At 43.1% G+C, this 119,929-nt stretch overlaps 1 protein-coding gene across 2 annotated transcripts; it reads right to left on the bottom strand.

The window, feature by feature from the left end:
- Positions 1 to 33,144: 33,144 nt before the first annotated feature.
- TNFRSF19 (TNF receptor superfamily member 19) lies at positions 33,145 to 119,484 on the bottom strand. Of its 2 annotated transcripts, none has more exons than XM_076009540.1 (10): positions 119,022 to 119,484; positions 101,994 to 102,095; positions 99,757 to 99,867; positions 81,138 to 81,316; positions 70,745 to 70,830; positions 45,189 to 45,353; positions 43,228 to 43,353; positions 41,037 to 41,139; positions 39,709 to 40,117; positions 33,145 to 35,897 (listed from the first exon to the last, which is right to left on the bottom strand). In XM_076009540.1, the coding sequence occupies exons 2-10, from the start codon at positions 102,060 to 102,062 to the stop codon at positions 35,889 to 35,891; spliced, it is 1,257 nt and encodes a 418-aa protein (XP_075865655.1). In that variant the 5' UTR covers positions 102,063 to 102,095; positions 119,022 to 119,484; the 3' UTR covers positions 33,145 to 35,888. The 2 variants fall into 2 exon arrangements, with proteins under 2 accessions (XP_075865655.1, XP_075865656.1); XM_076009541.1 differs by lacking the exon at positions 119,022 to 119,484 and adding an exon at positions 110,468 to 110,629.
- Between the last annotated feature and the right edge of the window lie 445 nt (positions 119,485 to 119,929).

Below are 119,929 nucleotides of genomic sequence, written 5' to 3'. Positions count from 1 at the left end.
GCTTTTCACTGTAAATGACCAGTGGTGTAGTAAAGAGGAAAGATTCAAAACCCCCAGAACGAGGACACACATTCCAGCTACTCACAGGCTCCGGACAAATTTCTGTGAGCTCAGAAACAGACGAGACCAGATGGAGAGACATCATCAGTGACCTGCCTGTGCCGGGTCCACCCGAATGCAAGGGGGACTGACCAGTCATCCTTTCCCACCTCCTGCTCCCACTTAGAAATCCAAAATCTATATCCACCAGAAAGCAGAGCATGGGCACATCACCGAGGTGGGGCTTTCCATTTTACAGAGTGCTGTGGTGTTTGTTTTGTTTTAAGAGATGAGGTCTCACTCTGTCACCCAGGCTAGAGTGCAATGGTGTGAGCATAGCTCACTGCAGCCTCGAACTCCTGGCCTCAAGCGATCCTCCCACCTCAGCCTCCCAAGTAGCTGGGACTACAGGCGTGTACCACTATGCCTGGCAGAGTGCTGTACTTCACTCCTCTTTCTGCTCTGCCCTATTTGAGTTTCTTTATACATGAAAACTTGGAAACTGCAACTCCCAGAAAACCCTTGGGTTGGGAGTCAGGCAAGCCTGGCAGTGGCGTCTCCTTCATACCCAAAGCAGAGTCGAGGAGGGGAGTGCACGGGTTGAGGTGGCGCTGGCCCACAGTGCCAGTGCCCAGAGGGGAATCTGTCTGCTTCCGTGTCCTGCCCTGTTTATTCACAGTATTCGAGCTAAGGCAGGCGCAGATCTTATCCTGATGAACTTGTGCTACACGATGCCGGCTCTATTCTGGAGAAAGTAACATCAGCTTGCCAGTTCCAGGTGAATCAGAAAAGGTGCTTCAATCAGCTTAGGTGCACCGCCAGTGACATACCCCTGCATCTTTGCCACTCCCTTTTCAGTTGAGGATGAGGAAGCAAAAAAAGAAATCTATATGGAGCCTGTGTACAAACATTCTTCAGAGAAAGAGAAGGGAAACATCCCCTGGAAGATGCTGGAAAATCTTTGAAAATTATTTTTAAAATGAACTATAACACCTTGTAGAAAAGCCCTCTGGTATTCTTAGTGAGATTTGAGAAAACATAGTATTTATGAAGCTGAAAGCCATAAGGAACGAACCAGCAGAAGTAAAAAGACAATAGGGTAAGTTAAAAAGGAAAATGGGTAGGATAAGAAAAAAAATACAGGGAAACTATAAACCACAGTACAGTGATTTAAAACATTCTCGGGAGCAGAAAAGAATGAAACTGTCAAGGACAAGCTTGAGAAAATCTCTCAGAATGCCAGTCTGATGGGAGCTGGTAGCAGGAGAGCGGAGTGGAGCCCACGCCCTCTGGATGGTGGAATTCCTGCGGCTGGGGCTGGAACAAAGCAATAGCCAGAAATAAATGCTGTGTACGCTGGTGTTCACCGTGCCCAAGCCAGTGGCTAGCACTTAGTAGGGGTACTGGTGAATCAATGCCAATCAATGAACTTAAGAAAACATTTTTGAGCTAAAAAGAACAAAATGAGTGCTCAATTTAAAAGGGACACTTTGAAGGTGGCACAACGATGTGCGTGTCCTTCGTGCCACTGAACTCTGCACTTTAAAATGGTTCAGCTTTATGGTACATTTTATATTATGTATATTTTACTGCAGTTTTTTTAAAGGTGAATAAAAGAGAGAGAATTCTGAATTCCAGACCAAGAAAACAGTGAAAAGAGACTTTCACCTAGATACATTCTACTTTTTCTTGAGAGTTTAAGTATAAATATAATTAAAATTACAAGCCAGCATATCTCAAATTGGGCTTTGCAGAACACTTCTCAGGAACTGTTACTTAGTGTTCCATGGACTCAGAAGAGTCCTGTTATTAAATATGTTTAGGAAATGCCGCAGAAGCTTTGAAGGCTCACTGTGCACAGCAGCAACCCTACAATCGCAAAAGAGATTTGGCATTGCACACATGAGCCAGTATTTCCCAGACATATTTGATTATGGGACCCATCCCCGTTTCTGCAGTACCTATTGACATTTTTCAGAACGCTAGGAAATGACTGCTAAAAGTATGCAACTAGAAATAACAGGCTTACCTACAAAGGAACAAAAATTACAGTGCTCCCAGAATGCAATTGTTCATCACCATTAAAAGCCAAAGAACCATGGAGAAAGTTCTGAGAGGTGAAAGGCTGAGGTGCAAAATGACATTCTCAGGTAGACGAGGGCTCAGGAAACATCAGAGCTTTGTACCTTCTGTTAAAAATGGCCAAAAGAATAATTTTGACCAAGAGTCAAAACAAAGGAAACCTCTGAGGAACTTCAAAGAACGTGGAGGGGTCATTGACTCTTCACAGTAGCAGCTGGATAAGTCATAGTAGCAAATTATTTCATTATGAATGTTTTCCCCCGTGATGGGAATAAACCCGTAAGCACACAGCAACCCCTCCAGGAAAAATTCTCTCCTGGAGTTAGGGTTTCCCATCAGCTTCCAAAAATTGAATGTAAAGTACTTATGAATGTATAAACACTACAAATAATCTAGTAAAAGAACTAGAGGATAATGAATAAAATATTAATGTGGTTGTCCTTGGGTGTTGGGATTTTGGCCTTGTATTCCCCTGTCTTTCTTCCATTTCCAATTTTTTTTAAAGTACACAATATGTTAATTTCAATAATTAAAATTTACATAATGTTTAATAATCATAACAGCCAAATTTGAAGCATTTTCCAGTTCTGAAGAAAGGCTTGGCTGATGTAATAAGCAAATTCAGAATATGCCTGTGAGTCATTCAGGGAACATGTGTACTGTCAAAACTGTTATTATCACTCAAGATGTAGCCTAATTTGGTAAAATGCGATTGAGAAAAAAATAAACATTAGTAACAATGGTGCTTGACATGTACTTGGTATTTTTCAGTTTACAGAGAACTTTCTCCCACGTATTTCATGTGATGCTCATCGCGGTGACAGACGGCAGGCAGAGCAGCGTCGTAACTGTGTTACTAGGGAGGCAGTCGGGCCTGCCGTGTGTCCAGTGCCACGGAACTGGCCACTGCAGAGGCAGGACTAGAGCCAGCCCCCTCCCCTCCTCACCGCTGCCCGTGCTGCCCCACGCAGACCCTCAGGAGAGCCGCCACATTGCGCAGGCCCCGGGGTTACAGCCGACACCGCCCATAGAGCGCTGAGTGGCCACCTGACCCCACGGCTGTTCGCACTCATGGAGTTCGCCAGTTTTCTGCTTGAAGAAGGCCAGGGCCTGTGCACAGATTGAAGATGAAGTGAAATATGATATTCCCACATCAGACCAGCAAAGACGGGCTTGAATCAGGGCAATGCCAGGGTGGGAGGATGGAGGGGAGAGGCAGAGGTATTCTGGAATGTTCATCGACAGCACTTGGTATCACACTGTGTGGTGGCAGGCGGGAGTGGGTGCATATGTCAGCTATGTGTTCATCTAAACCACGAGGCAAACTTCATATAGAAAAAAATGTACAGGAAACAGGCACAAGGCCATGGTGGGCCATTAGTGTCCACTCTTGAGGTTGGTTGTTACTTAACCTGCTTCTTTTGAGTAAGATCATCTAGCAACTATGAGCTGCTATCCAGGTACATTTCTCTCTGTCACCTACAAAAAAGTCGTTAAAGGACTTTGTCAGTGCCTTGCTGAAACCCAGGTGCAACCGGCCACGGCACTCCTTGGTCTGAGGCTGACTGCATGCCCACAGGCACCGTGTCGTGCTTGCAAATGTCTCCCTCTCACAGTGTCCTTCAGGATGAGTGAAATGGTCCCCACTGGAGTGACACTTGGAGAGAGCGTGTGGAAGCCAGCTCTCGCACACGTGCACTGGCAGGGTCCAAGGTGTGTGTGTCGCGTCTTCATTCTTGCAAGGGATTGGGGGTTAGGGAACGTTTCCAGGAGGAGCAAGCCTGACGCAGAATCTTGAAATACATGCTAGGCGCGACTTAGAAAATTCATTTGAAAGAGAGCTCACCATGTCATTGTGATTATTAGTTCACCTTGGCAAAGTGCGAAGCTCTAATGTGCCCACATTTGAAATAAAAGTTCAGCTTTTTGTAATACAGAATACCAAAGGAGTTAGGAATATGAAGGTTTTCAATGCATAAAAGGCCCGTGAAACATAAATATAGTAATATCAGCTGCATAAATGTAAAATGCCTTTGGCCCAGGGAGCACCCAGAGTGGCAGACAGACCTTAGTCCTGAACTCCAGATGTTTTTCACACCGTCTGCATTACCCGTTCTGTCTTTAAAACACATGAAATTCAACCTCCAACATCAAATGCATCTTTTATCCCAGGTACTCCTCCTGAGTCGCTGTCTTGAGTAGCGGCATCACCGTCTTCCAAGCCGCTCGGGTAGAACCCTCCAAAGGGGTGGGTGGTTCCTCATCCGTGCAGGTGGTACTGAAACTGCCCGTTACATATCTGTGTCAGCAAGGCAGGGAGCATGTCTTGCTCACCGTAGCTTCCTTTCTGCCATCTCAATTGCCAGATATATGCTAGAAAAGTCAGTGCAGGCTCCAGTGTAGTCCGGGCGTAAAGTCACAGGGGCCCAGGGGAGAGAGGGGGGTGTAGTCCCAGGGAACGGTGTGCGAGCAGAGGAGTCCACAGAAGGAATCAAACATTGGGATCCCAATTCTGGAAATTTTTAAAAACTACATGAAATATAGTTTTCATTGAAAATAATTGGGAATTATTGGAAATTTTCCTCTGTGCTCCTATCAGTGCTCTGAGAAGAACCCACGAAAGAAGACCCCTGTGTTGCTTACTTGGGTGTGCCGGGATGACTGGGCCACAGGGTGCCCGATTAAACGCTGTTGCTGGGTGTGACTGGGAGGGGGCTTCAGGACAGACTGGCACTTGCATCTGTGGACCCAGGGAGGCAGGTGGCCCTCCCCAGTTTGGGGGTATCACCCAGTGTGCTGAGGGCCCGGACAGAACAAAAGCCGGAGGAAGGAGGAATTTGCACCTTTGGCTTCCTGCCTGCCTGCCGAGCCGGGGCATCGTCGGCTCCTGCCTTCGCACTGGCTCTGCCTTCACGTCGGCTCCTCTGCTGCTCAGGCCTCTGGCTCGGACCGGAATCACACCGCCGACTTCCCGCGCCTCCAGCTTGCCGACGGCAGACCGGGGCTTCTCAGCGTCCACATCATGTGGATCCCACATTCCTCGTACTCGCTACCCGAACATGTATCCATTGGGTCTGTATCTCTGGAGAACACTGACTAGCATAACCCACGAAGACATGTGGAGTGTTTTTTTATATTTACATAGAAGAATGATCAAAGAAGCACCAAGGAAACCAAGAGCAAACCAGCCGCAGCAAAGAGGTCCTAAGCATAGCTGAATATTTAAGTTAGGATTTGTGTAGAAACCTCTTTTGACCCGTTTCTGTTGTTGCTGATCCTATTTCAGTATATCTGTCGTGGATGGTTTGGAGAAAAGGCGCTGCAACCCTGACAGAGCCCAAATCTTTGACTTAAATACGAGTTGGTGCTAATTTACCCAGATTCGGTAGGAGGACTGAAGCCTCCAGGAAACAAACGTCATGACCACCTGGCGGGAGTTTTCTCCATGGCTTTTTACACTGACTCAGCGTCAAGTACAAGGTTGTGTTTGGTCTTTCTTACCAATCATGGGAGATCATGTCAGCTAAGAGCGTGGAGCCAGAAGCTGGCAGAAAACAGCGTCACTTAGGAAGGATCAAATGCTGAGATCCTGCTGCCTGTGCTTTGAGGCCAAGCTGTTGTGATGATCTCAGTGTTGAACTTTTTTAACTCTTAAAAAAAGCTGTTTTATGGTTGATTTATTAAAATTTTGTTAAGTTTACTAAAAATACCAAATTGTGTTTATTCTTCTTGAGATAACTCCTCTTCAAATTCGGTGTTTAGTAATCGTTATGCATAGCTAGTAGGAGGATTCCTTATTTTTACAAAAACAAAAAAGAGGGGTAGGGGGAAAAAGGCCTAGTTCTGGCTGTGGGCTGGCAGGAGAAATCCTGAGGGGACAAGAAGGGGACCTGTGGCACCACAGCATGTCAGGGACAAGCCGTGACAGCACAGAAGCCACCGTGGTGGGTTGAGCCTGAGTCCTTTCCCAGCAAAAGCACCCAAGTTAAAGAATCAGCGTTTACTGGGAACGAAGCACATAAATGAGTGCTTTGCCCCAATCCAAAGGGCAGAGCCCACGTGGAGGACAGTGGCGGCTCTCCGGAGAGGTTCCAAAGCTGTGTTATGCCCCTTCTTCCCAAGGACAAGTGCATCTCAGCAGCGCGCTGCTCTGGACATGCACATGCGAGATGAGGCAAGACTTGGGTTAAACGATTTGTTACGGTTGGAGAAAAAGCATGTGGACTGAGCAAAGATCGTAAATGTGCACAGAGCCAGGATTGCTGAGGAAGATTAAAGATAAGCAAGGCAAATAACTGCACAGCACAATGTGTTTCTAATAGTGCTTTCATTGTTTGCAGATTGTTTATGAAATAAGCCAGCTCCATACCACAGATGGCTCTTTATTGGCAAGCTGGTGGCCCACTGTGTGTTCTCAGAGTGAACCGAAGGTTACTTTTTAGATTGGAGATTTTTTAAACAAAAAGCCTGAACAACATATGATAGAAAGCACGGTTGAATCACAGACGTGGCCTTGTACCCCTGGAGCACATCCTCAGGAGGAAGGGGAGTACTCGCTCACTGCTGGCCAGCAGTTCTTTGGTTTGACCATCAAATACCAAGTTAGAAGACTTCGCAAACCTTCTTAGCTCCTTAGAAGCCACAGGCCAGGGGAATTTATTCATGACATCAGTTGGACTCGTCACATGACAGCAGCACTCACCGGCTGGGGCGGTGGCAGTAACCACACGGTCGCTCGTGCACGTGCAGCAGCAGGGCTCCCAGGCGCCGCTTAGAGGAGCACTCACGGGGATGCACGAGCCGAGGTGCGACGTCTGCAGCACGATGCTTGTGTCTTGCACACCTCTCCATGTGCAGATTCTCAGCGCAGTGCGAGTTTGCTCAGACGCCGATCAGTCACGGCTCACGTACGGAGCACCTTACTGGGTGCTGTGAACACACCGGTGAGTAAGACAGGAGTCCTGCCCTCCAGCTGCGAGCGGTGTAGTCAGTGGTGCCGCGGACGCAGCCGTGAGATGCTGCAGCTGGACAGGGGCGGGAGAGGAAGTGCGTGGTCGGGAAGATCTCTGGGGTGAGTGACGGAGCACTAGTGAGGCGACGGAAAGCGAGGCTCGCTGTGCGGGTCTGAGGGACCTGCCCAGCACCACCTGCTGAGCCGCGCAGACTGGACGAGAATGCGGTCGCGTTGGCCCGGGGAGGAAACAGTGACCGACCCAGTCCTGCAGAGAGCGAGCGAGGACGCTGGGCCGGTGGTTCCTGTTGAATTTGGGAACTGAGGGAAAGGTGAGCAGAGAGAGAAGCCGGGAGACGAAAAGAAAGCACGGAACAAAAGATGGCAAGGCGCAGCTCCTCCTGTCCTCCGTCTGCAGTCTCTGAGCCCACAGGCCGGCACTTCTCGATGGTTCTGTGCACTTTGAGTGTTGACTGGGAAGGCCTCCAGCTGCTCAAGCCATCTCCTGTGGGGCTAATTATTTGTTCAGTCACTCATTTTCATAGTGGTCAATGCCTAGGCTTTGAGTTATCTGCACTAACCCTATTTTTCTTATAGGCCTTGTATTTTGTGTGATTTTTCAGAATGTGTATTTAAGCACATGTAAATCATCTTATTGTAAACTTATATGTTTTTTTACTTTCTTCTCTCCTTTTTCCTCAATTAGTCTCAACAGAAGTTTATCTATTTTGTTAGTCTTCAAAGAACAAACTTTTGGCTTTGTTGATCCTTTCTTTTTTCATTTGTTCTCAAAAATAGAACAAATGAGCCGGGCGCAGTGGCTCACGCCTGTAATCCTAGCTCTCTGGGAGGCCGAGGCGGGCGGATTGCTCAAGGTCAGGAGTTCAAAACCAGCCTGAGCAAGAGCGAGACCCCGTCTCTACTATAAATAGAAAGAAACTAATTGGCCAACTGATATATATATATAAAAAAATTAGCCAGGCATGGTGGTGCATGCCTGCAGTCCCAGCTACTTGGGAGGCTGAGACAGAAGGATCGCTCAAGCCCAGGAGTTTGAGGTTGCTGTGAGCTAGGCTGACGCCACGGCACTCACTCTAGCCTGGGTAACAAAGCGAGACTCTGTCTCAAAAAAAAAAAAAAAAAATAGAACAAATGTTATTAATTTCTGATCCATTTATTATTTTCCTCAATTTTCATTATGTTTATTTCACTTGTCTTTTTCTTTGGTGGATGTTTAGCTCATTAACTTAATTTTCAGCCACTCTTCTTTTTTTTTTTTTTTTTTTGTTCTCCTGCCTCAGTCTCCCAAGTAGCTGACACTACCGGCTCACACCACAACACCCAGCTAATTCTTATATTTTTAGTGGAGATGGGGTCTCACTGTTGTTCAGGCTGGTCTCAAACTCTTGAGCTCAAGCCATCCTCCCGCCTCAGCCTCCCAGAATGCTAGGATTACAGGCGTGAGCCACCACATCTGGCCCTTTCTTCTTTTCTAAAGTATGTATTTAAGACTATAAACTTTCCTCTATATACAGCTTTAACTGCATCTTAGAAGTTTTGATACACAGTATTTTCATCATTATCATATACTTCAGAATATATTCTAATATTGTTTAATGGGTTATTTAGAAATAAGCCTTCATTGCATTCTGATCAGAGTACGTATTCTATATTATTTTGGTCCTTTGTAGTACGTATTCTATATTATTTTGGTCTTTTGAAATTTATTGAGACCTTTATAGCCCTGGTCATACATGGTCAATGCTATAAACATATATGCTTGGAAAGAGTATTTTTTTTAGTTTTTAGATACAGTATCCATTTTATTTATCTTTTCTCTATTTATTCTACCAATTACTGAAAGATGTTTTTAAAATCTCTTTCCATAATTGTGGACTTATCTATTTATCTTTGCACTTTGGTTAAATTTTCCTTTATAAATTTTGAGGCCATTTTGTTAGCTACAGACAAACTTAGGGTAATTATATCTTCCTGATAAATTTAACTTTTTATTATCATGATATGATTCTCTTTATCTCTGGTTATACCTTTTGTCTTAAAATCTATTTTGCCTGATTTAGTCTCACTATACTAGTTTTCTTTTGATTAATGTTTGCATGGTATGTTTTCCATTATTTTACTGTATCCTTAAATATTAGGTGTATCTCTTATACATGGTATATTGTTTGTCATTCTGATATTGTCTTTTAACTGGATCATTAGTTCATATTTTATGTAAAATACTAATTCATTTCTACTTCAGTCAACTATCTTATATATGATTTCTGATTGTTTCACTTCTTTTGTGTTCCCTTTTCTCTCCTTTCTTGTTTTCTTTCATTGCTATTTTTATTATTTCATTGTTTAATAATTTTGTGTTATTATTCCTCTATTACCTTGGAAACTATGCAGTCTTTGTCATGTGTGTGTTTGTATAATTTTTATTAATATAGTTAGTATTAATGATTCGAGCCCATGTTTACCATTTCAGTTGCTCTTTATTCTTTCCTATACCTCTCACTTTCCATGTGGGACTGAAGATCACTTGTAGCATTTTCTTTAATGCAGGTTTGCTGAAGATTCTTTCAGTTTTCACTTGTCTATGAATGTCTTTATTTTATTTATTTTATTTCTTTATTTTATTTTTACTTATTTATTTCATATTATTTATTTTATTTCACTCTTTATTTCTTCCAGTGTTTTATTATGAGAATTTCTCATTTCAGTTTTAAAGTGGAATTTCACTGGGTACAGGCTTCTAGGTTAGCAGTTTCTTTCATTACCCTGACTTTATACCACGTCACTATCTTTTGGTTTCCATTCTTGCTATTGGGAAGTTGACTGTCAGTCCAAAGTTTTCTGGACAACTGAGAAAACTCAAAACTGGTCTGAAATCCATGCAGGAGCTATTTTACTTATAATTCACCCTTACTGCTTTGACATTGTCCCTCAGCATCCAATTCTAAAGCAGAGGGGCAGTTACTTGTATTCCCAGTTCACCCTCATTTTTTGGAATGACCCTGCAGGGCTGTCAGGAGTGCAGCTCAGTCTCACAGCTGTCTTTTCCAGATTGGCAAACTTTTCCAAGGTAAAGATACCCTGAGTGCCCAAGCTCACTCCTCTAAATTCCTCTTCTCTCCTAGATCTCAGAGTGGTTTAATATTATGTGACTGGCTCTTGAATGCTTTTAATAAGATATTAAGAAATATTTCATCAAGTTTTTAAAAATTGTCTTCTGTGGGAGAGTTGGTCCAAATACCTACTCTACTATTACTAAAAATGTATAATTTTGTTATTCAAGGAGCTAAACATAGAATTACAATATGACTCAGCAATTCCCCTCCTATATATATATACACCCCAAAGAATCCAACGTTGAAACTCAAATACATACTTGCATATTCACGTTCATTGCAGCATTATTTATAATAGCCAAAAGGTGGAAACAACCTATGTGTCCATAAACAGATGAATGGATAAACAAGATGTGGCAGAACCAAAAAATTGACTATTATTCAGCCATAAAAAGGAATAAAGTTCTGACCATGCTACAATATGGAAGAACCTTGAAAACATTATGCTATTGAAATAAGCCAGACACAAAAGGACAAGTATTGTATGAGTCCACTTATGTGAAATATTTAGAATAGACAAATTCATAGAGACAGAGATTAGAGGTTCCCAGTGGCTGTGGTAGGGTGGTGTAATGGGAGAATTGTTGCTTAATGGTCATAGAGTTTCATTGTAGGTGATAAAAAAAGTTTTGAAGAAAAATAGTGGCAGTGGTTGCACAACAATGTGAATGTAATTAATGCCACTGCATTATACATTTAAAAATGATTTAAATGGAAAATTTTGTTATTAATATATTTTACCATACTTTTAAAAAGTAATGTAATATACTAAAAGCCATTGAATTATACACTCTAAATAGATGAATTTTATGGCATGTGAATTATATCTCAATAATGATGTTTGAAGAAAGGAAACCTATAATTATGCTTTATGAATGTTTAAATCTCTGCTGCACTGTGAATAAATTGAAGCCAGGACTTACATCCTTTTGTCTGTATTTACCCAGTGACTAATATGTGTGTTACATGGCAGTCCAGCTGGCTGCATCTTCACTGAAGCCTTACTGATGATTAGCAATCTTGCTAAATGACCCTTTGCCATAACAGTTTTCTTCCTGACTCTCGTAGATGTGTTTACTTCTTTTGCTTACTCATTAGGGTGACAGACTTCAACAGGTAATATTTAAATGGAAATGCAATTGTTTTTGCATGCTTTTCTGAGTGATGAAAGATTTCCAGTTTATGAAATTATAACTTCCTGAATATACCTAGCACATATTAATGCACAAAATTATTTCTCTCTCCTTTCTTCTTAATGTCCATATCACCACTTTCTATTTAGTCTTTATGTCTTCAGACATAGGTGTAATATTGTCACACAGAGAAAATTAGAATATAAGTCGATTTTCTCTTGCTATGCAAAATAACTGTCAACTTATCTTCTTTCTCTAAGATTTTTAGAAATATATTTTATTTGTTTACTCCCTTGACTGCAATGATAGAATGCAAACTTGAACTAGCTTAAGTAAAAGGATACTGCTAGAATGTTTCACAGCACATGAGGACTGCCAACAGTGCTTAGGATGCTTTGGATATAAATAATATAAATCTAAAATAAATAAAACTGGGTTAAGCCACACAGAAAAACTGTCATGTTACATGGTTATAAGCAACCAAGTGAAAATCAGCCCAAGAGACTGACTTCATCTTCACGTAAGAAAGTGGCCATTGCAAGTCTCACTATTGAGAGGCTACAGGTTGGGACATTCAGAGCTGTCTCACTTGCTCTGCTTAAGAGGAGGATCCTGGGCCCTAATATCTTTAAATAAAGCATGTTTTCTAGAAATTGAAATTCCTTTCCTTAGTTGATTGATATATTTCCAAGTAGATCAAAAAGAGTTTGCTCTAGGATTTGGAAAATTCAAGCTTTGGAAATGGAAATCAGTTCTTTGAGAAGCAGACATGGAGATAAGATTAGATACATAAGAGATTTATTGGGGGAGATAAGTATGAAGGATAAACAGGAAGGAGGAGAAGTAGGCAGAGGGAACCTCACCCTGATGCAAGTCTGCCATGGGTGGGGAATGAATGTCAGCTGAGAAGTCTTACACTCCACACAGCTGTGAGAAAGTCTGGGCAGGCCTGTGGGAGTCCCAAGTCAAAACTGCCCATTAGAGGAGTCCCGCATCTCACAGAAATTATCCAGTATTCATATGCAAGTGTAAAGGGACTCTGAATAGCCAAAACAATCTTGGAAAAGAACAAAGTTGGAGGACTCACATTTCCCAATTTCAAAATGTACTACAAAGCTACTGTAATCAAGACAGTGCATCACTGACATATGACTACACATGTAGACCAATGGAACAGAATTGAGAGTCCAGAAATAAAGCTTTACATTTATGGTCAATTGATTTTTGAGGAGTGCTAATGTTGTGGCAGTGTCTACAGCTAGCGTTACAGCTCTTATTCATTTGACCGGGGAAAGAACCGATCGGCACACGAAGAATCGGAGAACAGCCTTTATTCTTCTACAGCAGGCTCAACACACCTAGTGTTACAGCTCTCTTCGTGTCTTCTGATGTTCTCCCAATGTTCCCCCTTCCTGCCCTTCTGCTCCTGCTTTTATACCCTTGGTAGGGTTCAAGAAGCGTCCAATCAACTACAAGCTTTAACATCCAATCAGCAACAAGCTTTAACATCCAATCAGCAACAAGCTTTAACATCCAATCAACAACAAGCTTTAACATCCAATCAACAGTGGGATTCAAAAATTACCCAATCAGGATCACGCAAGCAGCTGGCCAGAAGCAGGTGGGGGCACGTGGACCTGGGGCATTCCGGCACTCGGGGTCCTAGCAGCTCACAGGGGTCCTGGGCGGCTGCGTGCTGCGGGGCCGGCCCTAGCAGCGTGCCTCTAACTGGCCAGGAGCAGCACTGGCCCCCGTAGATGCGGAACTACAGGGAGGCGGCAATCAGCTGCGACCCGGCGCCCCACATTTTCCGCATCACTAAGACAATTCAAAGGGGAAAAATAGTCTTCAACAAAGCGTTCTGGAACAGCTGGATATATACCTCATCACATCTACAAAAATTAATTCAAAGCATAGACTGAATGGCAGAGCAAAACTCTAAAACTTTTAGAAGCAAACTTAGGTGTAAATCTTTATGACCTCAGGTTAGGTAATGGTCTCTTAAATATGATAACAAAGGCACAACAAAAGAAAACAAAAATGTATAAACTGTACTTCAGGAAAACCAAAAACTTAAATTTTGCTGCAAATTATATCATCAATAAGGTGAAAAGACAATCCCTCTACTCACACAACTGTAGGCTTCATCCAGGCAGTTCAGTAATCCCAGGGAAGGAAAAAAAAAAACCTGTTTCAGGATAACGCAAGTCCTCAGATTGATTCTGATTGGACCAACCTTGGTCACATGCTCACCCCGAACCAATCACTGAAGCTAGAAGGGTTCAACGTTCTCCGGAGTGCGCGGCATGAAAGTCACGTGAGGCTCGGGTCACGTGTCACCTGAGCGAGGGAGGCGGGGCAGCCCGACCGGAAGCACATGGTCTGAGCAAGTAGGGCGGGTGCGTTCCAGGGGGAACCGGTTATTGTCAGCTGCTTCCGCCAGCAAAAGAAGCGGTCCTGAGCAGAAGAGAACCGTAGATGCCACTGCCACACCAGATGGGTGTCGATGCGGCTGTGTCGTTGGAACCAGGGTCTACAGACACGACACTGCGCCACACCTGCTCTTATATTGCGTTGGAGGAAGAACTGCAGCCCCCAAGAGCCGGGGAGCCAGAAGGGTGCGGGGTCCCACGGAGACTTGTCGAACCTACCACGAGATCTGTACTCACTGGGGCACACTTGCCTCCCACAAGTGTGTAAGGGGTGGCACATGCCGGCCCACTTGTGGCGCTGATCTGTGTCATGCCCAATCAAGCCTCACCGGCGTAAGCTTGGAATCAGAGACTGGGGAGGGCCTCCCCGATTTCACGCAGCACCCCCGCCTTAAGGCAGAGGCGCCTAAACTGCCCCAGATGGATGGCGACCAGATTTCTATTCTTACCATCTGCAGAGGAGGGGACACAGCCTTCTCACCATTCTCTGCTGCTGGATGACTTATGTGCCTCTGAAAAGGGTTTATTTCGGCCCCCTACTGCCAGCCCACCTCCCCCCTTCAATGGACCTGAAATTCTGCTGCCACCTCCGGGTAGGTGCTGGAAATCTTGTTTAAGTGTGGTTTGTCCTTGTGCTTACCCGTACATTGGATAAATAACGCCTGAGCGCCAATTAGCGAGCGTCAATTGAGAACCAATTATGCAGGTTGTTGTGGTCACAGAGACAAATAAGATCCAGTTCCCGCCCCAAGGAGCTTGAATTCTAGTGGAAAAGGGACATTTAAAGAAAAGATTGTAATAGATGTCGAAGTAATAGAACTGTGGGCAGGAGCACATGTGAGGTCACAGTGGAAGGCTGATGCCACAGGGGAGCCAGGGCTTTAGAGGAGATTGAGCAGAGAAATTTAAATGTGGACTTTTACTTTTAACAACACCACAAGTGAGTGTAGAAAAATTCAGACAATGCAGAATAAGCAAAAAGAAAATAACCACAATATATTGCTATCCCCAGGTTTCTCAGCTACATGTTCTTTTGTAACCTGCTTTTTGCTTTAAAATGTGATGATCTTTTCCAATCATAAGTATTTTTCTACATCAGTTTTAATGACTACCTACATAGCATTCTACTTAGTGCTTTTGAGGGTCTTTGAAAGAATTCGGTAAGTAGCACCCATCTTCCCCCCCCCCAAATCCATTGAGAAATAAACAGCAGGTGGAGAACCAAAATGTCACCTTCATTCCTAATTAAGGCGAGATTGGCAGGCATAGCTCACAGTGAGAGAGAAAGTGGGCTTGCTGGTTCTGTTCCTTGGAAGTCTGTTGAGATGTGGGGACCCACCCAGAGGACAGCTTTGGTCTAGGGAGCACACAACTCACTGCGTCCCTCCAGAACTGGCCCTGCCCAGAGAAGTGACAAAACAGGGTAACTTCTCTAAGCAGAGGGCCTTTGATCATCTCTTCCCAATGCCTGTCACCCACCAACTATGGTAACACTGGCCTCCACTCTGGGGAGTTAAAAGGCGTGGGAAAAGAAGCCAGGAGGATTGCAGAAAATCCCACATTACAGAGGGGAGGGAAAAGGCATTCCCTTGTGACATGTGAAGGTCCCAGTACTCATTTAACCAGTCCTCTATTGTTGTACACTTAGGTTGTTTGCAAACAACATTGAAATTAAACATCTTTGTAATTAAACTTTGTGTACATGTATGGAAATTTCCTTAAGATAAATCCCTAAAAGTGGGATTTCTGACCCAAGGGTATTAACATGTCTAAAGCTTTTGATGTTTTGCCACATTTCCCTCTAGAAAGTTTTTATCAGTTTACGTTGTCACTAGCAGTATGGTTTTTAAGAACAGGTCTCCTTAACACACACCCTCTCTGACTGTTTAGTCCTTTCTTTTTTATCTTTGTGAACGTGATGAGCAGAACATCTGTGCCTCAGTGTTTCAGTTTTGAGCAGTCCTAATGGAGGAGTTTTCTTGGAGAACAAGGGGATAGGACATGGGAGGGAAACCGCTTCAAGAGACTGAACCATGTTTTCAAAAGCTGTAAGCCCTGAAATCACTATTGTCCATAGATTTTATTTTATAACCATGAAAGCATCATCATGAAGTTGAGAGAGGATGATTCTAGAAAAATACAATTACTTAATAGTTCTGAGGCCTGGGACAAGTTAAGCCTAAATGTCCTCATCATAAAATGGACTAAATAAGCCCTACAAGAATGAGAGCCTGTCGGGACAGCATTTGGCCCACAGTGCACGATGAATCAAACCATTCTGGAATCACAGTCTGTGGGGCAGGGAGATCTGAGAGCGGCCTGTTTCCCCTCCTCCCATCTTTGTGTGTATATCTGCCCGCCCCTGGCCCCCCAGGGAAGGGGGGTGGTTGACAGTAATTTGGGCATTTCCGGAATTTCTGCCCAGAACACGACCTAGTAACTCTCTGGGCCCAGGATTCCTGTACCTGGTAGTGGGCCCGACAGCCCATCACTGTGCCCCTCGCGGCGAGAGACTGACGGTGATGTTCGCAGACCCGCCAGGGTGTGCCCACGCCTGTGCGGAGTGGGCCAGGTGTGCTCTTCCCATCCCATCCCTGCCCTGGCCAGGGAAAGGCCGAATCAGGAGAAGGGGAAGGAAGGGCCCCAGTTCTCCTCTCTGCCTCTTTGTTAGACTTGGGTTTCCACCTACAGCCAGCCTTTGTCCTCAGACAGACATCTTAGAAAAGGTCCTGGCCTCCACCCCCAGTGGCTCACAGCATCTTGGCAGCGGGGGGCAGGCCCAGGCTCGGCCTTGAGCGCCTCCTCCATGATTCTGGGCATGCCTCTCCCCAGGAGCTGCTTGGCCCAGAGTCTCAAAATCCCTTTTGTTTCTTCCAGGAAGTTAGCAAAGAAAAGAAGGTAGGAAACCTAGATACACCTGTCCCTTCTTGAAGACCAGCAGCATCCTACAGGGAGATGGAATATCAAGTAGCTGAGGTACAGAGCCACCCTCTGAATGGAGAGGGGCAGGGCTAGAGAACTTACCAGCCCTGGTCGCTGGGACCAGATTCATTGAATTGTTTGATGTCTTTTGGTGCCATCTGACCGGTGCCATCTCTCCATCAGCAAGGCAGGATGTGTGCGGGCGTGTGTGTGTGTGTGTGCGGGCGTGTGTGTGTGTGTGTGTGTGTGTGTGTGTGTGTGTGTGTGAGAGAGAGAGAGTGAAAGGTGCTGGCCACAGGCAGGACCTTCATAAATGCCGTGGGCCAGATTTTCATCTCTCTCACTATAGGAAATTCCTGCTACAAGCAGCGTTAGAAATTTATTTACTTACACATGTAATTGTTTACATAGTTAATAATTTGGTTTATAGAATTCACCACCTGGCACAAGTACACATTGAAAACATCCGTGTAAATGCCAATAAATCACCCACTCAACAGTGGGCCTTTCAGGTGGCCCCTTGGTGTTCATCTGAGGCCGCCCTTAGGCTGGTCAGAAATCATTCCAACACTCACAGCCCAAGGCCTGGGCCACGTGGACGCAGCCGCTTGCTTTCAATAAATATTTATGGGGCGCTGAGTTGGCAAGTGGCTGTGTGCGGCAACACGGGAAATGCACGGATCTGTGAGCTGCCGCCGCTGCCCTCAACAAGGGAAGACGCGGACCAGCCTGAGCCTCTTCCAGGCAGAAGGAGGTGCCTGCCGGGAGCAGTGTGAAGTAGGCTTCCACCAGGGCCTAGGCTGGGTTGGGGGGGGCGCCCCATTCTTCCCCCAAGCCAGTGCAGCATCTGCACTAGTCCCCCGTCCTGCCTCCCACTCTCCACCTTCTCCATCTGCATCAGGCGCTTTCCCTCCCTCTTCCTGGGAGCTCTTCTCCTCCGTGAGGCCTCAGCTCCGGTGCCCTCTGCTCAGAGACCCTCCCAGGCCACCGGCACAGCCAGCCATGCCTTCTCCCCACCCCGTTCATTCCCCCAGAGCACTTGCCAGCATCTGAAATGATCGCAGGACGTTTGAATACAGTCATGCGGCGCTTAACGGGGTGCATCCTGAGAAATGCACCGCCAGGCGATTGCATCATCCTGTGAACGTCATCTCGGGTATGTACGTCGCACACCCGGATGGTAGAGCCCACTGCACACTAGGCTGTATGGTGCAGCCTGTTGCTCCCAGGCTAGAGCGCACAGCATGTGACCGTGCCGAATGCTGTAGGCAGCTGTGACACAGGGTAAGTATCTGTGTGTCTACACATATCTGGATGTAGAAAAGGTACGGTGAAAATACAACATTACAATCTTAGGGGACTGCCACTGTATATTCAGTCTGTCGTTGACCGAAAGGTCGTTATGCAACACCTGACAACACTTGCCTACCATCTCTTCCCTGCTAAAACGTAAGCGCTGCAATGGCAGACACCTCCTTTGTCTGGGTCACCGCCAAGTCCCCCACATTTAGAGAAGAACCTGAGTCACTGTGGTTACTCAGAAGTTACTTGTTCAGCAAAGGAATTCTTCCTGCTGTGTCTCACTCACAGCCTAAGATGAAAATTGCTTCATTAAAGGAGATCAGTCTGCAGGAGCTGTGGTTTAACTGCGGCTGGATGGGCTCCAGGAGGTCCATGGACACGCGGGGCTTCCACCGAAGACTCATGTAGAGAGTGGTTTCCACTGCTTGGGAAAAGGAAGCGGGTAGGGTGGGTGAAAGCGCCTCTTGCAAGTACTTAAATCTCAGCTCAGCTTATTTAGAGAGACTAGAGAAGAAGAATCTCTTTCTACTGAGTATTCATTTCATCTTCACGGTATGGAGAAACAGAGCCAGCTGTTGTCCTCGGGGCGCAGAAGCTTCTGTCTGCTCTGCAGGGTGCAGGGGAGACCCCTGAGATATGCTCTGGCCTTTGCAAAGCTAACTCCCCCTCCAGAAATGAAGGGAAGCCTTTAGTGACCCTCAAGTACCTAGCTCACCAGGGGTCCCCGCTCTGTGCAAGCCCAGGGGCTGACGGAGGGGAAAGTGAGGAACAAACACAAGTAGCGGCAGAAGCCTCCGCCCTCGCTGGGCCCAGGCACTGGTGCCGGTGCGGGAGCCAGTCCGGATGCGTCACCGAGATCCTCGCTCCTTGGCTGTGGTCCACCGAGAGTCTGCTCATCCTGTTCCCAGCAGGGACACCACCCCAGCAGACCCACTGGCACCTTCTCCGAGGGAGTGAATAACCTCCTGGTGCCTCACACACAAGGGCTGGCAGAGGACTCATGCCTGAAAACGTGAAATTGGAGAAGAGTTGAAATGAGCAGCCTGCGAGCGATACTGTAATTTAGGGGCTCTCCGGCCTCCAGGTGAGATTACGTTCAGTCTCTGGACAACTGCACAGCCCTATTGACGCCTTCCCGCTCCTAGACAGGCGCATGTGCGGCTCTGGGCCCCGCCGGCTCTGCACTTCCTGAGCTCTTCCCCGCCAGGCATTTCCTGCCAGCCCCGTGCTCTTGCACTTGGAAAAGGCTAGAGCAAGGGCCAGATGTCTCTAAGCAGGGACTGGTGTGGACAACGGCATGACTGAGGACCCGGGGCTCCCACCAGTCCCTCTGCTTGCTGCTGTCCCGAACGTTGGGCGAGTGTCACTCCATAGGAGTCCTAAATCAGACCATGACCTTTTACTGGTATTATCAAGGTAATCCAAGGCAAGATTTGGAATCCGAGAGAAATGAGCTGATCAAAATAACATATGAATGGTATGAAATGTTACTGAAAATAATCTTCCTTACATTTTATACTTTATATTTAGTGTGGCCCTTATTCATATTTTATTTCCCCAAAACTAATCTTTTGTTTTCAAGTTTAAAAAGTTGCCTTTGTGCTAAACTCTGTTATATTCTTAAAGTGCACTATCCATTTCACAGAAGTTGCCTCCAGCATTTTATACTAGAATTTAAAGAGGATTGGACGAGTCTTAATCCATCCGAAGCTACATTTTCGCCCTCAAACACACACACAGCCCTTCACAACCACATTTTCACTTATGTGATGTTCCTTCCAAGAAAGTTAGTGTTGTATGAAAGACACCATCCCAGAAAGAGAATTTGGAAGGAACGCTGTTTTCCAAGGTGATAACATTCTGCTTTGAATTATTACTTCATTTTTTTTGAAGATTTTTTTTCATGGTCACTAAAAACTCAAAGGACTTGGCATACAAATTGGTCAGTATTCAATCCTGATATTGAATGGCTCTCATAGACACTATTGGTGCTCCTTAAGTACATTTATTAACCATATGAATATGTGAACAGTCTTTACACAATTCAGATATAACCTCCACATTAAAGATACATCAACCTTGTTTTTTTCACCCCAAAAACATTTGGGGTGAAATTAAATATTATCTACTATAAAGTAATCAGATTTTTTAAAAGCTGAAGTTGCCAAATATTCCTTATCTTATAAGACTGGTATTGGGGATATTAAGTAAGCAGAAGGCCCCTGGCCTGAGGTTGTCTCTATGCTTCTGAGTTCCTAACAAATGAACCAAAACCTAGCTTAGTACATAAATGAGCCAAATCCCAACTTAGGCACATATATTTTTTAGTTCGAATAGCCAGGCCCCAGCCAATCACAAACAGCTGAACTTGAGCCAGTTACAGGAGCCAACCAATCAGACTGTGCCCGCGTGAGGCGAATGCCAAGCTGTAACCAATCAAGCTGTTTCAGTACCTCACTTCCGGGCTCTGTCTGTAAACACTTGCTGCGCGCCGAGCTCCCCGCGTCTCCTCTGCTGTGGAGTGCTGCCTGGTCCATGAATTGCTCTTGCTCAGACAAACCCTGCTAAATTTAACTTGTCTGAACTTTTTCTTTCAACGTGGGATAGGAGAAAGAGGAAGACTAAGGAAAAACAACCGTTTGCGAACCATGTCGTATTGGTGAGCAGACGCTATTTGGCGTGAGGGCTCGTGCTGTCGTGGTGGTGGTGAGGTCACAGGAGGAGCCAGGCCCAGTGGGGACAGGAATACACAGGCACTGCACACTTGTGTGAGTCAAAAATTGCCACCCATGCACATTTTTAGTGTTTTGTCAAGTTGTTACCCTGGATAGAATTCAAAAGGCAAACTGTTTGGTTCAACATCATACACCTGGTTCAGCATCACACACCTGGTTCAGCATCACACACCTGGCCATCGTTGTATCCATCCAAAGAGCCAAGGGGGGGAGGGGGCTGACGGTCCAAACCATCAGAGAAAAGGTGAGACACCTCCCTCTCCACTACGAACGATGTGAGTCAGGGGCTGAACATCACAACCCAGTGGTGGACAGAGGATTGGGAGAGTTAATTTAGGGTAAGGGGGTGAGTAGGCTTCTGATGAGATGGAAGGTCTAAGAAAGACTCACTTATGCCCCCACCAATGCTGCTGAGAGCTGGTAGCTTCTGCCTGGGTTTTAGACTCTCTGGTCAGGTTGGAGGGAACTGGAGGAAGGAGAGGGTGGGGCTATAAAAGCCAACGGGAGGCAGACAGGGGGCCCATCCAAGTCCCGGAGGCGTTAGGCATACTGGGCAAGCACCCCTACCCTCCCAGGACTTACATTCTAGCAGGAACACAGATAAAGAAGTTGTGTAAACTGGGTTAAAAGGTAACAACGTCTATGGGAAAGGTAGGTGAGGGAATACGGTAGCTGGGGAGGTCAGCGGCAGACTCACTAGGAAGGTGCTTGAAAGAGGACAGTGAAAAAGCCACATGGGTATCTGGGGAAGAGCAGAGGGAACGGCATGTGCAAAGGCCCTGAGGTGGAAACAACCCCAGCCCTAGAAGATGGTAGATGGCTACCAAAAGCATGGAGCTCTGTGCTTTCGGTAGCTGCGATATATTTTAAAGAGCAAAAGATACAGGGTTCCCTTTACCCTCACTGTTATCTGACATCCTGCCATATTTATAGCGTAAGCACCTGCTTATGGTTTGGACCTGGGACCTAGAAACGTACCAGAACCACTGTGCTCCCCTTTCTTCTGCATTTTATTTGGAAACTATTTAAGTATCATTTAGTACATTCTATGTGGTTTTCCAAACACTTTGTAAGTATACACTCCCTTAATCCTGGTCACCATCGGAATAGTACTGTTACTGTTCCCATTTTACAGGGAGGTGAACTGAGGCACAGAGCGGTTATGTTACTTGTCTAAGATCATCCAGCTAATAAACACCAGAGCTGTGGGCTGCACCTGGTCTGTTTGGCTTTACAGTCATGCTCCCAGCCGGGCACTGAGCAGCCCTAGCCAAGGCACCTCCCACCCCCAGGGAGTGCTGGAGCCGGCTCGGACCAGCTCACAAGAGCCAGTGTGTGCGCTTCTTTCCTTTTCTGTACGCAGTGGCATCGCTTTGCTAACTAGAAATTGGCCGTGGAGGGAGCGTTTACACCACGGAAACTGGCAAACACTACAAGTCAGAGGTTTGCCAGCTGAAGAACTGGTCGTCAGGCGTTTACCAGCGCACCACGAATCCCGTCCACGGCTTGCACCCCACCTCGGGTTTGCGCCCTCCTGGAAGCTTCCCCTGCCTTGTCCTACCAGACACCAGTTGCTGCGGCTTCACCGGCCTTCTGTTGTGACCTTACGGCGGGGCTCACGTCTGCCAGGTCTGTTTCACCGGGGAAGTTAACGTCGTCTTAGATCTTTTGAGTGCAGCATAGTGGCAAGGATGGGGGTTTTTGTGATCGGCTGGACCTGGGTTTGGATTGCAACTCAGCTCAGCGAGGGCCACGGTAGTCACGTGCGTGGTGCATAAATGACTTCCTGTCTCTGTGCACTGCTCTGCCTGGGGCTCCAACCACATCCGTGTTAGGACCTCGGCTTGCTCCTCCTCCTTCCTGTAACCCCGTCCCGCACATCTCCACGCGATGGCTCCTGCGTGGAGGGCCCGCGCACAGCCCAGCACCCGCTGCCCCTGCTGCACCGCTGCTGCGCACGAGGCCGCTCTCCTCCCCACGCCCTGCGCCGTGTCCTCTGCGGCACTCATCTGGCCACAAACGATCCAACTCGTTTGTCTGTCGGTGGTAAGAGCTGACAGCGTCTCCCTCCCCTATGGCGCAAGCCCCTGATGGCATACACTGTTTCATTTATCGCATGTCCCCAGCATGCTGTAGAACACTGACCGGCGTGACAGGCCATCGTCCCGGCCAGCGTGGACGCCAGCTGCTGTGTGCACCCCACGCGCCCTGGCCCGGCGGAGAGAGGAGAGCTCGGCAGAGGTTGCGCTGTCAAATATCTATCAAAGGCTTTCGGTTTGCCGACTTGTAGTTCTAGCAGTCACAGCGCAAACCGCCGCCTTTCAGGTGGCGCCTGGCGGGAGAGCCGGTCCCCGCGTGGTTGGTGGGTCGCGTGGGCAGAGGCAGCGCTGCTGTGGAAATCAAGCCTCGAGTTTCCTGACCTCTGAGCCTTTTTTTTTTTCTCAACTCTCTACATTTCAGCCGCTGCAGTCTGCAGAGGGTCCCTTCTCCGTTGTCACCCCTCCTTTAAGGCATCAGGACATCCAGCATTTTGTCTGGAAACCGCCAACGTGATCATGAGTCGTTCAGAGACCTCCTGCCCTGCTGGAGTCGCCTCCTCAGACCTCAGCGTTTTCCGATAAAGTAGCTCATGGTTTTTCACGATGCCCACGTGGAAAGTGGCATAAGAGAGGCCACAAAAGGAGGTCGTATTAATCTCGCAAGAGGCCGGGAGGGCGTTCGCGGGACCGGATCCCACTTGTTGTATGTTAACCGAGCGGAGCACCTAGCAGGCCTTGGGCGGGGGCGTCCTGGGCCTGCGGTGGCAGCTGTCTGTGCCCAGCCTTGCTAACACATCGGTCCTCGTGCCACACACTTACTCACCGTAGCCATTACCGCCGCTCAGCGTACAGCGCTAGCCGTTTGGCTTCCAGATTGTAGATGGCTCAGCGGGTGGAGTGGTCGTCAGAGAGCATGACAGAGTTTTCTGAGCCGACCTGGGAGGCATTTGGTTTGCTGCGCCAGAGCCACGTGGGAATGGGGCCCAGGTGCCTGGCAGTGGTGAGTCCAGTTCCCCAGCTATTTGCCATGTCCCTGTGCTGTCCCTGTCGCTGGCACTCAAGTGCTGGAGGAGGGGCAAGGTCCAGGACGGTAGGGCCAGGCTGTGACCTGGGACCTACGCGTGCTTCAGCTTCTGATGCCATAAGAGGCACCTGCCGGGCCTCGGAGCACCTTCTCTGCGTCCTCCAGCCCAGAGCCTGAAAGAAGAGCTGGGCACCTGGTCAGTGTCATTCAGGTGAAGGATTTCATATGCTTTAAAATGGCCATTCTTTTTATTTTGATTTCTAATTTTGCCATTTTGGGCAACCCGTTTTTTGCAGCACTCATTTCTGTCCCCAAACTGCCTCGCCTTATGCGTTCTGTGAGCCAGATCATTAAGCTCTGGCGTTTGTTTTTTGTTTGTCCTTTTGGCCACAAGTAAATACATGATTAAGCAAGAGCTCCCTACAGCTCTTGGATTATGCAACAGAAAAATACCAGGGATTTAGTTTTAGTTTTCGTGTAATTGGAAAATGGTTTCAAATATATTGAAAAAAAATGTAACATATTTTTTAATCTGTAAAACAAAAATTAGAAAGTTGTTTCTCATCTAACTCTCCGAAAGTCCCAGGGCTGGAGCCTCCCTTGTGTCCTTGGCCGGCCCCACCCCGTGGGTCGGTCCCATGACATAGTCCCGCCCAGTTGGACTGAATTTCTCCAGGTTCTCTGAACACATCGGAAGAAAGCCACTCATGTTTAATGAGCACTTTTTGTGCGCCAGCGAGGTTCTAGGGGTTTTACATACACTGACACGGACAATACCCAGAACAGCCCTGAGGGTGGTGCTGTCTTCCACCCTCACACTTTCATAGGTGAGCCCCCTCCGGCGGGCCTTCTGCCTTCACTGCTCCCAGCTCTTCTCTTGGCTTTTTGTGAAGGTGTGGGCAGAAAACAGACCACAGGAAACTACAGAAAGACCTGGCGTGGGGGGCAGTGGCAACAAGTGCGAACGGTCCTTAGCGTGGGGCGTGTCACAATTGTCAGGGTCCTGGTGAAGGTGGGGACAGGCGGCGCAGTCCTTGAGAGGTGGTCCCGCCAGCGATGGTCTGGAGGGGCTTGTTCAAATCCGCAGCCCCTCTCCCACCGAGCAGGCCCCAGCTCTCGGAGGTCGTGCCCGGCCTGCGGTGCGGGCCCCATCCTGCTGTTCTAGAAGGGCCACCCCGATGGCTCTGAGGACTCTTGGCATCGCACAGCCCCATTCCAGCGCCCCACGGCCACACTGGTCGGTTGTCTCCCGGGTCCGGCTGCAGGGCCTGGCGCTCGCCCTCGCTGAGCTCAGCCACCACTTGCGCGAGCCCCGCAGCTGCTGCTCTGAAGCCGGCCCCCACTCCCGCCTTTGTGGCTGCTTTCTTTCCAGTTCCCTCCATCTCATCTAAACCCCTCCACCGTCCGAGAGCCCCGGCCGTGGTCTCCGGGGGCTCGTGGGGAGACCTCTTGCTTCCCCAGCCCATGACTCGAGACCTCAGCTATGCGATTCCGAATTATGTGTGCTCCGTGTGGTTGCGGGGCCGGATCGCGTTGCAAGCTCACATATAATTTGTTGGCCTTTTCCACTCCCCTGAGGTCTCTTTCAGTGTTTGTATTTTCCAGACACTTTATCTCCTTGCCATTAATAACTATGTTTGGGATTCTCGTCCTCTTTGGTGCAATAGCTTGCATTTTTTCCACATGGGACCTCCTTTTACTTACCGCCCTTAATTATCGCTCCTTGCTATTCGTGTCCTCTTCTCCTCCCCAGCAGGAGGCCAGTTTAGTTTCAGGTCGTGGACAGCCGCCCACCCCAGTCTCCTCGAGGACGAGGCGACGTCGAAGGAATTGACTCGGCCGTGGGGCCGCGTGGCCGTCCTGCCTGAGGCAGGGCCGTCTGCTCAGCTTCGCCGGGTCCTGCCCCAGGGCCCATCACGGGAGCTGATGGAAGGACCAGGGACGCGACCTATGATGGAAATGTAAAGTAACTGGGACCACCGCACACTGGGAGATAGACACAATGACCCGTGTCCTGTGGGCAGGGCGTTACTGCATCCCGATGGGGACAGCCCCGTTTCTCCTCTTTCACTTGATGCACGTCAGTTAATGCTAGAGGAAGGGCTTGCAGTTAGCTTTGAGGAAAAGCTTCCCAGGGTGAGAGACGGGGACAGAGGACGGTTTCCTAGTTGGGGGGGGGGGCAGGCAGAGGGGGAGAGTTCTCTTCCTGCAAGATCTTTAAAAATAAAACTGGGATTATTCTCTCCAGAAAGGCCCACATCCAGCCCTTACAAAATGGCACCCTTCATATATTTAGTCTCAACATCTGGCTTCGATTCCAGCCCTCTGGACATTGTTCCCACGCTGTTCTTTCCTTCTGTTTCATGATAGCCCTTTATCTCAGTCTCAGTCGTTTTGAATCAGCAGCAAGTGAGCCTCAACAGGTTTACAACTGGCATCCCTGATCTGGGAACCTTGGTTGATCTTCACGCGTCTCATCTCAGACTTTGCACGTGTTTGCCACCTCGGATCTAAGCTCCCACCTGGAACTGACAGCTGCAGAGCCAGCCGTGTCAGGAGGCAGTAATGCCAGGGCGGGATCTCAGCTGTGTGGGACGACTGGAACTGAATCCCTACGCTGCTGGAATTCCTGACTTCCTAACTACCGCACCCAGGTGTCCTGCCACCATGGTGGCTACCGCAGGAGAAGTGGTGAGCACGGTGCCTGAAACAGATCATGGGATCAACGAGCACATTGGCGGTTTATGGCAATGGTAACATGATGGCGGAAATGATCCTAAGTCAGTTATTTTCCCCCTCTGGGTCTCAATTTCCCCATGTTGACCTATTTACATTCAGGACTTAATTATGTATGCAGGCATAGCTTGGAGATATCGCAGGTTCGGTGCTAGAGCACCACAATAAACCGAATACTACGATAAAGCAAGTCACTCAAATTTTTTGGCTTCCCGATGCATATGAAAGTTATGTCGATATTATACTGTAGTCTATTAAGTGTGCAGTAGCATTATGTCTAAAACACGTACATACCTTGATGTAAAAATACTTTAATGCTAAAATATGCTAGCGATCATCTGAGCCTTTAGTGAGTCATAATCTTTCTGCTGGTGGAGGGTCTTGCCTGGGTATTGATCAGGGTGGTCATTGCTGAAGGTCTGAGTTGTTGTGGCAGTTTGTAAAAATGAGACAACAATGAAGTTTACTACATCAACTGACTCTTCCTTTCACGAAAGAGTTCTCTGTAGACTGCGATGCCGTTTGCTAACATTTTACCCAAAGTAGAACGCACAGATTTAAAATTTACTTTGCCCAGATCCATTAGAGGAATCACTTTTTACGGTGGCTATAACCATACAAAATGTATTTCCTAAACAATAATACTTGAAAATTGAAGTGACTCCTTGATTCATGGGCTGCAGAATGGATGCTGTGTTAGCAGGCATGAAAACAACATTAAACTCCTTGTACATCTCCATCAGAGATCCTGGGTGATCAGAAGAATTGTCAATGAGCAGTAATATTTTGAGAAGAATTTTTTTTTTTTAGCAGGTCTCAAGAGTGGCCTTAAAATATTCAGTAAACCCGTGCTGTAAACTGATGTGGTGTTCCATTTGCATAGCACAGGAAAGAGTAGGTTTAGCATAATTCTTAAGGGGCCTGGGATTTTCAGAATGGTAATTGAACACTGGCTTCAACTTAAAGTCACCGGCTGTATTAACTCCTAACCAGAAAGTTAGCCTGTTTGTTGAAGCTTTGAAGCCAGGCACTGACTTCTCTATAGTTACGAAAGTCCTAGATGGTGTCTTCTCCCAACATAAGGCTGTTTTGAGAATCTGTTATCTAGTGTAGCCGCCTCTATCTTAGCTAGATCTTCTCCATAACTGGCTGCAGCTTCTAAATCAGCACTTGCTGCTTCACCTTGCACTTTTATGTTACAGAGATGGCTTCTTTCCTTAAACCTCATGAACCAACCTCTGCTGGCTTCTAACTTGTCTCCTGCAGCTTCCTCACACCTCTCAGTCTCCACAGAATTGAAGGGAGTCAGGGCCTTGCTCTAAATTAGGCTTTGGCTTAAGGAAATGTTGTGTCTGGTTTGATTTTGTATCCAGACTGCTAAAACTATCTCTGTAACACCAATAAGCTGTTTTACTTCTGTATAATTTGTGTGTGCACTGAAGGAGCACTTTTAATTCCCTTCAAACTTTTTCTTTGCTTTCACAACTTGGCTAACTGTTCATAGCTTTCATTGTGCCTTCCTCACTAAGTTTAATCATCTCTAGCTTTTGCTTTAAAGTGAAAGATATGTCTCTTCTTTTTATTTGAACACCGAGATGCCAGTGTGGGTTATTAGTTGGCCTAATTTCAACACTGTCGTGTGTCAGGGAGTATTGTTTGCCGGAGGAGACGGAGAGAGGGGGAGGAACAGCCAGTTGGTGGAGTAGTCAGAACACACTCAACATTTATTGACTGAGTTCACCATTATATATGGGTGCAATTCATGGCACCCCAAAATAACTACGATAGGAACATCAAAGATCACTGATCACAGATGACCAGAACAGATATAATAACAATGAAAAAGTCTAAAATATTGCAAAATTACCAAAATCTGTCACAGAGACACAAAGCAAGCACATTCTGTTGGAAAAATAGTGCTGATAGACCTGCTCCGTGCTGGGTTGCCTCAAACCTTCAATTTGTAAAAAAAAACACAACATCTGTGAGTAGCAATAAAGTGAAGCTCGGTAGAACGAGGTATGCCTGTAAGGTCCTGTCCAACCCAGATTCACTCTGCTGGTCTAAGTCTGAGCCCAATCACAAGTAACCAGTTAGACACCCCCGAGAGACCCTGGACCTCAGGCCCAGCACATTACCAATGCCATGGGCTTCTTAAGTCTGGAGGGGCTCTCTGCCCGCGTAACACCACGGCTGGGTACATTTGCTATTCTTAGGAAAGCATTTGGTGTCCTCTGACTGGGTCATGACAGGCATTCTGAAGGAGGTTTCATTCTCATCTTCAGGCTACAGTGATCTGAGATGCTTTAAACTCAGTGAACACCGAGGGAGTGGGGCCCATTCCTGTCCCCTGGGATGGGGTATGACCACACTCACATGGACAGTTTGTCCAGCACCCTTCTAGAACTTGTGTCCCAGTGAACATGATGAGAAGTTTGAATTGAGAATCGAGCTGGTTGGTGCAGGGTTGAGGAGAAGGTGAGAAGGGGAGATGATGTTCTGCACATGGCAGAGGCATGGCCCTTCAGGTTTGGTGTGAGTGAGCCAAATGCCAGCGCCACCCCCAGAGGAGACTCTGTGCACCTATTTCGGTGCCCTTCCACATCCCCGATCTGGTCATCTCCTGCTCTTACCACTCACATGACAGTGCTGCCCACCCGCTGCCTAGCCAGCCCCTGTTTCCATGCAGGACCCATTGCATGGTTTGTGGGCCCCAATAATTTTCAATGAAAATATGGATCTCTTGTTTTAAAAATCAGGAAGCATTGCAAGAGGGTGACAGCAAACCAGGTACGAGCCCAAGGGCAAGCCCTTCTGAGCACAGGCCATAGGCACCTGCCCCAACCACATGCCCTGAGGCTGGCCCTGACCCCAGGACGCCATCAAAACAGCTATGAGGCCAAGGAGGGTCTGTCAGCACTCAGGCCCAGACTGAATCTGGGTTACACTCCTCTGGTCCCCACAGAGCACCGCTCAGGCCCACGCAGGTGCACGGGCCTGGCCTCCCGTCCCTCCCCCTGCAGGCCTCATGGCAGGCAGCCTTCTCTGAGGGCCCTTTGTTTGCAGAAAGCACAGGCAGCGTTGAGAGGAATGTGCAGGGTGCTGCGGGTAGTAATCTAAGCCCCGGCACCCAGGCAGAGGGCGGGCGGGGAGGGGGCGCAGGCGGCCTGCCTCTTGGAGGGACTTCACAGGAATGTGCGCTGAGGGCCCTCAAGCCACAACAAAGGGGAAATTCTTCCTCTCTGCACCTCGTGCTAGGATGACTGGTATCAGGTTAATCACCCGGCCTACCTGCTGAAAAGAAAAATCACAGCGCTGAGGTTAATAGGTGGCACCGGGCCACAGGGCGTCCGGGCCTCCCTGGACCCGGCAGCCCCACTGCGCGGACTGGGGGCACCGGAGTGAGCAGTCGCTGGGAAAGGCACCCTTGGGCGCTTCGGGCCGTTTCCAAGGTAGAGGCTGTAACTGGCTTGGTGGTTCCCTCTCTCTGAGCAGGCTGTTCCAAGGCCAGCTCCCCCCTCCAGGAGAGGGATCTGGGTGCCGGCAGGCCCGAGCGAGGCTGGTGCCGGGCAGAGGGATTCTTGCCCAGGCCCTGCTGACGGCACGTCAGGAGCCAAGCTGACGAGTGTCGGAGCTGGCTTCCCCTGGACGCCCTGCCCGGGTTGTCCTGCCACCATAAAACTCAAATGAAACCTTGAACAAACAGATCAAACCAATACCTCTGCTCTCCTGCAAGCACTAGAGCACGTCTTTCCAAGAGGGCTTGGCCTGCGACTCCTGCACGCATGGAGTCCCAGTGGCGAGTTCTCAGCCGTGGGCGTGGGCCTCTGCGGGGCGTGGGGCTCCTCCCAAGCCGCCTGCCTCACCTTACCCTCCAGCCAGTGTCTCCTGTCCCCTGCTCAGCAGCTTCCCAACAGGCCGCCACGCGGCACAGTGTCAGTTGCCTGCGCCCTCACCATCGTCCCTACTAAGCATCTCCTACGTTCTCTGTTACTATGCAGTAAACCTATGGAAAACAGACACCCGTATAATCAAGCCTCAGATTAGATAATATATGCAACTATATAATAATGCAACTAAATAATAACTATGCAACAGTCCTCCTCAGTTGCTTCAGAGATTGTTTTTTAAAATTTGTGGTTTCTGTCAAGCCCCAACCCTTTACCCTACTTTTTTCTTGAGAGCTCCTATCCACCATCTCAACAGTTTATGTTTTTCTTTTTCTCATCAATAATAATACCAATTCTTTATTAGTTATGTGCTTGCAAATATCTTCTTCCCTCTGTGTGGTTTGTCTTCTCAGTTGAGACATGGTGACTGTTGGAATAGACGACTTGTAAACCCGAATGTCGCCAAGTTTGTCCATCTTCTCCTTTAGGGTTTGTGTTTCTTAATGTTGCATCAAAAAATCTTTTCCAGGGAAAACTTTCTCCTCCACCTGCAGCTCTAGCTCCCCCCTTCCCTCTACCTGCCAGGCGAACGCCATGGGAGCCGAGCTCAGAACATGTTTCCCTCCCAGCTTCCTCCCTGATTGTCCCACAAAGAACCTGCACTTGCATCTTTTACAATTAAGACCTATTTTGTAAGTACTTAAAAAGCTTGTCTCCCTTGTATTTCTTAGCCCCTGCTGCAGCCCTGGCAGTGCAGCTAGAACCCAGCAGCCACTCCACACGCCTAAAAATGCACGTTGAATGAATAAATTAAGGGCAGACATAGGAAATGGCCTTCTGCTAGCGTGAGTCTTCTGAGAGGCACTTTGAGGGCAAGATTCCTATCTGATCTACAGGAGGTGTGCCTCTCTGGGGGGCAGCCCGCCTCTTGTAACCTGCTATTAAAAGATTGCCAGCAGAGTGTTCTGTAGATCTTCTATTTACTGTAAATAATCAACCCAGGTAAGGAAAATCCCTCTGCATAGTTCTGCTAGTTGAATTCCACCCTAAACAAAACTAACAGAACACAGCTATTCCCCTCTTAAGTATGAACAGCTAATGCCACTAGAAATTAAGGGAAAAAAAAAAAAAGAATCCTCTGTCTTTACAGACTAATAAGTGAAACCTGCTTCAGAAGACCACCCATAGTTCTAGAAAAAGTGGTTTTGCTAATAAATTTTGAAAATTCAAGTCTTCTAGAGAGGCTAAATTGAAAGCAGCCATAAATCACACCAATTCAGATGCCACTCGTGGTTTATGGAATGACCCGACGCTGGCCGGCTCCATCTCGGCAGCAGAAACCTTTCGACCCTCCTTTGGCTGAAATGTGACCTAGCTAATGCTACTGCAAACTGTCGCCTTGATTCGGCATAATTGCGTGTCTATAATCCCATACCAGGTTTTATTGAAACGTGTTTGATAATAAGATTTTGGAAATTTTCAGGCCCCTGTTTAGTTTCAGAATGACTGAATGATAAATTTAAGCTGTATTCACATACCTCATTGGGTGCCAAATTTGTTTTTAAGAAGTCAGACAGTACCTTCTCAGGTTAAAATGGGATGAATTCAGAATAAGTAGCCAATTGCATAGGTATCTTTTTTTTTTTTTTTTTTTTTTTGAGACAGAGTCTCGCTTTGTTGCCCAGGCTAGAGTGAGTGCCGTGGCGTCAGCCTGGCTCACAGCAACCTCAATCTCCGGGGCTCAGCGATCCTACTGCCTCAGCCTCCCGAGTAGCTGGGACTACAGGCATGCGCCACCATGCCCAGCTCATTTTTTGTATATATATTTTTAGTTCGTCAATTAATTTATTTCTATTTTTGGTAGAGACGGGGTCTCGCTCAGGCTGGTTTCGAACTCCAGACCTTGAGCAATCCGCCCGCCTCGGCCTCCCAAAGTGCTAGGATTACAGGCGTGAGCCACCACGCCCGGCCTGCATAGGTATCTTAATAGTGGTTATAATGAAAATATAGCCACATACAATATAATGAAAATATAAAATGCTGTTGATATTACTGCAGAACACTCCAGACCTCCTGTGAGAACCTCATACGCTTTGAGCCGTTTTTCACGGAGAGTTGATGGGTTTACGGTACACAGGAGCTCAACCGGCCTCCACGGACACCAGGAAGGTCCACGTGAACTGAGGGGCCGGGGCGTGGGCAGGGGTGTGGTGGGGGGGAGGGGAAGAAGTCACTGTGCTTCCCTCTGAGAATCCAGCGTCATTTAACAGCAGAGACCCACCCGCTGAGAAAGCATGGTGTCACTTAACATTCAAAAAAGTTTTTTTTCTAGGAAGTTTAAAGTCCTCTCTCAAAATCTTCTCCCCTGGGGAGAACACCCCACTGACCTCCAAAAAGAATAAATATGAAACTACTTTTTCTTTAATTTCGTTTCTCTTTGTGTCGTAAAATGAAGGGGAAAAAATGAAGAGCTCATGATAAAATCTTGGTACCGAAGCATCTCAGGGCCCTGCGGGGGACCTTTCAAGTAGCTCCACGTGCCTGAGAAACATGACTAGACCACTAGGACAGGTTTCAAATCTCCCTCGGAAAGCCTGAGGGGCCCGAGAGGTTCTACCCCAAGGAGCAGAGCTTTGTACGACCCTCACATGCACGTGGACTTCTGGCAAGAACAAAAACATATCTGCATCCACAAAATCAGTCATTTTCTTACTGGACATGTAAATAAGAATACCAGGTAACAATTTTATTCACAAATAAAAAAAAAAGGCATTACAAAACTATTTGTATAAGAAAATGATAATTTACAAATTTATAAATTCCAGTATGCAAAATAGTAATGATGACATCTAAATTGATTCAAGCTATCTTAAAGTAATGATAGATATTTTTCCTTTCCTTTTTTTTTTTTAATAACAAAACTGACACTTTATCTAAGGTAGAAAAATCTATGTTTAAAAAATATATTCCATATACACATTAGAAAACCCATGACTTTACTTGGTTGCTCTCGAAATCCTTGTCTCATTGTTGTCAACGAGCTTCTTCAGCGTGAAAAGCCACAGTGATTATTTTATGCCCACTGGGCCATGCGTACTACCCACGCAGATCGCCTGACATCAGCACTCTGGCAGCTGAGTTTATTGAGTGTTGTTGGATATTCCAATAATGTGAAATGCAAATTGAATTTTTTTGCCTCAAATATTTACAAAGAATGTAAAATATAACACTGTTGTGTGTTTCTGGAGTAGGTGGCGGTAAAATGTCTTCAGTCTTGATACAAATAACCCAGGATTTTTCGAATGCAGTATCAAATGAAATCCCAATTTTCAACCCTTGGCATTTCTCAACTGATCAAAAGTGATGTTTCAGGATTTGGGGCCAAAGTCTCATTCCCATCAATCTGGCTTTCTCCAGCAAGTGTTTGTCTTTGAAGTTAATCAGGGCTCTCCATATGGAAAGTATATTCAGGTTACACAAAAGAACACAACCCTGGCCTACTTTGATCATCCCTCTGTCATAACAGAAGTGATCAGATTGCAAACAATGGCACATATGTGAATTACAGTGAAGCCACTAGAGGAAACTCTACTTGTATTTTCATAGCTGTCTTGTGGCCAAATCCTAAATATTTTACATGAGTGTCCTAAAGGCAATTCTCATAAGACTTGGTGACTACCAAAGCTTAGGAACCATTGGTTTATGCTAAAAAAAAAAAAAAAAAAAAAAGAAAAAGTCATTCACTTACTGGGCACTAGGCAGACATGAAGGACTGTGGGTTGCCACCAGACACACTAATGTCCTATTTCAGGTAAGGGAACCAAGGTCATGAGAAGTACCAGGCACAGGCAAGCTAGTATCCACACACTGGAACTTAAAACCATGAATAGAGAAAAGGCCACAAGGAAGAGGCTCATCCAAGCATTCTAATGTCTTGCAAAGAGAGAAAACCATGGAGTAGTAAGTGAGAAAATAAAAACGTCCTAGGAAATATCAGTTAATTTCAGTATTCAGTTTAAATGTTAGGTAAATGACATTAATTTGAGCAGGTCAATTCCAGAACAAAATATCTTAGAGCACTCTAACATACTGATGTTCAAAAGTCTGTTTCTTGTTTAAGCATTAATATAAAGGTGACAGAGCTAACGGTAAGCAGTTAAAAGACAAGGGCCAGATCTGATCATGTAGGTTCAAGCAGGAGAAAAAAAAAATCCTGCTCAATTAAGTCCTCCCCAGGGCATGAAGATTAAGAGCAAATGAGCCATTGCCTCCTTCATGACTGAACTGGGTTAATTTCTTAGCCCTAGAGACCATTCTAGTGTGTAAATTACCAAGGTGGTAGGTGACGGAGCACCTTAACAGAAGTAGCACCGTTCTCCTAAATCCAACATTATTGGCTAAAAGATAGGAGATCATGTGCTAACTAATCATACAAGATTGGAGGGAACAATTCAGATATCATGGTGGTTTGACCATGGCAGTGACAGGCTGTTCACCTCACACCCCCTGTCCCCAAATTGTGTGTTTTCTCCTGGTTCTAACATGTAGCGTATTCTCACTGAAGGCTACTTCATTAGTAGGGGATCTGACATGCTGTGATTTCTAAAGCCTTTAGCATAAGATGCAACGCAAATAAAAGATCATTGTGTTCATAAATACCCCTTTTCTATAAAAGAAATTCTGGCTCTTCTGAGCTCAGGTACAGGGACAGTTTGTAACAAGTGTTTCTATATTAACTAGCTTTCACACAAACATGCTAACCTTTGCATACAAGTCTCTACGATATGTGCATCGAGTGGTTTTTAACTCAGGGCGACGGGACTCCCTTTCCTGAGAAGGTTCCCTACGCCAGGCCTGTCTCGCTGCCAGCACCACAGGTGTTCATGAGACGGAGGCTGAGGGCAGAAGAGAGGCTTTTGGAAAGGAGCTGCTCCCCTCCGATTGCTCCCTTAGGTCAGTTAACTTCATCTAACAAACCCAAGGTTTAGGCAGGCAGTGTGAAGTCAATTCTCACCACCTGACATTTCATAGGCTATATGAAACTTTTCTGGAAGGAAAATGAAAGTTTATACCCTGGGTCTTCAGTCTCACAAAACCACATTCACCGTGAAAATAGGCACGGATGCATTTCTGTTTCTTGTTAGAGGTCTGCAATCTTGTAGGCTGCAAATTCAACCCCTCAGTCTTTGAAGTCACTCTTGTAGCAGAGAAGGTTCTAGTATACGAAAGACACAAAGTGCCATGAGTCTGCCTGGAGTCTTCTTCTTATTCACCAAGGTTTCAACTTACAGCTGCCCTGGCACAAAAGCAACTGGCTGAAAGGCTTAAAATGCCATCAGTTTGGTTCAGATTTATTGTTTTCCCCCGGAAGCTGTGCTCGGTGCAGACTGTGCTTAGTCTATAAGCCTAGCGGAGGAGTGTTCTTTGGGCTCCAGACACACGCTTCTACTGCGGAAAGAAGCAAGTCCTTTAGGCTTCCTAAAACAGAAACAGAAAACAAGCTGTAAAAACAATACCTCACAAATTAAACCTGCTAAATTGTAATTGTAAAAATCATAGTGCATAGCTTTTACTAATAGCATACATGAATTTAATAACATACTGACAAGAAATTCATTCAACAGTACTCAAACATCCATGTACCCATGTACTGTGAGAGTTAACAACTCACAGTCTCCCAATATTTGCAAAGATGCGAATGTAACCCGTAGCAATCACAATGAATTAACCATTCTTTTGCTGATTTTCAACCTCATCCAAACATTTAAAGCTCGTCTCTTCTGTGTTGTGCTCCTTTAATACATTTTTAGGTAAAGATTTTAGGATTCTTCATCCCTTTTTCCAAAGAACAAAGATAATTAATGGTTAGTGCCATTCTTTATCTGCCAGTTTAGTCTTTGAATGTGAAGCTTCCATTAAACTATTAACATTTAGAAATAGTTGGGTATGAGATTTCTCTTACAGCGCTCTCCCTGGAATAGTCACGGTCTTCATGGGGCAAATGTTCTCAGCACAGTGGAGCTTCAGACTTGCCCTTATCACAAAGGGCCTGGATCTCAGGGAGGGAGGGGGCATCAGACAACTGAACATTACTGGAAGTGAGTAAAACCTTAATTTCACGCATTCGCCTTCACTAACTTACCACAAATTTGGCACTGGTGACATATCCAATACGTTTACACAAAAACAAAACAAAAAAATGTTTCTAGGTCTAAGGAAATTACCTAGAAATAAAAGCTTCTGAAATACTTTCAATAATATGATACAGTTTTATCAAACATGTTGATCGACTGACGTGATAATAACGACCATCTTAACCCTCCTTGTGAGAGGCAAATTATGTCATTTTGTCAACAAGGAAAAAGTAGAGATTTCAATAGATTGAGAAACTAGAACCCAGGTCCTCTAGTGTCTCTTCTAACCTTCTTTGTTTGTTCATGTGAACATTTAAAATGTTGCTTAGAAAACCGCCTCAAGAAAAGCTTTTCCTGTCAGTAAACAGGCTGGCTTCATTCTCCCAAATACCTCAGTTCTGTTGCCTTCTAGGGAGATGTGTACAGGAAGAATCTGATTAAAATTGAGTCACATAGACTAAAGGCGGCTCTTACACCTATTTGCTTTATCCTGAACCGTACCAGTCATCCTCAGATTCTGGGTGGTCTTAAACCACCACCCACAAGGAAACAAGTGTATGAAAATACAGTTTTTGGAAACAAATGCATCATGCATTGAAATCACAGTCTCACACCAAGTAAAGACCAAGGTGCTGTTGTGGCTCTAGCTGCTCCTTATACGTCTCCCACGTAGACACACAGCGCCTTCCTGAACTACGAATGAGCCCACGTCACGGAGCCGAGCTCACTAAACATGAACTCGTGAAATGGTTAATAATCATAATAGTGAGCTGCTGAAATCAAATTCTTTATGAGAATTAAATGTGTTCCCTACCTTGGAAAATTAGCCTGTTGGGGGAAATGTGAATTGCTTTTTAGAAATTAATAGATTGGAAAACAAAACAGAACAAAACTAGTTGAGTAGAAACACTTGGCTGACCCTTGAAATGAAGAAGAGGACCCGGCCCCCCCAGAGATCTGCAGTTGCCGCTGTCTCCTGTTTTCTTTTGAATTCACTACCTCTCACAGATCAGTAAGTAAACACAACTAAAGGGAAAGTGGTTTTCAGGATCTGGAAAAGATTATCCCTTAAAATGGGCTTCAATATTACTCATTGTTTTTAATTGTAGGGTAAAAATTGAAATGGTTTACATTTTAACAATTCTTTTTCTGAATTCAGAATGTTATACTTAGATTTATTTAAATTATCTAATAATTGTAACACTCTCGAAAAGCTAATAAAAACCTTTCATTAATGAATCACACTGTGCAACTTGAATGTAACATTTTCTCATCAGATTCATTTTAGATGTAATCACAACTTTCTTTTCATAATGACTTGAGTTGAAAGTATCTTTACATAGATGACAATTACCTTGACTATCTTTGAAAAGGAATTAATATGTCATTGTATGCCAATCTTATTTATATCACAGACTTGGGACAAATTACAAAATTAAGGTGAGTGGTAATTCTGTTTATTGACAAGACTCTGAAAAACTGTCGTTAGCTGGTGACACAGTTACTCGTGTATTCAGTAACTTTCCTCTAACTTACTCCTAACAATAGATGGGGAGGTACAGGTACAGCACCTGTACCTGAGTAACTTTCCCCTAACAACACATGTGCAGCACCTGTCCGATAGGTATGGGTAAAAGTAACCCAATCAGAGTAGCCCGCAGGGCATCTGATTCCTCCCTTGCTGAAGGGGTGGGAGTCACCCCCACCCATTTTCTGCACCCTCTCACCTCAAGTGTGTGCTCTACTTGTCTGTAGGACTAGTCACCTGGTCCCGGCTGCAGGGCATTCTCAGTCCCTGGGTTTTGTGGGGCACAGTTCATTCCTGAGACTCACACTCAACCAGACTAATTAAGTCTTTTCTTATTTACTATCATAAAAATTTAAGAACATGATCCGTAAACAGTCTTTCCTGGCTCCAAGCGGAGCTCAGAGTTTAAACTGCCTAAATTTGTTTGTTTTCCCTCCCTGTACTTCTCTCTCCTACACTTTCGCCATTTTGAGAACAAAACCAACATTTCCCCCCCCACCAAAAGCTAACAAATGTTTTCTCTGTAGAATCCTCTATAAATTCTCTACAGAATTTTTTTGCAGTTAGAAAAACAAGTATTGCAGACTTAGATCAACATGTAACCTACGTACTGATCTTGAAAGGAACACATCTGCATTTACCCTTTGACTTTAGACGAAGTTTCTGGTAGAATTAGGCAAGGATGCAGGATCTCACGGCAGCCCCACTCAGGAGCAGGTGCAGAGCCGTCCCTCAGCACCCAAGGCCCCGACGGGGGCAGGCGGGGACAAGAAGCGAGAGCCACCCTGTCCGTGCAGGGGGAGGGGCTGGGGGCCTGAGGCCCATCTGTAGCTGTGACTCCGCCCTTTTATACTCAAGGCTGACACCATTTTTCCAGAAGAACTTTATACTATCAACATGTGCACTTCCATTTAAGGAAATGTTTAGGAACATTAACTCACATTCAAAAGGCCTGTGCTCACCTGGAGGAGAAAGCAGGGAGACGGTGCCCGCTCGTCCCTGAGGCCTTGTGGCCTCCAGCTAGGCGGCACTCCAGAAAGTCCCCGCTCTGCAGTTGCCGCCTGCCCCCAACCTCATTTTAGACTCCTCTACCTGGGAGGGCCTCCTGGCACATTTGCTCTCAGATCACAACCACCCATCAACGTCCAACCAAATTAACCAATTAGTCAAGGCAGGGTGATCCAAAAACCAGCAGTAAGTGAGGAGGGAGGGGAAGGAGTAGCTTTAGATGACCTACATTCGAATCGCTTTGGCAGTGAATGGATTGGGCACGAGGCTATCACAGGAAAAAACGAAGGTCAGGCCTTGCTGGAGAAGTTCCCATAACTAACCCTAACCCTAACCCCAACCCCAACTCCTCCCTCTCCAACCAGGGAAGGGGCAGAGGCGATGTGCTAAGTAGCTGTGTTTACAAAGAAGAATAAAAGAATGCAGCGGCTCATTACAGTCTTATAGATCAGCTGTTTTTTTTTTTAAAAAAAGACTCTTGACATTTATTTTAAAACATATTCTGCAACATAAAAGAAATTATGAAAGATGGAAAATCTCATCAGGTTGCTCGAAATTGTATGGTAGGAAGAAAGCTCCGGTAAGTCAGCGCTGACGCTGAAATCTGTCACTGCCTTACCTGGAGAGCCCTGTGCGCGGGTAGGTTAGCGACAGCGCCGCTCTCCTGGTCCGGCTGGCTTCCCGTGGTCAGTGCGTGCTGAGCTAGGGCTGGGCCTGCCGGCGTGGGGTTGTATCTAGATAAATCAGTAGTTTCTGTAGAGTTTTCGGGATGAGCTTGAATTGGAACAGCTCCGCCAACCAAATCCTGACCGCTGTTTGAATCCAAAGGCGTTGAGCTTTCATTTCCCGGATTGAGAGAATGAACGTCCTCTCCAGTGAGTTCGGGATAAGAGTCACAAAAAGAGATGTCGTCGCTGCCACCAATGGGGTTCTGCATCAGAGGCCAGGCGTCCGAGAACTCGCCGCAGACGGACCTCGAGAGGGACCCGAAGAACGCGGGCATCGCCTCCCCGGCCGGGGCCGCGCTCCTGCACAGGATCCAAAGGTGCGTGAGTTAGTTCTGCGGGAGAAAAGCCACTTCCACAAAGCAGTGCATTGCATTGTCATTTTAAGTCTTCCAGATGAAATAGCAATTTGCTGAGTTAGAATTCTACTGCTTCCTGTTGTGATAAACTCGCCTCAATACAGTAAGTCAAATTACTCCACTTACTTTAAAACTGAATTTTTACGCCTCCTTCTAATTAATATAGTTATACTTAATCCAATGTCTCAAATGTTTCCTGAGTCTTTTTTTTTTTTTTTTTTTTTTTGAGACAGAGTCTTACTCTGTTGCCCGGGCTAGAGTGCCGTGGTGTCAGCCTAGTTCACAGCAACCTCAAACTCCTGGGCTCAAGTGATCCTCCTGCCTCGGCCTCCCGAGTAGCTGGGACGACAGGCATGCGCCACCATGCCCGGCTAATTTTTTCTGTATATTTTTATTTGGCCAATTAATGTCTTTTCTATTTTTAGTAGAGACGGGGGTCTCACTCTTGCTCAGGCTAGTTTCGAACTCCTGACCTTGAGTGATCCACCCGCCACCCCACCCGGCCCGTTTCCTGAGTCTTAACTGAGTGCCCTTGATTGCTGTTCTAAAATTGTAAAATATTATGTCATGAGTACATGGCATGTTAAAAAATGACTTAAGATGACAGAGGTCACAAATCACAAATGTAAGACAAAAGTAAAATCAATGGACAATAAAGTATAAAGAATGTTGAACTGAATATTAGCCACTTTGAGAGACCTGCTCAAGTCTCACCAAAAGGTTGCCCCCTCCAATATCCAGAAATGTCATTAATAATACTTAAAAAGAGATGTTCCCATAGCTTCACATGACAGTTGGTAAATCGGCAGCATGCATATTTGCACAAGGGGCTATGACGTTATTGATTAAAAGGACCTGGTTACCTCTCCTGAAGCTCGGCCGCAGAATGCGTCCCACAGCCCAGAGCCGCCCGCCCGGCGCCGCAGGCCTCCTCACAGCACAAGGACGGGATCAGGTGCACAGGCCCTGGGGAGCCAGCAGAGTGTGAGCACGGTGCCTTTCTCTCGATCTTTCTCTTTAATCCCAGCTCAACGCGGTTCTGCTTGGAAATTTAGCTCGTCCCCTTTGGGTGACGTTTTTTGGGGGAAAGGGGTATGAGGTTCCCTGTTTTTCTTATTTAAAAAGAGTGGTGAACCACTTATGTGAGATACCAAGAATAGACAAGCTCATACGCACACACGTAGAATGGGCGTTGCCAGAAACTGGCAGGGAAGGAAGGGGATGAGGAGCTGTTTAACGGGTACAGAGTTTCAGTTTGGGAAGACGAAAAGAATCCCAGAGATGGATGGTGGTGATGGTTGCATAGCAACGAGAACGTACTTAATGCCACCAAACCATCCACTTAAGCATGGTTAAGATGGCAAGATGGTAAATACATATAACATTATGTTATATGTATTTTACTGCAATAAAAAAGTGACAGAAAGTAATAAAGCAGTCTGTGAGAGGGCATATGAAGGAGACCCGTGCACTGCCGATGACAGGAAGAAGAGGACAACTGTCCTGCTGAACGTCCAGCAACACAGACAAGAACATAAAAAGTCTGAATCCTTTAACTATACACAGACATACCATTTCCTTTTATCGCTAGGAATGTAACTTGAGGAATCAGTAGACATGTGCATAGCTTTACAAACCTTTATGTTCACTGAAGTCATATATGTTTTTGCTTACAAAGAGGATATGAGCTTACTCAAGAAAGAAATAATATAAAGACAGAGATTAGATTAAGAAATTTAAAAATAAAGCTTTCTCAATCTTATAAGCTGGAAATGAACCCTGTCAACATTTTGGTGAACAGCCTTCTAGACTTCTAACTCTATATGCATATACGTATACATATAATTCTGGCTTTTTTAGAACCGTAAGCATATAAAAACACACAGACACAAAGATACGCATATATACCAAGATGAAAAGACTTGAGGAAAGAATACATTTACATATATTTATATAAGTTTGTGCATCCAAACTTTCCATGAGGAATTTCTCTTTATTTTTTAGGGGGAAAAAAAAAACCAACATTGTGAAACTAGTATCTCCCCTTTTAAAAACGAATGTCAAATATTGGGCTGCGATTGCAAACCATGCTAAGCAGGATGGACACCTGGCGCCCTGTGTCACAGTCCGCCGGACCGAGGCCCCTGGCTTGGGTGCTCTGCACATACGCTGCCCCGACCGGCGAGCTCTCCTGATCCACAGACCTGCCACGCTCACTATGAGATATTTTAAAATTATTTAAAAGCAAAAGGCACTGTAGAAATAACTGACTCTAGGGAAAGTACACGGCGAGCCTGGAACTTCTTTGGATGCCAGAAAGTAAGAAAGGGCTAGAAAGAATAATGAGGACACGTCATAATGACACATGAGCCGCCAGCCTCAAGGGGCGTCCTCTGGCCAAACCTGGGGGCATTTGAACATCAAAATAATCTGCAGAGGAGGTGAGGTCATAAGGTGAGGACAAGGGGACGTGGCAGTGTAGAAACCTCCGATGAGGACTATAAATTTGTGGCAGAGAAAGTTGGTATTACCTTTAGCTCGTTGTTTGCTCAAATTAGAGACAGGTTTCCCTTTGAACTTCTTTCCTAAACTTTCATTTCTGTCAATAATCCAAGAGGCCATTATGGTTTGTGGAGAACCTTGTCATGGACCTCTTACCGCCCTTTTCTCTAATTTAAAAAATCAAACCATTAAAACAGATACATTAACCTTCAGTTTGAATTGACCAGACGACAAAGGCTACAGACCCCTACACTGCAAACGGCTGGCATGATTTTAAATGAACTGATTGAAAACAAGAAAGGCAAACCTGCCCAAAAAGTTGCTGAGAAGTTCTAGAATTTTAACAAGATGCTTATCTTCTTTGTAATACTTGAGAGACTCAAACACACTCACACAACAGGGGACGGTGGAGAATAATTTAACAACATTAGGTTTAACCAGAAAACCAAGCACGGAGACCTCACTGTGAGCTGAGTGAAACATGGACGATTCTTTGCACCGCAATTTCTGCAAGCCTCGGTTCTCCCAACGGGCCCTCACGGCCGCACTCACCGCAGGTCTGGGCCGCATCGTGGCGGCACTGGCAGCAGGCTCTGTGGGCGTATTCGTTGAGCTGAGGTCTGTCGAAACATGACAGCTCAGAACCGTTGTACTGAATGTCCTGGGATCTCAGAGACCCTAAACGAGGGACGAGAATTCCATCAGTGAACACAGGTTCCTCCGGAAGGGAGCCCCGTTAACGCCATCATGCAGATCGGTACCGTTCTAGCATTTGTATTTGTAAAGAAAAAGCCTGCTATAGTTGTAAAATTTGATTATTTCTTCTTACATGGGGAGGCATAAAGATGAAATAATTTGTTAAGAAAGTTCAAGATGCTTGATAACTAGAATCTATATAGAACTCAGGAAAATCAGCAAGAAAAAAAATCAAATAGCCCTGTTAAAAAGTGGGCAAAGGACGTGAACAGAAACTTTTCAAAAGAAGACAGACTAATGGCCAACAAACATATGAAAAAATGCTCAACATCTCTAAACATCAGGGAAATGCAAATCAAAACCATAATCAGATATCCTTAACTCCAGTGAGAATGGCTTTTATCAAAAGTTTTACCAAAAGTTTATAAAAAACGATAAATGTGGGCATGGATATACAGAGATAGGAACACTCATACACTGCTGGTGGGACTGCAAACTAGTACAACCTCTATGGAAAGAAATACGGAGTACCTCAAAGAGCTACAAGTAGAACTACCATTTGATCCAGAAATTCCATTACTGGGCATCATCTACTACCCAAAGGAAAAAAAGACATTCTATAAAAAAGACATATGCATTGGAATGTTTATAGGAGCACAATTCACAATTGCAAAGCTGTGGAAACAACCCAAGTGCCCATCAATACATGAGTGGATTAATAAAATGTGGTATATGTATACCATGGAGTTCTTCTACTCAGCCACAAAAAACAATGGAGATCTAGCACCTCTCGTACTATCCTGGATAGAGCTGGAGCCCATTCTACTAAGCAAAGTATCACAAAAATGGAAAAACAAGCACCACATGTACTCAACATCATATTGGTATTAATTGATCAACAGTTATGTGCACATTTAGTAGTAACATTCATATGATGTCGGGCAGGTGGGGGGGATGGGTATATTCACTCCTAATGGGAGCGGTGCACACTGGGGGATGGACACGCTTGAAGCTCTGACTTGAAGGGGCAAAGGCAATATATGTAACCTGATCATTTGTACCCCAGTAATATGCTGAAATAAAAAAAAAAAAGAAAAAAGAAAAAAAGAAAGTTCAACATGTAGGGTACTTATGTTGCCAGAACTGGGAACCATTTTTATTTTTGCCATGTGGCATAGGGACACCACTGCTTTGTCAATCTCCCTTATAAAGTACTGCTGCCCCGGTGAGGTCAACAGCTGACGCTTAAACAACACGGTTTGAACTGTGCGGTCCGCTTACACTTGGACTTTCTTCTACCTCCGCAACCCCTGCAACAGCCAGACCAACCCGTCCCCTTCTTCCTCCTCCTCCTCCTCCTCAGCCTTCTGAACGTGAAGATGATGAGGAGGAAGACCTTTAAGATGATCCACTTCCACTCAATGAATACTGAACACATTTTCTCTTCCTGGTGGTTTTCCTAATAACATCTGCTCCTCTCCAGCTTACTGTATTGTGAGAATACAGTATATAATGCATACAACATACAGAATATGTGTCAATTGATTGCTTATGTTATTGGTAAGGCTTCCAGTCAAGAGCAGGCTATCAGCGGTTAAGTTTTTGAGGAGTCAAAGTTACATGTGGACATTCAGCCGTGCCCCCAGGCCCCAAGTTGCTCAAGGGTCAGCTGTACCTTCATGTGCCCTCTGTCCTCGAACAGCTCGGGGATGCTTGCTCTGGCCGAGCCTCTTGCCGAACACACGCCCGACAATGGTAATACGTGCGCTCCACCCAGGTGCTAAGAAATATTTTCATATAACGAGCCCCAAACTTACAGCTGGGCTTTTTCTCCATGAACTGCCTTTTACAGTAGATGACGCAGAGAATGAGCAGGGCCAGCAGGACGGTGGCCAGGGCGCTGCAGATGACGGCAGCCAGGGCTGTGTCCCGTGGGCTGGAGGCCGTGGACGCAATCTTCACAAGGTTGACCTTGCTGGCACCTGAAACCACAGGAACAGGATCAGCGAGCTCCCAACAGCCCAAGGGCACACGGCGCGCACACTGGAGCCGGCAGGCACCGTTATCGACAGGAATGAAACCCAAGGAAACCAGCGCGGTGTATTCTAGATTGGCTCGAGCACCCCCTTCCCCCCCAGAGGATGCCTTTAATGCTACGTCTCCACTCTGCACCCCAAAGATGTCCCTCTCTTCTTCCCACAGCACCGTGGACACACGGCCCTCCACACATTGAGAAATCTGCCTTTTGGGCAGAATTCTTTGTGGGCTGAGAGTCTGTCATCTTTGCCCCCGTTTCCCTGGCACTCGGCACAGTGTTTGGCAGACAGTAGAGGGTTAACGCTTCCTATTTAACTGAAATTAGACTAGCTCCATTTATAAGCAGACTGACCTCAAGCATGCTTTTTGGGTAACTTTAGGGGAAAACAAGGATTTGGATCATTTACAACCTTCCAGTAGACCCCCAGTTTTTGAGACTGTAAATATTTTTGAATGCCTTAGCTGTTAAATTACTGGAAAACATCTAAGTTTTGTTCAGTAAGTTAAATTACTGAAAAACATCTAAGAGATAAGACTAACGTTGTTATGCTATGTAGAGGCGGGCATAGACATGGTGCTAAGAAAGTCAAGAAGTAGCTGCTATTTCCGAGGGCAGTATTGCTTTGTGGGTTCAGGGCCGGTGCTGAACCCCACAGCCCGGGCCCTCTGTGCAAAGGCAGGTAATAGCAGTGCCTTCTCCTCCGGCCGCGGAGAGGATGGAATGAGTTATCCTGTAAAGCATGTAGGACAGGCCGTGCACCTAGCGCACCTAGCGCTGTGGGATCGTTAGCTATTGCAATGGCGATTTTACAATCAGCATTTTAATTATCCTTAGGGTACCTGGAGGAACAAACACATTCAGATCAGAAATCTATAACCAGTGGAGTCACAGCATACCCTATTTAACTAACCCTAAATGAATCTGAGAGAGGCATGAACTTGAGAGGGGCAGGAAATCTAACCAGAGGGGCACTTGTGCCTTCCCTTCCCTGAGCAGATGCTCCAGTGAGCTCGGGGGGCCTCACTCAGGCCCCCGCCGTGGGCGCCGGGCCCTCAGCTCCCTGGAGCCTCTCGGCACGGCCCCCCCTTGCTACCGGGGGTAACTCCGGGCAGAAGTATAATGTGCATCTCACATGTCGTTTTAAATTGTCTAGAAGCCAAATTTTGAAAGTAAAAAGAAACAGGTAAAATTAACTCTTCATCTGTTTTAGTTAGCCAGTATATCTTAACATATTGCATTTCAGCATATACCCAATGTAAAAATGATTAATTTTTTTTTTTTTTTGCATTCTCTATTTTCTGGTAATAAGATTTCAAGATCCAGTGCAATTTTACAACGATGGCCCTTCTCAATTCGGACTGGCCGCGGTTCAGATGCTCAGCAGCCACGTGAGGCTGAGGGCTGCTGTACCGGACCTCACGGCTCAGGAGGACAAAGGTTTGTCATCTACGTTGGCGCGACATGGTGCCTGAGCACCAGGCAACTTGTCGTCTGGCGCCTACAACCCCCCCCATCCCAACAAGAGTGATCTCCACTGTGTAACACTGAGGGTAGAACCAGAGGAAAACATTTGGGTTAGTTATTATTGAATCATAGAAACAGGATAACAAGAACTATCACTTTGGAGTACAAGCTTGGGTATTTCTAGTCTCAGCGATTCTGGGCCAAAATGACAAAAGTTTCTTATTGTCACCCGGAAAGGCACAGAAGCTGTATGCTTTGGGCTCAGATGAATAGGGCTCACAACCAACCCAAGGATACCTTTTGAAGGATATTTATTTGTGAACATGTTTAACATTAATAAAATATGTCTTATCTCATAGCTATGTAGAAATGCTTATGATAATTAAATAGCACATACTAAATATTCATCAGGCAGCAAGTTAAAAAAAAAAACTACATCTCTGACAGAGGTTAAATCTGAATCTGAACCAGCCTGTATCAGCGGACAGGGTCCCAGAAGGATGTATGGACACAGCACAGCTGTGCAAACACTGACAAACGTACGGCTGAACAGGAGTTTGCGTCCCACGCAGGCTGAAATAGCAGGCCACGCCGAAGGGGAAGCGACGTGGAAATGTGGGCATTACCTATTTGGACCAAATTGTGATGTTATGGGGAAATGTCATCATGTCATCTCATTTACACGTGTGAGGAAAGTAATACCCTTCAGAGTGAGAACAATTCCCTTTGCTTAAATTTTCAATCAAATAACCCAGCCTACACACTATGTGTCTTTAGCAGCAGCTGCCATCAAAATGAGGCATAATACGTAAATTGAGCGGAAGACTTAGGAGTTCCTAATTGCTGTAAGTATTAAGTTAAGCTCATCAATGGAGACAGCACTGGACATTCAGAAAAACTCTAGTAAGAACAGGTATTTCAGGTTGAAGTCGTATCATGATTAGAGTCCTTTAAGTTCTTACTGTTTAAAATCCTTCTAAAATGTATGAGTCAACTTATTTGCCTTAATATAAAAGGAAATGGGTCTAACTTATAAATAGGTTAAAATGTCCCCAAAGTGGGGAATCTTATTTTTAACGTGGCAGCTTGCAATTCAAGATTTATCGTCCCCAAACCAAACATGAAAGTCTTGTCAATACGTATCTTTCCAAGGTAGGGCACTGATACTATAATTTCGGTGACAGCTGGTTGCCATAATAACATCAGTTTTAAAGGAAAGCACATTCAACATGCTTCTTCTCTACACATTTTCCTAGGCAGTGGCATCTAAACACACACAAGAAAAATACGCAAGTTTTACCTCTCAATTTCTGACACCTATATGAGAAAGGGCGTCTTGTTAACTCAGACACCCTCAGAGAACCCTCGTGGGAAGCAGGACTCTGAACTTCAATCCCATTCCTGATTCTTGTTCGTAGGTACAAGTTTATTACAACACGAAGAGCAGACAATCTTTTCTAAATCGGAAACGGGTTCATCATTTTTTAGCTTTCATTGTCATAAAACAATGTAGAAGTAAATATGGGGGCCATGGCAGCTTGGGCTGAATATCATTTAATTTTAGAACAGTGCAGAAACTCATTCACATAAGTTCCTGTGAAAAGCCTATTTTCTTATTGTTCTCTTTGATCTGAGCAGTTAAAAAAGGAGCGGGGGTTGGGGGGGCACAGTGAGGAGGGTTGTGCCAGCTATATGAAGTGGCCTCCACTCTATTAAGTTTTGGTTACTAGAGATGTTGCTGAGAATTCCTCAGAAAAGGACTTATCTACTTCAAAATAAAAAGCATTGTTTTGCTGACCTGTGGCAATGATACTGAGATTAAAGATTATTTCTACCCACGTGCCTTGACTGAATTCCTCGTCCACACTTCACTAAGCGTATTGAATGCCTGCGACGAATTTCCCCCATCCCTTATTAGGATTCCAAAAGTACTTCTGAAGAATTGAGACTAGGAATGTCCACATTCTTTGGAAAGTTTTTAACTTTTCCGGAAATACAAAGGCACTTCTTACCTTAACCAATTAAGTTATTAAATTCCACCATAATGTTAGTACTACCCTTTGGCAATTTACTTCAGAGTGAAGACTGTTTTCTTAGCTTAAATTTTACATTACATGCATTACACAGGTTCGGTTTTATATTGTACATCTCCTTAGGAGTTCAACTCAACTGAACAATTATGTTCTGTGTGTCTATTATGAGTAAGATATCCTACGAGGCATTACATAATTTGTAGGAAAATATTAACAGAAGAAGAAAAGAAAACAGAGGTCACTAGCAAAGCCTGGCAAGTGTTTTTATCAAGTGCAATCTGACCGTCTTTGGAGTAGACTGAGGTGCAGGAAATCCACCTCTTCTCCCTACATCTCACCCGTTAAAGAGCTTCGAACGTAGCAGAGAGACGGGAGACGCCGAGACGGGAGAGATCTGTCTCGCTGCACGGAGAGAAGCTCGCCTGCTCAGACGCTGGGGCGAGCAACCCATCTGCAGGCCGCACCCGTGTCTGACACGTGAGCGCTTGCGTCGTGTGCAGACACGTGTGCACTTTCCTACGCCTGCATCTCGCTAACACGCCTTCAGTGATGTCGCCCTCCTAACCGGGTGAAGGGGTGAAAGTTCAACCAAGACTTTGAGTCACCCGCTCAAGGTGACACAGCAAAGCGGAGACGGCTCGGGAAGTGGAACCAGGCCTTCGGATCCTGCCCGGTAGACCGCGCTGCTCCATGGCTGTGCGCAGCTCCGGAGAGAGTGAAACGTCCTGCCAGGTACCGAGGAGGAAAACGTAGCTCATGTCTGTTTACATACAGGGCACGCTCGCTTCCGCATGAACAGCCAGGCCACAGCCCATCACGGGACTTTCCAGACAGCGCGCCACTCGGAGTGTGCGTGACAGCTGGTTCCAAAGGAGCCCATCTGCCCTAAGAGAAATGTTTGGGGCCCCGTGGCCGGACTCTGGACCTTGGTGTCTGCATAAGGAGCCACTCTGAGCAGGCATGGTGGCAGCAATGCCCGGGTGTCACTGAGGCGGGGAAGAGAGGACATTCTCTGGAGGTGACTGCAGATGAGAGAGGGAAATGGAAAAGAGCGGGCAAGGACTCTCACGTCTGGACTCTGCAGAGCTATAGTTCTGCTTTCTATTGATATCTACTTGTTTAACCTCTCCAACTTCCTAGTACGTGATGTTTAAAAACCTGCTAAACAAAAGATCCTTCTTCCCAGAGAATATTCCTAACAAAGGGCCCTGTTCAGGCAGGGCTGGCTTGGGAGGAAGGGAACCGGTTCAGGTTTTACACATGAAGAAGTCTATACGTATCTATAAATATTTTTTCATGTCAAACAACCATTAGGTGGTTGGATCTAGATTAGAGTCCAGGTTTGTCTGATTCTAAAACTTATGTTCTTTTTTTTTTTTTTTAAAGTATATGCTATGTTCTGACCAACCATTTGGAGTAAAAAAATATATATATACTATAGTGTGAAGGATTATCAGTTCAAATTTTGAATAGAACAGTCAATTTTAGTTATTTAGCTAACACATGCAATATGGCTTGGCCTAATTTAAAACACAAGTATGGCTTTAAAAATTCAACCTGTTTTATCCCTATGATTAAAAAGGCTACTGCATTTTATTACAGTGAAAAACAACATATAACTTTTAAACTTTATTTTTTAAATGTTATCTTTAAGGTCTATATGGTATAATTAGATGAATATTAGATAAATATAGTAGGGAAGAGCAAATTGTAAATGAGCTAATTTTGCTTTCTATCGGGGCTTCCATTTTTAAGGTTTGACTAATGCTTTGTGTTTTCATCAGAGAAATTAGCCCATGAAAATAATACATCTGGTTTCCTGCTGAATAATATTGCTGTGGCAATTCCAACACAATTGGAAATGCAAGAATTTTACTTGTTGATGACTGTGTTTTGACATATGCAATTCAATTAGCAATCAGTACATAAGCATACAATTTAGACATTTTGAACTATTTTTCACTAAAATATTTTATCTTTGATTTTGTATTTATTTCAAATAAACTACAAATCAACCCATCGCTTTCTGTGCTCTTCCACCACTTCTACCAAAAACAAAAAGCCCAAATTGAATAAAGCCTTAACAAAATTAAAACCCGATGATGAATCTATTTCCAGTCATGTTCTTTAATAATACAAAATTATTAACAAAGAGCTCTTTGCAATCTTGACTGAGGCAAGGATATAGCTCCGGAGTGTAAGCTTTATCTTGTTAATCTAAACTGGTTAAACAAAAATATCTATGGTAACACTCAACATATGAATTCCAGATGTACCACAAAGGAGTCTGCCAACAAACAAAATAGTTGGATTTTTTTTATCCACTTTATACCAAGCACTCTGACACTGAATAAATGTAAAAAAGTAAGTCTTCATCATTTATGGGTTTTTTTTTTTATTTTTATTTTATTTTTTTGAGACAGAGTCTTGCTCTGTCACCCTGGGTAGACTACATTGGCATCATCACAACTCACTGCAACCTCAAACTCCTGGGCTCAAGCAATCCTCTTGCCTCAGCCTTCCAAGTAGCTGGGACTACAGGCACACGACACATTGCCTGCTAATTTTTCTATTTTTAGTAGAGATGGTCTTGAACTCCTGAGCTCAAGCAATCTTCCTGCCTTGGCCTCCCAGAGTGCTAGGATTACAGGTGTGAGCCACTGTACCCGAACTTTTTAAAACTTTAGACTTTGGTCTTAGCACTATGGTGTTTTTTTTTCCAATCACCAATAGAAATATTATATCAAAATGATCTTTTTCTGTTTGCTCTTCTATTTATATCCATATCTTTTTAAAAAATTGGACTAATATTTTATTACAGTAAAATATACATAAGACTTACCATTAGTAACATTGAGTATATTCACAATGTTATGCAACCATCACCCATTTTCATCACCCAGAAGGAAACCCAATATGCATTAAATGGTCACTCCTCTTTCCCCTTCCCTCCAGCCCCTGACAAGCACTAACCTTCCTTCTGTCTCCATGGATTTGAACATTCTGCATATTTCATATAAATGGACATACAATCTTATGTGGCCTTTTGCGATAGGCTTCTTTCACTTAGCACAATGTCTTCAACGTCCATCCACGGTGTAGCAGGTATCAGAACTCCATTTCTTTTTATGGCTGAATGACATTCCATCATATGGACATACCACATTTTGTTTATCTATTTGTCAGACGATCACATGTTTGGATTTTTTTTTTCAACTGCTATGAACATTCGTGTAAAAGCTTTTTCCGTGTATTTTTAAACTTTCTACAAAGATACATTGTAATTATTCCACGTTTTATCAAAAGATACATTATTGCAATTACACTAAAGTTTAAATTGATGAGCAAGAGTTAAGAGAAGAGTTGGAGGGACGCAGTGCTAGGAGGGGCTGCTCAGGGCCAGCTCCTGTGGGATTTACCAGCTACAGTGAGGAGTTCGGATTCTACTCTAAGAATAATAGAAAGAACTCAGCCACATCAGGACACACTTTCTTCGCCAGTGCACACAGAACCTTCTCCAGGAAAGACCACGCGTTAGGTCACAAACAAGGTCCAACAAATTCGAAATGACTGAAATCATACAAAGCATCTCTTCCAAGCACGAGAGAATAAACTCGTGTGTCCGGCAATGAAAGGGTTATGGAGCAGATCAGCACTGCCAGCCGCCCAGTGAGTGTTGTGAATGCGGTTACTACCACCCCCACTGTATGCTTTTAAAAGGTGGAAATGGTAAATTTTAAGGTATATACATTTCACCACAATAAAACAGAAAAGGCTGATAGGAAGTGACTTGGGGGTTGCCGGGGTGGAGGGTGACCAGCTCCGGATCACACTCTAGAAAGATCACTGCCCGCCCAGTGGAGCGGACGGAGCGTGCGGCGGGTGTGGGGGGGCCGCGTTGGGTGGAGATGACAACTGTGGAGACGTTGTCGAGTGGCCCAGTCTGAGAACCGCTCGCTGTGAGAGTAAGTGGCTATGCCGATGGATCGCGAGTCAGGTGCGAGGAAAGATGGGAGCAAGGATAATGCCCAGGTTTTGGAGTCACACCAGCGGCCACCCTGGTGCCACCTATTAATTGACTGAGGTGGTGAAAATTGGAGGGGCGGTGGGTTTGGGGAGGGGAGAGGGAGGAATAAATAACAACTTCTGTTCTGAAATGTGAAGTCTGAGATACCTGTTACCTATCCACATGGAGCTGTCAAGCCAGCAGCTGGATATGCAAGGGAGGCAGGAAAGAGACTGTACTGGAGACATAAATTTAAAAGCATGAGTGCACAGATGACACCCCCAGCAGGGACCCTTATCAAATCTCAGTGTGTACACAGTGTGGATGAAGGAGAGGACTCGGGACAGTGCCCAGGGCAGCCGAGGAGCCAGCTTCTGAGATAGGGAGATGGGCAGGGAGGGTGTCCAGGAAGCCTAGACAAGAAAGAGCGCATCTTGAGAAAGAAGCAAACCAAAACTCCCAGGGACGAATTCTTCTGATTCTTAAATACAGAAAGTGAATTTCAACATGTTGAAGAAAAGTTCCACAGACTTGTGATTTTGAAAGATGTAGTGACCCTGCTCATGGTAGCTGCTTACAAATGTATTATTGAGTGAATCCGAACTAAAATGAAAACAAAATGTGATTTGAAAATGTGATGTCACAAAGTAAAATAAGAGGAATAAGGCTTGGTGGAAGTTTATTATGAACAGTTATCACAATCCATTGCTTAAGTAAGGTTATTTAAATTAAGAGAGTATCACTTTTTAAATGAATGATAATAGAAGGATAATAGAATGATAATGAGGATTTGCATTGTTTTCCTAAAGAATCATTCTGATGTTGCTTTTGAAACTTTACCCCAACATATATACACACGCAGTTGGCTTGACATCTCTGCTCACCAGCACCTGAGACCCGCGAACATTGGCCACCCCCATCTTATACACCTGTTGTATCTAGGACAGCCAGGTGAGTCCATGCAAAAGGAGCAAAAGTTCATCATGCCAGACCACAGTCTCCAAATGTGCTCTGTGGGCTGACTTTCCAAGTTAGTGCCCGATACTGTTTTTATTGGTTTTCTTTTTTGAACTGAGAGCACATCAGAAACAGCGCAACTCTGCAAGCTTCTCTCCTGTGTTGAGCAATGTTGTAACATTTGTTTATAAAAACAGAACTTCTGAGCTCCATTCTTCTTTTAAGTTCCCTTAGTAGGCACTGCCCTAATTACCAGCCCTTTTAGGGTTTAAATGCAAGTGAATCAAAGCAGAACCCCATAGTGGCCCCAAGCTGCCTTTGTCTTAGTACTAATACTGATGATTCACAGCTTCGCTTTTATTATGAGCGGAACCCACCCCTAAGAGGTACACTCTTGTACCTTTTTTTCCCACTTGAATCACTGTGTCAAGTTGGGTCTAAGGGTTAGGCGGCAGGGTAAGCAGAGAGGAAAGAAAAGCCGAAAGGATATCCCTGGAACAAAGAAGCCCACGGTATATTGCGGCACGCTTTGTGGGATGGAGGTTATTCGTTATTGAGAAGCACAGCAGAGCAGGACAGTGACCCTGAGAACTCCCCCCAGAGGATCTTCGCACCTTCTCTTCATCGGGCAATTCTGAGTCTTCTATTCCTGTTTTCCTCTGAGCTGCCTTGCCTGTCACTGTTTCATTGCCACACTCAGCCTGCTACCATGCGTGTTGGAAGCTAACCAGGAAGAAAATGCGAAGTGTCTTTCTTGAAACCGGGGGAGATGTTTATATCCATTCTTAAATTTAAAGCACTTAGTGGTGCCCTTCACATTTATGTTTACTCTGAAATCCTTAAGGAGTCATTTTAAAAAGTTCCCTTTACATTATTAATAAACATTACGCTCTATTATAAGACATTTAAAAAGATAGGATGATAGCCAGTGGTCTAAGATGGTTTCCATTATCCCATTATTATCTTTTGAATTATAAGAGGGAAGGTCCCAATCTTGCAATTATATGAATCAAAGCCCTCTCCTGCATTTCTGGAAAGCTTTCTTCAAGATACGTTGCTGAATGTTTTATAACAGAAGAGGTATGCTCTTAGAAAAATAGAAACCTCTTTAATAACAGCCTCTTACTCTACCACTTCTTAGCTGCTACTTTATCTGTGCTCTTTCAAAATCTTAACTAAAGCCAGTGACTTTAAATCACCTCTCAGAGAGAGAAATAAAGGAACTGATTGTTAATAGTTTGGTACTTACAGAACATTACTCTGAATCAAAGGGTTAAAGATAAAAACGCAGTATCAGTATATGGATTATAAAGAATAGTTGCTTTTAATAAGACCTAGCAATGAAGCATAAAATGGTAGCAACGACTAGGTAAATTAATATACATAAAAACAAACTGGATTAGCAGATTCAATGTGGTCAATGTTTCCTATGCGTATGACCACATATTCGTATTTACATAAATCTGCATATTTACATAATTTACATATGCGCATTTACATAAATCTGACTTTACTAAGTGAGAAGTAAACTAGCAAACACACACTTCAAAGACTTATGTTTCTGCTGGGGCTTCAGCGTAGGTAGATACTGCTATAAACGGAAGCACCGCTTGCTGATCAATTTAAGCACTTTGCTTCTGAGGAATCATAGATTAAATTTTAAAAAGGATTTAGGGCCAGTTGCAGGGGCTCACACCTGTAATCCTAACACTTTGGGAGGCTGAGGTGGGAGGATCTCTTGAGGCCAGGATTTCAAGACCAGCCTGAATAAGAGCAAGACCCCATCCCTACAAAAAATAGAAACATTAGCCAGGTAACATGGTGCATGTGTGTAGTAGTCTCAGCTACTTGGGAGGCTGAGGCCAGAGGATCACTTGAGCCCAGGGGTTTGAGGCTGCAGTGAGCTATGATGATGCCACTGCACTCCAGCCTGGGTGACACTGTGAGACCCTGTCTCAAAATATAATAATAATAAATTAAATAAAAAGGATTCAGAAGGAAGCTTCGCTCCACTGGTTCCTGTGTGATACAAGTATATTATTGCCTTTCCTCAAGTAGAGTTCCTACACGTATAGTTCCTTTCCTCCCCAATTTGCCTGGCTTTAAAACTTACCTGAAGACGATGCACACTCTAATGGTTAAGAGCTTTGCAGTCAACAGTCTGGGTTCAAATCCTGGCTTGGTCATGTACCAGCTGTGTTATCACTGGCAAATGACAACCTCTTGCCTCAGTTTCCTTATTGGTAAAAACCAGGAAATAACAATGCCTACCTCGCAAGATTTTTATGAGGACTGAATGAAGTATTGCACATAAAGGGTTAGCATGGAACCTGGCACATAGTAAAACGTCCGTAAGTGCTGGCTGTGCTTTTCTCCAATTATTATTCAGAATCCAGTTGTATTACTGTTGTGTCACAGTCTGGATTGTCTCTTAACTCAATTGAAACCACCTGCATAGTAGGTAGGCCGTTAAAAAAAACTGATGGGGTGAGCTACTTGCGACTGATTGTTCATGCAGGTGTCCTTGCATCCCCAAAGCACTGGAAAGTTAAGAAGGAAAATTAATGATAAAAACAAACCAAAATAGTCTTGTCCAGAAGTTTATACTCATTTCTTATAAAAGACAAAGACACTACTACAGATGATCCCCGACTTGTAAGATGGATCAACTTTACAATGGCGTGAAACAGGTGCAATTTTGACATGACGTACAGTACAGTATTCAATAAATTACATGAGCTATTCAACGCCTAATAATAAAATAGGCTCTATGTTAGATGATTTTGCCCAACTGTAGGCTAAGGTAAGTGTCCTGAACATGTTTAAGGTAGGCTAGGCTGAGCTATGATGTTCAGTAAGGTGAGTGTATTAAATGCATTTTTTTACTTATGATTTTTCACCTTTTGATGGGTTTATTGGGACATCACCCCGTCATAAGTCAAGAATCATCTGTACTTTTATCTAAGTATTAATATCTCAAAGGACTTTACGAAAAGGATCTCCTTAACTGGTAACACCAAGCAATGTTATATAGCAATAAGCAGTAATTATTACAGCAAAATAATTAATCCTCAAGGAATATTGTGAATGAAATGGTAAAGCTATTACCAAGAAAATCCTTTAGAAAAAAATCTTTGATCCACAAATAAGAAAAACTTAAATTATATGTCAGTTACCTAGACAGCTCTCAGAATACATAGCTGACACATACCCTACAAAATCTTTAAGGAAATCCCTATGGTCAATGTCCTCGCTCAAGGAATACAGGGGACAAGCTGGAAGATCTGTACTTATTTTTCCTTAAATACCTCATTAGAGAACTCTGTGTGGGTAAGATGCAAGCTGAGTACAATTCTTGTACAAGATTCCCAAATCTTTTCCAAAGGCTTTTTATTAAGTATTGCTGGTATCTGGAAAGAATAAACTAAAACAATATGATTCTTTCTTTCCTAGTTGCTTGGGCACTGAGACCATGGTTTGGACTTATTAACTACGTAGTAACAAATAAATAGAAGCATAAAGGAACATTAAGTGAAAAATAACACTCCATATTTAAACTGCATGCATAAAAGGAGGCATTGAAGGAAAAAGGATGAATAGAAAAGAGTTTCAAAGGAAGGCAGAGAAGAAACTTATATTTTCTCAGACATACGGTTAATATTCAAATGGTCTCCCCTCTTACTGCAAAATTATGGCAGAATAAAAGGCCAGTTGCAGGGGCATATGATAATTCTCTTTGCAGACAAGACCATTTGACTTAATTCATACACAAGAGTGGACGGATGACGCCCAGATGGACATCTTTGCCGTTCCGGACTGCCAACGTGGGAAGAGAAACACTCGGATTGACAGGAAGAGGCGTGAAGGGGAGAGACGGGCAGGACACGCAAGCTGGGAAGACCACCAGGCCCAGCCCGGCATATATAATCAGAAAGAGCAACTCGACAATGAATATTACATGCGCTAGTGGTACTATTTTGTCTGAAGCCTCCCTTCTCTCCTTGACCCTACTTACCTTTTACCTGAACAGACGCAAACTCTCACTCAGAGCTGGGTACATTTTAGCGTCAAGGAAGTCTGTGATAGCATTTATTTGGCCATAATGAGCTGGCAGTATGGTTAGGTAGAAATTTGGCGGTTTCTAAGTATTCTCATCAGCACAGCTAGTTACATTTTTCTGACTCATATTACTGTCTTGTTTGGTTATTAAAACTGATTTTAAAAAATAAGTCAGAAGTCGCCAAGTCTGGACTTAGTGTGTGTAGACATGGCTTGGTGCCCCATCTAACTGAGACCATTATTTTCCATTGCAAACTTCCTCCAACTGAACAAACAGCCTCCCATGGCATGTTTTAACAGTTCCTTGGGCAGCCAAACCCCTTTCCCCTTTGAGAGAGCACCATCTCCAACTTCTCCACTGCTCGGTTCCACAGCACCCTTGGGTGTTAGTCTAGTGTGACTGCACAGTGAGTTGACGGTGCTCACCAACCTAAGCACAAAGCACTGTGCTCACGCCAGTGTGGCTGTGTTTTGCTCCTAAGCCGAAAACCCACAGTGTCATCATTCATTCTGACTGCAATAATAAGTACTCTGTAATTCAACTGCTAGAAAAATAAAGAATGATTTCAGCATACCCTTTCAAATTTAGCAGTGTGTAGCACTTTAGAAATGATCTTTCCAAATACCAGGAGCTCTCTCGTCCTCTCCTCCCCTCCCGCCACTGTCTCGGTTCTCACTACCATCTCCTCCCTCCAGTGGGCAGCCTCGGCCTCCCACCTGGCCTGCACCCTGCTGGTCCAGGGCACGCAGATGACAGCCCTGCTGGCTGGCTCTGCCACAGAAGCCTGTCTGGTCCATGCCACATGGCATCAGCTAGGGGCTGCTGAGAAAATAAGCACCAAGCACGGACTCTAAGAGCCATTACCGTTCACGGTCTACTGCCCAGCGCTGGCGGGAAGACACCAGGGCAAGGAAGCACAGATCCAGCAGGTGTGTGTGGCTCCACGGGGAGGGGGCGGGGCAGGAGCTGTGGCGGTGACCAGTGTCCCCAGGGACTGCTGTCACCCAAAACTATGGACGCTGAGTGGTTACTGAGTCACTGTTGGCTCTATTACCCACAGTAAATGGTAAAGATTTTTAAAAATTTCTTTAAATTTGATTTTGGCTTTTATTTATGAGTATAACACGTTAATGTTTCTATCCAGAAAATGAAAATGAATTGTCGAGTTGAATTGAACCGTTCTTACTTGTCCTCAATAGGACAGAAGAGAATTATAGACACACAAGGCAAAGACGTAAAGAGTTTTCTGCTCTTTAAGATGTGCATGTGCATCATCCAACGGACCCGGCAGAACTGCGAGCGTGAAGCCTCAATAAAAGCAAAGGAAAACCGGACTGAGGGGTGCTCAGCAGCTCAGGGACAGGATGGGATGACAGTGACGGGAGGCTGAAGAGTGGGGACGTGAGAAGGACTGTTGAGGGAGGCTCTGGGGCTGGGGCGGGCACCGTCCATGAAGGCCCGGGGGGCAGTAAGAGAGTGACGATGGGATCCTTTACCCAAAAGAAGAAAATCCAAGGTAGGGGCCCTGCCACTGGGGGGCTGAAGGTCACAGCAGCCGAGACTTGGTAAGGTCCCCCCTGACCTTGGTTTCTGCTATTCCTAATCTTGCTTCCAGATCATCTGGCCTCGAGATCTGCTTCCCACCAGGACCGGATAGGCCCAGTATTTTCATGCATGTCTTTAAGGAAAAACAGAAAAAGCCATGCTCACAGGAGAGTGGCTGCAAGGCAGGGGGTGGACAGGCTGTCACCACCCACAGATTCCCACTGCAGGGCTGACCCAAGACGCTGACCGCCATGCGCCGTTGTTCAGGGAAAGTCCGTTACGCCAGGAGCAAGTTCCCGACTTCAGATTTCTCTTTGGCACTTGGTGGATGGAGCAGTCCAACTGTCTTGTGCTTTAATTACCGTAACCACCATAATTAAGACCGAAAACACGATAAGCCACAAAATGGCAGCAGATTATCTACAGCGTTTCTCTGCAAATACCAGAAAGTAAAGGAATTTTTTTTTCTGCTTTCGAGAATGTTTTCCTCCTTTTTATTATTTCACTGACCTATAAGGTCTTGCCGTGTTTGTTTGACAGAGGAAACAATGAAGCTTTTAAACGTCTACCCCGAGAAACAGAAAAGACACCATAAAAGAAACACATTATTGTGGCCGTGAACATCTGTGCTGAGGGCAAGCTCAAAAATAGTTGTGCTTCACCGGGACTAGCAGGCAAGACTGCCATCTGGGAATTGGAACAAAGACACGAAACTTGGGCCCCTGCCCTCCCTGTTCCACATGGACTCTCCTTAACCCTTCGGGTGCCAGGCTCCGGTGCAGAGGGCCACGTGGAGCTCGGAGCTTTAGCCTAAGGACCCTGCACCCTGTAATTCTCGGGTTCCCTGTCATTAGTAAAGTGGATAATTCTTATTTACCTCACTGCACTATTGAAAGAAGTAATCTCCTGTGAAATTATTCTCAGATGATGAAACTCAAATTATTTCCACCCATTAACTTACAACTAAGGGGAAAAAAAATGTGTCTATGTGCACAGTTTAATACGGCCGATTGGGTTGAGACCGAAAAGAAAATCTGGATTGAGACAGTGTTCCTTGCTGTCTCCTGGTCCGACAGAACCGATACTGCTATTATTTATAATTTGACAGCTGACAGGACTTACAGTAAAGAGCAAAAAACTCTGGTCAGGTTGGAGAGAGACTTTTCTTGAGACGTGGAACACGAAGCTCATTGGGGAATTCAGCCCAGATTGGCCGCCTCTTTTATAATTACTAGGATCTTCATGCGGTACGCCAGGAAACGGGGACCAAGAAAAGTTAAAACATCCGTCTGAAAGTTAGGTGTTAGGACTCAAAGTCAAGCCTCCTTCACAGTGAAGAAAAGATCAGATAGACCCTGGTTCACATGAGTCTTGGGAGGCTCCCCGTTGAGAACTCACAGGAAAGCATCCTTGAGTGCTAATTAGAATTAGAGATCAGAGAGAACCTCCCCTGATCTCATGTTCCAGGCTTTTATCTGCGTCCCCAGAGCCTAAGATAATAGGAAACACTCATATTGATGTGAACTCTTATGGTATGATGTAAAATCTTAAATTAACTTCTACCAAATGTGTGTTTTGCCTGGGTTTAGGAGAAAAACTCAACCAAATGCTATTCTTCTGGTAATTTTCCTTAGAGTCACAGGAAGCAAACAAACATAACTCATGTTGTTAACATTTAACTAATAATTAACTAAACAAAATTTATTTCATTTATACTGTTGAAGCTGAATTAATCAAATTAATTAAACTAATAATCAACTCTTGACTAAGGGGTGGAAAGCCTGTTCCTCAAGGTGCATACATTTATCGTATCAGCTAAAAATATTGTGCTGCACTTGGACAGTGAGTTCCTGCTCCCTCCCTTGCTCCCCTGAAGGGTATTTCAGCAGCAGCCAGAGGATCCTCTGAAAGTCAGAGCATGTCTTTTCAACAGTCTAGGAGCCCTATTTGATCTTCGCCCCACTCAGCAATCCACCCACCCACTCACGGGCGTGTTGCTGCCTCCTCCCCGGTTTGGGGCCTGTCCTAGGGTCACCTTTCGGGGCCTTCCCTCAACACCTTGCTGTGCATATTAGCCCAGCCCTGCAGCATCAGCATGCCAGTTCCCTAAAGGCCTGGGAATGCAGCCTGCGGGTTTCACCAGGGCCCTCATCAGTACTCAGGGCAGCCTGGGCATTCAAGACAGTTGTCACTAAACGACAGGACAAGCTGATCTGCAGATCATTTACAACGCTGCAGAGATGTCTTTATGTAGCACTTTGCTGATACCTAGACTAGCATTCGGCACTCAAAAGGTCCTCCCTCAAACGCTCCCCGAGTTAAGCAGCCAAACACCAAGAATTTTAAAAGACAACAATTTTTCTCATCTTAAAGACAAGCATACCTCCTATGACCACTGGCAAGCTTTTCAGGAAGTACCCATTTTCAATGACATCTTTTTAAGTTCTATGCTGACGATTTTTCAGAAAATCATTTAAAGGCAAAATTTCACACCATAACTCTTTGGTCTCTGGAAGGAAAACGAAACACGGACAGAACACACTAACGCAGACGTGCATACATTGTATAACAAAATAGCAAGAGAACAAAAAGATGTCTAAGCCACATCCTCAAGACAGTTCACAAAGAAAATCCCTTCTGAGGCCACTCCAGGAAAGCCAATGCTCAAAAAGGATCACTTCTCTTATGGGGGGTTGACAGAAATGGTCTGTATCTTAGTTGGAAAAATCACTACCCAAGTGATGCATCTGTCAAAATCTCACTGAATTATACACTTAAAATGGGTGCATCTTCTTGTCTGTAAATTATATTTCAGTATAAAGCTGAAAAATTACTTTGAAAGTTTAAAAAAAATCACTTCCTCCCTTTTAAAATTACAATGGTCTAAGTATCAAGAAATGCTTTATCTTGAATATTTAATTAAGAAAAGTGGCTACATGATTCATTATATAGACAAAACTCTAATGAATACTTAAAAATATTTTCTCTGAGATGGGTCAAACTAATATATGAAGCAGTTAAAATAATGTTTTAAAAACCCAAAGTGGGATATTATCTTTTAAAAATATTAATTCCTGTTTGAAATTGGACTTTGAGTGGCTAGGCTATTTTTAACTTTCTAATGCCTTTTTCAACCTTTGAGTCATTTTACCTTATTTTTTTTCAAGTAGGCTGACTCAATTACAATTCATTTGCAGTTTCAGAATTTGTTCTTAACTTTAAATTATTTTTAAACCCTCTTACTCCGGTCCCTCCGAGCTCACCAGGAGAGGCACTGGGGCTCAGGTGTCTGTGAGGTCAGGCTGACCGGACGGAGGAATCCTGTCCCCTCCTCCACGTGACACGTGACCACGGTGACCGCCTCCGTGCTGGGAGGCTGGGGCTTGGAGGAAATGCACACCACGGGGGATTACTGCAAGGGCAGGCTGAGAAATGCAGATGAAGTGTCTGTTACCTTTTGGAATTCAAGAAATATTTGCTGTTTTACACTATTCCGGTGCTTCTTCCTTCTCAAAATGATGTTTTTCCAGTAAACCCCCTTGCTAGGCGACTGACGTGGGAAGTGGCCAGACACTCACCCAAGATTAAAGACAAAGGGATCCCAACCCACTGGTTAAGGCTGCAAACCCTCGACCCCCTTGGGGTGTGAGCGCACAGAGGACAAAGCCCCGAGCCCCGGCACAGTGCCAGCCCTCACATACCAACTCCTGAGGATAAACGGTCCCTTGCAGGAAAAGGAGTGATCTCGGAGCCTAAACTTTGAGTATTTCCACTCCGGGTTTGGCATCTACTGTTAGACTGCTTTTCTCCACAAGCTCACATTTATTTATCTTACGCACTTAATGGGTACACACACATCCCCGATCCCTTTGTGTGGCTACAAATGGACGGTTTCGCTAAGTCCACAACTTTGTGAAACTGCCCTGCTGGATTTTATATATATATATATATATTTTTTTTTTTTTAAATAAACTATACTTAATCTAAAATTCATTTAATGTAGTGATGCCCTTTAACAAACCACAACCTGTTTCTTTGTAAGTAAATATTTAAACCAGCTCACTGGCTTTAAATGTCTGAAAGAGCCTGAAGATAAAAGCCAGAAAGGTTAGATTTACTGGGGACTGGGTAATAATCAACTGCTACTGTGCTCCAGGGGCCCATCACTGCCTCAGGCGGGCACGTGGGACTCTCAGCGGCATCTCAAATTCAAGGGATGCTGTGAACTTTTAAATTTATTTTCATTGTATTTTATCAACGCAGTTAACTTTTTTACTTTTTGACAGACAGAATGAATGCCTGGCAGATATTTAGCAATTTTATGGGAGAAAATTGCTATATTTGAAATAATTTCAATTTGAGAAAACTGACATTCGTCAGGAGAAAAGAATGATGGCAGAGCACATGAGTTTTAGAAACTTCTGCTGGAACTTCCTGATTTCCATAACTTTAATGAAACTAGGGCCAAGGAAAGATATTCAGAGTACAAATGTTTACAATCGCTAAATAATCATACAAAGCCATTACACTGGTGGTGCATTTTTTTCTCCAAAGAGACCAGAACATTTAAACTGGGCAGCTATTGTCCCCAGCATCCTCAGACAATGAGGAATTTGCTGTCACAGAGAACAACTGTTTACCTAGATAAGCAAACAACCTTAAAAGAGGACTAATCATTTTTGAGGCCAATCATTTTTAAATGATTTACAACAGTTTTCTGCTTTCTTGAAAAGACTTCAAGAAATGTAATTTGATCACCCTCCTGCCCCTTCCTGGGGCCCAGAATAATAACGAGAAGTATAATTATCCTACTGAGTGGTATTAGACAGAAAACCTCAGGGGTCAGTCATTAGGATGAATAGATCTATTTGCTCTACACTAAAAGAGACCAAATTCAGTGTGTTTGGGGTTCTTCTGGCTGCTTTTTGCAGGCTGTCCTTTCACTTCTCGCTGCCTCCATCTTTCCGCCCACCTCGACTGGCTTCTTCCCTCTTTTCCGGTCCCCTCTGCAGGGCTGGCTCAGCACAGCAAGGCTTATGACAAGAAATAAACAGGTTCCAAGGGGGAGCTTAGAAGGCATCCTCACAATAGACAGCTGTAGTGCAGGGACTTGGCAGAGAGAGCTGGCTGATTTTTGAGTTTTCAGCTGTCTATTGGGTTGTTACTGCTGGCGATTATTTTTCATTATGGGATCACATGATATTGACAAAAAAAGAGAGAGATACACTAAAGAAACGCAGGGAACTACAGACAATGGAGGGAAGGGAAGAGGGAGCAGTAAACAGGTATCTTACAACAACCCAGAGTTAGTGACTAGTGGCCAGAGTCCGGCCCCAAACCTCAGAGGGGAGGCCTGGCTTGCAAATTGGCCTCCACAGACTTGCTGCTTTGTCCATGCTCTTTCCTTTGATCTCATTGTCTTCCTGTTCCCTACCCTGAAAGTTCTCTTCAGCAAGAAAGAGCTGAATTTTTAAGACTTCTCTGTAAGAAGCTCCCCCTTCACGACTGCATAAGGTATTTGCTTTAAAAGGCCCAGGAGCACTTATGTGTTCCTGAACCGTGCCCCGAAGCAAGGCCATGCTGGCCGGACATGGAGGAGTCTTGGGCTGAGGACCACAGCCTACTTGAAAACCTCAGTAAACCGAGCCCTTCATTAGTCCTGGGCCTTGCGGACCCACAGTGCAGTGGCCCAGAAGTGCTCTGGAAAGCAGGCCATTAAATATTAGCAAACTCATGGGAGCAGCTCTGCTGCAGAAACTCGAACCGAGCACGCACAGAACAAAAATCGCACCATGTTTCCAGCAAACGCCAAATACTTGGATTCTACATATCTCTTCTACATCTCGTCATGCAGTCATTTACTCTGGTCAGATTCCGGTGGGTGTTTAAGTACCCCAAGACGAGGAGAGTACCAGGAACCGGTTTCTTAACTCCAGGGTTTGGCTGGCGAAAGTACTCAGGAAAAAGCTGAAGTCAACTTGGAATTTGCTCCAAGGAACTTGCTTCTCGACCTCATCCTCTTCCTCTCCTTCTCCCCCTCCTTTAAAGAAAACCTGAAATCCAAATGGGTGTTGACTTCAAAATACTCCCAATTTACTTCCTTTTAAATGTGGTTTTGTTTCCTTTAAAGGAGGGTGTTGACCAGGCACTCTTACTTTAAATATTTAGCATCGCATGTCAAGACACAAAAATATCAGTGCCTTTGGAAATAGGAACACAGGTGGCATCATGTGTGCACAAATATGGCAAGGCACACTGCACAGACGGTGACAGCAGGCAGTATCCTGTGTAGTAGGGACGGCCTTAGGAAGGAGTCCAGCTGTGGGCCAAACACCTGTACAACACTTTCCTCAATAAAGTCATTACAGCAATGCTTATGAATAATACATGAAAAAAACTGCATCTGAAGTGGAGAAAGGATTCAAAAGAACATGTACAGTACAACCACAGCTAGCTTTACAGACACGAGAAAGACTGCAGAGGAAAACCTCAGAATGCTGTATTTTGTTTTGCCATGCTCTAATGTTGGGAATGTTTTGTTTAGGGGCCTTCTGGTAGCCCCCTCCTCTTTTTCTCTACTAAAGGTTAACAATTATCTTTACTGAGCAAATATTTCTTCTAAAAGTTTATTTTGAAATTACTTTTGTTATTTACCAGATATTTTAACTTTCCTTTGGAAAATGTTCCGTCTTTTAATAACGTGATTTATTACTTATTGGTACAAAGAACTGCTGTCTTGTGAGCGTAAAACTCCTAAATAGCTAAAGGTCAAGGCAGCTCGGCTCTCCTTTCCCCCACGCTGTGATTTATCTGATCGCTTATCTCTCCATAATCACGTGGCTTGTTTTACAAAGCCCCCTAGAACAAAGCAAACAACTAGGTTTAAACATCCTTAAATAAAGTCATACTCGGGTGAAAACCACGGGTGAAAACCACGTTGAATGTTTTCAAAACCATTCGCTCCAACCACAGTATTTGTTCCCAATTAAGTAAACATTGCTGAAGGAAATCATACAAAATCTGCATTTCTTATCAAACCCAAGGCAGGATTTTCTCCTTAATGGGTTCGCATTGCTAGGACTGAAGACACGTGAGGATCAGAGCCTGCAGCAGGGACTTCTGCATAAAGGGTAACTTGTATTTATCTGCAATTTGTAGGAGTGTCACTAATCAACCTGATGCCCATTGCCCAAGCAGTCATTATTAAATTAATGCCATTAATGACCTGACAAGGGGGTTATGGGTGAACTGATTATCACAAATCCATTGTACTGGGGGGGCGGGGCTTAGTGCTCATCTGGTGGGGGTGGGGCTCGAGGCCTCAAAAGGGACAAAGAGGACAGAGACCAGCCTAAGCCAGGTCTCTCCAGCCTCCCAGCTTAGCCAGACACAAAGCTCCACGACAGCTCCTTTCCACCCTTGCTCACCCACCAGTGCTGGTGAAGCCCCGGCTAGATAGCACCAGGGCCAGATGCATCAGGAGAGGCCCCCAGTGTGGGGCAACCCCCAACCCAACACCAGGTGCCGGGGCCCAGGGGACAGAGGCCAGGTGGGGCCGTCCTTTGGGAGAATGGCAGCCAGCAGGTAGGCAGTCCTTGGAGCTCACTCTGAGGCCAGTACCACGTCACTGGCTGCCAGTTCATCTACTTCCACCCACAATCTGCAGACATGGGCATTATTATCCCCATTTTCCAGACACTAAGTGGGGGCTCAGAGAGGGGAGATGATTTGTCCAAGGTTAAACCCTCAGTACCAGGCCAGTCTAAGGTGTGAATCCAGAACATGGGGCCGAGGCCCCCGCAGTGTTCTGCTGACTCCAAGCCCCCCCCACCCCCAGCACTTCTCACAACACAGAGTCGGGACAGGAACTCTTCGTTTCAATCGCTTTGTGGGGAGCACAGGTCTACCCTAGGACAGGAGAATCTTATATTTTGCCATTTAAGCCATGGAGAATGTACTTGTTCTCTGGTGGCTGAGCCTTCCTCTGTCTCCCATTGCGCCGTTCCCTGTTGGGAGCAGTGTGTGCGTGGGCCAGCGGCATGTCACTGCTCTTCTCTGAACCACACCTCCCAGGCAGTCACCTGCTCCTTGACACAACAGCTCTCCCAGAACGCCAGCAAGGCGGAGCTAAGCATTGCACGCTGGAAGGAGCAAGGAAGAGAACCAAGAGATCCAAGACTCTGCCAGCTGCCAGGCAGAGCGCCAGGCAACTCACATGGGTCTCATCTCGTCCCGACAGCGGCCTTGGCCTCAGGTGTCACTCCGTCTCACAGGGGAGAGTGGGAGCAAGGACTGGGACACGGACTGGCCTGCAGCCCGGACGGCAGCTGCGAGGCCCCCGCTGCAGGGGGGCTCCGAGCCCCCAGACTCCAGAGCCTCTGGGACCCCCAGTGAGGGCTCCCCTGGCTTCTGGGAAATCCCAGCCTCTCCCACTACTGCATGTGTCCTTGAAATAGGCACCATTATCTGCCTTAGCTTGGGTGGCTTCACTTTCTTTCTTTTTTGTTTTTTTGAGACAGAGTCTCACTCTGTTGCCCAGGCTAGAGTGAGTACCGTGGCGTCAGCCTAGCTCACAGCAACCTCAAACTCCTGGGCTCAAGCGATCCTGCTGCCTCAGGCTCCCGAGTGGCTGGGACCACAGGCATGCGCCACCATGCCTGGCTAATTTTTTCTATATATATTAGTTGGCCAATTAATTTCTTTCTATTTATAGTAGAGGTGGGGTCTTGCTCAGGCTGGTCTCGAACTCCTGACCTCGAGCAATCCGCCCGCCTTGGCCTCCCAGAGAGCTAGGATTACAGGTGTGAGCCACCGCGCCCGGCTGGCTGGCATCGCTTTCTTATAGCTAGGAAGCAAAACGGTGCAGAAACTTCTCAGGGGGAGGAGAGACCTCTGAAACAGCAGTGCTTTGTGGATGAGTTTTAAAAGCCCAAAGTAGAAGCAATGAAAACATAAGGCGCCTTCCATAATTTCCACAGAAGACTTTAAATCTCCTTTGAGGAGATTAGTTGTGTTCTGGAATAATTCTCAAGAACCGTGCCAAAGGCAGCAAACTTTCTTTCTAGAGATAAGGACTAACGCTCACTACAGACCGCCGGACTGTCTCCCTTTATGAGTTGAAAGACCGTTAGCTGCTACGCACACTGCGTTTTTGACTTTGACAAATAATCTGTTTTTCTTTGCTTTCTAAAAAGTTTTATATATGCAGAAATATATATGTATATATATATAAGTTTTCTTTTCAAAATCGCAACTTACTAAGAACTTCACGAGACACTAAAAGTTACATGTGAGATCAACCTTCAGAGGCAAATTTGTGACATTTAAGCTTAGCCAGAACCCTGAAGTCAAAAAATTCCAAAGCCTCAGACATTTGACTGGATTATATTAAACTTAAACCCCCAAAATTAAAGAGAAAAAAAAACCTCCTAGTACTTTCCCACTCCAGACTGGGCAAGACTGGCCTCTTTCCTGAATCTCTGTACGGTAGTTTGGGATAAAGTACGTAATCGTAACTTGCCTTATTGACAAAAGGGTGGCTGGGCTTTCAGCCGGCAAGAGGACATGTCCTTTTATGGGCTGCGTAGCCGCGTAAAGATGCTCTTTCAATGTCTCTCACATGTTAGATTTTGAGAATTTTTGTTAAGTGAGTGATGAATGTTAAAACAAATAACACAATATGGTAACGAATGTCACCATGTAGGACAGATTGGAGGGCTTGGGTTTTCGTAGAGCACAGCCGGGGTGGAGGAAGAGCACGCTATCTGGGGCGAGACAGACTGGGACGTGAATACTGCCTCTGCCCTCTCCCAGCCACCCTCTCTGGACTGACGTCTTCAGGCACAAGTCAGGCCGACCATAGGATTATTGAGAAGAGTAAGTAAAGCACCTGCCTTGTGACCGAGCCGTAACAGGCACTCGACACTGCATTCGTTAACTGCAGTGGAGTACGTGGTGAATGTTAGCCTATTTTAAAAATCAAGATCGATATATCTTTTTTACAAAAGTTATAAAATATAAATATTTTATATTTTAAAGAATATACATTTTATATAATCGATATGTCTTTTTAATAAAAGGTTGAAAGTCTTCCAACTTTTTGCTTTTCTATCACTTTAAAGGAAGAAGAGAAAGCAATGCATTTTGGTAAAGGGCACAATAATATGGGCTGCAAAATTCCATGGCATCCCTGAGAAGTGCCAACCGGCTTTATCGACTGATGCACTAACTTTTAAGCGGTTCAGAGGGGAATTCTGTCAGAGAGAGAAGCATAGGCAGATCCCATACACTGGAAATTATATGAAAACAGTGCTCCCCAGAAAAGCATGAGCAACCTTTGCAGTGATAAAGCTCCTTCCCTCCTCCAGCCTCTCTCCTGGACCCAGCTGTTTCTTGTGTACCCTGAAGCACAGATCACCAACGCCCTGCGTGGGCACAGACAAGCGTGCTGCCTGGCCAGCAGGAGCTCCTGCTGCCTCCTGCTGCCTCCCTCCCTGTCCCATCCCCAAGGGGATTCACTGGCCAGGTTCCAACCTGGCATTAAGAAGAGTGAGCAGCCATTTTTTCCTATTCAAAATCAATGCAGATTGATCACTTGTAGCAAATGCCTTTTACATCTAAGCAAAATACATGGTCAAAAAGATCATAAAGAGGAGCAATAACCTAAAGAGGAAAACGTAAAGAGGAAAAGGCACGACTTTGTCACTTAACAGTTGTATCCCCAGCGTGCATGAGTTCCCTCTTCTCATTTACTTGTTAAGTGACAAAAATGCAAAAATGAATGAAGTGAACTAAAATTCCACTCAATGATCCATTAACAAGGCAGAGGTGATTTACGGAGAGGAGCTTTTCTGGAAAGGCAAAGAGAGATGCCACCAGATGATTACGTCTGGGAACTAAAAAGGGTACACCGGGAATTCACGGGGCCGTGGCCCAAGGATATTCCACATTAAGCTCTGGACCTCCTGGTTAATTGGAGTTTCCTGCTTTATATATCTAGAAGGAGAGATAAGAATTTGAATGGAGCAGAGCAGCAGCAAACGTCTGCGTTTCACTTTGAGATTCAAATCAACGGGCACAGTTTGCTGATGGAGGCGCACAACAAAAGGGCTTTATGTCCCGCTGGAAGACTGATAAAAGGGTACACACTGTAAACTCCACAGGAGAGACAGATTTTGCTCCATGTGCCAACTGAAGACAGGCTTAAAAATTAAAAAGATTTTAAAAGGGCCAGTTGTCCCTGGGGCTCTGTTTGTACCGCGTTCACTCACAGTGTGGTTCGTAAGGGGGCGGAGGGTCTCCACAGGGCACGCACTCCATGTCTTGAAAACCAACCAGCTTTGTCTTCCTATAAAATCTGGAAGAGAAGAGGAAAACACTCCTGGTTAGCTTTTCCATCTAAGCTTACAGTTGGAGCAAGCAAGAGTTATGTTATCAATTTCCAGCAGTCTCCTTTACCAGTTCCATGGCTAAAAACAAAAAGGTACCCAAAGGCTTCACTATAACAGTGTCTCAGAGGCACCCTTAGGACCTTTCTGAGCAGGCAGCGAACACGTAGGAAATAACAGTTCCACTAAATGTAACTTCGCAGAGTCTCCGCAGCCCGTAATTTTTATGTGCTGTGGTGGGAATACTGGATACTATAAAATCAGTAGGCTTTGGCATTTCTATTGTAATTTAAATTGCAGAACGCCTAGTAAACAAAATGCTAGTTTTTAACACTTGGAATCATGGACCAAAAAGCCAAGCAAACCCTAAAAGCAATGGGAAAATGTATAGAGATTTTCATGCAATCTTGATATGGGAATGTCTTTCTAGGCATGACAAGAAACCAAGGAGGCAGAGTGGAAGTTTTGACTAAATACACAGACGAAAGAGAAGAGAAGAGAAGAGAAGAGAAGAGAAGAGAAGAGAAGAGAAGAGAGAGAAGAGAAGAGAAGAGAAGAGAAGAGAAGAGAAGAGAAGAGAAGAGAAGGACATTAAAGACATCTGAAGATCAAAAATAAACAAATAAAGTACCATCAACATAGTTAATGGGCAAATGAAAATTGAACAATTGTTCTGATTATATAGTATTGTCTGAATCTTAAGCCTATAGGGTAAAATGTAAAAATCATGATGGTGAAAGCGAACACTGTAATTGAAAAATAGGCAAAGAACATTCATTCCCAAAAGAAGAGCATTTTATAATTTTTAAATTTCAAAATTAAAACTAAAAAGCAAGGTGGAATTTAAAATTTTTTAAATTTAAGATGAAAGCATTTAACTTCATTACTAATCAAGTAAATATAAGCTGAAGTGAAAATACAGCATTTTTACTTGAAAAGTTGGGAGAGTGTCGGTGTGAGGGTAGGCAAATAGACACATGTATACATCACCAGTGGGAATACAAATTGCCACTTTTAGGAGGGCAATTTAGCAATTGTAATTAGAACTCAATAAAATAATTTATACTCTTTATCCAATAATTTCATATGTAGAAATTTATCCTAAATAAAAAAATCAACTGGGTTAAGCTGTATGCATTAGAATACAATCACAGCATTGCATAAAAGAAAAAAAGCTAATTAGGCACAATCCCCATGACCCAAGGCAATGGAATAGAAGGTGGCTTTAGAAATGATGATTCAGGCCTACCATACACATTTTTAAAATTCATTAAATATCATTAAATGAAAAAAAAGAAGTGTATATGATTCTATTTTGTACAAACACACTTTCATATGAATTTTTTTCAGATTATTTAACCTATGCAGATAAAAATGTATGTGTACATATTTACAACGAGAAACATTTGGAAGATATTATATAGAAAATATTAACAGTGACTTGGTTGGGAATTGAAGTGATTGTGGGAATTCAAGTGTTTTCTTCGTATGTGTAACTTCTATCTTTTATATGACAAAAATAGTGACATGGAGACTAACTATGGATCACGCCTATAAAGACAGGTAGATGTAATTACTTTGCCAAATTGGATAATGTAGTAGCAAATCTATATAATTTATGGTAGAAGCAAAATTTGCATTTGAATCCAGATATGTTACTACAACTGCCCAGATACAGTCAGTAAATGTTCCAACTTCTATTTTCATATGACTATGAAAATCTGTCCAAAGGATATATAATACAGTGACTTCCCACCAGATATTAACAAAAGTATTCATTGTGTAATTTATAAAGTACAGATCAAAAAGAAAAAAGTTGGAGGACTCACACTCCCTGATTTCAAAACATATTACAAAGCTACAATAATCAAATCAATATGGCACTGGCATAAAGACAGACAAACAGACCAATAGAATAGAAAAGCCTAGAAATAAACCTTTACGTGGTCTATGATTTTTGAGAAGGGTGCCAAGACCACTCAGTAAGGAAAGAACAGTCTCTTTATGAAATGTTGTTGGGAAAATTGCACATTCACATGCAAAAGAATGAATCTGGACCCTTCTCTTATACTATATAAAAAAAAATTAACTCAAAATGGATTAAAGACCTAAAACTATAAAACACTTGGAAGAAAAGATAGGGAAAAAGCTCTGTGACATTAGATTTGGTGATGATTTCTTGGATAGGACACCAAAAGCACAGGCAACAAAAGCAAAATTTGACAAATGGGACTGCATCAAACTTAAAACTTTTGTGCATCAAAGCACACATCAACAGAGTGAAAAGGCAACCTACAAAATGGGATAAAATATTTGCATATCATATGTCTGATAAGAGCTAATATCCATAATATATAAAGAACTCGTACAACCCAACAACAGAAAAATCAAATAACCTGATTTTCAAATGGGCAAGGGACTTGCATAGACATGTCTCCAAAGATGATACACACATGGCCAATAGGCATATGAAAAGATGTTCCACATCACTAATCATCAGGGAACTGAAAATCAAAACCACCATGAGATATCACCTCAAACCCATTAGGATGGCTACTGTTAAAAAAAATAGCAATAAACAAGCAAAAAATAACAAATGTTAGTGAGGATGTGGAGAAACTGGAATCCCATGCATTGCTGGTGGGAATGTAAAATGGCGCAGCTGCTGTGGAAAATAGTATGAACTTTCCTCAAAACACTAACAGAACTACCATAGGATCTGCAATCCCGACTCTGGGTATATATCCAAAGGGATGTGAAGCACGGTCTTGAAGAAATATCTGCACACCGTGTTCACTGCAGCACCATTCACGATAGCCAAGAGGTAGAAGAAACCCAAATATCCGTTGCCAGATGCAGGATAAATAAATGTGGAATATGCACACAGTGGAATACTATTCAGCCTTACAAAGGAAGGAGTTCCTGGCACATGCTACAACGTGGATGAACCTTGAGGACACTGTGCTAAGTGAAGCAAAGCAGTCATAAAAAGACAGACACTGTATGACTCTACTCCTATGAGGTAGTTACAATAGAACAATCCACAGATACAGAAAGAAGAAGGGTAATTGCCAAGGGCTGAGGAGTGGGGAAAAAGGAGAGTTCATGGGGTCCTCAGACTTTTTAAACAGGGGGCCAGTTCACTGTCCCTCAGACCGTTGGAGGGCCGGACTATAGTTTAAAAAAAACTATGAACAAATTCCTATGCACACTGCACATATCTTATTTTGAAGTAAAAATACAAATGCAAAAACGCCCACATGTGGCCCTCAGGCCAGGACATAGTTTGAGGACGCCTGGATAGAGTTTCAGTTTGGGGTTTGAAAAAGTTCTATAGATCTATTCCACAGCAATGTGAATATACTGAACATGACTGAACTGTACACTTCAAAACAGTTAAGATGGTAAATTTTATGTTGTGTGCTTTTGACCACAGTAAAAAAAATGCATACACGGTAAAAACATAAAGATCATAGGACAATATAAGGGAGCTTTATTAAGTTGTACGTCTTACTAAACAGAACAATGTATGCAGACTAATATTTTTTTTCCTTTCAGCCAGAAAACTTGCCAAATTATAAGCTGACTAAATTAAACATTAAAAAAGTCTAAAATAGTTTTTCATACGTAAAACTTCATTTCATGTAAAACAAAATAAAGAGAAAAAATATACTATCTAACATTCTTGACAGCAAATATTGAGCATATAGAAATACATCCTTTAAAACTTAAAAAAAATTAGGGAAATATGAGGTATTAGGAATACAATGTAGACATTATTTAACATTTTGAAAATAAGGAACTGTACATGTGATGAACGTACAATAGTTCTGAAGTTTGAGCTTTCCCTGACAATCAAAATATATTCACCAAAAATATACTTAATTAAAATACATTGTGAGTCTGAGGACCATCCCACAAATGAGGCCGGAAGGTGAGCAAATCACGTCGTGTTCTGAATGATCGTTAAATGCAAAGTAGAAATAACCGGGAAGACTAGGTGGAGAGAGAGTGCGTGGGCTCCCGTACTCCCGTACTCCTGGCAAGAAGTGGAGCCCAGACATGGCCGGGAGCAGCTGTCAGCAGTGCCACAGGGGCGACACGAAAGCATTCGACACGGTCTTGCCTCTGCTCCCGTGCATTGAAGGCAGAACCTAAGGTTTTTTAAAACGGCTACAAAATTCTCAAAAAATGATCAACTCACTCACTTTTTCCATTCAGTACAAAGAAAGGTCAGAATTTCAAAACTCAGGACAGTTGCTAAACTATCGGTGGTGTGCTAATGATCAAAGATTTTTTTTTTTTTTTAGTTAAAAAAAGCCCCCACAAAATCATAATCCAACTTGAAGATGAAGATACAGAAATTAGAGTTTTAGGATAATCGATAAATCTTTTTAAATCACTCTGCTTTCTCTTTATTTTGTTTAGACTGCTGTGGTTTGGGGGGACAGAGAAACATGTGCAGCTCCATTTCCTCTCCAACTGAGACAGGACACACATTTAAAAAAATAAATTACAAGGGAACAGAGGTACGATACAAGATGCCTCCTTAAACTGGTTTCCACAGTTCAATGCTAAATTTTACTCCTGGCTCGCAGACAGCTAATGCAAAAAGACAACAGAAAACCACCCTGGATTTTACTTAGTCACTGCTTGAGGAAAAGCAGAATATAAATACATCTGATAGACCCGAATTTTTCCCTGACAGTGAATTTAAAGAAAAATTTTTAATTGAACTGAATCCAAATAACACAAGTTACCCTAATGAACGATGAGTTTGAAAACTGCTATTTTAAGCAAATGTGGTTATAAATCATCAATTCTTCAATCCATGGCCACATTTCTGCAAGGAGATGGCATACCATCATCCAGTTTTATAATGACCTCAGTTAACCCCAGGTTCCCATGTCCTGGGAAGCACAAGCAAGGCAGGGTCGAATTTTCTGCCCTGTACTTTTGTCAGTACCTCGTTCGTACTGGTTGATCAGCTGCTATTCCTGTTTCTCAGCACTCCACAGTGATGGCCCCTTATTTGAAATTGGACAAATGCTAACAGCAAGATGAATTGTTAAGGGAAGGGTCTAAATCTCATAAACAGTGTTGGGGGTACCAGGGAGCACCCTGGGAACAGAGGGGAGCTGAGCAAGAGGATGAGGAAATGGACCTGATGGGGACGGGCTGAGGGTGGAGGGGACATGGAGGGGGCAGGGCACAGGTTGTCCTCGTGCGTGTAGTCCTCAGTCACGGAAGCTTTAGGTGAGGCCTCCTAGTGCAACCAGACACCTGCCTACAGGTGGCTGGGCAGAGGGGCTGCTAGGTGAATCCCAGCCCTTTGATTTGCAAGCACATTTATCTGCTCTGAGCATCAGTTTCCTCCTTTGTAAAGAGGGAAGACATTAACCCCTGCTTTACAGAGTGGCTTTGACATACAGTGCTTAGCACGTAAGAAAGTGTTCAATAAATGTCAGCCGTCACTGCTGTAGAAGCAGCAGGGAGCTGGCCAGGGCCAGGCTATCCTTTCAGGGTTGGTGTCTGGTCCCCCTGCACGGGGACAGGGTGGGGCACAGGGGGCCAGCAGAGGAGGCTGGAGGCCCATCAGCCACACTTTGAAAAAGTCATGCAAAGCTTTCACTGGCCCCCAAAACCATTAATCTGCTATAATGTCCAATATTTTATTTAGTGCCTCCTATGGCCTGGGCACTCTGCCGGGACTTTACATGTCTCGTATCCTTAATGCTTTTAACAATTCTGCAGGTTTGTGCCCTTATGAGATGATCGTTTTACAGGTGATGAGAACACATGTCGGAGAAGTCAAGTGACTGGTCTAAAGTCACTGAATGCGTTTGGGAACAAGGAGACCCTGAATCCCCTCTCCAGAATGACTCAAGTTGTGGGCGCAGGAGACAGGATTTCCACACCCACCTGCTACTGGGAAGGAAGCAGCCGGCGTCCTGCAGGGCCTGAGCCTCCAGGCAGCAGCGGGCCCTTAGGAGAGTGAGGCCCAGGCCACAGGGGGTGCAGTGGCACCAGGAAGAGCAATGCTCACCTTGTCCTGACTTTGGTATCATTTTTCTAGAAGCAATATGCATTATGTGCATTTCTTTCTGCCTCAGTTTCCCCATCTGTGAACTCGATTTTAACTATTTGCCTTCCTCACAGAAATATGGTCAAGCTGGAAGGATACTTTTAAAACCCGCCGAAAAGACCTGGGTAAAAGTCCCTGTGTAGTTACTGCCTGCCTCTTACACTAATGCTGAATGAGAAAGGATGGAATTTTAAACTAATCACAGAAAGAAACTGGGAGGCATCATTCGAATGTCCATTCATTTATAACTTTCCCGCATCTAAGTATCTACTTAAAGAATGAGCAATCACTGTAGACACTAAAGCAGGAGCTCAAATGATGACGAGGTGGGTTGGGGGCCCCGGGAGGAAGCAGGCGTGGCGGGAGACCCAGGAGACCTGCTCTCACACACCCCTGGGGTGTCTCTGCGAAAAGCCAGGACGCGGCTTTTGAAAACCAAGCCCTTGGTCCTGCCTTCCCCATCTCTCTCTGGGCACTGCCTGCCTCAGCCTGCCCATCCCTGCAGGCTCCTCGTCTCCCCGCCAGAGGAAGCGTGTAGATGCGCGTGGACACGCCTTTATCAGAGAACTGGAAAAAGCGAACAGCAGAGATATGCTGTTTGTACCCAGTTCACGTTCCTCAGTTCCATCTGCAGAAGATCAAACCTCCGGTATTGATATTCACAGATATCACCACAGCTCTGAGATTATAGGCCACCACTGTTTTTTTTAAAGGGCAGATTTGTTGAGATACAATTCACATACCATACATTTCACTCATTTAAAGAGTCCTGCAATGTAGGCCGGGCGCTGTGGCTCACGCCTGTAATCCTAGCTCTTGGGAGGCCGAGGCGGGCGGATTGCTCAAGGTCAGGAGTTCAAAACCAGCCTGAGCAAGAGCGAGACCCCGTCTCTACTATAAATCGAAAGAAATTAATTGGCCAACTGATATATATATAAAAAAAATTAGCTGGGCATGGTGGCGCATGCCTGTAGTCCCAGCTACTCGGGAGGCTGAGGCAGAAGGATCACTCGAGCCCAGGAGTTTGAGGTTGCTGTGAGCTAGGCTGACGCCACGGCACTCACTCTGGCCTGGACAACAAAGCGAGACTCTGTCTCAAAAAAAAAAAAATAAAGAGTCCTGCAATGCAATGGTTTTTAGTATATTCACAGTGTGGTATTTATATAACCACCACCACAAGCAGTTTCAGAACACTGCCATCACTCATAACCTTTAGCAATCACCTCCCATTCTTCCCAACCCTCTCCAACTCCCAGCCTTACACAACCACTAATTTACTTTTTTCCTCTACAGATTTGCCTATTCTGGATACTTCATACAGATGAAATCATGTAATACGTAGCTTTTATGACTAGCTTTTTTCACTTAGCATAATGTTTTCTAGGTTCATCTTTGTTGTAGCATGTGCCAGGATTTCCTTCCTTTTTATTGTTGAAAAATATTCCATTGTTTGAATATATTCCATTTGTTTTATCCATTTATCAGTTGATAGACATTTGGGGTTGTCTTAGTCAGTTTTGTGCTGCTACAATAGAATACCCCAGACTGGATAATTTATAAGGAACAGAAATTTATTTCTCACAGTTCTAGAGGCTGGGAAGTCCAAGATCAAGGCACCAGTGTCTGGTGTTTGCGGAGGGCCTTCTTGCTGTGTCCCTGGAGGGGAGGAATGCCATGTCCTCCAATGGCAGAAGGCAGGAGGGCAAAAAAGGGACAAACTCCTTCTGTCAAGCCCCTTAATAAGGGCACCTTCATGAAGGGAGGAACCATCACAACCTAATCCACTTTTAAGACACCACCTCTTAACACTATCACATTGGCAACATCTGGATTTTGGAGGGGATACTTTCAAACCACAGCTTTTTGGCTATTGTGTATAATAGTGCTATGAACACGAGTGTACAAGTTTTTGTGTGGACATAGGCTTTTAATTCTCTCGGCTATATGCCAGTAGAACTGTTAGGTCACATGGTAACTCCATGTTTACCTTTGTGAAGAAATGTTAGACTGCACCCTTTTACATTGTCACCAACAGTGTACGAAGGTTCCAATTTCTCCCTGTCCTCACCAACACTTGTTATTGTCTGTCTTTTGGGGGACAAAGTATGTGGCTTTGATTTGCATTCCCCTGATTATTAATGATGTTGAGCATCTTTTCATGTGTTTATTGGTCATTTGTATATCATCTTTGGAGATATGTCTATTCAAACTCTTTGTCCTTTAATTGGATTATTTGTCTTTTTATTACTGAGTTGTAAGAGCTCTTCACATATTCTAGATAAGATAGTCCCTTACCAGATATATGATTTGCCAATATTTTTCTCCCATTCTGTAGGTTATCCATTTACTTTCTCAAAGGTGTCCTTTGAAGCATAAATGTTTTAAATTTTGATAAAGTCCAACAGGATATTTTTTTTCTTTTGTTGCTTGTGCTTTTTGGTGTTAGACCACTACTTTTTGTGGCTCCTTAGGTGTTGGGTCTCTGTCCAAGGTCATGCTTGACTCGCCAGGCTATTTCCTACCTTGTTTCTGCCCTTCACACCCAAAGCTTTATCTCTGTCTCTGGCATCAAGAAGATAACCCCCCACCCCAGGCATGCATCTAATCAAAACCATCCTGATCTTGTGGTCAAGTCCAGTTAGAGTCTTCTGTCTGTAGCGCCTTGGAGCATGGTTTCTGATGTTGGACTCCCTGGCTGTGACTCCCAGCTCCACCACACATGGGATATGAGATCTCATATGATAACCTTAAAGCTTGATAAGCTCAGTTTCTTCATTTGCACAACATTGTGAAAATTATAGAAAACGATTCATGAAAAGTACTTAGCCCAGTGCCTGGTACATCATAAATAATAAATGTTTGCTGCTCCTGTAATGCTGCTGTTTCATACCTTTGCAGAAACGCCTGGTTTTGCAGCTCCAGGAATCCTGGTTCCTCTCTCTCTTCTGTCTGTGGTCAGTAACACTGGCTGCACTCAGTCCCCACTAATTTATCTACCATTCTGCTTTGTCTTGCTCCCTGCTCACCTAGCAGAACAATGCCTCGTCCCTGCCTTGCAGACCACCACCCTTGCCCCGAATCTAGTCTTCCAGACTCCATCTTCAACTGTCTGTCTTATCTGGCATATCCATCCAGTGGTTACTGAGAAGCACTCACAACTTTAGAATTCCTTCTCCCAGGCTTGGCGCTCCACCTAGTCCAGTGTAGCCCCCTCCTCTCCATGGCCTGGCCGCCTCTTCAATGTGTTCATTGAGGTTTTCTGGTTCACACCTGCCTGCCTGCCCCGTCCCCTCCCCTCATTGCCTCTCCTCTACGCCACCCCTCTCTCCTCCTGTCCCTCCCTCCACCTCTTGGCAACTTCTCACACACACCAGGATCATGCCCACCTTAGGGCCTCCCCCCTAGAGCTTCCCTCTGCCCACAGCGTTCTTCCCCACATAGCTGCTTGGCTAGGGGCCTCCTCTCCTTCAAGTCTTTGCTCACCTCTCACCTTTGCGGTAAAGCCTGTCCTGATTCCCCAGTTAATACTGTAACTTGGCCACCCATCCCCCACGTGGCCATGCCAATGCGCCCTTGTCTACTTTAGGGTTTCTTTTGTCCATAGCAATTATCGTCTTCCATCTCTCTGCACAACTCACTTCTTCGTCATTTACTACTTAGATTTTTTTTAGAACTCTATAAGGATATAAGCTCTATGTGGGCAGGGATCTGTGACACTTTATTCTCTGATATAGCCCAAATACCTAAAAGCAAGGCCTGCTGGCTGCTGGGCAGACATCCGCCGAGACGGCTGAGTGGTGGTGACTTGCATTTCCCTGCAGTCCTCCTGTGAACCTCCTCCTATGACTGCCGCTGCCCTGCACGCTTACGCTTCTGTGAGTTGCCTGTTCGCTTTTTTGTCCGCTTGCCCAAGTTTTCCTTTTTATTGATTTGTAGGAATTCTTTAGATCTCCAAGACACTCACGATTGGTCAGTAAGCCTGCCCACCTGGCTTGTGACCAGCGCCTGTCGCAGTGCGTGGCACATGGCCGGCACAGAGAATCCAGTGTGGAGTGTCGGGACAAGAAGTCCAGAACACAGATGTCTTCAGGGTAGCACCAGTGTGCATTCGAGTTGGGAAGGGAACAGGAAAGAAATGCCCTCGTAAAAGTTAATTCAATCCTTAGTAGGGAAAGAAACCACCCTACTCACCCTGGCAAGCAGTCCCCACAGGTGGCATCGCTGGTGGCTGAACAGTTTGCCTTCTGAAAGCGGTTCACCAGCGCGCAGTCCAGGCACGGCTTGCATTTCTGGAAGCCCCAGTCTTCCTTGAACCTGTGCGACCGGCATGTCACGCACTGTGCATCCTCCCCGTAGCCGAAGCCACATTCCTGTGGGGATTAACGGGCAATAGAAAGCTATTCAGACCTTGCAAGCGTGAAAAAGGAAAGACCGCTGGGATGAAACAAAGGCCCGGTCTGATAATTACCGAGTGTCGGCTTTCCTAGACACAAAGGCAGCTCTTTCAGCGAGCTCAAATGCGTCTTCCACTGCTAATAATCTCTCTTACTACGATAAGTATACTTGGTCATCCACTTTATTCAAGAAGCCATGAGCATGGGAATAATAAAGGGTCTCTCGGGCTCCCACTGCTACATTATTGTCAGCGTATGGCAGAATTATGGCACTTTCTTCTTCTCCAATTAAGCCAGTCGTGTGAATGCCCGGGAGCTAAAGCCAGTGCAACGTTCAGGCACTTATTCACTTTTCAAGGCAGGAAATAAATACTTTGATATCAGGGGTGATGTTTTTGAAAACGAGGATGACTGCATAAGAAATGCACAGGCTTTCGAGCCTACAAATCTATCCAACAGAGAGCTCCTTGAAATGTTTGCCAATTTGGTATGTCCCAAGAGAAGAAAGAGTCCTACATATTACAAGGAAGCAAACTTGTTGTTGAGACAAACTCTACGGTACCAAAGGCCTCACACTTCTCTAGATTTGGACATCAGAACGGTACTGTTCTTCAAGGATGGGAGAGACAGATGGCTTTTTGACCTAGATGTATGTGATCATGTAGGCCAATTTATTTTTATTAAAAAATAAATTATAACACAGAATTAGAAGTCTAATTTCCTTGCCTTCAAAAGCATTCATAGTAAGTACCAACATTTATTGGGTGCTGTCTCTAAGTGGGAACCTTATTTATTTATTTTTTTTTTTCAGAGACACAATCTTGCTACATTATCCAAGTTGGTCTTGAACTCTGGGCTCCAGTGATCCTCCCACCTCAGCCTCCCAAGTAGCTGGGGCCACAGGCATGTGCCACCCTGCCCAGCTTATACCAAGAACTTTACACACATTATCTCAATAATCCAAACAGATGTAGTGTTAGAACCAGGATTTGAACCCACACAGTCTAATCCCAGAGTCAGACTTCATAACCACTATACTATACAGCCTGTCAGGTACTTCTTACGTATACATTACATATCCATAGGAAGATGTCTGAAAGATTCTATACTTACATGTTAACACTGGTTATCTGTACTTTGTGATGGCTTCTATAGAACACTGGTCATTTAAAAAAAACCACAAAACAGCAGCTTAAGAGAGCAAGAGGGGTGCCCATGTAGGCAGCAGGCTGAGTGAACCCACAAAAGCAGGCTAGATGTTGCAGAGGGAAGAGGGCTCAGAATAAATCTCTTAGAGCCTCAAATTTCTTCATTTGTAAACCCTGAATGCTGGAATGCAAGTTCCAGCTAGTTCAAAATCCCCAGTTTCTATATAATTTATATATTTTAATTTCTTCATCCATATTTATATACAAAATCAACAAAGCAGTACTTACTGGTGAAAAATTAAATCAAAACCAACCCAAAGGATAGTACTGCCTGTCCTCAATAAACTACTCAATAAAAGATTCTAAGCGATCCCTTCAATCTAGATTTTCTTACTAATTAACTCATTCACAGTTTGGATGAGCAATACCTTCTTTACTCCTCTCAATTATTCTGCCTGTCTTTCAAATGTACATCTTGAACACGCACAACAAAGAGTTAGGGAGAAAAAAAGTGCAAGGTCAACCTCCTTCTTAATCCTGAGTGCTTGAGCTACACAATATTCTAAACCAAATGCACAGACAGGAGAGAGAGAGAGTGAGAGAGAGAGAGAGAGAGAGAGAGAGAGAGAGAGAGAGAGAGAGAGAAGCATTTGATTTAAAGAACTGATTCACAAATGAGAGTTTCTTTGAAATTGTTAACAGGGATCATCTCTTTTGGGGGAAGGGGAGGTTAGTAGAATTACGAGGAGGTGTTCAATTTTTATAATTCTGCAGTAAGTAATTTAATGTTTGCAAAAGCATCTGTTACTCTTGTGATCAGGAAAACGATCCAAACACACATTCAGAAAGAACTTCTTTGCACATGTGCTAGGTCTTTGTGGGGAGGTCCCTGTTACTCTGGCTCTGCACTGGAACAGCTGTGCTTTTGCTGAGCACGTTAGTGGCCGTGTGCATGCGAAAGGCTCTCTGCAAGCACGGAAGAGAGCCGCCCACTCCCGGAGTCTCCTGGGATCAAAGCGCAGTGCACGTGACATTCTGGGGGTGGGCACCGCATTGTTCGCACGCCTAGCATCCCCGCGTCAAAGGTTCATGCAAGAGCACAGTGTTTCAGAATCATGCTTTGATCCAGGCAGCTTGAGACTGTGTGAGTCTCATGTACAAGTTAAAACATGACGAAGAAGAAAAGAAAAAAAGGAAGAAAGTAGAACGGAAAACAAAGAGGAAGGAAAACACAAGAGAAAAGAGGTGCATTAACTGGGAGTATATGTTGTATGGATTCTGTTTTTCAAGCCAGGTTGACACAGGAGAAAAAGTGTGTACCTTCCCACATTAGATCCAAAGACACAGGAGTCTGAATGTCAACTCTGCCACTTGCTGGCCAAGTTATTCTGGGAACTCTCTGACCCTCAGTCTCGTCATCCGTGAGATAATACCTGACCTACAGGGTTGTTGTGAGGAATAAAGGGAAAAAACATATAAAGCCTCCAAACTCTAAATCAAGCACAGAGTGAGCATTCATTACGTAAATTATACCTATGGATATTATTATTTCAGATTTTCTACCACCCAACAAGCCAACTTTCCTGATTCAAGCCTAATAAAGCGTCTTTGGGAAACAAGGGGCTCTTCAGACCCGGACTCCTTCTAGCTTACTTGAAAAAGACTGCCTTGCATGTAAAACATTTTTGTTGAATAAAAATCTTTCCAAAATAAGTCACAAATTCTTCTTTTAGTTAAAAAAAATTTTGAACATCACACAAAGTATGATTTAACCTGCACGCTCACTGCGCTGCGACGCCAGGGCCACCGTGGGAATTCCCGGGGCTGGCAGGCAGCTGCCACGCGCCCAGCCGACTCTGCCTGTCTGCAGCGACTCCCTCCCTCTCTCCGCCGAGAAACCAAGTGGTCCAAGCAGAAACGAACTTAAGAGAAACCTAAACAGGAGTTTGGAAGGTTTCCTGTCTCTTGAGAAAGAACGCATAATTTCGCATGGGGGAGGTCCTTGTGCTTATTTTTTGATTCCTGACTGTACTGCAGAGTCCCTACCGCACAGAGGGAACGTTTTGACCAGGCGTTCTTGCCATATGCCATTCTATGTCATTTACATGCCATTATGTTTTGTGGAATGAGCATTTCATGACAAGTGTTTTTTTGCTTGGTTGGTTTTGGTCCATTCTACTCGTAGACCGGACCAAGTCATGTTTAGAAAGAAAACAAAACCAGGTGCCAAATGTGCCTTGCTTTGCCTCCGTTATCTGGATATTAACTCACTAATTCTGCTTAGACTTGGTATGTTTCAGTGGCGGCAACAGTGACGTTCGACAGGGGGGGTTTAGGTGGGGGGCTGAGATAGAGCTTTGCATCCAACACTATTGACAAAATTCCCAGACCCACTGAGCACACACCAAACACTCTCCCGGGAACGTTCATAGACATTGCTTATTCAGGGAGGTTGCATTTGAAGTATATTTTCTCTAAAGTCTTTGCCATTTTCAAAGAGATAATACTAGAAAACCAGCTTACTATTATTTTTAAACTATTAAAAATAGCTTGCAGTTCATGATAGTCTAAGAAATGAAGTGACCATTACACAATGCATTAACTAGGAACCCTGAATTAACAAGAAATTCAGAGAAGTTATTTCCAAGGAATTAAATTACAGTATAGTGTCCACGGCAGCAACCACTCTTTGAGTTGATTGTCATATTTCAAATGCACCATAAACACAGGCTCTGTAATTATTTGTAATCCAGGCTATAAAGTCAACAGCATATAAATATTAAATTACCCCCAATATAAATGTCTGCTTTGATGTTTTTATTTCATTCAGTAAAACCAGGTGGTTAAAATGCCTTGAAATCTTCCCCATTAAAAGGTTCAATAAATAACTACCACGAGGTAAAAGAAAGGCAAAAAAACCACCTGAAGGGAAACCCAGCAACCTCAGGCCCCTGGCAATGTTGGTCAGCAGAGTGAGACTGAGCCTTTACAAACTGGTGTCCCCACCCCGGCAAGAGACCACTTCTTTTTCTTTTTATCACTTATATACTGAAAAATGACTACGCAAAACTAGTATGCCTTTCTTCCCATCCCTGGTCCCCAACTTCTTGCTTCCTGCAGCCAGGCACAAACTGGTACCAGGCTTTGGCGTATGTAACCTGCCAGAAACACTTTGCTCGCATGTGCCCATGTGTTTAACACCCTCTTCTGCAACTGTTTTCCCGGTCAAGGCGTCTTGGAGAGTGCTCCACGTTGGCAGACGGCGCGAGCGCCCCATTGTAGGGACACAGTTGGGGCTGTTCTTACTCATCACTGCACCCCAAGTGCTGGGACAGGGAGTGGCCGTGGATGTTCGGTCAAATGCATCTGCATTGATCCCATGACCTAATTGTGCATCGAATGAAAACAGCATCAAATCTTTTGTTTTTACCCCCATACATTTCAGAAAGAAAGGGGTAATTTCCCTAGGTGTGCTATTTTCTGCAGGAGGCAGACAAGTAAGTAAATAGATAAGGACATGAGCCATGTTTGAGGTTAGCCTTTTGACAAAGACTCTCTCCCTGATCAAACTCTAGGCAGGCTCCTCTGAGCCACTTTCCCAGTGGGCCCTGTCCTCGGGTGCCCAATTGCCCAAGAACCCTGCCGAATACGTTCAGCCAGGGCTCCCCATCCTCTGTCAGCGGTCCCCCTCGGCATGTGATCGGGTTCCTCATCCCTCGCCGCACCCCAGGGGCTGTCTGACCACCCTGGCCTGTGTTCAGCCAGAACCCTCCACCCCCTGACGTCACCTCTTAATAACTTCCCATCCACCAACCCCACACTGCTCCTTGGCTGTAACCCCCAACTTGCCGTGCCATCCTCGGAACAGAGCCTGGTTCTACACTGAGGTTTCGGGTCCCCGTTGCAACAGTCCTGAGTAAAATCTGTTGTGCCACTCTACAGCCAGTGCTGGGTTTTCTTTGACACTTTCCTGATTGCACTGGAGCTCTCCCTCCCATCATTTCCTACGAAGGACTCTGTGTGTGTGTCTGCGTGTGCGTGTGCGTGTGTGTATGTGTGTATGTGCATGTGTGTTTGTGTGTGTGTCTGCGTGTGCGTGTGTGTGTATGTGTGTGTGTGCATGTGTGTTTGTGTGTGTGTCTGGAGAGGGGAGGGTAAGTGGGTGGCGGAGCAGAGTAAGTCTGTCATCGGCCTGGGCTTCAGCATTAGGTATATGCATTTTATTTTTCTAGAGCATGGTCTACCACATGGTCTACCAATGGAAGAAACACATTTCTACTTTACATACCCCTTAGTCTTCATTTTCGAAATTATGACCTGGGTACCTTCAAAGCATGAGGGAAATACCTAGCACTTCCTCGAATCCCTGAGCAGACCTTTTTATCAGTAAACCTCAAGGTGGGAAAATATCTACATGGATAAAATAATAATGCAATTTTTTTTTTTAAAAAAAAAGCATCGCTATGGGTTTCCTACTTCCTTCCTAACATCGTACATGAAGTGAACACTCCTGGGTGTCCGGCGCCCCTCTCCATCTCTCCTTCCCAGAAGGCTGGTACGTTACAGGCCGGTGAGTAAGAAATAAAAGCTTGCTGAATAAACAAATGGATGAACAAATATTGTTTAAGGCAGTGTTTCCTAAAGACTTACTTTTTTATTTTTTATTATTTTTAATGCTAAGGAGCAAAAGCCTGTAAGGGGCACAGCGATGGCTCCCCCTGGGCAAGGCTGCTGGGTGGCTGGGTGGGTGGGGGCCGGGGTGGGGGGTGACAGCCTTCCTTATCTTGGTCCCAAGACAACAGAGGGCTGGACCCAGCTGGGCTGCTTCCACCCAAGCTGGCGGCAGCAGTAGCTCTGTCACTCTGCCCAATATTTTTAAGCCACATTTGGTGGTTTTCCAGTAGCAAAATGACTCAAAGTAAACAGTCCCCAAATCCCCTTCTCTCTTTTCTCCCTCTGTAAACCCAGCATTTAACAAAAACACAGGCAGGTCCCACCTACAAGTTTGAGGGTCATTTAGTTTCTCAGACCACAAGGAAGAACCTCCCAGACCCTCCTCGTTCAAGAAACACATTCTGGGGCCTCAAGTCAAAAGCACTATTTATTTTGTACAGCCACTAAGTCATTAACTTTGGTTTCTTTGAACTTTAAAAGTTAAATGTTAAATTTCAAATTTGGATGGGGAAGAAGTTATTTGTGGAGAAAATCTAGGGCACACAAATGGAAATGACAAATTAGATTTATGTCGCCAGTACTTAGAAATCAACTTTTTAATTTCCTTTAATAAAACAACACCAAAGAGATATTTCCCTCCAACTTTCAGTTTATGAAAATCTGTACTTGAGGTTTTTTTTAGAGAAAAATTACAAGCGAGAACTTGTTAATATCTGCCAAACATCACTAGGCTCAATCAGGTATAATTAAACACAAAGTGAGCAACACTGTAATTAAATGGCAGAAATGAATCTTTTTTTTTTTTAATGCTTGCAAATTACATTAATTTTTTTTCTCTTGGTGACTTTCTTTATAGGGATGAAAATAGTTTCCAAAAAAGTAGACCTCTTTAAAACTAAGAAGCTGGATATAACCCCACTTGGAGGAAAGTATGTTGTTGTTTACAAGAGTTAATTTTTTTTTACATTAACTAAAGTCATCCCAATAATTGGTTAGAAAAGCTTACTTTGAAAACCCTGCCAGAGACGTGAAGCCTGTTTCAAGTGGTTCATGCAAAAACTAGTTTCCTGATTTACTGCTGTGAGGCGATCATGTTAAAAGCACATTGTTGGCATTAATACCCGGGGAGGGGGAGGGGCTGTGGCCGGGCGAATTCTAGGCAGTGTGGAATTGAAAGTCTGATGCAGCTACCTCAGGAAAATAAAAATCATCCTCTCCCACATATCCCCAAGCTAGGCTTATTTTCACGAGCTGAAAGGATGCCCGAGAGCCAAGTAACACTCTTATACACATGTACGGCTCAAAACACCCAGCAGGTACTACTTAATGGAGCAATAATATTTTGCATTTTTTTTTTTTTGACACTGAAATAGGAAAACCACTCTCCATTACCTTTCTCATAAACTTTCAGAAACTAGACCTTGTAGTGAAAGAGCGGCAGGGTAGCACGGCTCAACGGGATGCAATCCTCAGTCTCCAAATGGCTCGGTGACCTGCCATACAGTTTTCTAAACGTACAGGGAAGCTGACGTTCAGGCCCAATGACTGCAAAGAACCTCAAGGAGAAGAAATGCTGGCTGGGAGGGAGAGGGCTAATGAGATGCGCCAGCTCGGGATGCCAGGGAGGGAACATCATCTGGCGCCAGGAGCGTGGAGGAAAGGAAACAGATGGGCCCTGGGAGCTGGTGGCAGGCTGGTTAGGAGGAGGAAGGAGGGAAGGAAGGCTGCCGCCATGCATTAGGTCCCCGGGATTTGGACGTCCCCTTTTGTTTTAGAGGTTGGTCCTGAGCCGTAATCTCTGGAGGAAAGTTGATGGTTTCAGAGTTGCACTTGCCCAGTACGACAGCACAATATGGCTTCGTTTAAATCGAATAATGAAATATAATTAGCAACCCTCTTCCTCGGTGACACCAGCTAGCCACATTTGAAGTGTTCAATAACCTCAGTGGCTAGTGACTCCCACAATGGACAGTGCAGACTGCGACCATCATAGCCGACAGTCCCACCAGAGAGGGCTGTGCCAGGGCGTTAGCAACTCGAGAAAGAGAGGGTTACCCCCACGTGGCTCCTCCCACCCCCGCACTGTTATTTATTAGCCGTGACAATGGACAAATCAATTAACCTCTGTGTCTCAGTTTCCCTGTCCGTAAAATGGGGGTAATCGTACTCCCTCTTTGAGCCATATGTTGTAAGGAGTCCATCACTTAATACACGAAGATCACACAGATAGCACCTAGCTCATTATATTAAAAGGTAGCCAACATTAGCCATTTGGGTTACATGACACGTATTATGGAAAGACAGTGCATATTTGTCACGTTAAGAGATGTTCTTTACAGGAACATAACCCAAAATATCCAAGGTGAAAGGTTAAAACAAGTAATCTTTTAAAAGTGGCCAAAGAAGGGAAGGGTGTCAATCTAAGGAAACAACGGTATTAGTGGCCCTGGAGCAGCTAGGCGGACTTCTTACCGTCTAATAATAGAAAGGACGTGAAAAGAGGCTGGGACCCACTGACCACACACCCCAGGTGGGCAGACTGTCCCCAGGAATGCGATTCCAGCAGCCCCAGCAAGCCCCGACCTGTGTTGTAAATGGTAGAAACCTAACAATGGGAAAGAAAGCCCAGACACCTTGACAAAAAATAGTACTGCCTGCCTTCCAAAGAAAACAATAATTAGGAGTAATAAAACCACAGACGGAAAGTTGAAGTATACTTGCTTACCCGAAGCATTTCTAAGCTTTACTTTAACACATAGATACATGTTTTTAATCGGAAAGAACCTCATGCCCCACAGTATGCTAATTTAGATAGAACTGATAGTAGAAAACAGAAGTTTTAAGTTGTGTTTAATACAGTGAAACAAGGATGATAACAATGTTAGAGTAGAGGTTATTTGAAAGCTCTATGTCAGGTGAAAATGCACTTTTTTTTTTTTTTTTTTTTTTTTTTTTTTTTGAAAATGCACTTTTATTTTTTACTTTTAATACAAAGAAAATTTTAGTTGTGCATATCAATAATCTGTTGTACTTTTTCATAACTAACTTCAAAATGTTTTGTTTACTGTGCTTTCAAAATTTCAAACAGCACAAGTAACCGAAATTACAAGCCTCACTTAAAAAGGTAAGGGCTCTGCTCAGAGTCATTCGTTTCATTACAAATTAAAACATATCCCTCCAGACCACATATTTAATATCTCAAGTTTTAAAAAAAGATTATTTGTAGCTATCTGACATTTTTTTTAAAAAAGCTTAGTCATAGCCAAAAGAATAAATTTTCCATTGATTTGTAAAGCTTGGAAGTGATAATTAATCAGCTGAATATAATTGTTAATTTAAGTGATTTATCTGATTTTAATCTACTCATAACTTATTTTTCTTTCCTCTGAAAGATACATTATTGCTAAAGACTTAAAGGAGCAACGGAAGAAGAAACCGCAATGCATGAATGGGCCATTTAGAAATTTCTAACCCCAAAGGAATTGCTCACACAAAGTTCAAGCTCTTTGCCTTGATGAGTTAAGTGGGAAATAAAAATATATTTACATTTTCATTTGCATGTTGGCATCCTTTACCTCTCTGACGCTTTGCATCTTAGAGCAGAAGCAAGGCTCAGTGGCTGAGTTTATTCACCATGAGTTAAAACCAAGATAAAAGACTTGGCAAAACATATTTTTTATCATACACACACAAATGCATTCATTTTTATATTACTCGATTTGGGTCACTTTTCTTTCCAAAAATATTTAAGGTTGACCGACTTGTTCACTCCTTGAACAGTCACGTACCATGTGTGTATTAGGAGCCAGGTGCTCTGTAGACACTACGGCTGAAAAGCTGAGCGACATGGGTTGCCTGTCTCAACGTGGACACCTCTGAGCAGTAACATGGGCCTTAAGAATCTGGTTTTTCAGTGACATTATTGTTTTTTTTTTCCTGGTCTCTTTTTAATGAAGAAAATTATAATAAATATTGAAACAGAAATATTAATAAATAAAATAAGTACATAAAGGCAAAACTATTAGGGTGGCTTCCCTTTGGTTGCTTCTAATGTAGTAGGGTTGTACGACTGTTTCAACACCCAGGGAGGGCTGGGCACTGTGGCTCAGGCCTATAATCCCAGCACTTTGGAAAGCTGAGGCGGGAGAATCAAATCACTTGAGACCAGGAGTTTGAGACCAGCCTGAGCAACATAGTAAGAGTCCATCTCTATATAAAACTAAAATAAAATTAGCCAGGCATGGTGGCATGAGCTTGTAGTCCCAGCTACTCAGGAGGCTGAAGTGGGAGGATCCCTCGAGCCCAGGAGTTGGAGGTTACGGTGAGCTATGATCTTGACACTGCACTCCCGCCTGGGCAACAGAGGGAGATCTTGTCTCAAAAAACAAAACAAAACAAAACAAAACAAAACAACCAAAAAAAAAAAAAACCAACTTAGAGTAAACTGCTACCCAGAGAAAAATATTTCTTCTGGATATCCATGGGAATATGAAACACAGAATCTGTTATCAGATCATGCTCTCAAAAGATGGATTTTTTTCCTGTTTATAAAGTCTTTGTTTTTTGGAGCAGTTTTAGGTTCACAGCAACATTGAGAGGAAGGTACAGAGACAGCCCATATACTCCCTGCCCTCCCTCGCCACGCACAGCTTCCTCCGTTATCAACATCCCACACCAGAATGGCGCACTTGTTACAATCCACAGACACATCACTGTCACCTGGAGTCCATCGTTTCTACAGTAGGATTCATGCTTGGTGTTATGCATTCCATGGGTATAATGACATGCATCCACAACTATAGTATCACACAGAGTAGTTACAAATCCTCTGTTCCGCCTATTCATCCAACCCTCCCCTCTATCCTTGGCAACCACTGATTCTTTTACTGTCTCCATAGTGTTGCCTTTTCCAGAATGTCTCATAGTTGGAATCACAAAGTATTCTAAGTATTCTAACTAAAGTATGTAGCCTTTTCAGATTAGCTTCTTTCATTTAGCAATACGCATTTAAGGTTACTCCCTGTCTTCTCATGGTTTGAGAGCTCATTTCTTTTTAGTGCTGAATAATATTCCATTGTATGGCTATACCACAGTTCATTTATCCATTCACCCACTGAAGTACCTCTGGGTTGCTTCCAAGTCTTGGTAATTATGAACAAAGCATCTGTGTGCAGGTTTTTGTGCAGGCATAAGCTTTCCATTTCTTTGGGTAAATAATACAGAGCACAACTGCTGGACTGAATAGCAAGAGTACATTTAGTTTTGTAAGAAACTGCCATTCTGTCTACCAAAATGACTGTACCATTTTGCATTCCCACTATCAGTGAAGGACAGTTCCTGGTACTCCACATCCTAGACAGCATTTGATACTGCCAGTGCTCTGCATTCTGGACATTCTAATAGACATGCAGTGGTATCGCACTGTTGTTTAAATTTGCATTTCCCTGATGATATATGATGTGGAGCATTTTTTTATATGCTTATTTGCTATCATATATCTTCTTTGGTGAGGTCTCTCTTAAGGTCTTTCATCCATTTTTTTAATTGGGTTGCTTATTTTCTTATTGTTGAGTTTTAGGAGTTCATTGTATGTATTTTGGATAACAGTCCTTTGTCAGATATCTTTGGTAAATATTTTTCCCCAGTTTGTGGCTTGCTTTTTCATTCTCTCAACAGTGTCTAAAGCAGGGCAGAATTTTTTTTTTTTTTTTTTTTTGAGACAGAGTCTCGCTTTGTTGCCCCGGCTAGAGTGAGTGCCGTGGCGTCAGCCTAGCTCACAGCAACCTCAAACTCCTGGGCTCAAGCAATCTTGCTGCCTCAGCCTCCCGAGTAGCTGGGACTACAGGCATGTGCCACCATGCCCTGCTCATTTTTTCTATATATATTAATTGGCCAATTAATTTCTTTCTATTTATAGTAGAGACAGGGTCTCGCTTTTGCTCAGGCTGGTTTTAACTCCTGACCTCGAGCAATTAGCCCACCTTGGCCTCCCAGAGCGCTAGGATTACATGCATGAGCCACCTCACCTGGCCTGCAGAAGTCTTTAATTTAAATTAAGTCCAACTTATTAATTCTTTCTTTCATAGATTATACCTTTGATGTCAAATATAAAAAGTGGTCACCAAACCCAACATCTTATAAATTCTATCCTATATTATCTTCTAGAAGGTTTATAGTTTTGCATTTTACATTTATTTCGAGTTATGTCTGTGTCTAGATTCATTTTCTGCATGTAGATGTCCAGTTGTTTCAGCATCATATGTTAAAAAAAAACTCTATCTTTTCTCTATTGCTTGTGTTTGCTCCTTTGTTAAAGACCAGATGACTGTATTTATGTAGGTCTATTTCTGAGCTCTCTATTCTGTTCCATTGGTCTATTTGTCTATTCTTTTGCCAACACCACACTGTCTGCATTATTGTAGCTTTATAGTAAGCCTTAATGTTGGGTAGTGTCAATCTTTCAACTTTTTCTTCTCCTTCAATATTGTGTTGTCTGTTCTGGGTCTTTTGCCTCTTCATATAAACTTTAGAATAAGTTTTGTCAATATCTACAAAATAACTTGCTAAGATTTTGATTGGGATTGCATCGAATCTATAGATAAATTTAAGAAGAAATGACATCTTGACAATATTGAATCTTCCCATCCATGAACATGGACTATCTCTCCATTTATTTAGTTGTTCTTTGTTTTCTTTCATCAGAGTTTTGTAGTTTTCCTTATATTTATATTTCATTAGATTTATACCTAAGTATTTCATTTTTGAGGGTGCCAATGTAAACATACGTTGCTAATATATACAAAAGTGATTGACTTTTGTATATTAATCTGGTATCTTGCAATGTTACTATAACTTCTTATTAGTTCCAGGAGGTTTTCTGTTGATTCTTTTGGATTTTGTATAGAGAGGATCATGTCACCTGTGAATAAAGAGAGCTTTATTTCTTCCTTCCCAATCAGTGTATCTTTTATTCCCTTTTCTTGTCCTGTTGCATTAGTTAGGATTTCTAGTATGATGTTGAAAACAAGTGGTGAAAGGGGACAGACATCTTTGCCTTGTTCCTGATTTTGGTGGGAAACTTCTAGTTTCCACCATTAAGTATGATGTTAACTGTAGGGTTTTTTGGGAAGGGGATTATGATCAATATTCTTTGTCAAGTAGAGGAAGTTCCTCCATTTTCCTAGCTTATTGAGACTTTTAAAAAATCATAAATAGGTGTTAGATTTTTTGAAATGCTTTTTCAGCACCTATTGATATGATATGTAATTTTTCCTATTTAGCCTTTGATGTGATAGATTACATTAATTAAATTTTAAATGTTGAACCAGCCTTGCATATCTGGGATAAATCTCACTTTGTCATGGTGTGTAACATCTTATTCATTATTGTTGGATTCAATTTGCTAATATTTTGCTGAGAATATTTGTATGTATGTTCATGAGAGATACTGGTCTGTAGTCCTTTTTTGTAATGTCTTTGGTTTGGTATTGGGGTGGTGCTGGCCTCACAGAATGAGTCAGGAAGTCTGCTTCTATATTCTGGAAGCAATTGTAGAGAATTGATATAATTTCTTCTTAACTATTTGGTAGAAATCACCAGTGAACTCATCTTGGCCTGCTGCTCTCTGTTTTGGAAGGTTATTAATTATTGATTCAATTTCTTCAATACACATAGGCCTATACAGATTGTATATTTCTTCTTGTGTGAGTTTTGGCAAATGGTGTCTTTCAAGGAATTAGTCCATTTCATCTAGGTTATGAAATTTGTGGGCATCGAGTTGTTCACAGTGTTCCTTTATTAGCCTTTCAATGTTCATAGAATCTGTAGTGATGTCCCCTCATTCATTTCTGATATTAGTAATCCGTGTCTTCTCCCTTGTTTTCTCAGTTAGCCTGGTTAGAGGATTATCAGTTTTACTTACTTTTCCAAAGAACCAGCTTTGGGTTTTGTTGATTTTCTCTATTGATTTTATGGTTTCAATTTCATTGATTTCTACTCTAAGTTTTATCATATCTTTTCTTCTACTTACTTTGGATTAATCTGGTCTTCTTTTTCTAGTTTCCTAAGGTATAAACTTAGGTTAATGATTTTAGATTCTTTCTTCTTTTCTAATATATGCGTTCAATGCTATAAACCTCACTCTGAGTACTGCTTCACTGCATCCCACAAATGTTGATAAGTTCTGTTTTCATTTTCACTTAGTTCAAAATATTTTTAACTTCCTTTTGTGGTATCTTCTTACCTATGTGTTAATTAGAAGTGTGTGGCTTGATCTCCAAGTATTTGGAGGTTTTCCAGTATTTTTCTGTTGTTGGTTTCTAGTTTCATCCCATTTTGATCTGAGAGCAGACGTTGCATAATTTCTATGCCTTTAAATCTGATAAGGTGTGTTTTAAGGCCCAAAAGATGGTCTTGCTTGAATTTTCCATGTGAGCTTGAAAATAATGTGTATTCTTCTGTTGTGGGATGAAGTAGCCTACACGTATCAAATTATATCCAGCTGATTGATGGTGTTGTTGAGTTCAACTATGTCCTTACTGATTTTCTGCCTAATGGATCTGTCCATTTCTGACAGAGGGTATTGAAGTCTCCAACTGTAACAATGGATTCATCCATTTCTCCTTGCAGTACTATCAGTTCTTGCCTCACATAGTCTGATGCTCTGCTGCCAGGAGCATACACATTAAGGATTGTTATGTCTTCTTAGAGAGTTGACCTCTTTATTATTGTGTGATACTTTTCTCTACCCATGATAACTTCTTTTACTTCAAAGTCTGCCGTCTGAAATTAATATTGCTATTTCCGCTCTTCTGATCAGTGTTAGCATATCTTTCTCCATCCATTTACTTTTAATCTATATGTGTCTTTATATTTAAAGTAGGTTTCTTGCAGACAATGTAAGTTGGGTCTTGTTTTTTGACCCACTCTGACAATCTCTGTCTTTTAATTGGTACATTTAGACCACTGATAGTTCTCATTTGATATGGCTGGGTTAATATCTACCATATTTATTATTATTTTCTACTCATTGCTCTTCTTCTTTGTCCCTATTTTTGCCTTCCACTCCTTTTGTGGTTTCAATTGAACGTTTTATTATTCTACTCTCTCTTCTTTCTTAGTATATCATTTATACTTCTGTTTCCACCTTTTTTAATGGTTCCTCTAGAGATTACAATATGCTTCACAAATAGTGTGATTACCTTGCAATAACAAAATAATTCAAATTCCTCCCTCCTGTCCCTTGTATCATTGCTGTCATTCATTTCACTTATTTATAAGCATATATATGATAGATATATAAGCATACTTAATCAAATACAAAGTTGCTATTATTTTGAAAAAATTACGTGTTAGATAAATTAAGAAAAAGAAAATCAACATATTTATTTTATCTTTACTTATTCCTTCTTTGATGCTCTTCCTTTCTTTATGTAGATTGACATTTCTGACCTACATTATTTTCCTTCTATCTAAAGGATTTCTTCTAATATTTTTTGAAAGGTGGGTTAACTGGCAACAAATTTCCTTAGTTTTTGTGTGAGAAAGTCTTTATCCTTAACTGTTTAAGCATAATTTCTCAGGGTACAGAATTTTAGGTTGGTAGTTTTTTTCTCAATATTTTAAATATTTCACTCCATTCTCTTCTTGTTTGCATGGTTTCTGAGGAGAAGTCAGATGTCATTCTTATCTCTGTTCCCCCATAGGGAAGGTGTTTTTTGCCTTTGGCTTTTTTCAGGATTTTTTCTTTATCTTTATTTTTCCACAGTTTGGAAATAAATGCCTAGGTGTAGGGAGTTTTTTGGTATGTATCTTGCTTGGTGTTCTTTGAACTTCCTGGATCTGTGGTTTTGGTGTGTTGTGATTTTATTTGGGGAAATTCTAACTCATTATTGTTTCAAATATTTCTTTGGTTCCTTTCTCTCTTTCTCCTCCTTCTGGTATTCCCATTATGCATATTTATGTCTTTTGTAGTTATCCCACAATTCTTGCATATTTTCTTCTGATATTTGTTTTTCAGTCATTGTTCTCTTTGATTTTCTGTTTTGGAGGATTCTATTGATATATCCTCAAGTTCAGAGATTCTTTTCTCAGCTGTGTCCAGTCTACAAATGAATCCATCAAAAGCATTCTTCATTTCTGCTATTGTGTTTTTTGATGTCTAGCATTCCTTTTTGGTTCTTCTCTAGGATTAATATCTCTCTGCTTACACTGACCATCTACTCTTACATGCTTTCAACTTTATACATTGCTGTCAATTGGATCCTTGGCATATTAATCATAGTGTTTTTAATCCCTGTATGATAATTCCAATACTCTTGCCACACCTGGTTCTGATGCTTGCTTTGTCTCTTCAAACTGTATTTTGTGTCTCTCAGTGGTATGCCTTGTACATCTTTGTTAAAAGCCATACATGATGTTCCAGAACTGCTGTAAATAGGCCATTAGTAATGTGGAGGGAAGGTGGGGAGAGGGGAAGTGTTCTACAATCCTGTGATTAGGCCTTTTTGTGAGTCTGTGCCTTTGGACTGTGAACTTCACAAGTGCTTCTCGGTTTTTTTCAATCTTGGATAGGACAGGATGGCCATAGCAGGCTGGAGTTGGGTATTTCCCTTTCCCCAAGGCACTTATGCTCTGATAAAGCCCCAGCAGGTCAGGCTCTGGCTTACTGGTTTCTCCTGATGGCAGTCATTGTTAAGAAAAACAGAGTGTGCTAACCTATTTCAAACTGTTCCTTTTCCCCCTCCCCATGATGGGAGATGAGGGGATTTTTCTCTGTTGTTTACTGAGAATCGGGTAGAGTTCCTGGAGGTAAAACTCACAAAAGCATGGGGCTTGCTCTGTGACGGGTCCCCCTGGAGTTTCTAACTCTCACTCTTCCATACCTTGGCTCCAGCAATCTGTCAATCACAGCTCAGGTTTTCCTACCCCAGTGCTGGCTCCTGAGGAGGTTTCTGCAGCCACATATCGTGCTTCTCTGTGTCTGCTTGTCTGTCTCTCCCATTTGGGGGAAAGCAGTTTTCCCTGTGACTTCATTTCTCTTACAGGGCTGAGAAGAGCTGCTGATTTTTCAGTTTGTTCAGCTTTTTATTTGTTGTTAGGACATAGTGGCAACTTCCGAGCTCCTCACGTGTGGAATCAGAAACTGGAAAATGATTCTTTTAAGACAAAAAACATTAAGGCTAATAGGACCTTCATCTTCTGGTCTGATTCTCCAGAAATTATTTTAAGGCGATTGTCTCTACATTTAAAAAACTGAAGGGAAAAGATAAATTTCTTAGAAATGATTTACTAATCTCGTAGAATCTGTCAAGTTTCATTCAGATTTTCGCAGAGTTTGGGAAAAGAAGAACTTTTGAGGAATAGAAGCTTCATCATCTACTTTCCTCTCTGGCATGATGGCATTTCTAACTACTTTGTTCATTGATTTTAGATATGTCAATCTGCTAGAAATGAATCTTTTTACACCCAACATAGCAAAACCTACGTCTGAAAATGCACATTAATATAATCAACAGGGATCCAAAAATACCTGTTGAGATGCTACAGTTGGAAGGCCAGTCAGTTTCAATCCAAGTATAAAGCCCAGGATACTGAAAACCACCAATTATTTAACACAACAACCAAAAAGAAAAGCCATCCACCAGGACCTACTTGTGGAATGCATCGTTCTCTGTTTCCTGCTGTTTGTAGGTCATTGATCAGAAATCTATGAATGACAAGACTCAGCTTTAAACAATGGCAGTCTGTAGGGAAAAAGGACTTTCCTTTTAAGTCCCTTTAAATTAAAAGAAAAATCTATTGTTCAATTTCTAACAGGAAAGCTTTGATGCTTTATTTAGAACACAACAATACCGCAATTCTCCACCACAACTAGTAACATCTTCAAAAGATCAGAAAATAAAGCAAACGGATGTATAACTCTGAACACTCACAAAAAAAGAAAGATCCCAAGAACATCTAAGATTGTGAAATATGCTCTGCTATGACACACAGGGTTTTTTTTAAACAAATGGTAGTTAAAATTAATATATTTAAAGTGTTCTTGGAAATTACATAGAGTCACTGTGGTGAGACTAGTATTAATACTTGTATTGTCAAAGGATTGTCCAAAATCCTGGTTTGGAAAAGAACTGCTATCTTAGAACATAACTTAAGACACTTGTGAGCTCTACTTCTTGACTGGCAACGATAACATTCATTTTAATAAAAAGAAGGCCCAGTAAATGTTAGCATTACCATTTTCTGTTATCAAGGCTTTATTTTTAAATCTTCAGTAGAATTTTGATTCTTTTTAATGAATGCAAATAAACCTTAGAAATTCTATTCTTTCAATGAAATACTATAAACACCAAATTATATAAAACAATGACAATTCTTGAATCCTGGGTTTTAGAACCTATTTATTTCAGTAAGACATATGAATTAAAAGTATTGAAAAAGGAATTGTATAATATCTGGCTAAAGTGATATAACAAACCAAAAATTCTATCATGGTATCCAAAGCTTCATTAATAATTAACTAAAAGAATTTAGTTAAGAAGAATGTATTTTATAAACACAGATATGTAACTTTTCCATGTATCTAATATGTACCTTAGACAACTCCATGCCTGGCCCACATTGGTTGCAGAGAACACAATTTCCAGACCGATCCCTGAATTCTTGTTGTCTACAGTCTCCTGTTTCACAAATTACTTCACATGACTGAAAAAAAAAATATTTCACAAAATGTTATCTTAAAGTATGTTAATTATACATTTTTGTAAGAAACAAACAGCATCTTCATTATTAGTCACATGATCACTGGAGGTAAACATTAGTTCAGAATGAGGTCAATTTAATTTTCACTTTAGGAAGAAAAAAAAAAACCACATTCTGATTCAGTAGAACAAATTAATCAATAAGCCTAATTTCTTCTTTGTATTCCAGAGAATATTCATTCATTTCCTGAATGGGGTGTCCCTTTTCCTTGGAATTAACTGCTATCTTCTCTTCTGAGAAACCCAAGTAATAAATGACTTAGGAGCTGTTTTCTTTTCTAAGTAAGAGGATGTGTAAAAGAACAGTTATGACTTCCTTCTATGTATGCCTCAAGGTCCTTTTGCGATCAGAAAGTGAATTAAAAACTTTAAACATATTCAAGTATAAAGAATTGAATAAATAAATGAATGGAATAGATTAGTATAGTCACAAGGAGTTTGCAATTATTCTTTAGACTTACCTACCCTGAAGTTTTGATAGATAAGTTTCGACCATTTTCAGTTGAACTACATTTACTCAGAAATTGTCTTTAAAAAATACTATCTGACAATCACAAGATCAGTAAAATTCTTGATGATGATGATGATGATGAAGATGACAATAGTAACCAAACTCTCGGAACTCTTCCAAGTAAAGGTACTATTTAAATCTGAACTTATATCCTTACCTATTATTCTTTAGCCATTGACTGGCACCCAACAATACACTTTGGTTCATAGCATAGGACTTAAATGGAAACATATACATTGGCAAAAACAAAGGTTATAAGTCATTTTCCAAAATATAGCTTTTCTCTCTTATTTTATCTAAAAACAACAAGTTCCTTTTGTGTACTATCATCCTACAGAAGTGTGTTTATCTGCTTCGTAACAGATAGTATTTCATTAAAAACGTTGGCATTAGCAGCATCTCAGAATTGGTGAAGACGTTCGATCCAACTTCTTATCCTAAGTGGGAACGCCATGAATAGCATCACAGACTACAATTTTGTTCTCCTAAAAGCTGAAAATCTCAGGAAGCACTTCGGGAACAGCCCCTGCTGTTAGTCTAATGCCTATCACACAGAGGGGCACAGGAAGGTGTTTTTGATGCTTATAATTCCATACGAACCACCTCCACCTTGAAGCAGGAATATCGGTAAAGGTATCTGCCAACTTCTTTCAATAAAGTCAAAGCCTTAACCTCTAGGGCAAGCAGGAGGAAGAATACAAGGTGTGGCTTGGGACTAAAAGATTCTTTGGGGCAAGGATCTAATAATCTCCTCCCACTTCTCTTAACACCTTGACTACCAATCTTGGAGGAGTTTATTTAGAAAGGGTAGGACATTCCCTTCCACCACAAAGAGGCTGTAATCGCTTTGAGAAAGAAATCCCATAATCTCCCTCCTGGACCATTTATTCAATGTTTATCAACCTTAATTGACAGAATGTTAGAATTCCTCACATCCACCTGAATCCCAGGCTCCAATCTGGCCCTTGTCTTCCAAGAAGACTTTGGGTAGCGTCTTCAGTGTAAATATATCTTTATATATTTGTGGATCATTATTATATCTCTAGATTAAATAAATTTCAATTCTTCTGTATATCTTCATAGATCTTTTGTCAAACTTTCAAACATTAAAATTATCCATCTGTTTTTAATGTCTTTGGAACCAAAAAGGATTATAAATAACAATATAAAAATAACAGCTCTTTAAAAATCTATTCTAAATTCTTCATAAACTGCGTAAGTCATGAGCTCCAAATTAGAATTTATAGTGTTGTTAGGGTCTAGAATATTTTATGAGAGATTTATGCCTATAAATCCAAAATAAATCGTCATAGTGCTACTACAAGTAACATTGCAATTTTATGACTTCACCTAAATTTAAATAAAATCATCTCAACAATTGTTACAAACAACATGACTGAGCAAAAATCTTTCAGTTATTAAATGCAAAAAGCTAAAAAATGCAATCTGAAAGAGAAAAAATAGTATGAGATAGAAATAGAGAAATAGAAAATAGTTTCGGTAATACTATATCAATTCTTTCACCACATTGTTAGGAAAGAAATGAAGAGTTTACTTACCAGATAGCCCAGTAAAACTACAAGAGTAAAAAAAGTTTTCTCTTGTTCTAGTAGTACTTTTACAGCCATCGTTCTTATCCAATGTATTTACTCTTGAAGAGTCTAAATCAAAGATAAGAAGATACAGTTAACATTAAAAGCATTTGTGACTATGCTCTGTATTTACTATATAATATTTACCACTTACTATATATACTAGGTAATAAATATTACTTATGTTTTAAAAGAAGTCAACTTTTAAAAAGATATATTAGCTAAATAATATGTAATTCTGTTAAAATTTAGGTTATAAAAAAAATTAAAAAAAAATTTAGGTTATAAGACTTGAAGCTTTGTCTACATACACATTATATGCAAAACTCCTATTGGCTCTGAATTCCTAGGCTATGCCTGCTTTTCTTGGTTTTCTACCCAAGTCTCTGCAGTGGCCAATCTACTTCACCCAGAAGAGAATTATGTTCAGACAGTGACTATATAAACCTTCCATTCATGTAGGTTTAGACAGTGCCAACAGGATAATGATAGTGATAAAATAACAACCCTTGCTAAGCACTATGTGCAGGTACTATTTTTAGCATGCTAAGTCATTTAATCCTCACACAACTACTCTAGAAGGTGGAGTCTATTGTTATCCCCATTGTGGCGACAGGAGAAACTGAGGCTGGGGGGGGGTAAGTAACCTGCCCAAGGTCACACTGCGAGTAAGAGGCAGAGTGGCATGCAAACCCAGGTGGGGTGGCTCCAGTGTCCCTGTCCTTACCTCTACTGTGTCTGCCCTGCCCACATGACAATGTGCTCTGTTTAATGAAGACATCATGCTTGGATCTTGGGAGTTTCATCTCCACAAAGAAACCGCTAACATTTTGGCATTTGTGCATTCTTCCCCAAACGAGTACAAATTATGTTTTGGCAGCAAAATAAGCATTCATTTTAAAACATCTAAAAGTCATTTACAAGCGATGAAATTGGGGGCACTGACCCAACACTTCAATAAAAGATAAACCCAGACTCTTAAATGATCTAAAAATGTAGAAACAAATCTGATTGTTTTTTTACAGATCCACACATGTCCAGAGAAGAGGTTTTTGTTTTTGTTTTTGTTTTAAAAAGCGAAGCTTCATCTGGTTGCTCCATCAGGTAGAGAAACAAATAGTTCGGTTTCCTTTCATGTTGACTCTTCCAAAACTAACAGAGCCCCCGAGCGGACCATCTGATGACTTAGAAAGAAACCAGAGCAGAAAAGTAGAACCGTGGGCCAAATAGCTCAACAAAAACAGCAACAGCAAAGGGGACAGAGCTGGGCAGACCTGCTGTCAGCTGCCCGCAGAGCAGCCAATCAGGGTGAGCCTACAGACAGCCCTGGAGGTGCCCAAACCCAGAGGACCCATTGCAACCCTTGCAGCTGCCTTGGCAGGTCAAATTGGCAGGGCAGTGAACGATCATTTTACCTTTGTTGAATGAATGACCCATTTTAAGTGAATTCAAACAGCTTTTTTTTTTCCCTTTTCCAGTTTCTTGATCATAGCTTCTTTTCCCACTGGCATATCTCAAAATCACCCAGCAATTACCCAACCATGCAACTTACTGCTTGTGTAGACACAAGGTCAGGGGCAGGAGATAAAAATCACTTTGTCTGAAATGCATGCTTCAGGTTATCTCTCTCTTGCCATGGTCTTAAATTTTTAAAAATATATTGAGTTTTAAAAGTAAAATATGTATAGTTTATATAGCATTAAAACTAATATGGAAAAAAAAGGGTATAATACCAAAGCATTTACACAAGATGAGAGAAAAAGAGATTGACAAGTCATGTGAGTACCATAACTGAGCAATTAGGACAGAATGCTCTCCGGGGAAACTACACTAACTACTGGGAAAGGCGGGAAATAATGAAGCATTTCTCAGAGATGTCACTTCGGGGATACACATTTATAAGGAGATAAAAATAGATTCCACAAGGGCGCTGTGAGGTGTAACTGAGATAATACCTTCAAAGTGCTTAGCGGGTGCCTAGACAGCTGCTGATGTCATTATTGCCGGCGGCCGTTCTTGAAAACACCACCTATTCCCTGTGTGAACTCGAATAAGTTACTTAACCCTGAGTCTTAGTTTCCTCGTCTCTAAATTGGGCAGAATGACGGTACCTATCTCCTGAAATTGCCCTGAGGATTCAGTGAGGTTAGCAGCTGTACAGCATTTCCAGGAGAGTTAACTGATACAAGCTGTTTCTGGCACATGGTAAGTGCTATGCAAGACTTAGCAACTATTGTTGTACTTCATGCCAATGACATCATTATTGAGGATCAAATGACCCAATGGATGTGACGGTCCTTGAAGACTGTAACCTGTCAGACAAACGTGAGACACTTAGATGGCCATAATCAAGTGGCAGGCAACGTTCTAGACCTCTAGACCCACGGGCCTGCAGACAGCATTTGAAGACTGAGAATCCATTCGAAGTTTCAACCAAGGATCTCTAATGCCAAGCACTGTGTTCATGCTTTATAAGAACTATAGCTTTTCCCCTGTCTAACACCCTCATGGGAGGGAACTGAAGGTCAAAGGACACACATACTAGAACAAGTGGAAACTGAACCAAATTCATGCCCGGTAACCCCAAAACATGGCTCCTAGAGGTTCTGCCACGTTGATTTAGGGTTGTGTGCTACCAACTGCCAGCATGCAGTGACTCCTGCCATTCTGGGTAACAGGACTACATCAACAAAACTGTTGATAGACACATAAAAAAAATACTCTTAATAATTTATCTACTTATTCAATAAACTTTGATTAAACAGTTATTAGGAACCTGAAAGGAGACAGGATTCAGTTGCGGGAAGACACAATAAAGGTGCCCTTCGAAGGAGTTCACAGCTTGGTGGGGGTGCTGAGCTCCTAAGCACCTTTTAATATGTTTATTATTAACATGTTATTGGCCTGGCCAAGGAGTATTTTAGAAATAAACAATTTAGCTGGTGGTGGAGCGTTGTAAGTGTGATCTTGAATTTCCTGGAATAAAATGAAATTCCTTATGAAATTCTTTGGCATTGGCAAAAAGAAGGAAAATTGGAAAATTTAATGAAATAGCTTAAGCGTTTAAGTAATAATATTTAAAATAAAAATAAAGCAGTAAAAAAGGTCATTTATTAAAATTGTTTTTAAATTCTGGGCATTTAGGGTCTGGCCCAAAGATAGAAAAATGCTTTTTACACGTTCACCGTCCTGTTTATCTGGGAAGGACTTATCAAGCACAAGCCACACAAATTACTGAGATTATGTGCCATGGGTCTGGGTTTTCATAGTTTGCCAAAACATCCAGAATAGACAACATCTATAATAGTCTACCATCCATTTCCTGGTCCTAGCTAAGCAGTAAGGAGAAGACTAATAATGCCTGGTTTACGGTATTCTACAAGCATGGAATTTCTGCCTCACTACCTGCTATTCAACAATAACCAGCAGGTTGACAGTATCAGGAGACCTGGGCAAGCAAAAGAGAAAGGACATGAACCCAAAGTGCAGAGGTGGCAAACATCCTGTTCGGCTGCACACAAAGTGGCTGCTTCTCCAATAAGGTGCTCAGCCTGCTCATTTGAGTGAGTGGTAACTAACACGGATGTGTCCTAATTGGCCTCCCTCTACAAGGGATAAATCCGATAAGCACCACACTGCACAACCCTTGCGCATCGTCATCCAAAATTATGAACACCTGTGCTGGCGTGTCACCAGGCAAAGGGGCAGGGGAGCACCACTGGGGAGGAGCAGCTGCAGGTTTCATCTCTTCCTGGCTGTGCAGACCACAGCGATCACTGTCTGTTGTTCCCACCTGCAGTTCCGCAACTGCCTCTACAACGCCTGCCCCCAACCTGTCAAAGGTCTTCTGGGATCTCCCTAAATCCAGCATTGCTACCTCCTCTTTGTGCTTCCATAACACGCTGGACTTCAACTCACAGCATAACTACCTGGTTTTTTGGGGGGTTGCATCTGGCCAGCACTTATTAATTTTTTTTATAATACTTAACTTTTTAAAATTAGTTTTCAATATTAAAAATGAAGAATATTCTTGAAAAATTGGACAATCTGGCAGCCATGAGTCCCACATCAAGGCCATGTGAGCCAGAGCTGAGCATCAGTGGTCCTTTAAATGGAAGAACTATACTCTCTAGTGTACCAGTCTCCACCACTCCCTGCTGTCACACTGGGCTCCCTCCCCTCATCTGATCATCAGCCCGGCCATCTGAGTTTGCCCCCAACCAGGGTTTGAGGACTTCGTGACAAGCACCGTGATTTCACTCTAGAACCGTAATGTTCCCACTATGTGTCTAATACGTGTTAAATCAATGAAGAAATTCATTAATTTAGAGTTAATATTTTACCTCTCAGAGTTCTAAGGGATGAAACAATATACGTGAAATATACATGAAATCACGCATATACGAAACATACGTGAAAAACATGCAAGTATAACTTGAGATTGAAATACAAATTCCTGTGGTAGAACAAATCCAGGTCAGCACACTATTTCTTGAATGTAGTGCTCTACTATTGACAAAGATCACTGGGGAGGAAGATTTGGCATTTATCTTTCTAATTTTTACAGTAAGTAACCTTTCTGAAAGCCATCTTTACTTTTGATTTTGTAAGTGACCAAACTATATGAATCTTGGGATAATTTGAATAATCTAGATACTCCTTTTTTCAGAATAAATTATTTGATTTTTCCATCTCTTAAAAGCTATTTATTTATTATCCAACAGATGCAGTGCATGCAGTAACAGTTTTCATCTAGTAAAACTGTATTAACATTATGTAATGAAGCTACATTAAACCTTTACATTTTTTTCCAATATGCAATAAGATGAAACATTTTTTAAAATGTCAACATTAAAGTAAACTGGCAGTTTTGCAATTTGTAAAATCAGCCTTGAAATAAAGCCAATGCTATAAATACAGTCTTTTACATTTTAATGGTGCAACATAACCATAAATGACTTAGAAATACTGTTAGTCCCACATGCTAAGAGAATAAAAAGTTAATTAGGGTACTGCTATTTCTAAACAGGACAATAACCCCCAACCTCTAGCCAATCTATGTCTTAGCCTTCAATTTCACTGTAATCTGAAAATCAGACTTCTTACATATAGTACTAGGCTTTTTGTAGCCTAGGAAGCTCACAAAGGTATGCTGTAATAAGAATATACATATTGCTGTTGGCTGGGAAATGAGAACGCTTTCTCCTTTTCAAATCATGACCTTTTTTTTACTAAAAACTCTACAAGCTTTAAAATTTTCTGCTGCCAAATACAATATCTCCAATTCCCCCAAAGTTCAAAACAGTAAGGGCCACTGTTGGGCTCCTAATACATACATACATATATATATGTATTTTTTTTTAAAACAAAACTTAACCTAGGATAGGGTTTTATGAGACTGATTCTTTTTATTTCTCTGAGTTGTAGACTTTATCATGTTTGCCTTAAAAAAATCACTGTCAGCATTCTCAAAATGTTTAGTCAAAGAGCATGTTGTAACTAAGGTGCTTTTCCCAAAATTCATGAATGTTTCTCTATCCTAAAATACAAATAGAACAATGATAGCATCATGAACCAAGGGGACCTCACATGTCTATGCAGTCTATCTTAAGAGAATTGTGAATAACCATCTCTGAAACACAGCTGTTTAAATTTTTATTTTAGAAGCAAGTCTGGACAGTTTCCAAAACTGCCCTTCAGACCACGTGTGGTGTTCTTCACCAGTGTAAGTAGCCTCCATTCTTTCCCAATTTCCACCCATCCGACCAGTCCACGCTGATCCAAGAGTGGCTAAACGACATTCAATCTTCAGATACACAAGCTTCTCTATGTTGTGTCATCACTGATGGATGGCTACTTTCTTTTCAAATCTCAGGTTTTCAAACTTCAGTTTAAAAAGTACATGTTATGGGATGTGTGGGCTAGAAGGTAACCCAATACTGCCTAGACATCTGATTTTTAAATATAAACATTTAAGACATAAAATGTGATGAATAAACTGATTGGTGGACCTGTAAATCATGAAAAGAAATTCTGTTCATACCACTTTGCTTTTCGTTTTCTTCAGCTAGAAGGTTATTTTAAAAAGTCTATGAGCATTTATTAATCAGCTGCCATGAGACAAATGTAATGTATTTAATTATTTAACTATTCCATGGCTTTCTATCACATAGGCAGCTGTCAATTTATGAATTGGGGTGTGCATTTATTCAAAGTGAGCATTCTTACTCAATCTGTAGTCAACACAGATAGAACATATTGGCCTTCTCCAGAATTTTTAATGCTTGACTTTATTGATTTATCAGATTTAAAAGGATTTGGCTTTTTTCACATACTAAAGGTACCTGGAGTTTTTTGTTTGTGTTATATTAATTTTTGAGGGGTGGAACTGGCCCCAGGGGATTGAATTGAAAGTGGGTTCAGAGATTGCAACAGGCAAAAAAAAAAAGGACTCAAATTCTCTTCATGAGTGTTAGCAGAATTCCTTTCTTAAGCTTAAGAAGTCCCCAACATGCCCTAAATTTATGTAACAGAGCTGTGACTAGCAAATTAAATTAATATATTAAGGATAGCATGTGATCTTACATGTCTCAATCCATTTTCCATTCTATAATTTATGTAAATTTAGCCCTAATCAAGTGAAGTACAAAAATTAATTTTCTATCATTTTTTTAAAAAGCATCTTTTATAGCTACTTAAATGTGAGCAATGCTCTTTATTCAATTCTTCTGGATAGAAAAACACTTTACACTGCAATTTCAAGTGCATAAGACTCTTCATGCATCCTTAATGTCAAATTCAAGATCTAGTCTGGACTCAGAGTCATAAGACATTCTGGCCAAAGAAACAAGTGACTTCCACAATTGTCCTGAAAATACTAACACCACATCCAGAGTTAGCACCTACTATGGAAAAAAAATTATAAAGTCAATAAAGCCATGTGGTCTCAGTAATAAAGTAGGTGTCGTAAGATATTTTCATAGATTAAAAAGTAAAGAACTTACATAGCTCATAATAATGCCCCGTATATTAATGCCAAGGTCATACTTTCAAAATGAAAATATGATTTCATATTTCAAATTGCATTTCTATGTTTCATATTACTTTCAAGAACTTGATAAATATTATGAAAAGAAAAATTCTTTTTTAAGTACTCACATCTCTATAAATAATTATGTCAAAAACTGTCACCGGGACTCAATTCTCACTCCTCTAGTTATATATCTTTAAATTAGATAATAAGCAGTGCTTGAAATTTTTCAAACTACATGGAAGCAGAGTTGGCAAAGAGCGCCTAAAGCAAAACTGCACCGCAGAAAACATACTGAGCAAATCCTGAACTAATGCAATATAATCCTCCCCTTTTCGTAGAAGTATCTGATCATGAAATAACACTAAAATAAATTCTTCTGTTTGCCTAAGACATGTTTGACAATAACTGTTTCCTGTTTATATAGAGAAAGTGTCTCGTAGTCAAAGAAACTGTCACTGGAGTAAAAACTGCATCTTCATAAATATTGAGTTAAACAGTTTCAATTAAAGAAATGCTGAACAACGCTTGGGGTTTTTGTTTGCAAACTGAGTCCTTTTATTAAAATGCACAAAAAGAAAGGCGACGTGGATTTCTTACCATAGTAAGAAATGCAGGCCCGACGACCAGTTCAAGTATCATCCAAACAGATCATAGAATTTTGATGCCCCCATACTTGATCTCCAGGAGCTTATTCCGTGAGACGGCGCTAGAGCATGACAAGCACTGCCTGAGAGCTTGCTTTCTCTCTCAATCAATTCACATGCACTAGCCCATCAACGTCACAAATACTGCTGACATTTAAGAAACTTTCGTCCCCCGCAAAAAGAACACGATTCTGCGCCCCTGACAGATCTGAACGTTCCGCGTTCACCTCCCGGGCAGCAGTTCTGCGGCGCCAGCCTGCGGACGCTTGGCCAGGGGCGCGCGTTCAGGGGCGCCGGGCTCCCCGACCCGGGAGGCGCCTCCCGCAGGGGCGCAGAGCAGCCGCGGGAGGCCGCGTAAAGCACCGTGCAGATGTATTTATACGCTCACCGATGCGTGCCTTACAAGCAGATTTTTCTATTTACAAGGTGCCTGGATAGGAAGTCTCAGTCCTGTCACTCCCATCGCCCACTGAGCCCGGGAGGCGTCCACGCGCTCCCGTCCCTGCAGCGGCCGCGGTCCGAGCGCCGCATTCCGGGTGCCTCCTTCGGGGGCCCCCCCCTGGCTGTCACCCCTTCCCAGGGCTGCCTTTGCCCGGCTCGGTCCCCCGCTCCTGTCCCCAGCACGAGAGCAGCCCCCGCCCGCGCCCCTTCCGCCCGTTAGGCCGCCGCTGCTCCCTGGGCCCCCATCCCGGGGGATCCACCGGGGCGAGGGTTGGGGACCCCGGCGCAGCGCCACGCAGCCCCGAGGGGAGCGGAGCACCTACCTTCCCAGACACCTGGGAGGCCCCGCCGGCCGGTGCGCCCAGTCCTGGCCTGCAGGTCCGGGCCGGGGTCCGAGGCGCAGGGGCGCACGGAGCCGGCCGGGGCGCGGGCGCGGGGCGCGGAGCTGGATGGGGTTCCTTCCCGGGCGCGCAGCCGAGCCCCTCCGCGCCTCCGGCTCCGCGCTCTCCCGTAGCCCAGCAACGGCCGCCGCCTCCCGGCGCCCCGCCCACCGCCCAAAGCCCCGCCCCGCGGGAGCCCCGCCCACCGCCCAAAGCCCCGCCCCTCGGTCTTGGCAGCGCCCCTGCCCAGCTGGGCTCGGCTCGGGTCCGCGGTGCTCTCCCCGTGGGGTGGGGACTTGGCGGCCGGACCCCAGCAGCGGCTGGAGCGGGTGGATGCGGGGCAGGAAAGGGAGGGTTGAGGGGGGCAAGGCGAGCGAGAACTTAGTTGTGCTAGGGGAATTTCCTTCGGAGAAGGGGGCAGACTTCCTTTCCACCCTGGGCCTAATTTCCCCTGGAAGTTTGTGCCTTTCCCGAGTCAGGTCACATCCTGCCCAGAGCCCGCTTCTGCATATGAAGAAAGGCCCCAGGAAAGCGATGGCCAGATCTTTGTGGCACGATAGCTCAGGTGGGCCAAGACCATGATGGCCGAGCTTACCAATAGCCGCCTCATCAACTCATTGATGCATTTTTCCAACAGATACTCCGCCAGGGCGCGCTCAATGGACAGAAAACTCTAGAGGGTAGAGGGGCGTCCTAGCCAACACCTGTGTCCGCGTCCTACATGCCCAGGACCAGCCCAGTGCAGCCGCTAGGGTGTGTGGGGGAGGTGGAGAGCAAGGTCTGGGCACCGTCTTCACTAGTGCTCTGTGTAAGGTGTTTACACTTCTGAGCTTCAGTTTGTGCATTTATGAAGCGGAACTAAGAGTGCCCACTTTGCAGTTTTGCTAAGAGGGTTAAAAGAATCATGTACATAGAAATGTACTTTTTCAGGGGGCAGAATGCTTTAAAAATGTAAGTAATTATTGTTCTATCTATCCAGTGGGTGAATAAATGCACGCGGTTCTTTCGAACTCAAGATATGTGCATGACTTTGGTACAAAGAGGCACCCACATTTCTCACCTGTTGGTTTTGACTCTTGACTCAACTGCACTCCTTGGATGGAACCCAGTCCTGTGTTCCTCTTCTATATCCCAAAGACCAGTGATGCCCCCCAATAAATATTTGTTGAGTGAATGAATAGGTTGTTAAAATTAACCACCCAAAAGCACATCTTGTGATCCCACATAGCAAACAACGTGGGGTTGTACTAGGTGCTTGTTAAAAAATGCTATCATCCCCAATACCACGCCTTGAGGTTGTGTATTTCATATCTAACACTTCCAGAATACAGAGCACAATAATGACTTATTTGTAAAGGATTTACAAATGATGTGCATTATCTTATTCGAACCTAGAGGCAAGTGTTAAGTTTCCCTGTCCCATCTGCCGGCCCTCACCTGGTCCGGCTGCAGCCTCAGTGCACATCACCAACATGTCCATTCCCATATCATGCTGGGAAGGCATCTCTTTACCTGTGTTCCTTTCCCCAGCTGGACTTCCGTCTCCTAAGGGCACATCTTATCTTCTTAATGTCCCAGGGCCTAGCACGTGGTGGATACTCACCGCATCTTTGGTGAGCTGAATCACTGTGTCTTCCTTTGCAAGGCCTCATTCATTTGCTCTTCCTTCCTATTTTTCACCTGGATGGAGGTGCTGTGCCACCATCCAGGCCCTTCCCCACCCTCACTGCAATACTGCCTCAGCTGTCAATCCTGCTTCCCGCCTTTCATCACTGCCACTGTCCAGGTAAAAAGATTCAGAGGACACGCCTCATTGTGAAGAATGGCTTCTATGCTTCCTGGATTAGCATTAAAAGATTTCCACGATTTCCACGCTTGGGCCCCACCCACCTTTTCAGCCTTATCTTTCCTCTAGACTTCGTGTTCTGGCCAAACTGGTCTGCTCCTGTCCTTCCTCTGCCCTCCCAGCTTCTTCTACATGCTCCCCCATCTCCCTTACCTCTCCGGCTCCTTCCTCCTGTTTCAGGGCCCAGCTCAAAAGCCACAACTCTCTGGAGTTTCCCCCCAGTTCTGAGCTATGTAATTCCTCTCTCCAAAGAGTGTTGGCCATTTAGCACTAACCCATTCTGCCTTAGTGTCATGAGTGTCTGTGAACGTAGTTTTCTTCTCCAGGGAGTTTAAAACGCTTTCAGAGAAGAGGCATATTTTGTCCCAACTTGTATCTCTGATAGTATCAACCATTCAAATAAATGTTCAATAAATGTTTTCTCAGTGCAATTTAATCTGCTGGCTCAGGAACTACTCTGACTTCAGCCAAAAGTTCTTTTACTCTCTGGCCTCCTTTTGTTCTTAGAGATAGTAAACACATTATTTTAGTCCATGAGTTCTTGATCTTTCCAGTTAGCTTGTTAGTTCACTATGGAGAGAGACCCTATTGTTAACATGCATGGGATTTGGCATCAGACAACCTGGTGTTAATGCCAACTTGCCATTCACTAGTTGCATGACCTTGGAAAAGTTACTTAACCTGCCTAAATTTCCGGTTCTTCATCTGTGAAATGCATTGATTCACTGATGGTTGTTAAATAAGATAAGGTCTTTAAAGTGATTAGGCCACACTTAGTAAGTACTCACTAAACAGCAGCCATTCTTAGTAGCAGTATATTGTTTTGGTAGGACATACAATGCCTTCTGTCAGTCAATAAATGATAATTGAAATGATAATTGACAGGGGGGGAAAGGGCACTGAACCTCTGTACCATAGCTATTAGATGCATCTGCTTCCTTAAAGAAGAGGCCCATTAAGCTAAATAAATATAGTCAGCCCTCTGCATCCGTGGGTTCTGCATCTGTGGACTCAACCAATCACAGATTGAAAATATTTAGGGAAAAGAAAAGGATGGCTGTTATACCCTAAACAATACAGGATGATAATTATTTATATAGCATTTACATCGTATTAGGTATTATAAATGATCTAGAGAAGATTTAAAGCATATGGTAGGATGTGTGTAGGTTATACGAAAATACTACACCATTTTATATCAAGGACTTGAGCATCTGTGGAATTTGGGATCTGTGCAGAGTCCCAGAACTAGTCCCTCAGGGACACCAAGGACAATTGCACCCCGCACTTTACCTCACTTTGAGTGTTTATATGATCTGGAGACCGTGTCTGAATGAAAACTCAGGCCCACAGTTGAGCACCAGTGGTGGCACAAAAAGGATTATGTGACTCCTACACCTGCTCAGGATGAAAGTGATGCTTAGAATTAGGACTGGGAACATTTTACTCCCTTAGAACACTGGATGTCATGAATGGGTTGAAATGTTTACCGGAAAAGAGAGATTGCTATGAGGCTCTTGGTAGAGGTGTTTGTTTTTAAGATTGTGTTAAATGTTAATTTCCTGAGGATAGTTTTAGCAATATCTAAGCTGACGCGAAGTGCATTTGTTTGGCGTATGTTCCCCTAAAAGTTGAACTAATGAGAAATAACACACTTCGTGGAAAATATAGTTTCAGTGATAAACTAGCTCACCGGAAGCAAAACTCATGGCAAAATCGCCTGATTTCTAGTAACTTCATGTGTAAATAGCTATTTCTTGAGAAAACGGAATAGAATGCAAGCTACATGAAAATAGGACATTTTGTCTCTTTGGTTCACAGTGCTTGGCACATAGTAGATACTCATTAAAATTTTTGTTGAATGAATTAAATAATTAAGCGTGAGAGGCCGAGCACAGTGCCTCAGGCCTATAATCCTAGCACTCTGGGAGACTGAGGCAGGAGGATCGCTTGAGCTCAGGAGTTGGAGACCAGCCTCATCAAGAGTGAGACTCTGTCTCTACTAAAAACAGAAAAAATTAGCCAGGTGTGGTAGTGCACGCCTGCAGTCCCAATTCTCAGGAGGCTGAGGCAGAAAAAAGGATGGCTTGAGCCCAGGAGTTTGAGGTTGCAGTGAGCTATGATGATACCACTGCACTCTAGCCCAGGTGACAGAATGGAGACTCTGCCTCAAAAAAAAGTGAGAATCTCAAAGGGTAATAAAGTTTGCCAAATACAGTTAAGAAAATAAGGGGGAAATACCCGCAGGTCCCAGCTATTTGAATAATTCCAACACCCACCCGCTGTCAATTACAGACTATCAGGGTGGGGCTAAGGGAACAGGATGAAGCCAAAAAAGCTCAGTGACTTGCTCAAGGCCACACACCAAGTTAAAAATAAAGCTGGAATCAAAATCTGGGCTCCCTGAATCCTAACATAATCTTCACCACCATAAGTGCATAAACCAACATATATAAAAGGGCCAAGGAAGATACTTATTTACTTTATATAATGCCAAACTCATGACATATATAGAGCAAAGTCATTACAAATTGTAGCACTTGCACTGATCTTTATTGAGTTTGTGACATCTTGGCCCCAACACCCCCGTTGGCCAGATGCTTTTCATGAGTTTAATGAGAGAAGATACGGGGCATTGACTCGTATTCTCTCCTTCCGGATAAATACAGTGGGCTCTTCTGCATAGAGCTGGATTCAGGTACAGGCTGGCTGGGCAGCAGCCCATGGTGCTAAACTAATTGGGGACATTTAACAGACTGGAGAAAACTATAGTGATCAGCACTCCTCTCAAAGAGAGTGGTTATGTCAGAAGGAATGGTTTTATAAAATCATTTGAAACCTCCACCTGACCTCTCCTTTCCCTTCTCATCAAAGTTCAGTTTAAGCCATTAAATTACCTGCTAAAAGGGTGAGAGTCCTGATTTCCCCAAGTGGGTGGATTCAAGGAGACAACTTTGGAGCCCAAGCTGAATGACTTGTGGGAGTAGAGGAATTAAGCACAACCACCAGGCAGCCCTCCCTGCATAGATCTCACCCATTCCTCTGAATCAGGCTGACAAAATTTTAAAGTCACTCTTTAAAGGAACACCAAATCATTAATTTTTCCAGGATGTCCTGGACTGGCCTTGTTGTCACAGGGAGACAACCCGACCGAGCCAATGGTGGATGGTTGCGTTTGGTCCAGCTGTGAAGCAGAGGAAGATTGGATTATGTCTTGAGGTCCGTTATGGCTTAAGATTCTAGGCCAACTGATGGAAAAATGCTATAAAAGTCGTCTAATAGCTCTTATCAAATATATCCAAAGAAAAAAAACTGGAGCCCACTTTTGGGCCAAAATTTTGACTATAGTATTTGCTATAGTGAGGTTCTGTTCTTCATAATTCTTATAATGGAAAGAATCAATTGCTTAGCCCTAGAACAAAAGAATCTAGACTCTAGTGCTGTCACTTAATTATTCCCGTGATCTTGTACATGTTATTTAACCCCTCTAAGACGCATTGTCCTCATCTGTATAATGAGGATGACAAATTTATTTGTTGTGAATTTAAACGAAGTAGTGTTTTAGAAAATATTGTTAGAATGCCTGGCACACAAGTACTCAGTAAATATTATTGAATCAATTAATAATTAGTTAATTAATAAATATTAGGTCATATTAGTAATAATCTGTAAAGATTTATATGAACCTTTATGAAAGTGACAAGACCTATTATAAGAGAAAGATATTTGGCCTTGAGAACAGTGTATGTGTATTAAATTTAATCAATAACTAAGTTAAAAATTTTCACAAGAAATATATAATTCTCTTCAAGGAAGAAAAAAATCCAGAAAGAGTTAATAAAAACGTGTTCAAGGATTCTTACCATAATTAAACACGGTATGAAACATACATCATGTTTGAAACCCACGCTGAATTTGTAAGCTGAAATTTCACAAAATCCTAACTGGGAATCTCCCTTGAGGAATAACCTTCAATTAACTATTCAACTTTTGTGGATCCCATTGCTATCGTTTAAGAAAGCACCAATTGCTTTAAAACACACAAAGACGTGCTGATACAATGCCAAACTCACACACGCACACACACACAAACACACAAATACATAATTCCACATTGCATTGATATATTAAACTTTTTGTGAAAATTATTTTAAATGTTATGGTAAATTATGTGGAACAGTTATTGTGTTTAGAGAGTTTAGAAGTACAGAAGCAAAAGGAGCAGTTGGGAAATAATCAGACTAATCCAGTTGACTGGCACATCTATCATGGAAACAAAAAAATGTTACTGCAACAGAAGTGGCTCTCTTTATCTTTCAAACTAAAGATTGGCGACGTTGTGCATTTATTTTAGCAGTTGTTGGAAAATAGACCCCGCATGACAGATTGGAAAAAACATTGGACAAGAACTGGGAAAATCAGCCATGTGACCTTAGTTAAGATAGGCAAGTCAATTTTCTATAGCCTCGGTTCCCTCATCTGTAAAATGGCTATAAAAATTCCAGTCCTGCTTATTTCACAAAGATGATGTGCTCAACTCCCTCATTTCACACACAAGAAAGCTGAGTAGTGAAGTGACACTTTTAAGGTCACATAGCTAAGCAGTGACTGAATCAGGACTGGACATAAAACTCCTTTGAAGACTTGGACTTTCTGCAGTTAACAAAGCTGCCATTGAAGCAATAGATAGGAAAGCCCTTTGAAAAATGTAACATAAGGGTTTCCTTCAGTAGAAGTATTATGGAGTACATCTACTAAATCTCACTCAAGGTCATCTTGTGGCAATTAATTAAGAAATGCCTTTTGAGACTGTACCTGTATCTTTAGCAATAGCCATCTTTCTTTTAACATCAAGAAGTAAACAATTAACTGAATTAATTCAGACACTGAAGTGGATTTTCAAGGACTTGACTTGCCCAAGCTAGTTTTCTACAAAGCCTAAATTAATCAGATAATTACTAATTCTCCCCTTTGTTTTGTGCTGAGGAGAGTCTGTGTTTGTTAAAATGAACCTTATAGCACAATAAACAGTCATTTAAAAGATTTCAAAAACCCAAATCTGAACGAAACAAGCAAATTCCAAAGCATACTATTTCTTTAGGCATCTTCTCTAGTCATTACTATAAAAGGTTATTTTTCTTTATCTGAATGTGAATGTTAACACTGCTTTTGTGATTAAAGATTTTTTACACAAACAAATTTTTTGAAGAAACAACCTAAACTGATATTGCAGGATACTATGAACATGATTTATGTCATTATTAGTAAAAAAAAAAAAAATTAAACACGTCTCCTGACATGACTAGAAACAGTTAAGTCTTTTAGATTAAATTCTCACTGACACTCTTTGAAAAATAGTATAGCATGGTTTTAAATAACCTCCAGTTAACAACTATCAAAGTCTTAAAATTAAGCAAACAATGTTAATTACCCTCCTAATATCAGGAGGAAAGTAATTTAATTAATTGACTCTGAAAAATTAATTACATATGAAATGAGACCCATTAGACCTTTCCTGTTTCATCAGAATTTCAGACTGAAGGATAACTGGTCTTATCACGTATAATTTCTTTGTGGTTCAGCTAGCATAAAATAGACTATTGTGATGATAATTAAATAATCTGCCCAAATAAATTTAGGACCAGAACTTTAAAACAAACCAGTGTGAACAGCGAGCTCTTACTTTTTCAGTATTAAATTCTTACATTTCAATGTAAAGATTTTACTCTATCCGTGTAGACCCTTGAATTAGCAAAGAAATAACAGTAAACCGTCAGATTCAGTACAGCAGTATAATTTGGTTTTGTCAAGTTGGGAATTAACTAAAAGTGAAAATGTGACTAAAATACTTTATGTAACATAATAACTATTGATTACTCAGATAGTTTTCATAAAACAGTTGGCAAATTTTAACTTGAAACAGCTGTCACTATAAATTTAAAGTAAATGTTAATTTAGGAATACTAACCTTGTGAATGTTTCTGTAAATAAGGTTTGTACTATTTCCAAAAGGTTACAGAAAATCACTAGAGCATTTTTAGCCAAACTTGGTGCAACTTTACCCTCAATGTTCTTAAATCCTTCAGTTTTACACATAAAAGACTTTAATCATACTAGAATGCCTTTTTAGTGATTCCCTTGAGTATACAAACTGCATGAAGAAAGGTAATTGATATTTACATCTTGGAGGTGAGAGAATAAATAAACTAAACAAACAGTATTGCCAGAGATACATTTTACTCTTTCATACAGGAAAAAACATTTGTATCAAGCAAAGTTCCACTGTTTACTAAATAAAGTAACCTGTAAATACTTAGAGCAATTATAGCTCACAGATCTCTGGGGCTAAAGCACTGGCTGTATGCTAAAGTTAGCACTGTTCTGTTTTGTCCTGTTTGTACAACTTATTTCCAAGTAAAATTTGCGTGACAGATTGCAAACTCTCTTGTACAAACTACTAGAATCGCATCAAGTGTCGTAGTTACTCTGATACGTACATGCAGCATAATGTAGTAGTCAACTATAGAAATGCTTGTTTTCAATTAATTAAAACCGTCTTTTTCTTGGAACACACATGCGAAGAAAGCTACAACAAAACATAAAAACGCATAAGGCATACCTGCAACATGCTGAGCTCTTTCCAGTACTCACCCGTTCGGCAACTTAGTTTCTCCTTGGCAGCACTTCTATGCCAAATGCTTCTACCTTCCCAAAAATGTATGTCAGCACAAGCCCAGACGAAACTTCAAATCCAGGAAAATAAAATTAACCATGCAGATCAAAAGCAGACGAGCAGGGAGATGAAATGCCTGTAATCTGATCGGTGATCAGTTGCTGAACATCAAAGGCAGGGCTGAGTTTATATATATGCAGGGATATCTAGAAAGTTCACTTTTAGCAGGTAGTTTCCCTCCCGCCTCTCAGTCCACACATTCTTTTGTTAAACATGGATCGCGTTGTTTTCCTCCTCTTTTTTTTTTTTTTTTTGCAAAGAGGCAATGCCGGTGGTTCTCCTGTGCTTGGACTGAGTGGCTGGATCTGTAGCTTTCTCGGTTCCCAAGCTGTGTTGTGGAGTGTGTGTTGGAAGCTTTTCCTAGTGCCAGCGGGTTCGGCATTATCCCTTTCATCTCGCTGAACTGCAGATCCCATGACATCATTCAGCGCCGTGGGACTGGTAGGAGAGCTATAATTCAGCCTGTGGGGGAGTGGAGCTCAAGAGAAGCCAGAGTTTGCCTGATTTCTAATCACGTTAGACTATTATGCCTCACACAGGACAGTTTCTGTTATCTGCCTCCCAGCTGGAAAGGACACCAACTGCTGCTGACCTTTGCTTGGGTGTTAAGATCCCTGATCTATGGAGGTTCCAAATGACAGCATTTAATTGCCTCCTCGTTGATAAAAATCACAATTTCCTGCAGACTGGGTGTCAAATATTCAGAATAGCTAAATAGCGTTATAAGACTATTGGGGGTAAAAAACAGAGATACCGTGAGTGGACCAGATAACATTTAAAAATTTTGTTTTTGTTTTCAATGTGGCAAGTCTTTAAGAGTTTTAAG

The sequence above is a fragment of the Microcebus murinus genome, chromosome 13 (genome assembly GCF_040939455.1).
Source record: "Microcebus murinus isolate Inina chromosome 13, M.murinus_Inina_mat1.0, whole genome shotgun sequence".
Classification (NCBI taxonomy): domain Eukaryota; kingdom Metazoa; phylum Chordata; class Mammalia; order Primates; family Cheirogaleidae; genus Microcebus; species Microcebus murinus.
The sequence above is the reverse complement of the archived record's forward strand: the minus strand, read 5'-3'. Positions and strand labels throughout refer to the sequence as shown.

Coding starts and splice junctions, on each gene's coding strand:
- TNFRSF19 (XM_076009540.1), bottom strand. CDS start 102,062: ATGGCTGTAAAAGTACTACTAGAACAAGAGAAAACTTTTTTTACTCTT. Junction 45,354..70,744: donor GCCCCCTTACGAACCACACT/GTGAGTGAACGC, acceptor CTGTGGTTTCAG/GTGCCAGCAAGGTCAACCTT. Junction 41,140..43,227: donor CGATGCGGCCCAGACCTGCG/GTGAGTGCGGCC, acceptor CTGGCTCCCCAG/GGCCTGTGCACCTGATCCCG.